The 143,303-nt window shown below is 44.6% G+C and overlaps 4 protein-coding genes across 8 annotated transcripts; 3 read left to right on the top strand and 1 right to left on the bottom strand.

The window, feature by feature from the left end:
• Positions 1 to 5,572: 5,572 nt before the first annotated feature.
• Positions 5,573 to 45,191, top strand: LOC138076558 (RH-like protein). The gene is made up of 10 exons (XM_068968783.1): positions 5,573 to 5,720; positions 16,839 to 17,025; positions 21,858 to 22,008; positions 25,350 to 25,497; positions 26,435 to 26,601; positions 27,326 to 27,463; positions 30,320 to 30,453; positions 36,759 to 36,838; positions 41,503 to 41,576; positions 45,165 to 45,191. Exons 1-10 carry the CDS (start codon positions 5,573 to 5,575, stop codon positions 45,189 to 45,191), a joined length of 1,254 nt encoding a protein of 417 aa, XP_068824884.1.
• A 614-nt stretch (positions 45,192 to 45,805) lies between these two features.
• On the bottom strand, positions 45,806 to 62,280 carry TMEM50A (transmembrane protein 50A). The gene is made up of 7 exons (XM_068968052.1): positions 62,144 to 62,280; positions 59,979 to 60,083; positions 58,192 to 58,304; positions 57,035 to 57,102; positions 54,788 to 54,880; positions 52,211 to 52,271; positions 45,806 to 47,447 (listed from the first exon to the last, which is right to left on the bottom strand). Exons 2-7 carry the CDS (start codon positions 60,069 to 60,071, stop codon positions 47,402 to 47,404), a joined length of 474 nt encoding a protein of 157 aa, XP_068824153.1. The 5' UTR covers positions 60,072 to 60,083; positions 62,144 to 62,280; the 3' UTR covers positions 45,806 to 47,401.
• Positions 62,281 to 81,781: 19,501 nt separating this feature from the next.
• Positions 81,782 to 85,610, top strand: RSRP1 (arginine and serine rich protein 1). 5 transcript variants are annotated; one of them, XR_011144669.1, is made up of 5 exons: positions 81,782 to 81,902; positions 82,124 to 82,662; positions 83,272 to 83,890; positions 84,117 to 84,741; positions 85,241 to 85,296. XR_011144669.1 is itself a non-coding variant. In XM_068968166.1 (5 exons), the coding sequence occupies exons 2-5, from the start codon at positions 82,176 to 82,178 to the stop codon at positions 85,352 to 85,354; spliced, it is 837 nt and encodes a 278-aa protein (XP_068824267.1). In that variant the 5' UTR covers positions 81,782 to 81,902; positions 82,124 to 82,175; the 3' UTR covers positions 85,355 to 85,610. The 5 variants fall into 5 exon arrangements, 2 of the variants coding, with proteins under 2 accessions (XP_068824267.1, XP_068824268.1); XR_011144670.1 differs by having other exon boundaries at positions 83,272 to 83,423; positions 83,846 to 84,741; XR_011144671.1 differs by having other exon boundaries at positions 83,272 to 83,423.
• A 17,363-nt stretch (positions 85,611 to 102,973) lies between these two features.
• SYF2 (SYF2 pre-mRNA splicing factor) lies at positions 102,974 to 109,291 on the top strand. The gene is made up of 7 exons (XM_068968349.1): positions 102,974 to 103,019; positions 103,239 to 103,349; positions 104,744 to 104,869; positions 105,276 to 105,393; positions 105,711 to 105,801; positions 107,072 to 107,170; positions 107,949 to 109,291. The coding sequence occupies exons 1-7, from the start codon at positions 102,993 to 102,995 to the stop codon at positions 108,112 to 108,114; spliced, it is 738 nt and encodes a 245-aa protein (XP_068824450.1). The 5' UTR covers positions 102,974 to 102,992; the 3' UTR covers positions 108,115 to 109,291.
• The last annotated feature ends 34,012 nt before the right edge of the window (positions 109,292 to 143,303 follow it).

Here is a 143,303-nt window from a genome sequence, read left to right on the forward strand (position 1 = left end):
CTGTGGCACAGAGAAGCTAAGTCATTTGCCTAAGGTCACACAGTAAGTGATAGAGCAGGATTCAAATCCAGGTAGTCTAATGTCTGAGCCTGGACCTTTATCTGCCATAATAGTGTTGTAGAAAGATTTTTCCTGGTTTGGAAACTACTTGTGATATACTGTTCATGAAAAAAAGCAAGTTACTAAACACGTGCTGTATAATCTCATTTTTTGTAGGGGAAAAAACAAGGCATAAATTCATATGAATAGAAAAAAATCTGAAAGATTATGTACAAAAAGAGTAGAGCTGGTTTGGAGAGATGATGAAATCGTGAGTGCTCTGTGTAAGTTTTACACACCTCTGCATTTTTGAGGTTTTCTAAGGTAAACATGTCAAGCTTATGCAATAATAATGATTTCTAACATTTATGGTACGTTCTCTACATATGTGACACTTTATGTTTACTACCTCATTTAATCTTTACAACCAGCCTATGAGATGGATACTGATTTTCTCCACTTTAGAGATAAGGAAACAGACTCAGAGATATTGATCATCTTACCCAAGGTCATGCAGCTAATAATTTGCAGAGCTAGGATTTGAACCCAGGTCGCCTGACTCCAACGCTCATGTTTGTTAAATAGATAAATAATTGACTTAGCCACACTCTGACTAAGCATGCCCAGGTCAGAATCACACCTTTGGTGTGGACAGGATTCCAGAGAGAAGATGAGGGGCACCTACTTACCTCCTTGGTCCCTGCCCGTGACTGAGTTTTCCAATATTTAACTCAGATGAGGAGGACATGGTAAACGTTCTCATAGAGTTTCTACAGAAAATGGACGATCACACGTGGGAGCTACAGTTCAGCTCAGCCGCTCAGTCGTGTCCAACTCTTTGCGACCCCATGAACTGCAGCACACCAGGCCTCCCTGTCCATCACTAGCTCCCAGAGCCTACTCAAACTCATGTCCATTCAGTCAGTGATGCCATCCAACCATCTCATCCTCTGTCATGCCCTTCTCCTCCTGCCCTCAATCTTTCCCAGCATCAGGGTCTTTTCTAATGAGTCAGCTCTTCGCATCAGGTGGCCAAAGTATTGGAGTTTCAGCTTTAGCATCAGTCCGTCCAATGAACACCCAGGACTGATCTCCTTTAGGATGGACTGGTTGGATCTCCTTGCAGTCCAAGGGACTCTCAAGAGTCTTCTCCAACACCACAGTTCAAAAATATCATTTCTTCAGTGTTCAGCTTTCTTTATAATCCAACTCTCACATTCATACAAGACTCCTGGAAATACCATAGCTTTGACTAGATGGACCTTTGTTAGCAAAGTAATGTCTCTGCTTTTTAATATGCGAGGTTGGTCATAGTTTTTCTTCCAAGGACCAAACGTAGTCTCTCTGATTTGATTCATCAAACCCGTAGGAAGTCTGGTCACTCAGACCAGGAGGCCACAGTCATGGCACCACTTGCCCATCTTCATTTCCAAAACACAGGTTGCCAAGCATGCTTATGTAGTCTCACATTTATAATAACTCTGTGAGGAAAGCAAAGCAGCTCATCTTATTTGACTCATAAGGAAATTGAGACTGTAAGTGGTTTAGTTAATGGAAGACAGAATTCCAAAGCAGTTAAGAGCACAAGCCGTGGCACTGGATGGATGTGGGTTGGATTCCGACTCTGCTGTTTACTAGCTATGTGACTTTGGGTGCTTGCATCACTTCTCTGAGCAGCAGTTTTCTCATCTGTCAAATGGGAGTGGTGATGCCTGTACTCACAGGTTTGAGGGAAAAAGTAAATGAAATAATGTCTGTAAAGTGCTGGGTCCAGTGCTTGGCATTCCAGAATTGGCAGCTGTTATTCAGTCGACAGGTATTTCTTGAGCGCCTGCTGTGGACTAAGCACCAGGTGCTGAGGATACAACAGTCAAAAGTCCCTGGGCTCGTGTCGTTTGGATCTGCGTCGATGAGGGCAGGAGCATGTAGATGCCTGGGGGGACAGCAGGTACACACAGAACATTTTCCCCCAACATTTTGGTATGAAAAGTTTCAAACATAAACCTAAAAAGTTGAAAGAAAGGTACAGTGAAAAGCCGTTCACCTCCCACCTAGAGTTGACAATTAACATTTGATTTATGACATTTCTGCTCTAGATCCTATATGATTTCCCAGGGACCCTGCCTTGAAGATTTGGAGTCAGACTATCTGGAACTGTCATCAGAAAACAGGGGTCTTTTGCAAGAGTCTGAGAGGTAGAGAGAAAACTCCCCTTTTGACCAATCTTCTGGGAGAGGCCACCTGTGGGGTCAGCTCCCTTTTATTAAAGAAAGCCTTTCTGTTCATTCAGGAGCTTGGCCCTCTTGTCAAGTGGTCTGTCCCTCACTGGGCAGGATCAGGACACACACGGCTTTAGGATGCCCCTGTGGGAACCAGCTGCCGTCATCACTGAGTTTGCCAGCATGTAAACACAACCGTCAGGGGCTCCAAGCCCAGGGGCTGGCAGCGACTGGAAATCTCTAGTGCTCATCTGCCTGACATTTGGTGCCCCCGGGTAGGTAGGTACAGCTGCCTGGTTCACAAACTGCTGGTACAGGACCCAGGCCAACAAGGGTCACATTCACTTGTCCCCCTCACAGGGGAATGTCCTGTTAAGGAAACTTCCATGACCAAAGACACGGAAGCAACCTAAATGTCCATCCCCAGAGGAATGGATAAAGAAGATATGGTACATATACACAGCGGAATATTACTCAGCCATTAAAAATGAAATGATGACATTTGCAACATGGATGGGCCTAGAGATTGTCATCCTGAGTGAAGTAAGTCAGACAATGAAGGCGAAATATCGCATGACATCCCTTATATGTGGAATCTAGAAAGAAATCATACAAATGGACTTACAAAGCAGAAAGAGGCTCACAGACTTAGAAACAATCTTATGGTTGCTGGGGTAAGGGAGGAGGATCGGGGAGAGGGATAGTTAGGGGGTCTGGGATGGACATGTACACCCTGCTATATTTAAAATATAGATGAGCGACAAGGCCCTACTGTGTAGCACATGGAACTCTGCCCAATGTTATGTGGCAGCCCAGATAGGGGGGACATTTTGGGGAGAATGGATACATGTATATATATGGCTGAGTTCCTTGCTGTTCACCTGAAACTACCACAACCTCGTTAATCAGCTATACCCCAAAACAAAATTTAAAATTAAAAGAAAAAAAAAAGAAGTACTGATGGCCAGAAAAAGGCCAGAAATCAAAACCGAGGCTAACCATGAGGGCTGAGCTCTAGAAACCGGTACTTACTGCCGTATTTACTGGTGAAGTAGCAGAAGCCTTGGAATCCTTTCTTGCTAGTCTTTCAGAAGTAGAAGAAGACTTAGGAGTTATCTGGGCTAAAGTTAGGTAGTTAAACACCCAGGTGCCCAAGATAGACTGCCCAAGCTGAAATCCCAGCTCTAGTACTTACTAACCCCATAACCTTGGGCAAGTCACCTGATATTGCTGTGCCTCAGCTTGTTGCAGAAAGGCTGACAGTCCCATCTCACAGGCTCATTAACTGAGTTCATACATGTAAAGTGTCTAGAACGGTGCCTAGTGTACTAAAGTACTTAGTAAATTTTAGCTCCCCAAGATACCTAATCCAAAAGTAACCAGAAGTGGTTTGTAGCCAATTTTTTTTTTCCCAATGCATGTGTTAACATACAGTGTTATTATTATTTCACCAAAGCGGGGAACATGCACACTGTTCTGTAACTTCCTTCACCAAATAATATATCCCATGTGCCGTTTTTGATAAACTTTAAAAGCATTTTCTTCTGGATTTTTCTGCATGTTCAGAATGATTATATTGGTGGCAGATTATGTGTCCTATAGTTTACTTAACCAGTCCCCTACGATTGTACGTTTAGGTTATTCTCAATTTTTTCTTTTTTGTAAATAAAGCTGCGCTGAGCCAGAAATGACTAATGTCAATGACTGTATGACCTCGGGTGTGACCTTCTGGGTTTAGTTTCATCTAAAAACAAAAAGACAAGATTCTACCAGGTGATTAACATCTCCCATAATCCACATCTGAATCATTCACAAGACATCTCTGACAACTAACCATCAGCTTCTGCTTGCATTCCCCTAGTGACAGGATGCTCACTACCCCATGAATGGTCAATAAAATATCCACTCATGTTGGGCTTCAGTCTGCCTCCCTGCTACTCCTGCTGCTGCTGCTAAGTCGCTTCAGTCGTGTCTGATTCTGTGCGACCCCATAGACGGCGGCCCACCAGGCTCCGCCGTCCCTGGGATTCTCCAGGCAAGAACGCTGGAGTGGGTTGCCATTTCCTTCTCCAATGCATGAAAGTGAAAAGTGAAAGTGAAGTCGCTCAGTCGTGTCTGACTCTTAGCGACCCCATGGACTGCAGCCCACCAGGCTCCTCCGTCCATGGGGTTTTCCAGGCAAGAACGCTGGAGTGGGGTGCCACTGCCTTCTGCACCCTGCTACTCCTAGCCAGGTTTTAGTCTCTGGGCCCTCATAAATTCAGTCTACACACAGTGGCCAGTGACTGGGGCCAGTGTAGAAGGTAAAAAATGTTGATTCCTCCTTCTCTCCCTTTCTCTATATCTCAGATCTTCTACTAAGCAAATGGATGTGGCCATAGGAACAGTTAGCTGCAGGGGCAGAACTAGATCCCAGGCGCCTTGAATCCTATCCTTCCAGGGGACAGTCCTCCGTTGTGGGGTGGGGGTACTGAGGCTGGTGACCACCGTCAAATGTGCCGCAGTGCTCATGCCCTAGGCAAGTCCTGGGCTGCTCTGGGAGCAGGTGACCAGAGTTGGGGCCAACTTCAGCCTCGGGCTAGAGCGGGACTTCTACCAGGGCTTTCCTAGAGCTGGGTCACCTCCTCCTTTCATCTGTCACACCTGCCCTTGAAAGATTGAGAAACAGGTCAGATTCTGTATTTAAATACAGATTCAGATAAAACTAATTTCAACAGTGTGGCTCTGAGGAGTTAGTTCTCTGTGGATCCTAGGTCCTCCCCGGGACTTAATATTGTTCTTTGCTTTCATCCATTCATTCATTCACTTTATCATTTTTAAGGGCCCACTTGGTGCCCTCTCTGACCTGTGGTAAGGTTTTAAAGAGAAATTTTGCCAATCCAAAGCTCCATCTAAGCATCCGTTTCCCCATTTGTGAAATAAGGGTGTTGATCTAGTCTCTGCCTTTCTTGCAAGATGCAGTAAAGGTAAGTGAAAAAAGGGGTGAAGGAGGATTCTTGTGTTTGAGGGTCAAGTGAATGAATGCCCTCTTTTCAGCTGGACACAGTGCCTGCCCTGTGGTAGGAATGTAGCAGCTACTTGTTGAATCAATAAATGATTGAATGAATCAATTACTGTTGGAATAAAGCATTTTCCTCCTCCCTGTCACTGTTCCTCAGCTCCTGTGTTAACTCCACAGATATATCTGCAGGACCAGCCTTGCAGCCTGAGATAAGCCCTTCCCCGGGTGTCTCCCCTGTCCCTCCCCTTAGTGGGTGTGGGGCCAAGGGTAATGCCCGGTGCTGGTGGAAACGCCGCACAGAGACGGACACAGGATGGGCTCTAAGTACCAAGAGTCTGTGCGGGTCTGGCTGCCCCTGTGGGCCTTAATGCTGGAGGTGGTTTTCATTGTCATCTTCTTCTTTTTCACCTCCTATTCAGCTTCTGTAAGTGAACAGAAGAAGTTCTTGAGGAACTACCGAGGTGAGTGTCCAGAGGGGAGGTGGTCACAGAGGCAAACAGCAGGCACAGGGAAGAGGAGGTCCTCCAGGGGCATAGGGCCTCCTTTCCACAAAGTCTCCGAGGAAAGGGGTTCCCTCATCCTCTTCGATCTGTTGCACAAAGACGCAGCCAAACGTGCCATCTCTTCTTTAGGACCAGTGTGGCCATCACCTCTTCCATGAAGCCTTCCTTGATATGTCAGGGCAGACAGAGGGGCCTCCTTTTCTCTGTTCCTAGACTTCCCTTTGCCAAAGGGTCTTCGCAGTTCTCTGCCTCCACTGCCCCCTTTTCTCTTTCCTTAACAGCAAGGAATTTCATGGTGTTGTTGGGTTTGAGGGATTTTGTTTCCTTTTTTTTTTGGTCTCTTTTTCTCATTTCTGTACCACTTTCCTTTTGGAAGCTTCCTTCTTACTTAGGGGCTGGGAAGTCTGCTTTCTGCCTGCAAATCCTGAGGCATAAGCTCTGGCTGAAGGGAATGTAGGATGGTTGTTATTTTATATATATGCAGCTAAAAATACTCATAGACTGTGATGAGAATGACTCTCAACAAGATAGACATCCACAGTGATGTGGCTTCTGCTTTTTAAAAAAACATGAGAGGAGTTTTCAAGTACCTCAAAGGGTCAAGATGTTGTTTATGATAATGGACGGACCTCCTTGAGTGAGGTCCCTGAGACCAAGCAGAAGCATGAGCCTGGCTGAGTGCTTGCTTGTTTCTACGTGATGTTAACTAGTAGACTAGAAGCGAAGGGAAGGCACCCCTGGGCCCTCAGCGGTAGAAAGAAGGACCAGGAGATGACTTGGGGGAGGGAAGTCCCTCCACTGCTTCATGAGCTAGCCCAGAGAGGGTGCTCAGTGCTGAACGAGCAAGGCCTGGGCACAATTTTCACTCATTTCAACTTACTGTAATTCTTTTCAATTGGGTACAATGTAATTCAGTCCATTCATTCATTCATTTGCTCAATCTATTACAAACCATGTGGGATCCAGACACATGCTAATCAGAGCTGATATTTATTGATTACTTATCAGGCACTCCAGTACTCTTGCCTGGACAATCCCATGGACAGAGGAGCCTAGTGGGTTACAGTCCATGGGGTCGCAAAAGGTCCGGCGGGACTGAGCGACTAAGCATGCATGCACACACCAGACACTATTTTAAATGCTTTACACTGAATCCTCACTGTCATCCTATGAGATAGGTACCATTTTTAAAAAATAATAATTTTATTTCTTTACTTTTGGCTGTGCTGGGTCTTTGCCGCTGCGAAGACTTTTCTCAAAGTGCGGCAAGTGGGGGCTACTCTCTAGTTTCGGTGCTTGGGTTTCTCACTGCAGTGGCTTCTCTGGTGGAGTGCAGGCTCCAGGGTGCTCTGGCTTCAGTAGTTGTGGTTCCCAGGCTCTAGAGCACAGGCTCGGTAGTTGTGGCGCAGGGGTTCCAAGGCACGTGGGATCTTCTCAGATCAGGAATCGAACCATGTCTCCTGCATTGGCAGGCAGATTCTTTAGAGACAGGTACTATTATGATCTCCACTTTTCTTAGGAGGAAACTAGGCACTTGGACATGGAGCGATTTGCCCAAGACTGTTCAGCTAGCAGTAGCAGAGCAGTTTGAAATTTTGCTGTTGTTGTTTAGTTGCTAAGTCATGTCTCACTTTTTTGCAACCCCTTGGACTTTAGCCCGCCAGGCTCCTCTGTCCATGAGATTTCCCAGGCAAGAATGCTGACTAGGTTGCCATTTCCTTCTCCAAGGGATCTTCCAGACCCAGGGATCGAACTTGAATCTCCTGCATTGGCAAGCAGATTCTTTACCACTGAGCCATCAGGGAAGTCCTTGGTTTAAAGTTAAGTAGCCTTATATTTCAGAGAAGACAAAGGCACCCCACTCCAGTACTCTTGCCTGGAGAATCCCATGGACGGAGGAGCCTGGTAGGCTGGAGTCCATGGGGTCGCAAAGAGTCGGACACCACTGAGCAACTTCACTTTCATTTTTCACTTCCATGCATTGGAGAAGGAAATGGCAACCCACTCCAATGTTCTTACCTGGAGAATCCCAGGGACGGCAGAGCAGTCTATGGGGTTGCACAGAGTTGACACGACTGAAGAGACTTAGCAGCAGTAGCAGCAGTAGCCTTATATTTGGGCTTCTCTGGTGCTCAGACGGGAAAGAATCTGACTGCAAGGTGGGAGACCTGGGTTCGATCCCTGGGTTGGGAAGATCCCCTGGAAGAGGGCATGGCAACCCACTCCAGTATTCTTGCCTGGAGAGTTCCCATGGACAGAGGAGCCTGGCGGCTTACAGTCGATGGGGTCACAGAGTCAGCCATGACTGAGCAACTAAGCACAGCACAGCACAGCCTTATATTTAAAATAGGAAACCAACAAAGACCTACACAGGGAATTCTGCTCAGTTTTCTACAGTAACCTAAATGGGAAAAGAGTTTTAAAAGGAATGGACCCACGTATATGTATAATTGAATTGCTTTGCTGTACATCTGAAACGAACACAACATTGTTAATCAACTATGCTCCAGTATAAAATAAAAATTAAAAAATAAAATAGATTAATAAAACTAAATGAAGGGGAAAAAATAAACTTAAGCAGCCTAGTTTGAATTTCCTCGCACTTAACCATGATGCTTCACAGCCCCATTTTACAGTGAGGTTGAATTTCTTGTCATATAATCAGTAGGCATAGAAGCCAGTATCTCAACTTTGTAGTTTGGATCCAGTTTTCTTTACCCCTAGGCTGTGCTGCTAACATAGACATAAGTGTCCTCAGATGCTCACGCTCTATGGCAGCACAGAGGAGGGCCCGCAACCCAGGCAGGGAGATGGGGATGTCAGGAAAGGCCTCTGGAGGGAAGTGACTGCCCAGCCGGGCCTCAGAGGCTCAGGCAGAGTAGCCATATGAAAAGGGAGGGTCTCGAGCACAGCAAGAACCATTGTGTTCATCAGACTGGACCAGGCTGGAGTTTAACCGTACACTGTGCTGTCCAAGCATAGGGAGGGAAGCAGTGGGTGGACCCATTCCCTTGAGTAAGCAGGCTGCCCTTCATTCTCTTGATCTATTAGGAAGCAGCAGTGTGATCAGTTTGGGTTTGGTTATGGAGAAAGCCATTCCAGGGCTGGCATGGGGGTGGGGAAGGGGCCTGACTTGAGACAGATGCCAGTGTGGAGTCTGTAGTGTTGTGTGGACTGGGGGGCTTCACATTTTTCAAGCATGCCCTGTATTTCTATGTTCTACCTAAATCCTGCTGCAGTGATACATTTTGCACATTATCATAGGTGTACGTAAATTAGAAAGTTGGAAAGAAATCAAAAGGAAATAGAAAATATTTTCAAATGACTGATGGTGATGGTGTCAGTCACTCCAGGCAAGGTCCATTGCTACCGTGAATGATAGTGGATGGCAATTCATTCCTCAGGGTCTTCTAGATAATTTCAAATTATCTTGCTTGACTTCTTGTCAGATGTGATTAGATGGGGTTTTTTCTTTAACTCTGAATGTGACTGACGGAGAGCGTGCGCAAGAAGTGTCCTTCTACCCTTTGTTTCCGCGCTTGCCTGACATTATATTCTTTTGCCTTCAATCTGTGGTTTTTGGCAGTTGTCTGAGCTGTTAGTCCATTTTGTGAAGGTTAGTTGAGTTAAAACTAGGTAGCAATCTGTCAGTCTGCTTAATCTAATCCAGTCCACGTAAACTAAAATCAGGCATTTAAACCAGCCGATTCTAAAAAAAGACAATTTTGAGACAACCTGGAAATCTGAATAAAACGTGAGTATTACGTAACACACAGGCATTATTGTGAGCTTTGTTAGGTGTAATAATAGCATAGTGGGTGGTTTTAAACCTATTTAGAAGTAGGTTTACCAATTTAACAAATAGTGAGCCCTATTTGTTAGAGGAGCATACTGGAATAGAACAATGTCTGGGATCTGTTTCATGCCAAAAAGAAGAAGAAAAAGGAGAAAGAGGTAGGGAAGGAGGAGGGGGAAGGCGGAGGGGGGAGGAGGAAGGAGATGGAGAAGGAGAAAGAGAAGGAGGGGAAGAAAAAAAGAAAGGCTAAGGAAGGAAACAGGTGGTGAAGGATAATAAAAATGAGATTGAATGGGATTAACATAAACACAACTACATATAAAACAGATAATCCACAAGACCTACCGGTTTAGCACAGCGAACTCTACTCAGTAGTCTGTGTTAATCTCTATGGGAAAAGAATCTGAAAAAAGAATGGATATATGTATATGTGCAACTGAATCACTTTGCTGCACACCTGAAACTAACAACAAAAGAAGAAAGAAAGAAAACAAGGGGAGAAGGATAATTAAAAACAGGATTGACCCCGTGTGACAGTCATCAAAGCTGGGAATGGGTACACGATGTGCACCACGCTACTCACTCTGTTTCTGTGTATGCTTAAACTTTTCCATAATAAAGCTGTCAATTAAGCAAAACAAAACCCTGTCATTAGTTGCAACAAGATGAATATGGAGAAATACATGTCAGCCCCTATTCAGGGGCCTAATATTCCCTCAGGACACCTTCCAAAGCTAGGGGACTGAGCTGATATCCTAAGCAAGTCAGAGGAGGCTCCTGGATTCATCCGAACATTAAATGCTTGCAGAGTTGCAAAACTGACCAGGTGCCTTTAGGGGGAGAAGAGCCTAGATCAGTGGTCCTCAGATGTGGTCCCCAGACCAGCCACCTCAGCATCCCCTAAGAAATACCTGGGCCCCCATCCATACCTACTGATCCAAAACTCAAGGGCGGGGCCCAGCAATCTGTGTTTTGCCAAGCCCTAAGTGACTCAAATACGCAGGAGTTTGAGGACTGCTGGAGCTAGACTGATTCACATCTCTGCTTCACTTCCTCTTCTTAGCTGTGAGACCTTGGGCAAATCACTCAATCTCTCTCTGCCTCTGGCACACGACGATAGTACTTACTAAGTTGTTGAAACGCTTGAAAGAATGAACACCTACGAAAACTGATAAAGAGTATTAGCTTTGAACTTCCCTTGCAGCCCAGTGGTTAAGACTCCGTGTTTCCAATGCAGGGAGCTTGGGTTGGATACCTGGTCAGGAAACTAAGATCCCATGTGCCACAATAAAGCATTGCCAAAAAAAAAAAAAAAAGTATTTGCTTTTTCTTATGAATAAACTTTAATTTCTTTAATGTTTTAGAAAAAATGAGTAGAAATAGCAGTGCTAATATCTCTTCTTCTGGCAGCCCCTACGGATTGTCTGGAGAATCTTCTGAGCGGTGTGAACCCTACTCTGGTGACCACTGGCCTGGTTGACTGGTGATGAGGTCAAACGGGCAGGGATGGTAAAGGAGAAGCAAAGAGTCAGATTCAAGAGTTATTTAGGAGATGAAATTGGCTGTTCTTGGAGAAAACAAGAGAGGAGTCAAGGATGGCTTCAGATGTGTGATTGGCAGATGGAGGTGCCCATTTCTGAGATGAGAGGCACAAGTGGAAGGGCAGATTGTGGGATAAACGAACAATGATATGTTCATTCTGGGCTTGGGATCGAGGTGCCAGTGAGATGCCAGGGGAAAGCAATTGTATCCATTATCTATTGCTACATAACAAACCACCCCCAACCTTAGTGGCTCAAAATAGCAGTCATCTAGTTTGCTCCGGATCATGATTCTGTGGTGCAGCAATTCCAGCTGTACTGTGGTCACGCAGTTCTGTCAATTTCACCTAGGGTCACTATGCATCTCCGGGGCTTCCCTGGTAGCTCAGCCAGTGAAAGACTCCATCTTCAATGCGGGAGACTGGTGTTCGATCCCTGGGTTGGGAAGACCCCCTAGAGAAGGGAATGGCAACCCACTCCAGTATTCTTGCCTGGAGAATTCCACGGACAGAGGAGCCTGGCAGGCCCATGGGGTCACATAGAATAAGACACGACTGAGCAACTAAGCATCCATGCACATACCATACATCTCCAGCCTGGAGCTTTGACCAGGGCTGAACAGTCTCTGATAGCCTCATTCGAACGTTTGTCAGTTGATGCTGGCTGGACGCTTAGCCCATGTGATTCCAGCAACCTAGCTCAGATTTTCAAATGGCACCAGAGGAATTACAGCAGTAAGAGAGGGCAAGCCCCAATGCACAGGTGCTTTTCAACCCTCTGCTTGTATTGTGTTTGGTGATGCCCCATTAGCCAAAGCCAATCACAAAGCTTAGCTCAGGTGGGAGGGGTCTATCCTGGAAGGATGATTCATTGGGGCCCATTACAATGACCATTTGTCACACAGAGCCTGCTTGAACGCTGACACACTGCGGGACTATCCTGGGCCCTGCACTGTGGCTACCGCCCAATTACCCTCATACTCTTTAGAAGCAGGAAGGAGAGCTATTAAAAGACAAGAAGGGCTTTGCTAATGATGTGTACTGACGTCACTGGCACTCATTGTACACTGCACATGCTTCAGTCGTGTCTGATTCTTTGCAACCCCATGAACAGTAGCCTGCCAAGCTTCTCTGTCCACGGGATTTTTCAGGCCAGGATACTGGAATGGTTCCCATTTCCTCCTCCAGGGGATCTTCCTGGCCCAGGGATGGAACCAGCATCTCTTGTGTCTCCTGAATTGGCAGGCAGATTCTTTACCACTGTGCCACTTGGGAAGCCCACATCTTAGCCTTCACAGCCCTGTTGATTGGGAAACCTCTTTTCCTTTTCCCATACTGCTGTAGGGGTAAGGGTGGGGTGGGAGATTGTCGGGGGGAGGTGGGGAAGGCAGCATGAGGCTCCACAGATGGTTCCAGACCAGGGCTGCAGAGGTACCATGCGAAGTCAGTGGTGGGGAGCAGAGTGTGGAGGTCCAGCCCAGGGTCCGAGGGACAGAAGCTGGGCCTGGCTTCGGAGCTGATGAAGTGTCTGCAGGTCAGAGGGAGGTGGAAGTGTGTGTGGGGAACGGTGGAGATTCCCAGGGGCAGCCAGGCTGAAGGAGTGGGAACAGTCTTGTCCAAAGGCACAGCTAACAAGGGGCAGGCCTGAGATAATTTATAGTCCCTAACATTTACCATGCACCAGTGCTAGGCTAAGCGATTCACAGGAGCCAAGGAACTCACTACTAACAGCAAACCTCTGAGCAGGTGCCATTATTTCAGACCACTTTACAGACTAGGAAGCAGGTACACGGAGGTTGAACCAGGCTCTGAACTCTGACAGCCAGACTCAGAGGCCCACACTCAAATTTGACACTAAGGAGAGTGAAGGATGGAGGGGGAGGCAGGATGGTATAGCGATTAAACCCAGAGCCAGGATTCAGGTCTGCCACTACCATTTGCTAGCTGTGTGGCCTGAGCTAATTTCAGCAGCTCTCTGTGCCTCCCTTTCCCCAGCTGTAAATGGGGATAATCAAAGGTACCTCCTGCATGGGCTTGTCGTTGTCTAAGGCTGGCAGGCACTTGGAAGAGTGTCTAGTTTGTGGAGGGCACCGTATATGTGCCCACTGTTACAATGATGTTGATTATTGCCCTGCAGGACTCCCAGGTTAGGCTGGCTCCAAGTTGAGGGACTTGCATAAACTTCTCCAGAAGGCCCACCTTAGATCATGTGTAAAACTCTTCTCTGAGGCCCAGGTATGGGGCCCCTGGAGCAATCCTCTCCTTATCAGCCCTGGACACCTTAGGTCCATTATCTTATCAGACCAGCAGCTAATGCAGGGCACAGCACATGCTCTGAGAGGTGGATGCTGATACCAGTGGGGATGATGCCCTAAGCTGGGACCCAGTGTTGAAGATGGGATCCAGTTGTGAGACATGGGAGGAGTGGGGCTGGACCAGAGCCCTGCGAGGCTGGGAGAGGAAGTGGGAGGATACAGAGGGTGAGAGTAGAGGGACCCTGAACTCAAACGTGATTTACTGACCAGTTTGGGGTGAATGAGCTTTGTCAACAGCTCCAAGAAACTGCCACCCCAACTTTATCCCCCTGGCTGGAGCACAAGCCCAAGCCCACCGGCTCCCCCAGGGATAGTGTGGGGTCATAGGAGGAGGGTTCTGAGCTCTGTACCTGCAGCAGGCATGGCAATTGTGCCTGATAAAGCCCCCAGCCAAGAGCCTCTGACTTTTTATCTTCAGAGCCCCATGGACTGTAGCCCACCAGGCTCCTCCATCCATGGGATTTCCAGGCAAGAGTACTGGAGAGGGGAGCCATTTCCTTCTCCAGGGGATCTTCCCAACCCAGGGATCGAACCTAGGTCTCCTGCATTGCACACAGGCACTTTACCATTTGAACCACCAGGGAAACCCTCTTCAGAACCCCACCTCTGACCTAATCCTGGTTCCCTGCCCTTCCCACACGCTGCCCCCTCCTCTGAATACACCAGAGTGGTGAGGTCCTTAGAGAGTATGAAGGCCAAATCCCATGAGCTATAGATAGGGAAACTGAGGCTCCAAGAAGGCAAGGGACTTGCCTTAGGTCCCTTAGTGAGGTGTGGGCAAACAAGACCAAGAGATAGCCGAGCACTGAGGGGAGGGCACTGCCCCAGGAGTCCAGAGCTTGGTTCTGCCGCAGACATGCTGTGTGCTATTGAGGAAGTCACAGGCTGTCTCTGGATCCCTTCTGTAGAATGAGAGGAAAATGGAAGGACTCCCCTACTCATGGAATCTTCAGTAAGTCTGGACCCTTTACATATAGCATTGCTGCAAAATGAAGGAACGGTTTTTTGTTTTTTTTTTAACAGCAGTTTTTAAGGAAAGATTGAATTTGCATATCTAGAAACAGGGCACTCAAAGCTGGTACACTGGGACACCCCAGAAGGATGGGATGGGATGGGGAGGGAGGTGGGAGGGGGTTCGGGATGGGGGACACATGTACACCCATGGCTGATTCATGTCAAGGTGTGGCAAAAACCACCGCAGTATTGTAAAGTAATTAGCCTCCAATTAAAATAAATTAATTAATTTTTAAAAAAGAATTTGCACATCTAAAGTGGCGTGTGATATCTCCAATTGGCCATAGGCCTCACCACTCCCCAATACACGCTATGATTTTCATTAGGTAGTTTCTGCTCAGCTCCTGGAGGAAATCGAGCAGTCCCAAGAGAAGCCCCTATACAAAATGTGCCCATTCCACCACCATTCCTAAGGGGAGACAAGCGGGAGACGGAAACGTTGCCTCCCCTCCCCCTTCCTCATGTCAGAGAGGAAGGTGCAAGAAGTTGAATCCTCTTGATGGTCCACTTCTCGCCCACTCCACAAGTCCCCAGATCCCATGGAGATGCCTGGGTCCCCTGTAATCTGGTTGACCTGGGATATTCACCCAAGTCCTGTGTGCAGGACCCTAGCTACCTGTATTTTTCAATCAAAGTAAATTTCAATGTAAGTTGAAGAGGATTTGGAAAGCTCTGGAAAGAAGAATTTCCTTGTTGCTATCAGACCTAAGGCTGGAAACCAGGTGACTTCTTACCCCTGGGAAAGTGATGATGGTGCTGGTGGTGAATAGCCACTATTTACTGAGCTTTCTGTATGTGCCAGGGACAGTGCCAAGCTCTTGAACAAAACATTACTTCCTTTGGATTTCCCAGTACCCTCTGAGCGGGGATAATTGCTCTTATTTAGCTGATAAGGGGAGTAAGCAACCCAAAGTCCATGCAGCTAAGTAGCTGAAACATACAAATTGCCATTCTTATAGGTCAAATGGTGAGATATTGGCAATTGAATATGATTTAACCTAATAGAGAATGATAGAGTTGAGTTCAGACAAAATTGTCTGACCTCAAAGCACAGGCTTATTTTCCTCAAGAAAAAATTACCTACTCTCTTCATAACAGTTGTAGAAAATTTTAACACTAAAATTTTTTTAAAAAATAGAACTCTCCTAAACCCAGAGATAATCTCCTTGGGGGCAGGAAGCTTGGGGCGGAATTCCTTTAAGACTTCACTCCAGGCATTTGCACACATGTGAACCTAGTTGGTGTTTGTTGATAAAATGGTCTTTACTATTCTGGAGCAATTACATGTATTATACCATTTGATTCCGGCAACCTGATGAAGGAGATATAATTATTTTTCCCACTTAATAGAAGAGAATTTCAAGAGGGCAGATAGTGTGGTAACTCAAGGCACAGGCTCTAGAGCAGACCCTCTAGGCTGAAATCCCAGCCCTATTGGCTGAAGCAAATGATAACTCCTCTATGCCTCAGTTTTCTCATCTGCAAAATGGTGATAATAACAGCCCCCACGGTGAAGGACGCTTGTGAGAACTAAACGAGATAGTTTACATGAAGTGGTTTAAACAGCGTTGGCATTTGGCAAACATTTAATAAGTGTAGGTGGTTATTAAAGCTCAGAGACGTTAAATAGCTAGATTAAACCACACAGCTGGACAGTGCCAGAGCCCTGATAGAACCCTAAGCTTATCTAGTTCCAGAGCCCAAACCGTTACCCATTTTGCAAAGTTGGAGCCGATTCAAAGCATCCGCCCTTTCCTCTTCCCGGTCCCCTCCGGAACATCAGCTGAGTCCCTCTCACTCATCTGCCATGGCAGCCGCCTCACAAAGTCTGAGGCTGGGGAAAGGGAGGGTCACCCAGGTGGCCCTGGTGCTTTCCGATGGCCCCCAGGTCCCCCTCAGCAGGAGCCAAAGGAGAGAGCTGTTTTTTGCAAAGATAATTTGGTTCTTGCCTGTGAACCTCTAGACCCGCTACTGCCCCTTCTTTTCTGAATGACCTGAGCTAAGTCACCAAATTATGTGGCCTTATTTTCGCTTATGCATGATCAGGAGGTTAAACCTGATTCTCAGAAAGCAAGAGGTCAGTACCTTTACAGAATGTCAGCTATGTGCCAAGGATGGGTCCTGACTCCCTACGCGTGTTCATATTATTGTGTTTAATAATAACAGTAATTGCTACCTTTCTTGAACACTCACTGTGGGCCAGGCTCTGTGTTAGCTCAGTCATTCCTTCCCTCAACCCTGTATGTATTATCCCCATTATTCAGTAAGAAAACTGAGGCTTAAAGAGGGGAAGTAACTTGACCAAGCTCTCTTCAATGATCCATAATGCCCCTTCCAGCTGCCGTTCCATAAAACTCTAACACAACCCTCCACCTTGTCTGCTTCTCTTCCTCCTTCTTTCCCCTGAGCAGACTTCCAGGATGTGTTCATCATGGCAACCCTTGGCTTCGGCTTCCTCAATACTTCTTTGCGGAGACATTGCTGGAGCAGCATAGCCTTCAATCTCTTTCTGCTGGCCCTTGGGGTGCAGCTGGCAGTCCTGCTGGATGGCCTCCTGTTGGAACTCTCCCTTAGGAAGATGGTCATCGATATGCCCAGGTAACTAGATGGCTGCTGGATCACTTCTGGGTTTTTGGGGGTCTGGGGTCCAAGAGAGCAGATTCTAGAAGTGCTGGAATGTCTCTTTCTAGCGCCAACACCATGCAATATTCAGGACTTAAACTAACAAGTTATACATTGTCTAAAATTCATGTTTAACTGGCATCCTCTGTTTAATATGAAAACCCTCCTCTGTGGCATCACAAGAGACCCAGATCTACAGCCCTCCTTGTGTCCTTTCTTTTTTTTAATTGATTTTGAAAACTTATACAGCGAATTTTAGTTCAAAGAAAAAAATAATAGAGATTAGACAAAACGAAAGAAATCTCACACTCAGAAAGGTAGTCTCTTGAAAAGAAGGAAGTACCTTCAGTCTTCAAATGCTGGTAGACAAGAAATAGCCATGCCTTTCATTTCTTTGAATTAACTTTGATCTATTTAGATGTCTTTAGAAGAACTAGCAAAATTAACCTGTGTTGCTAGATGTCAGAATAATGGCTACCTGAGGTGTTTATTTGGTGAAGGCAACGGCATCCCACTCCAGTACTCTTGCCTGGAGAATCCCATGGGTGGAGGAGCCTGGTGGGCTGCAGTCCATGGGGTCGCTAAGAGTCAGACACGACTGAGCAACTTCACTTTGACTTTTCACTTTCATGCACTGGAGAAGGAAATGGCAACCCACTCCAGCGTTCTTGCTTGGAGAATCCCAGGGATGTGGGAGCCTGGTGGACTGCTGTCTATGGGGTCACACAGAGTCAGACACGACTGAAGCGACTTAGCAGGAGCAAAGGTGTTTATTGATTAGGAAAAGGCTCAAAAGAAGCTTATGGGATGCAGTGAACGTCCTCTTGGGCTTCCCTGGTGGCTCAGTGTTAAAGAATCCGCCTGCCAGTGCAGGAGAGGCAGTTTCAATCCCTGTGTCAGAAAGATCCCCTGGAGAAGGAAATGACAACCCACTCCAGTATTCGTGCCTGGAAAATCCCATGGACAGAGGAGCCTGACTGGCTATAGTCTATGGGGTCACAGAGGAGTCAGACACGATTTAGCGACTAAATAACAAAAACATTCTCTATGTATTCTGGGTGATGGTTACACAAGAGTATATATGTGCATACACACGGTGCTACAGGCTCAGTCGTGACTGTGACCCCACAGAATATAGCCAGCCAGGCTCCTCTGTCCATGGGGTTTTCCAGGCACGAACACTGGAACGGTTTGCCATTTCCTCCTCCAGGGGATCTTCCCTGACCCAGGAACTGAACCCACATCTTGTGTGTCTCCTGCATTGGCAGGCGGATTCTTTACTACTGAGCCACCTGGAAAGCCCATATATGCACATATACACATCCATTAAGTTGTACATATCTGCAGAAATAAGTCATTCACAGTCAACAGGAGGAACAAGGTAAAAAAAAAATGTTTTTAATTGTTTTTTGGTTTTATCCAGTTCTGAAACTTTTTCTTGCCCATATGATGGTAAATCCCATCTCAAGTATCTGGGGACCCCATCTCCTTTGAAGGCCATTCTACCCTCTGCTGGGATACCCTGCTAAAACTCTGGGCACTCCTGTTAAACGCCTCTCTACAAGCCAGGCTCTGTGCTGGGCACTCCACAAACATTATTCATTTAACTCTCTCACGGAGGGGTCTGACGTGGTGTACCATCAAGGAACGAGAGGCTCAGAGCTCACAAGACACTTGCCTAGGGTCACACAGCTAAGCGGTAGAAGTGGCTTCAGTTTTCATTCTGTAGCCTTTCCCACACACTGCGCAGTGGTCACGATAAGAAACAGTCTGGCCAGCTCCCCACTGGCCCTGAAAATAACTCGCCACCTTTTTTCTTTTTTTAATTCGGGCTTCTTTACTAAAAAAAAAAAAAAAAAAATTTTCCCCCATTTTTTGGCCATGATGTGAAGCCTGCAGGATCCTAGTTCCCCAGCCAAGGATGGAGCCCTCACTGCCTTCATTGGAAGTGTGGAGTCTTAACCCCTGGACTGCCAGGGAAGTCCCCTCTGCATTTTTTCTTTTAAACCATTTTAGAGCTGATCCCCAGGGGGATTCTATAACCCCCCACCCCCACCCCCACCCCAGTAAGCACCTGGGAAGTGACAAAGGGCATTCTGGGGGAACCCTGACAGGGTGGTCCTGGTCTGGGGTTTCTGCAGCCGTGGCTTAAGTCACACAAGCCTTTGGCCTCCTGCACCTGAGTCTCCAGGCATCTCCAGGCTTCCCGCTTCTTCTGACGTCCTGCCTGTAGGAATCTGTTTGCTCTTGATTCAATCTGGAAAGACAAGAAGAGGCCGTTTATCTCCTGAGTGAACTCCCTTGCCCCACCCTGACCACTTGGGTCCTCCTGGCAGTGACCCTCAACGGGACCGGCTTCACAATGTTGAACAATGGGCTCCTTTCTGACCTTTCCTGCTCTGACTGGGGTGGTGGGCGGTGCCCAGGCCTGCCTCCCAGCCGGGCCCTCTCCCTCTCCCTGTCCTGAGGCCTCACCCACCGGTGTAGACTGACTTGGCTCTAAATCGGTTCTGCCTTGAGTCATCAATGACCAGTCCCTTCAGGGCAGGGGCCTGTCTTATTCAGTCTTCTCCTCCTTTGTTTTCCTCACATAGTAAGGACTTCGTAATTGGTTATTGGAACAAAGATGAAAATAAAAAAGAACCCTAAAATATGCGATATTTTTAATGCTGTACATTGAGGGTCTATCATAGCAATAACTACCCCCAACTGTGTCTGACTCACTTTGCCCTCCCAACAGCTCCAAAGGCCTTGCCTCTATGTTTACAGACGAGGAAATGGAAACATAGTGTGGTTAAGGCATTTGCCCAGGGCCACACAGCCAGGAAGTGGCTGAGTCAGGATTCCAGCCTTGGCAGCCTGGAGAGAGAGTGTCCTAAGCACTGCACTTCACTGTCTCAACACAGCCCCCATCCCTGGGGTCTGAAATCTTGCCACTGGCACAGAATCTCTTGAATTAGCCCTTTGCCAATGAAATGAGCAAGCTCTGGGAGTTGGTGATGGACAGGGAAGCCTGGCGTGCTGTAGTCCCTGGGGCTGCAAAGAGTTGGACACGATCGAGTGACTGAACTGAACTGAATGAAATGAGTGTTCACCCCAAAGATAACACGGTCAGCCACAGTGAAACACTGAGTGACCCATTATTTCCAATAATTCCTGGTCCCTCTGAGACTTTTTCCCCATACCCTTTGCCCTCCTCTGGCCTTGCCTTTCTTCCAAAATCTTTGAGCCTTCAGCAGGACACTACCTTGGCAGCAAACAGTGGGAAGGCTGTGTCCAAACTTTAGAGCCCAGGCCAGCTGGGTGGGCTTGAACCTTGTGTTTGTCATTAACTAGCTGTGTGGTCATTACCAAAAAAGTCACCTCATCTAGTCTCAATGTCCTGACCTGTAAAACGGATGTACTGGATAGTACCTAGCACCATCACTTTGCAGAGGATTACCTGGAGGATTTAAATTTAAGTGAGATGATGTACTTGCAAGACTATTACCCATAATGCTCAGCAGATGATGATGGTGATGATGGCGGCAGTGGTGATAGCATCAACATCAACTCTTAAGGGGAAAGGTGGTCTCAGCAAGGTGCCCAGAGGAGGGTGGGTTGGCTTAACCACCATGGATTGTCCAGTTTGGTACCACCTCCCCCAGGAAGCCCTCCCTGATGAGTCCAGTTCCCAGTGCTCTCTTTCTCCAATGAACCCCTCTTGCCTTGTGGTATCACATGCCATGTTTGACTCTTTGCGACCCCATGGACTGTAGCCTGCCAAGCTCCTCTGTCCATGGGATTCTCCAGGCAAGAATACTGGAGTGGGTTGCCATGCCCTCCTCCTAGCGATCTTCTCAACCCAGATATCGAACCTGAGAGTCTCCTGCAGCTCCTGCATTGCAGGCATATTCTTTACCCACTGAGCCACTTGGGAAGCTGTGTGATATCACAGATCGTCTTAACTGACAGGGTCGTGATGTCCGCTTTGTCTCCACAGGCCAGTCGTAAGTGCCTTGAAAACAGAAGCTGTTTTCTCTTTCCAAATCCCCACACTAAGCTTGCTCACTTGTCAAGGGAAGGAAAGAGTCAGTAATAGCACCGAGTTAGTTCTTTGTGCCAGTCCTGGTGTGCTCCACACACGGGCATGACCATTCCTTCTAATCCCTCACCCCGCTTTCATGAGATAAGTACTACCATCATTCTTATTTTACAGATGAAGAAACAGGCTCAGTGAGATTAAATAGCTACTCAAGTGGAAAAGCTGGAACTGGAAGCCAGACTTGTCCTTCTTCTAAACCCAGTCTTTTTTCCACTACAAGGAGAGGGAGAGATGAGGATTCAGTTCAGTTCAGTTCAGTCTCTCAGTCGTGTCCAACTCTCTCGACCCCATGGACGCAGCACAGCCAAGCTTCCCTGTCCAAAGCGGTGCCTGCATCACGGGAGGGATGGCAGGTGAAGAGCGCCCTCTGTTGAGCATCTGTGTGTGATGACGGCAGAAGAGAAGCCCAGAGCAGAATCCTAGCAGTCAGATGTTCCTATGAGAACCTCAGCGCATCCTTAGCTTGGAAGAGTGTGTCCAGATCAATCTCTCAGTGTGTGGCTGCCACCCTGATGGGAGAAGAGAATGAAAGAGATCCCAGACTGGGCAGCATCCATCCCCATGAAAGTAGAAATGTTGTGTGTTTGCTCTCCTGTTCTGTCCCCAGTTTCTTGAAGTGTCAGGCAGAGAGTAGGTCCTCAACAAGTGTTTGCTGAATAAATGAATGAATGTATGAGAGGCATTGTTCCTTCTCTGTCATCCCTGTCTTGCCCACTCTCCCCAGGATTCAGAGAGCCACCATGAGCGCTACATCTGTGCTGATCTCCGCGGGTGTCGTCCTGGGGAAGGTCAACCTGCTGCAGCTGGTGATTATGACGCTGATAGAGGTGACAGCCTTTAGTGCCACGAGGCTGGTCGGCATGAAGTACCTCAACGTGAGTCCTGGTGATGTGAGGAGGGGTCTCTGGGATAAGGGATGAGGAGTTGGAGGGGGAGGGCTCCATCTCCATTTGATAAAGCTTCTGTGATGAAAAAAAAAAAAAATAGAGACAGGCCAAAATGGGGTTGCAAAAGTGTGGTGTCTGCTCAACATTTAAACACACTGAGCAAATGCTGTGGAAGGGGGTTCCCACAATAAAAACTTGGCTGTCAAGGAAAGAGGTCAGTTCCTCACCACAGGCAGCGCATTATAAGCCTTCTCCTGCTTTGTTATGGTTCTCATAGTGCTTTTAGAAAGTTGCGTTAAGCAAAAGCCATCTCCTCTCTTCTCTGCAATGTGTCAGTTTAGCTGGTCCAGGGAAGGGTTTAGCATTGATTTTGAGAGTTCACATCTTCTTAAAAACTTCATTTCAGCCTGGGCTTCTTTTGTGGAAGGACTCGGGGGAAACCAGAACCAGAAACCAGAGCTGTTTCAGCTCTGACACAACTCAAGAAATGAGGATACCAATTTGACAATTGCCAAATGTGGTTTTTAGATTCCTGGGAGACCTCAAAGAGATTTAAAATGCAAGATCTCTTCCATTCTTACAAGAGAATTCCACAGACTTACATTTTTATATGTGACTAAGTGTTCCTTACATTTTCATTCATTCATTTCACAAATATTTGTTCTGAGCCTGTTCTGTACCAGGCCCTCTTCTAGGCAGAGGGAAAATGTAACTGTCATGGAACTTCCTTGTTTATTGGCAGAGGAAAAGACTGCCAATAATCAACAAAATAGGCAAAAGAGACAGCATGTTGAAAGTGAAAGTATCAGTCGCTGTCATGTCCAATTCTTTTGACCCCATGGACTATAGCCTGCCAGGCTCCTCTGTCCATGGAATTCTCCAGGCAAGAATAATGGAGTGGGTTACAAGTTCCCTGGGTCAGGGGAACTCCCTGACCCAAGGATTGAACCCACATCTCTTACGTCTCCTGTATTGCATGCAGGCAGAGTCTTTGCCGACTGCTCTACAGCAAGGCTCTATAGCATGATAGCTAGTGATAAGTACAATGGAGGAAAAAATACAATGAAGGAAGAAGATATGAATAGTTGGGAGAGGGGATAAGGTGTTAGAGAGAGTGGCCAGGGAAGGCTTCATCGGGCAAATAATTTTTGAGTAAAGAGCAGATGGCAGCAGGTGCGCAAGTCACGTCAGTATCTGAGGACTGGTGCAGATCAAGGGCAGAGCTGTGGGAGTGGTCTGCATCTTTCAAGAGGAGGATCTTATTACTGACACTATTCCTTTTATTGTTTTATTTTATTGCTATTCTTTTTTGGCTGCATCATGCCATGTGGAACTTCCCTAGCAAGGGGGACTAGGAATCTAAAACCTGTGTTCCCTACAGTGAAAGCATGGAGTCTTAACCACTGAACCACCAGAGAAATCCACTGATACATTGTTTAGAATTGTTGGTATATAATGATAATAAGCCTGCAGTGCAGGAGACCCATGTTCCATCCCTGGGTCAGGAAGTTCCCCTGGAGAAGCCAATGGCAACCCACTCCAGTATTCTTGCCTGGAGAATTCCACGGACAGAGGAGCCTGGTGGGCTACTGTCCATGGGGTCGCAAAGAGCCGGACTCGACTCAGCGACTAACACTTTCACTTTCAGCTGTAATAAAAAGGAGATGGACTTTTAGTTGTTTTTATTATTGTTTTAAATTCTCAACAGACAACGCATCCCCTTATTGCCTGTACCCAGAGTAGAGCACTCCCTCTACTCTGTACTCCAGGCCGTAGAACAGGTGGTCCAGAGTGGTACTGACGTGAGAGCATGGCTGTGGCTTTGAGGAAGAGCCAGGGAATGAGCAGGAGGGGAAGTCAGAGGGGTTGTGGGAGAGCAGGTCACACAGAATCCTGTTGGTCATAGTAAGAACGCCGACTTTGACACTGAGGGAGACAGGTATCATTGGGGGATTCAGAGCAGAAATGTGCCATGAGCTGGCTTAGATTTTAACAGGATCGCTCTGGCTGCTACATGGAGAAGAGTCAGTTGAGGGACAAGGGTGGAAATAGGGAGACCAGTTGGAAGGTTATCACAACAATTTGGGCAAGTATTAAAGTCAGTTTAAACCAAGGTGGGGGTCATTGAGGCATGGCGGTAAAAATTCTGCCACATCTGGATTTTTTTTTGAAGGCACAGTGGACAGGACTTAACAGTAGCCCACTGAGTTATAAAGGATTACTAAATTTGATATTTGTGTCAAGGGAGTGTGTGATTTCCTTGGTTCAGTCTTGCCACAGCAAAAATTTGAAGTGACGGACGGACCAGTGTTACAGCTCCATGTTACAGCGTAGTTTTATTTAGAAAGCAAAGGAAAATACATCCTTGAGGGCAGGTCGATCCAAAAGACAGGAGAAGAAGAGAAACCCTTTCCCTCCTCCTGTTGTATGTTTTTTTCCTCCTCCCTCTGAGCCTGCCCTATGTAAACTGGGCTAGCCAGGAGGGCTGTTTGTTTAACCTGAGGTCCTCACTCCTTTGTTCTATTTTCACAGGCTTTTCCCTTCTTTGTCTTTTAGCCACCACTGGTAAAGCGTCTGCCTCAATGCAGGAGACCCGGGTTCAAGCCCTGGGTTGGGAAGATCCCCTGGAGAAGGAAATGGCAATCCACTCCAGTACTATTGCCTGGAAAATCCCATGGACAGAGGAGCCTGGTAGGCTACAGTCTATGCGGTCGCAAAGAGTCAGACACGACTGAGCGACTTCACTTTATTCTGGACTCCTTTTTCCTATTCTATCTACCTAATATTTGTAAAGCAAAATTAGCACATAGCTTGAATTTTCTGAAGATTTTAGCTTGGTATTATAAAATCTCTGGCAGCTTCATGTTGCAAAGTTTATGTTACTCATACTCCATGCAAAGAGTTGAAATTCTGCCAAAATGCAAGAAGCAGTGGGGTACGTGTCCATGTGGCTTTTCCCCCAGGTAAGTGGACTTCGGCCCAAAGCAATCAAAGCCAACCAGAGGGGAGTTCCCTGGTGGTCCAGAGGTTATGACTCAGCGCTTTCACTACTGTAGCCTAGGTTCAGTCCCTGGTGAGGGAACTAAGATCCCACAAGCTGAAAGGTACAGCCAATTAAATAAATAAAGCCAACCAGAAAACTACCAGGAGTAAATAAATACACAGCAACTCATGGGGCTCCTCTGACAGGGGGGCTGCTGGGTGGAGTCAGTCTCCTGACTTCAAGTCACACCTCTTGCATGAAGGCAGAACTTCCTAAATGGAACACAGGGATTTCCCTGGGAGCAGAGGCTGCTGATGCTCACTGCTTCCACTGGGTTTTGTTGCAGATGGACAGCCATGTAAGCATGATGTATATCCACATGTTTGCGGCCTATTTTGGGCTGACTGTAGTCTGCTGCCTCCAGAAGCCTCTGCCCAACGCATCGGAGGACAAAGATCAGACAGCAACGAGCCCCAGTTTGTTCACCATGCTGGGTAAGGACAAGATGATGTGGGTGGGCTCAGATCTGGGGTGAGCAGGAGGATCCAAAACAGCTCTGCAGAAAAATCTCTCTGCTTTTCCAACTTTCCCCGGGGTGTCTGAAGCCCCTTTGTAATAACCCATTTCCTCAAGCAGTATTTGATGAATTCACATCTTTGAAGGAAGCATTCCCCTCTAGGGAAACTCTCTTCGCTGATACCCAGAGGAGAGGAGAGACTTGTTACATCTCAGTTTAAATGAGGTTATCTGGGAACTGCCTTGGTGATCCAGTGGTTAAGAATCCGCCTTACAAAGCAAGGGGTGAGGGTTCAATTGCTGGTTGGGGAACCAAGATCCCACATGCTCCAACTAAGACCTGATGCAGCCAAATTTAAATTTAAAAATAAATAAATAAGATTAGATTATCCAATCCTTTTGTCCTTAACTTAAAGAAAGGAATTGGATGGATGAAAAAAGGCAGACTTGGGAGTGGAGGAAAGAATGGGAGCTGGAAGAGAGAAGTAATAATGTCTAATTTGAAGGGTTTCAGTAAAAGTGATGAACTTAGAGACTAGCAGAGGCTTAGAGGAAGGAAATCAGGCAGTGAGACTGCCAGCAGGCAACTGAATACCAGGACATGGGGGCAAGTGGAAGAGTTCCATTAATTTTTAAAAAATAAGCATGTGGCCATCATAGGCTAGAGTCAGGAGGCTTGGGTTTTGGTGATTTCAACTCTCTGGGCCTTTCTTTTCCTTGCCCATAAAGTATGTTAGCTGGGCCCTGACGACTTAAGAGTTCAGAGAGGAGACCAGATTTGTCCAAAGTTGATGAGCAAGAAAGTAGCAGAGACGAGACTGGCCAGGTCCGGGAGCCTCCTGTCTGAAGTCCCCTGAGGCTGAGGCTTTGGAGCAGGAATGCTGGTTCTGGCCACTGACCCTTTCTGGTCCGCAGGCACCCTCTTCTTGTGGATGTTCTGGCCGAGTTTCAACTCTGCTCTGCTGGACGTTGCAGAGGAAAGAAAGATGGCCGTGTTCAACACCTACTACGCCCTGGCGGTCAGCACAGTGACCGCCATCTTAATGTCAGCCTTGGTTCACCCTAAAGGGAAGATCAATATGGTGAGGAGAGGGGCTGGCCCTTGGGCAACACTTGGGCCATAGTCATTCATTAGCTTCTATTTTGGGGGGCATTTACTCATGTTCTTTTTCAGCACTGGGCTCAGAGTTTTACATAATTCTTAATTCATTTAATTCTTACAATAGCCATAGCAGTAGGTACGATCAAAGGGCTTCCCTGGTGTCTCAGTGGTAAAGAATCTCCCTGCCAATGCCAGAAATGTGGGTTCGATCCCTGAGTCGGGAAGATCCCTTGGAGAAGGAAATGGCAACCCACTCCAGTATTTCTTGCCTGGAAAATCACATGGACAGAGGAGCCTGGTGGGCTCCTCTGTAGTCGATGGGGTTGCAAAAGAGTCAGACGTGACTCAGCAACTAAGCAACAACAGTCACAATCAAAGCTCCCTTTTTCTGGTGACAAAGTTAAAGCCCTGAATGGCTAAGCACCCAAGGATACATCACAACTAAGTGTGAGAGCACGGCTAGGCTATTGAGTAACCGTGCTTTCAATCTAAATGACTCCCGATCAGGGTGACTGCTCCCTGAGCCTGAGACATGGGGTGAGATAAGACCACGGATGGAGTCTCAGCAGAGGGGAGGGGCTGGTTTCAGGACTGGAGATGCAGGGAGGATGTTATAGTGTTGTCTTGCTAGCAGCTTACCGAGTAACTTAGGGAGATGCTGTCCTCTAGCTTACTCCATTCACCCACAAGCTATTCCTTTGCAGACTCACATCCACAAAGCAGCGCTGGCAGGAGGTGTGGTTGTGGGCGCCCCTTCTAACCTGATCCATTATCCTTGGCTTGCCATGGTGCTGGGATTCCTGGCTGGGATGATCTCCATCGCGGGAGTCAAATACCTGCAGGTAAGGAGCTGGGCAGCTAATACCTGCTGCTTTGGCCTTATGCCAAGGTCCAGGCCCCTAGACCATGGTGGGCCATCACGTATTGCCATGGGCTGCATTAGGCACTGGCAGGCAGCTCCTCAATTTAGCTTCAGAGCTTGGGTGAGGGACCCGTCCAAGTTGGATGGTGCTTTTGCTAAGATCTGGGGAGCAAGTAACAGAACCTAATCAAGCTTGCTCAGGAATAAGGGGGATTTGTTATAAGGCTACTGGGACACCGCTGAACCCAAGGATAGGAGTGCTGCTGAGAGCCCAGGCATGATGGACACCAGGGGTGGGAGTGTTGTGGGGAGCCCAAGAAGTTCCTGCTCTTCCTTTTTTGCTTTTCCTGAACATCTGTTTTCTTTTCACTGTTCCTTCCTCTTCTCCTCCACATGGTGGAATGTCATCTTTCTCTTCAAGAAGGCAGCCAGGTGAAATTTCTTGGTACCAATTGCAAGTTCTTTGGAGAAGGGATTCATTGGTCTAACTTGGATAATGTGCCCATCTTTGGCGGGGGGGGGGGGAGATAGGGCACGTGATACATATACAGCTTTTGTCCATGAACCATGTGAAGGGGGGTGGGAAAGGCAGCACCCAAAAGAGGGATGCTGGGTTGATTATCCAGATCATCTTCACTTCTGATTGTTTAGTTCTTCTTCTGAGCGGATGGATTTATCCTCCTTCAATATTCGACAGATAAGATCACACTGCTCCATCATAGCCCATTTGTTGCAACACACTTCCAAGAGAAATATTTAAGAGCAACAAATCTTCGTAGGTTTGAAGACTTGATGGAGGAAGAGGGAATAGATTCTTGGTTGACACAAGAAGCTGAATTTGAATGAACCGTGGATATTCAGGGAGGCAGTTTCAATCCCAAATAGGGAAGAACTTACCAACAGCTCAATCTGACCACAGATGGAGCAGTCTGCTTTTCATCTTTGAAGTAGAAACACACATCTTTTATCTCCTGTGACTTTGAGGCCCTCTGATGAAAGTAAGATGTGCACAGCCAAACATGTATCACAGGAATTTCCTAGAAATCCAGTGGTTCAAACTCCAAACTTTGACTGCCAAGGGCCCGGTTCAATCCCTGGTTGGGGAACTAAGATCCCACAAGCTATAAGGTGTGGCCAAAACTCGTGTATCACGAGTTATCATCAGGCTCAGTGTCCATCATTTTCTCTGTGCCTCAGGTTGCTTGATTCTATCACCAGGGGAAGGATTCAAAGATGATTCACTGATTTTTTTTCATTCATTTGCTCAACACATTTAACAGTTATCCTGTGTCCCAAGCTATAATGTAGTGAAGAAAATGGACAAATAAACACAGCACAGTTTAAGAACTGCTACTAGAGCACATCTAAGCTGGCCTGAGATGGGTCAGGAAATGCTTCCCAGGGTAGAGGACGTCTCAGCTAAGCATTGACAGGAAACTAATATTCACCAGGGAAAGAAGTGGGAAATGTCCTCCAGGCAGAAGGAACAGTGAGTTCAAAGGCTCAGTGGTGAGAAGAGAATGTGACCCAATCAAGAAACAGAAAGATGTTAAGCATCAAGTTCATCAGGGAGTGTGTCTCTCACCAGAGCTTTGAGAGACGGCTGGTGCTCAGGAACACCTCCTGGGGGAGCTGAAGAGTCTGAATTGTTAATCTGAACACAATGAAGATTCTGAGAAGGGAACTAGCCTGATAAAATTTGAATTGGAGGCCTTTCCTGGTGGTCCAGTGGTTAAGATTCCACCTTCCAATGCACAGGTCATGGGTTCAGTCTCAGGTCTGGGAACTAAGACCCCACGTGCTGCAGGGCAGCTAAGTCTGTGTGTGTCACACTACTGAGCCTACACACCACTAGTGTCCCTGTGCCACAGTGGAAGATCCTGTGTGCTGGAACCAAGACCCAGTGCACCCAAATAAACAGATTCATTTTAAAATTTGCATTGGCATCCACATCTGTTGGCTCACAGCCAGCTGGGAGGTCAAATGATGAAGTGGAAGGAGTGCTGACTAGGACTCGAGTGGTCAGCTTCTTACCTTTCAATCAGCCATGTAGTCTCTTGAATGGAGTTAACTTTGGGCTGGACAAGTGGGTTTCAATCAACCGCTGGGGACATGGACAATGTCTGGAGACAGTTTTGGTGGATATACTTGGGAAAGGACTGCTTCTGGCATCTAGAAGGTATAGGCCAAGGATGCTGCTGAACCTCCTACAATGCACAGGAGGGCCCCTCAGTGAAAAAAAGTGAAAGTGAAAGTCGCTCGGTCATGTCCGACTCTTTGCGACCCCATGGACTGTACAGTCCATGGAATTCTCCAGGCCAGAACACTGGAGTGGGTAGCCATTCCCTTCTCCAGGGGATCTTTCCAACCCAGGGATCGAACCTAGCTCTCTGGCATTGCAGGCAATTCTTTACCAGCTGAGCCACAAGGGAAGCCCAAGAATACTGGAGTGGGTAGCCTATGCCTTCTCCAGGGGATCTTCCTGACCTAGGAATCGAGCCGGGGTCTCCTGCATTGCAGGCGGATTCTTTACCAGCTGAGATCCCCCAACACAGCCCCAAATGGGAGCAGTGTGGACCATTGCCGGCAGCACTGGCATCACCCGGGACTTTGTTAGAAGTGTAGAATCACAGGCCCCAGACCTACTAAATCCAACTCTGCATTTGGATGAGCTGCCCAGATGCTGTGAGTACACATGCAAATTGTGAAGTACTTATTTAGTTGAGCCCTAATGCCCATGACCCCTGGATGCCCTGGATGCCGAGGGTCTGGGAAAGGGTGGGGACGGTGTAGCAGTCCCACATGTCGCTCTGCTGATGATGGTGTTTGTCCCCAGGCGTGTCTTCAGCAAACGCTGGAACTCCACGACACCTACGGCGTGCACTACACCTTCGGCTTGCCGGGTCTGCTTGGAGGGATCGTCAACATCGTGCTGATGGCGCTTCAGGCCCAGGGAATCGATAAGTCCACGTGGGTCACTTGGCTCAGCCCCCTATCACCCCATCCATCTCAGGAAGGAGTGTGTCCAGAGTCCTTGGCTGGGAGTGAGGGGCATACACTTAGGGCCAGGCAGTCAGAAGGCCTCAGTGAATATCTGTTGGCCAATTTATTCCAAAATTCCAGATAAGTCCCCACTTTGTATGGACTTATCACCTGTCCAGGTCACTTCTTTCTAAAGCAGTTAGCTTAAGTGAGAGGAAAAGCTGATAGTCCTGAGGCCTCTCCAAATGAAGACATAGGAGGCAGTCAGGCCCAAACCAACTAAGTCCATTTTTCGGCCCCTGGTGATTTAGGTGGTGGTGAAATAACCATGAGGTCTTGACCTGGGCCATGCTACCTAACCTCTCTGAGCCTCTGTCTCCCCATGGCAAATGAAGATAATGATAGTACTTGTTGGAAGCTAGGCACTGTGTGGTTAAAAGGATATGATATGTGATATGTTCATGTAGGAAAATGCAGAATACTGCTCATCCCTGAGACCCAGAGAGGGAAAGCGTGTGGTTAATGTCTCAATTGTAAGGTAGGAATGTAAGTCCCTGGACCAGAATCAGGTCCTATGCCCCCCAGGCAATAGACAGCAATGATCAGAACTCTGACCATAGCTTTCTGAAAGTTGTTATTTTCTTGTTCTCGCTTTCTGGGTTTTTCTTTTGAGCTTGTTTATCTTCTGAATGTGGCTCACACATAATGAAAGAGTGACTTGGGCATGATACAGGAGTAGATTTTTCCAGATGAACCCATATAGTGATAACAGCAATAAAATTACTGATGACAATCAGTATTATTTATTGACTGCTTTCTAAGTACTAGGCATTAAGCTAAAATCATTAAGTGCATCATCTTATTTAATCCTCACAACTACCTGGTGAGGTGTTATTAGTTTTCCCTAAGAATTGATACCTTGGGGGAGTTAGCTGTCTGAAGTCACATGGCTGGAAGCTGGCTGTCGAGGTGGTGATCACCAGCGGAGGATGATGAGAAATTGTGTTTGGAAGCATCTCAGAGAAATCATGGAGAGCTAGGTTCCTTATAATTCCAACAACAGAGACAGCCATAGCCCCAGATTATAGGAATCATCTATGAGCAAACGAGACATACATCCTTGAGCTGCTTAGGGATGAGGAGTATCCCATTTGGGGATGAGAAGAGGATGGTATATGTGAAGCAAGGCATCTCAGTGATGGACTCCAAAGGTGTTCCTGCCGCTGTTTTAATAACTGTGTGACTGTCGGCAATCTCTTTCCTCTCTGCGGGGCCCTGAGTCCCCCTCTGTAAAACAACAGGTTAATCTAGCAGGGTCCTACACTCAGATGCCTGTAGGGGCCAGACAGGTAAGGTTAAAAATGAGACCAGCAGGGGGAGGAAACCACAGGCATTTGTTCCCAGTGCCCAGCAGCTTAAACCATCCAGAGACTTGGGATCAGGATTGCCAGATCTAGTGACTTTTTAAGAGAAGGCAGAAATCCAGAGTTATGAACATACTCCCCCAAGTACTGGCAAAAGATTCAAAATCATTAGAAACACGTGCGTGCTAAGTCGCCTCAGTCATGTCCAACTCTTTGTGACCCCATGGACTGTAGCCTGCCAGGGTCCTCTGTCCATGAAATTCTCCAGGCAAGGATACTGGAGTGGGTTGCCATTTCCTTCTCCAGGGGATCTTCCCGACCCAGGGATCCTACCTGGGTCTCCTGCATTGCAGGCAGATTCCTTACCATCTTGGCTACAGGGAAATTCCCCATTAGAAACAATGTGTGGACCAATTTCTGTTCGTGGGCTGCTGACCTGGAACTTCTGGATCACTTGCCCTCCCCTCCCCCGAATTCTGTGATTCTCTGGCTCTCCCAGAACAGTGGTTCTCAACAGCAACAGTATCTCCTGGGACTTGTTAAAAATGCAAATCCCCCCCTACCCCAGACCCACACAATTAGAAACCTGGCTGCGGGACCCAGCAGTCAGTTTTCTCAAGTCCTATATGTGCTTCTCCTGCAAGTTCAGGTTCAAGAACTATTGGCCTACAGCAAAAAACAGAAACAAAGCAAAACAAACTGCCAATCCGCTGCTAAAGGATTAACGGCTGGCCTTCTGGTGAAACTAAGCCCTGACTTAGAGCGTTTACTGATTTCCCTGGTGCCAATACTCTCTTCATGGCTGATTTCAAGCCATCAAAGTGATACTCCCAAACATGGAGTTGAGAGGAGATGAGAGCTGTCGTCCTGTTGAGTCTGCGTGAGCCTGACTCCAGCACCATCTCCAAGTCAAGTCTCGTCAGGATGAGATAGCTGAGGACCAAGTATTAGTTTTCTCTCCTCTGCAGGAACTTGGCAAAGGGGAGGGCACAGTGACAGCAATGACCTCTCTCGGGGTGGCCTCCGGTCTGCTGGAAGTAAAGGGCACAGGCCTCGGGGACAAATAGAGCAATGTCACACTTAACAGTTGTGTGACTTTGGGCAAGGTATTCAAACTCTCTCTAAAGTCTCAGTTTTCTATCTGTAAAATAGGATGATAAGATGCATGTCCCAGGGCTGCTGTGAAGATTCAGCAACATAAAAGAAAGGGTTCAAAGGCTTCCCTAGTGGCTCAGACAGTAAAAAATCTGCCTACAATGTAGAAGACTTACGTTCAATCCCAGGAGGAAATGGCAGCTCACTCCAGGATTCTTGCCTGGAGAGTCCCGTGGACAGAGGAGCCTGGTGGGCTACAGTCCATGGGGTCACAAAGAGTCAGACACCACTGGGCAACTGACACTTTCACTTTCTTACAAGAAAGGGCTCAGGACAGTGCTTGGCACGTAGTAAATGCTCAACACACGGCCCCTTTCTTTACGATAGTTACTGACGCTGCTGCCTCTGTAAGAGGAGCATCTGGACTTAACGGAAAGATGGCAAGAGGACTGAGCTGGTCGTCAGAGCACTTCCCAGGGAGTGTGGGTCAGCTGCTTTAGTAGCTCTGTGTCATTGGACACGTCATTCCAAAGAATGACTTTTCATTCATTCCACGAACAGCATTTGCCCATTTCCCTATTCGGGTGAGTGAGTGTAAATGAGTCAGATGCTGTGCTTGGAGCCTGGATGGAGCGTTTTTCACAAATTGTGGGATTTTAAGTGGTGTGAAGACACACTGGAAGAGCACCGGATCACACAGTGAAGGCGCCCTTTTGCAGTTCTCATGCAATTTGTTGATTACATCAGGGGAAAAGGCTCCCCTTAGGGCTGAGTGTCTCCACGCTCTTCCTACCCTCACTGACCTCCAACTTCAACAGCAGCAGAGGAAACCTCAGTCTGAGATTTGCCCCGGCTGCTGCATCTAAAGGAGATTAAAGCAATATTTTTTTTTTCATTGTATCTTGGTTACCTCCTATTTCTCTTTTAAGCTAGTGACACAAAGTTCCTTTTAAATAGGTTTATTTAAAAAAATTTTTTTAAGTTTACTTAAAGAAAAATATATGGGCTTCCCTGGTGGCTCAGATGGTAAAGCGTCTGCCTGCAACATGGAAGACCTAGGTTCAATCCCTGGGTCGGGAAGATCCCCTGGAGAAGGAAATGCCAACCCACTCCAGTACTCTTGCCTGGAAAATCCTATGGACGGAAGAGCCTGGTAGGCTATAGTCCATGGGATTGCAAAGAGTCAGACACGACTGAGAAACTTCACTTTAAAGAAAAATATTAAAAACAAAATAGTATCCCTGGGACTTCCCTGGTGGTCCAGGAGTAAAGAATCCGCCTGCCAAGGCAGGAGATAAAATCCCCATGCTAGGTGGTCACTAACCCCGAGCGCCACAACTACTGAGCCTGTGCTCTAGAGCCCAGGAGCTGCAGCTGCTGAGGCCTTGCACTCTAGAGCCTGTGCTCCACCACAAGAGAAGCCACTGCGACGAGAGGCTTGAACACCGCAGCTAGAGAGCAGCCCCCGCTCGCCACAGCTAGATGAAGCCCACACTCAGCAATGAAGACCCAGCGTGGCCATAATGAAATGAATAAATAATAGCAGCCCTGGAATGCAGATCTGGCCAAATCTGAGAAGGGAGCCCACCGATGCTGAAATTTGGCCACTTTTGTGGGTAGACTGAACTGCCTGGTTTGAATCCCTAGAAACACCCATTCCAAGCCACATGGCAATGGGACCCTTGGTTCATTTTCCTAACCTGCACCTCACATTTGTGAAAGAGAGACTTTCAGGCGGTAAACCGTAGAGGCTGAAGCCCTGGCACAAGGAGGCCACCCTGCGTGGGGAATGTTAACACAGCCATTTCTGCCTCATCCATTTCTACTCTCAGATGGCAGCAGGGTAGAGCGAATTTGGGTTGTAAGTAGCAGATTTGGGCTTAGCCTTTATCCTACATGCAATGCAGGAGACCCTGGTTCGATTCCTGGGTCAGGAAGATCACCTGGAGAAGGGAATGTCTACTCACTCCAGTATTCTGGCCTGAAGAATTCCATGGACTATTCCATGGGGTCGCAAAGAGTCGTCACGACTGAGTGACTGGCTTCTTGCTTTTATTCTACCACTTACTGCTTTTCTAAGAAACTTTTTGCTTGTAATTCAGTCTACTTCCAGAGTAGTCAAGTATCATAAGGGTTGGCTTCCCTGATGGTCCAGTGGTAAAGAATCCAGCTGCCAATGCAGGAGGCACAGGCTCCATCCCTGGTCCGGGAAGATCCCACACGGCACAGAACAGCTAAGCCTGTGCTCCGCAGCTATTAAGCCAGCGCGCTAGAGCCCATGCTCCGCAAAAGAGAAGCCACTGCTATGGAAGCCCGCATACTGCAACCAGAGAGCAGCCTCCACTCGCCGCAGCTAGGGAAAAGCCCCCGTAGCACCAAAGCCCCAGCACAGACGAAATAGAGAAACAAACATTTTAAAAAATGTATCATAAGAATACCACTTAATGACTTCTGACACGGCCGATAACCAGCACACAGAAATCTGTGTCCTGTCCCAGGGCAACCACTAACCTGACTTCTAAGAGCAGCAGTCTCTCCTGGTTTTGTCCTTTAAATGCATAAAATCATACAGGAGGTCTGGTCTTGTGTTCTTCTTGGCTTCTTTTACTCACCTTTGAAGTTGTGAGATCCATCCATGTCGTTGAGTATCTCTGTAGATTGTTCATTCTCATTGGAGTATAGCATTGATTTGTGCTTGGGCTTAATTGATAAAGGCAGCTGAATGACAACATGGAGAGGCCAACGTCATTGAATGGAAACTTCAGTGTTCCAATTGCCATGGAAATGAGAGGCATGGCATACCATGCAGGGACACGTGAAAGCTTACCACACGCAGGGACCAGGCAGTAGAGAGAGACGGGAGCAGAGACTATGTCTTTAGGACTAGAGTGGCAGGGGAGGGACACAGGGATGTCCCCTCTAGGCCGAAAGTGAAAACACAAATGTTAGAGCTTGCAGTTGGGGGCTTGTAATGAAAGTTGACTTATGAGAGATCAAGGTAAACAATGTTGACACTTAGTTTGGCCCTGCAATAAATGAGTGGTAAATACAAAATTTAAGAAAACATAGAACAGAGTTCCATTATATGAACACAGCACGATTTACCCATTGTCGATGAGCATTTGGGTAGTTTCTAGTATGGAGCTAGTATTGTTGTTATGAATGTTCCAGCACTTTTTTTTGAACCTACAAATGCATTTCTGTTGAGTATATGCCTAGAAGTTGAGCTGTTGGATCATACAGTTTTCATGCAATCTGCTTCAGTGGATACTTTCAGTTTTCTATTGTGGTTTATACAGTAGAAACTGAGAGCTTCCTTTACCTAATATATAATTTAGACATCAGACTTACTGTTTTAATTTTCATTTCCTTGATGACTACTTAAGCATTTGAATACCTCCTCTTTGGAAATGTCTGTTCAGTTTCTTTTGCCTACTTAGACATAAAACCTTTCTTTTTCTTGCCCTGAGAGACATAAAACCTTTATCTTTAATTGCCTAATGAGGAAACTCCGGACTCCAAGGTTAAGTGCCTAGGGTCACACAGCTAGTGACAGAACTGGGACTTGACCTTGGGTTTTCTGACTTCTGGTCTAGTTCATTATCCATGAACTAAAGTAAGCCAAAGAGGATCCTGAAATCCCTTCTTCCCCTTCTGCGTGTCTGAGCAGCTTTGCAGGAGAGCGATGGGAAGGTACTGCCTGGGGAGGGGACATTCGTTCTCTTGGCGGCCCTTGCTGACAGCGTCACTACTGATGCACATAGTCCTTTTGGTCCCCAGTGACCTTTGCAGCCTGATGCTCAAATGTGACCACATCTGCTTTGTCATTTCTAGGCGTGGCTACCAGGTACTCATTGACGTCGGGACATTGGGCTTCACCATCATCATGGGTGTGATCTCTGGTCTCTTGACAGGTCAGTGTGAGACCACCCTTCTTCCACCATTGTCCAGGGTGCAGAGTCTGGGCCGAGATTGCAACTGCCCCATGGTTGTACATGTATGTGTCCATCTCCTTCCCCATGAACCCACCTCCTTCAGCTCCAGCCAAATGAGGCGAAGGTCTCATATCTTGACTTAAAAAAACAAATGAACACAGAATCACAACATTTCAGAATCGGGAAGGCCCTCAGAGGTCACCTGAACACTGTAGCCTCTTGAGCCCAGGACTGGTGATTTCACTGAATTTTGCACAGAAGACTAAGGAAACCCTGAGGCTTACAGAGCTTACCTTTTATTCCCTGATAACACCTAAACTGCTATTTTGTTCAGCAAATAGACCAGGTACACGGACACAGCAGTGAACAAACCAAATTCCCCGGTCACACTGAGCTGATATTCTAGGTGGAGAGGGAGTTTTCACCATAAACAGGAAAAAATATGGTACATCAGATGGTGATAAGCACTATGAAGAGAAATAAATCCGGGTAGGGATATGCAGAGTCATGGCGAGAGTGGGGTGCTCTTTAGGAAGGGTAGTAAGGAAGTCCTATCTAAGAAGTTGACCTTTAAGCAAGGACTTGACTGCAAAGAAGGAGGGAGACATACTGCGTATTTATTTGGGAGAAGAACTTTCCATGAAAAGGGACAGCAAGGCCAGAGGCACTGAGGCAGGAGCATCCTTTGCCTGTTCGGGGAATAGCAAGGATGTCAGCGTAGCTGATGTAGCTGGAGAGGTGGGGAGAGGGGAGGGGCTGGAGGCAGAGCGGCAGCAAGGCGCCAGATCATTCTGAAGATGGGAGGCCATTAGAGATCTGTAGGCAGAGGACTGAAGTACGTTTTTACTTCTGCAATGTGACCGAAGAGCAAAGAATCTTGTGAATGTGACTGTGAGGGTCGCTCAGTCATGCCCAAATCTTTGCGACCCTGTGGACTATAGCCCACCAGGCTCCTCTGTCCATGGGATTCTCCAGGCAAGAATACTGTAGTGGGTTGCCATTCCCTTCACCAGGAGATCTTCCTGACCCAGGGATCAAATCCGGGTCTCCCACATTGCAGACAGATTCTTTATCATCTGAGCCACCAGGAAAGCCCCCAAAACACATATGGCATGTGGGATCTAGTTCCCTGACCAGGGATCAAACTGGAAGTGCAGAGTCCTAACCACTGGCCCACCAGGGAAGTCCCAGAAGAATCTTCAGGAGACATCAATCTGCCTGTCTTACTTGCACACAAGATGAAAACATGCATTCTGTCCAGAATTGCTCGCTGTTATTCTACAGGTAAATTTCTTTTCTTGGTTAGACTCTCACTTATTGTGTCTCTAAGCAGGGAGTGAATGCCAAATAAGAGACAAAATAGCCAAAGCAGACTAAAGCACACTAAAGAATGGTGTGACCTTGGGTGAATGGTGTGCACTGGGCATTGGCTGGCTTTCTGTAAAGTGGATGGATTATAGTAACTAATCATTTGGCATACTTTCAGCTCTAAAACATGTATGATAGTACTTTTTTTGGGCCACACGGCATGGTTGGATGGCATCAGTGACTCAATGGACATGAATTTGGGCAAACTTTGGGAAATAGTGAAGGACAGGAAAGCCTGGCATACTGCAGTCCATGGGGTGACAAAGAGTCAGACATGACTTAGTGACTGAACAGCAATGGCATGGGGAGTCTCAGTTCCCTGACCAGGGATGGAAGCCACATTCCCTGCATTGGAAGCACAGAGTCTTAACCACTGGACTACCAGGAAAGTCCCGAAAGTACTTTTTGGAATTTTCGAGAATGAGATTGGCTAGAATTGCTTTAATGTATCAATTGGCCTCAGCTTTCAACAGAGTCTGAGATGACTGATTAAACACAGATGAGAACAAGGCCTCCTGCCCTAAGTTTACATTCTATTGGTGGTGGCAGTCCAACCCTGAAGAGAGTTGCCAGATTTAACAAGTGAAAACACAAGGCACCCAACTGAGAATTCAGAATGAACTGAGCATCCTGCATTTTGTTTGGCAGTCCCACACCTGGGCCCTCATGCCATTCGCCACTGTCAGCAGCGTAGACAAATGATGCTGAGTGGTGCTGCCTTGTAAAGCAACTCAGAGGGCTTCCCATGCTTTACTGAGATCAAGAAAGAGAATACACTCCTATTATTCCTTTGAGAGTTAAGAACAATGAGCATTCATCTTTACATGTCGCCTTCTGCTTGAGGAAACTGGTGATTAAAAAGTGCTTGGACGGGATTTCCCTGGTGGCCCAGTGGTTAGGACTCTGCACTTCCACTTCAGCATCTCAGGTTCAATCCCTGGTCAGGGAACTAAGATCCTGCACGCCACTTGGCCAAAAAAAGAAAAAGACAGCCTTCCGTGTGTTGTGCACCACAAACACATTCCCTAATATTTCCCCAAATTAAAAAAAAACATTTACTTGGACAATGTAAGGGGAAAGAGGCCTCCAAAAAGCCAGGATGGCACCAAATTGACCCCCTAAAATCAAGCATTTTACCCATGAAGAGACTCCTTTCTGTGAAGCCCTCCTATAGGCACTTAGGTAAGAAACAATCTTGGCGACTTCCCTGGTGGTCCAATGGATAAGACTCTGTGTCTCCACTCCAGGGGCACAGGTTCCATCCCTGGTCAGGGAAGTAGGATCTCACATGCTTTGTGGTACAGCCAAAAGAGAGAGAGAGAGAGAATAAAAAGAAACCATCTTATCAAGCATGGTTAAGGGTTTTCCCAGTTCAGGCAGATTAAAAATAGCAGATTAGAGTTAGGTTTCCAGAGGTAAGACACACTGGTAGAAGTGAGCAGTGAGAGCAAAGAGCCTAGCAGGAGAAAGCAAATTCTTAAAACCGGACACAAGAACATGAGAAGCTTGGGCTGCCAGAGAACAGGCCAGTAACTTTCAGCAGCTGTGGCTCTTCTCCACATTATATAGTGCCTTTGATAAATGGATATTCCTGTCAACAACTCTAATTTTTTAAAAAAAGTCTAATTGTGTCCAGTGTTGTCTCACAAGACAAGAAAATATATTTTAGATGGATTTTCATCAGTGATGAGTAAGCCTCAACTATCTGAAAAATATATGTAGGCAACAGAGGTTCATTTATGAGTAATTCTAGCTAAATGAGGTGTGTCGGTTACACTCTCCATGCCAATATCAGTTAAAGGCACACACTGGAATAGGCGAGTGTGAATGAGCACACGCCTGCTCTTGTTAACCTTACTATTTAATACATTGGGATGGATCATCATTAAAAATACACAGATAAGTCTATCAGTGGCATTTCCCTGCTTCACATGAAAGGTAAGCACGACTTTATGTGCTGGAAATGCCACTCTGAGCAGCTGGGGGAATGCATAGGGCCCTAGCTCTCTGGGCAGAGGTGGGATGCCTGACAAGAACAAGCACAGGAGCACATGTTATTACCTGCTCTCCTAACTAGTGGAATCTGGAGCTGAGGTCGCTGTGACTTTCTTGGAACCAGGCAGGATGAACCTGCAAGGGTGGCTGTTTGAGTCGCTCTCCATGGTAGCTCTTGTGTTTAAATGAATCAGCTTTTAAGTGAGGCTTTGTCCAACAGGGTCCTTTTCTGTCTCGGGAAGCATGTTAGATCCATGACTATCACACACCTCTCAGCGTATCTAAATCCTTTGGATGTAATTGTTCTTAAAGTGAAGTGAAGTTGCTCAGTCGTGTCCAACTCTTTGCGACCCCGTGGACACCAGGCTCCTCCGTCCATGGGATTTTCTAGTGGGTTGCCATTTCCTTCTCCAGGGAACTTCCCAACCCAGGGATAGAACCCAAGTCTCCTGCATTGTAGACAGATGCTTTACCATCTGAGCCACCAGGGAAATCACGAGGGCAGTCTAATTACTCTAAGACATGTCTATATTAGATAGGTCAACAAACAAACATTAATATCAGGTGTTTAATACTGAATATTTCCCAGTTCACATGAACCTGGAATGTATTGTTTAATTTAGAATTATTTGATTTGTAAGCGCTTGCCTTTTTCTAAGCCAAATAAATAGAGCTTATTTACAAATTAACATCAAAAATATTACCCAGAGACATACCAAGACATATTTAGACAGACACAGTGCCAGATCTAGCTTCATTTTCTAAGTTTAGTCATGAATTAGATATTACAAGGAGAAGGCAATGGCACCCCACTCCAGTACTCTTGCCTGGAGAATCCCATGGACGGAGGAGCCTGGAAGGCTGCAGTCCACAGGGTCGCTGAGGGTCGGACATGACTGAGCGACTTCACTTTCACTTTTCACTTTCCTGCACTGGAGAAGGAAATGGCAACCCACTCCAGTGTTCTTGCCTGGAGAATCCCAGGGACGGGGGAGCCTGGTGGGCTGCCGTCTCTGGGGTCGCACAGAGTCGGACACGACTGAAGTGACTTAGCAGCAGCAGCAGATATTACAATTGTTCTTACCAGTTCCTTTTAAAAGATCGCTATAGAATTAATTAAACTGGTCCAGGAAGGACAGTGCTTTAGTGTGTCTATCTCCTGGTTGTGGAAGATAAAAAGATTTTTGTTCAGTTATCATAGGTGAGATAAGATAGTCTGATTAACTTTGAGATAAATGCAATCCTCTAAATGTGTAACATTTATTTATGAACTTAAACAGGTTTGCTCTTAAACCTCAACATATGGAAATCAACTCACAAGGTTCACTACTTTGATGACCAATCTTTCTGGAAGGTAAGATTTTTAACCTATTAATGTCATAAGTTTGGAGTGCATGGACTTAAAAAGATACCTGGGGTATGTATGTTAACTTGGTGTTTATGGAGAGTAAAGTAAAAAACAAATGAAAATGAAGTAAGGATCACTGGAGGAGAAGCAAATCCATGATACGTGTGTGCGTGTGTGCGTGCGCGTGTGTGTGTGTTGGTGGGGGATGGGAAGGTAATAGATGTTCCCATTTCCCTGATGCCTCAAAGTCACTGAGGGTCAGGGATGTGGGAACTGACACTGGCCACGTCTCCTCCCCATCTGGAGTCACCAAAGTGGGCTAATAGTTCGACACGAAGGTGATAGAATCCTGCGTTGCAAACGCCAGAAGGCCCGCAGGGGCCAGCAAGTCCAGTCCCCTCATTTGCTAGACTTCCGAGCGGAGTCATGACTGTCTAAGTTCTGAGAGGAAGAGCGGGGTAAATTACAGCCAGTGGACATGAGAAAACTTGTAGTATAGGGATCTGGGGTCAGTGAGTCAAGAGACATACAGCTCGAACAATTCAGCGACCACTAACAGTCTAGGTGGCATTGTAGGGCTAGGAAGAAGGTCGGGCTCATTCCCTGAGACCCCACTGCCTTCCTCCCTTTGACCTGCACTCGCAGTTCACCAAGTACTCTGATGTGTGTTGCCTTAGGTAATCTTCCAGCTGATGCTGAGGTTGGCTTTCTCACCCAGCAGGCCAAGATACTGACCACTAGGGGGACACAGAACCAGCCCTACTATGGACCTTGGTATTTAGGTCTGTAGGGGCCAAACTGAACCTACAGAGAAAACCCACCTCTTCTCCTTCTCCTTTATCTCTGCACTCCTCTTCTTCTTGAAACAGCTTTCTGGAGGCATTCTTGACAACAAACTGCACATATTAAGTATATAATTTGATATCTTTAAACATATTTATACACCCCTGAAACCATGACCACATCGAGTAAGAACATATGTGACGGGACTTGCCTAGTGATCCAGTGGTTAAGAATCTACCTAACTAATGCAGCGGGTACTGGTTCAACTGTTGGTCAGGGAACTAAGATCCCACATGTCCCGGGGCAGCTAAGCCCATGTGCTGTAACTACTGAGCCCTCCTACCACAACTAGAGAGGCGGCGTGCCACAATTAAGAGCTGTGCGCCACAATTAAGAGCTGTGCGCCACAGTGAAAGATCTCGCATATACAACGAAGATCTTGCATGCCACAATGAAGACTTGATGCAGCCAAATAAATAATATGTTTTGAGGGAAAAGAACATATTCACCACCAAAGATTTCATCCTGCCTCTTAGAAACTGCTCCCTCCCAACTCCATCCTGTTTCATCCCCAGAACTGATTTCTGTCCCATGGATTTGCTTCAGTTCAGTTCAGTTCCATTCAGTCACTCAGTTGTATCTGACTCTTTGCAACCCCATGAACCACAAGATGCCAGGCCTCCCTGTCCATCACCAACTCCCGGAGTCCACCCAAACCCATGTCCATTGAGTTGGTGATGCCATCCAACCATCTCATCCTCTGTCGTCCCCTTCTCCTCCTGCCCTCAATCTTTCCCAGCATCAGGGTCTTTTCCAGTGAGTCAGCTCTTTGCATCAGCTGGCCAAAGAACTGGAGTTTCAGCTTCAACATCAGTCTTTCCAATGAACACCCAGGACTGATCTCCTTTAGGATGGACTGGTTGGATCTCTTTGCACTCCAAGGGACTCTCAAGAGTCTTCTCCAACACTACAGTTCAAATCATCGATTCTTCTGTGCTCAGCTTTCTTTACAGTCCAACTCTCACATCCATACACGACCACTGGAAAAACCATAGCCTTGACTAGACAGACCTTTGTTGGCAAAGTAATGTCTCTGCTTTTTAATATGCTATCTAGGTTGGTCATAACTTTCCTTCCAAGGAGTAAGCGTCTTTTAATTTCATGGCTGCAGCCACTGTTTCCCCATCTATTTGCCATGAAATGGATTAGCTTACCTTTTCTCTAACTTTACGTAAATGGAACCACATGGCATGTACTCGTCTGGCTTCTTTTACCAAGTGTAATTATCCTGGGATCACCCACGTGGTCGTGTATAATTTGCATCTTGAACCAGCTTCTCTCTATAGCCACTGGCTTCTCCCAACAGCCAGTCTCTCCCAGGCCCCTGCAAGTCCTCTTGTCCTTTTAGCAGAAGCAGAGTAATCCAGTGAAAGGACTCAGGAAACTGGTTTAATCTATCCATTCATTCCATAAGTATTTATTGAGCAACTGTTATATATGAAGCACTCTGCTCATGAAGATACCATAAATAGGACAAATATCCACCTCAATTATTTGAGCTGCAGTAAATCCTTGCTGAACAAATGAAGGGAAACTGGGGGACCCCATCTAACACTAGCCCCTGTGGGAGCAGGTGAAACAGAGTATGTCCCTGGTACAGTAAGACCTGGATTCTAGTCACCTCTCTGCAAGGTCTGATGTAGGCAAGACCTTGACTTCTCTCACTGGTTAAAAAAAGAACAGTAACCTTTGTTCTACCTCAGGGGGTTGTTCTGAAACTCAAATGAGGTCATGATATCTGTGACTACATTCTGTCTAATGCAAGCCACCACGTGATCATGAACGTTTACGACTCGGGGTTTAGACAACCACAATGGAATGTGTTAAGTCTCACAGCTATCGCTTACTGCAAGCCTACCGTTTCTGAGTCTGTGCTGGATGCTTCTCAACATTATCTGATCTTATTCTCACAAAAACCCTGCGTAAGAATAAGTCTCCCCATCTAAAGATGAGTCACTTGTCCAAAATGACAGAGCTAGTAAATGGTGCGGGAGGGAGCTGAATTGGTGTCTGTCTGGCTCCAGAGACACGTGTGTGTGTGTGTCTTATGTGTTATGGTCAGCTACTAGAGAACGGCTATTTCCGCCCTCATCTTCTGATTTTTTTTTTAACAGCTGAGTAGAACCATTTTTTCAGCAGGATAATACTTACAGCTTGCATTTGAAATACAAGAATATGAACTTCCCAAGCTGATAAACCCAGGAATGATTTTTTTGTAAACTATCCAAAAAAGACATCTGAAACATCATAAAATGCCCTTATTGTATGTCATAGAAGCAGACTACTAGAGGTTACAAAGGACATTCCTTCACTGATTGCCCAGACCATGCTAAGTGCTTCCTGAGTTGGTGGGACACTCACCAACCCCAAGGATACCCATCTCATCCTTGGATGACAGAGGACACTATTGGGTTGGCCAATTAAGTTCATTCAGGTTTTTCCATAAGATGTTATGGAAAGAACTACTTTACATGGTGACGAGTCTCCTTCACTGGAGGTGTTCAAACAAAAGCCAGGTGACCATGAACGATCCATGCAAAGAGCTGAATGAAATGAGATTGACCCAAGAGGTCTTCCAATTCAGATTTTTTGAAAGAACTTTGTGATAAAGGTTATTTGTGATAAGACCTTTATGATTAAGTAACATTTTGGGCAACATAAGTTTCAAAAGGTCAAATCAGAATCAATATGTGTGCAATATTGAGTGTGTAAGGGTTCATCTGTAATAAAAAGTTCACTTTCCTTTTACAGTTTCCACGTTTGGCTGTTGGATATTAAGGGAAAGCATCCAAGAGAAACAAGGCCTGTTTGAAAACAAGACAACTTTTCACCATTGGCCATTTGTGTGTGTGTGTGTACAACCACTTATTATAGCAAAGTCTCCTTATGTACAATGAGACAGGTCAGAGATAGATTTGATACTAAAAAGACTAAAAACTTAATAATCTTATAATGATTTTAAATAATTATGTTTAGTTTCATGAAAGATGATGCTCTCAATACCATCTTGGGTACAGACACATGGTGGTGGTGGGTTAGTTGCTAACTCGTGTCTGACTCTCGCGATCGCATGGACTGTAGCCTGCCAGGCTCGTCTATCCATGGTTTTCTCCAGGCGACAGTACTGGAGTGAGTTGCCATTTCTTTCTCCAGAGGATCTTCCTGACCCAGGAATCGAACCCAGTTCTCCTGCATTGCAGGCAGTTTCTTTACTGATTGAACTATGAGGGAAGACATTAAGGTTTTGGTTCAATTTTATTGACAATTCCTAGATTCTTTCTTGTGCTTAATAAAGTATTAAGCTAACTCACCTGTATCAGCAGAGCAGCTGATATAAAACAGGGAAAAACTGAAGACTCAGATTTAATCCTTGCTGACATTATGCTTTTATTCAGTGGTTTTACAAGGAGTTCTTATTCCTTGAGCACATCCTCAATTTAACTGTAGGGAAGACATCTGTGATCCAACGTGGAGACAGACTGCCTCAAGATTTAAAAACCAGTCCTATGACCCTGAAGATATCATTTAAATCACCATGGTCTGGGTTCCCTTATCTGTAAAAAGAGAAGGTAAACTTCAATCCCTAAGATCTCCTCCAATTCTCACACCCGTGGATCAAAAAAGCAGTGATTTGATGGTGAGATGACAGTGATACAGTCATTTCCTTGAGTAGCTGATGACCAGGCAACATTCAAAACATACACAGTAGGGACTTCCCTGGCAGTCCAGTGGTTAAGACTCAGTGCTTCCAATGTAGGGGGGTGCAGGTTCGATCCCTGTTCAGGGAACTAAGATCCCACATGCCACACAGTGTAACCAAAAACTAAAAAACAGACAAAATAAAACATACACACTGGGAGAAAACTGTGGCTGACATAGAAAGGGTACCACAATCCAAACCATCTGAGAGGTATTTGGTGGTTAATGAACAGCTGCTGATCGTTGCAAGCTTTATTAATATGACAGAACATTTCAAGCTTTAGTTCCGAAGAACATGTACCCACATAGTTAGCTAGCTCATTAAAGAAAAAAAAAATTCCCATTTTGTCAAAGTGGGGAGGCTGGGGGATACAAGAATTCCAAAGAGGAACAGACTAAGAGTTCCCAGTAGCTGAACACTTGTCATTATAATTGACCTCAACCTCACTTGGTCTATTTTGAGCTTAGTGGTTCAGCAGAGATACAACGAAATGGAATTCAATTTATTATCAAACCAACAAGAGAGTCAGTCACTGGAGTAAAGAGCGAGTCCCTATCCGCTTCCTCTTTCCTTCCATGGTGGCTGTGGAGTGACTGTCAGCGTCCCACCAGGCCCAGGGTCACGGCTGAGTCATTACCACTGCCCTTCCCCGCAATCAGTGGCACTGAAGGGACACGTCTGAGGAAACTGGTGGCTAGACTATGGGACTTCTCTCTTTCAACAGGGAGACCCTCAATAACTATCTACATTGTAATATTTACAGAATTTTGGCCAAAACCATACATTAATAAACCTAACACAAAGGATAGTGAGAAAGAATTCTGACCACTGAATAGTTTTTAAAAACAAGAACATGTTTATATTTCATCTAATATTTGACACAGAACAGGCCACATTTAAATAAACACATTAAATCTTCAGAACATTTTAATAGAAGTTTTGGACCTTGGATATGACAAATACTCATATAAGATGCTTCCATGATTTCTTTTGTGATTTATTTTTATAAACATGATAAAATATAATAAAAATTTCTCATGTGAAATACTTTTCTGCAACATTTTACAAGTTAATCAAATGTAATCAAATGTATTTCACAATAGATTTTGCTGTGGTTGTTTAAAGAGAGAGTTCTCATGATTTTAGTATTATACAAATTTAAGTTGAGACTATACTCAGAAAGAAGTTTAGAAAATGGCATTACAAAAGACTGGGAGTGAGTAGTAAAAAAAAAAACAAAAACACAAAACCCATGCAGGGCTGCTGGGCAGTGACGAATCAGAAGCTTTCACTGCCATAAGTCTTCAGTGCGGCCAAACTTAAAAACGAGTCCTCTGTAAAAAGAACAAGAAATATCACATGACTGGCTGAGTTTGGGAAAAAAAGACGATGAGAGATTTAGAATTGTGGGGAACTAGCGACAAAGAATAACTGATGAGCTGTATGGAAAAAACCCACGGGATGTATCAGAACAGAAACCGATCATTCTATGGTAGTAAGCTCTGCCAAGCCGTTTACCACAAGCTACCCTGCAACCTGAACTTCTGTTGTCCCTCTTAAGAAGTTAAGTGTTTAGTGTTTAACCATTGTTTAAACAGTGTTTAGTGTGTAACCATTATATGTCTGATATTACCTAATTCCTTTAACAAGCCTTTTCTGAGTCAAGACGGCAGTGCGAGAAGCTACGGTTATAGAGGTAAGATGCAGTCCCGGCCTTCAAGTTGCTTATGCTCTTGATGACACAACGTGGTAAGTAAAGGGGGTCGGGGTGGGGAGAGGCATATATACCACATGTTAAGGGAGCAGAGAATGTATGGGGATTTTTTTTTTTTTTTAATATTTATTTCTTTGGCTGTGCCAGGTCTTAGTTGTAATATGGGATCTGGGATCTGGTTCTCAGACCAGGGATTGAACCCAGCTCGAACTCTGCATTGCAAGCGCAGTCTTAGCCACTGGACCACCAGGAAGTCCTGTATGGGGATTTATTTTGCCTGAATGTGTCAGGAAAGGACTTACAGAGGTGGTGATATTAGAAGAACATGGAAGGATAGCAGGAGTTTGAATGGCAGAGTGGGAGAAGCAGGAGCTGGTGGGATGGTGAAGATGTTTTAGGGGAGGAAATGGCAGATCAAAAGGCAAAGAGGGGAAAAATAAAAAAGGCAAACGGGAATAAAAGACCACAGGTCCTCAGGCAAAGCCCCAGAGGTGGACATGTCAGGAAATGCCCTCACAGAGCCTACACTCTAGGTTTTATTTTGGGAAGTGTCTATAGCTATTTTTTATGGCTTCAGTTTAAGAGGGCAGACGCATAAGAACACACACACACACGCACGTTCGTTTGGGTTTTCCTGTATGATCTTATGGAAAAACCTGAACAAAGTTTTTGGCTAATTCATATATACCTCGATATAAATACCTCTGGCGTAGTAGAGCAGGGGAGAGGTCCAATATGGCTAGAGTACAGTTTAAGAGACAGGAGAATCAGAAATGGCAGCGGCCAGGATTTAGCAAGCCAATTGACCAGAGGGGCAAATTGCCCACAAGGGCCTTCGGGAGCCTCAGATGACTCAAGCGGGCGGGCACCAGTCTGTGATCTATTAAAGGCAGCTCAGGCGCAGGCAACACAGGAGCCGGGACTACGCAGAGACTAATCTCCGGGTAAAAGAAACAACTTTGGCTCCAGACGATTGTTGCTGAACCAGGGCCCAGGATCGGCAGATCCTCTAGTTTTTCAAGAGTTCAGATTTTTAGGTAAAATACCTTCATTTTTAAATGTCAGCTCAATAAAACAAAACAATACTGTTTTGAATTTTGCTGGATGGCCCCTAGTGGCAATCTCTTCTATCAAAGTGTTAGTCACTCAGTGGTGTCAGGCTTGTTTGTGACACCATGGACTGCAGCCCATCAGGCTCCTTTGACCATGGAATTTCCCAGGCAAGAATACTGGAGTGGGCTGCCATTTCCTAGTGTTTTAGAAGGAACACTGATAGAGGAAAACTGGACCCAAGAGAGATATCAGTCAAGAGTGTGAAGTGCTCACGAAAGGATGAGAATGACTGAACCTAACGAAGGAAATGGACACAAAGAGAAGAGGGTTAAGACAATCCAGAAGGAAACTCATCAGGGCTTGGATGCTGGGGGGCTAAGGCAAGGGAGAAATGAAAAGCAGACACTACAATGGCTTCTGCTGGTTCTCATCTGTTTTCCAATTTCCAGTGGATACTCAAAGATATACACTCAATCAAAATGGTCAATTTTAAAACGTTTCATAGGAAATTCCCTAGCGGTCCAGTGGTTAGGACTCTGCACCTCCAGTGCAGGGGGCCTGGGTTTGCTCCCTGGTTGGGGAACTAATATCCTATGAGCCGCTCAGCACAGCCAAAACAAAATAGGTTTCACAGGCCTTTATAAAGGTAAGCACTTGAGTGTTTTTTGATGGAAAAAAAAAAAAGCAACCAGGAAGTCGCCTATACCCTCTCATGGAATTCTCCTTTATAAAGGATTTCATAAACCTCCCAAAAGTGACTGATCTGTGTTCTTCCAGGTAATTTCAAAACTACTGCTACAAAAAAAGAAAAACCAGAGTTGGGTATGAGGGGCCCCTACTCCACAGAGAACTTAAAAGAGGCATGGCTTAACTTTAAGCCCTAGCCACCAGATGCAATCTGCAACCTTAAGAGTTTCTTAGGCAAGAGTCAGTCCCTTTTGCGTTGTCAGATGGTTACCTTTGGTACTGATTTCTATTTCTGATTTCTGAAACAACAGTTTCTAAGTTTGTTGCTAAGAACTGTTCTGTTATAATTCAAAAATGGTAGGCAATCTGCTACAACTATTCTGACAATGGTGTCTATTAGTTGGATTTAACTTCTATTTGCTTACAGTATTTTCACAAAACCGAATTAGTTTTAAAGAGTACAATAGCAATACATGAGAAATTAACCAAACTTGTTGCATAGAAAAATAACATTTTATAACTAACGAGACAAGCCAGCAATTGGTTTTTAAGGTTTTGTGAAATGCGATAACTATTGTATGAACTTATGTGTTTCTTCCCTCATTGGAAAAGAGAAAAATTTCCCACAAATCTCTCAATCCTCTGGCTCCTCCTCCCTGCTCTGACAGGAACTTCTCTGCTGGAAATAGCATCTCAAGGTGGAACTTACTTTATCCTCCACCTCTGCTAGAGCAAATAATGATTATAACACAGAAGGCTGCTGTTTGCCCTTCCCTGGCTGGTTCTTGGTAAGTCCCCTCCCCACCACTCCATCCTGAAGCTTTTCTGACCCCTGCCTCTGACCCTGTTACGCTACTTTCCATTGGCTGAAGTTGTGGGACACTGAATTCCCATGAGCACCTCTAACCCTGTGGAGATTCTGGAGTACTGAGTTCAGATGCCTGATCCTTCTTTAAAGATGCTCAAGCCTCAGTGTTATAGCTTGAAAGGAAAAGAAATTCTAAACATCAAAACTGTCCCTCTAATAAACACATGCTATATAATACATCACCCTACAAAGTAACAAATCTACCCATATTTACCAAATTTACATAACTTGGGGAGTGAGGTTGGTTCACTTCCTATTTTTCAAGTAGAGTGTTAACACTCGTTAAAAAAAAAGAGACGGGAGGGCAGGAAGGAAACAGAACTAATATTTAGCAACTGGTTGAAAACAAAGGAGGAAATGTTAATTAAACTCATTCGAAATTCCATCCTCCTGGAGCCTGAACTTCAGAGTCAGATAGGCTGAATGTTAGCCACACAGTCTGAACATGATCTCTGTGCCTATTTCTCACATATAAAATGATGGTAACAATGGAGCCACCTTCAGAGTTTTGGGAATCAACTGGGAGCATACATGTAACACACTAAGAATGGTGCCTTGCACATAAAAATTGCTCAAGAAACTTTGGGCATTATTCTTTTCTGCACAAAAATCAATGGCTTAACATTAGAATTAAAAAAAAAAACAAAACTCTTCAGTTTTCTCCACTAGTTTCAAGATGCAAGGTGTGACCCAAAGAGGCTGTATATCTTGCCACATGTAAATTCACATTTTTCTTATTTCTAAACTGATTTTATAACTGATTGCAAAAATGCATTGTGGTGGAATGGAAAAAGTGTGAATACCAACTGCTGGCTATCATTAAAGGGTAACTATTAGCATTCCATGAGTGGTTCAAGTAGACAGGGGTTATCTATCTCCTTTCAGGAGGTGGGTGGGAAGGGACAAGGAAGGGAAGGGACAGTCCTAGAACAGACTGTCCTAGAATATACAGCAGTTTTGTTTTTTTAAAAAAACCTTTTCTGGATTAAGGACATTTTTGAAAATTTGATGAAAGCCATAGGCTCTCTTCCCAGAAATAAACAGAAAAACCAATGTCTTGCATGCAGACATGTCTGGTGGTTCCCAATCTTTAGAAGCCTACCCATGGAATGGGAATTAAGGACTCCCGATACATAGGATAAAGAGAAGTTTCTGTTGTTTTTTGGGGAGGTGGGAGGAAGAGGGAGGCTAGGGAAAGGAGAAAGGGCATGCCCTATACGTCCAGAAAAGAATGAACATCAGAAAAGATTAGTGATGGAAAGTATTAAGGTTTTTAGGGTCTAAGTAATCTTTTAATTTGTCACTACATCAGAAGGATAAAAAAAGGTCAAGGCTTTACACCTCAAATGTCACATACAAATTCAAGTGACACCAAGGGCAGAAAGAACCATAAAATGCATTCAGAAACAAAACTTTAAGGAGAAATGGTTTTAAGCAGGTTTTCATTAAAAGGAACTGTTAGAGATATAAATTTTAAATGAACAGTGTCAGTGCTAGGTAACTAAATCTATATGAATCACGATTCTTCATTAAAGGGGAGGTGGTGGCATTAAAAAAAAAATCAATGTATGTTTCCAAGGTTGGCAGTAAACCAACTCACATATTAAAAATATCGGTCTCAGTCTCATTCTTCATATTTTATGACAATAACATGGGGGAGAGGCATTAGACAGGGAGAAATTAAGCAACTAAATACGGTAAATGACATAAAATTAAGTATTATTTTAAAAAAAGAAAAAAAAAAAGATAGGATGAAGAATGCAAAACAAACTTACCCAAAAAAGATGAAGGCATTTTGGAAAAATACAGCAATCCCAGGGTATACTATGGCTTTTTCTATAAAAGTAATTGTAACAGTTAGAGGTGCATGATCTCAAAACATTCAGTTTCTGCTAAACTGGTGAATATCAGTTTTCCTGCCTAACATAATCGATTTTTCTGGCAACTATGATTGGTGTGGTTATTAAATGACACAGTACATACGAGTGTAGTTCTGGTTTAATAAACGGTAGCTTCCTTCATTTACTTAATAAATACCGAGTGCATACTGTGTACTAGTGCTGCTGAATGTGCTCAGGATAATGCAGTAAATAAAACAGGCAAAATGTGTGCTTTCGTGGCGCTAAACACTGTTGAGAATAAATAAAAAGAAAAAGTCAAGCAGGAAAGGTATTGGAAGTGTACTGAATGAGAATATACAGGTGGCCAGAAAGACCTCATGGGAAGGTGACGCATGGAAAGGTATAAAGGACACGAAGAAAGTGAGGGCAGGAGCCGTGCAGAAGCAGCAGAACAGCAAGCACAAAGCGCCGGGGTGGGAGCGCGCCCAGTGCATTAGAGGGGCAGTCGCGTGGGCCAAAGAGAGGGAAGCAGGAGACGGTCAAGAAGGACGCGGCGCAGGGTCGGGGCGCGGTGCAGATTCTGCCCAGCCTCACAGTCGTGCTGAGGACTCTGATTTTCAATCTGGGTGAGAGGACAATCACTGAAAGGTTTTGAGCAACAAAGTGACTTGAGCTGACACCCTTCAGCAGATCTGGCTGCAGTGCAGACAGTAGACTGGGGTGGGGGGCCGAGGGGAGCGAGGGGGGGTAGGGGACGCAAACAAGCTATTTTAGGAAAGCAGGCCGCAGACTATCATGGATGGAACCAGGGTGGGAGCAACACAAGAGATAGAAAGTGGTCATATTCAGGATGTACCTGAATAGTAGAATCAACAGAATTTGTGGATGGACTAGGCTGTGGGATGTAAGACAAAGAGGTGTCATCTTTGACAGGCCTTAGCCTCCTGTGTTTTGGGCCTAAACACCTGGATGAAGAAAGTAGCCACTAAGATAGGAGAGGCAGCCAAAGGACCATTTTGTCCCGATTTTATCCTGGACTGAAGTTGAAATTCTCCTAAGTTTTTACTATTGGAGCTGTCAGTGATCAGTCAATGACAAACCGAGGAGTGATAAATAGCAACTTTTCCTCCTAAGAGTTTTAAATTACTGTGACTACCATAATAGCTGGTTTGGATAGGCCCTCCGTACTAGAAAGCCACATTAAATAACCATTACCACTAGAATGACTCATAAAGGTTCTATACACAGGCACTTCATAAAACTACAGATTTGCTGCTAATAATTCTCAAAGCATAACTTGGCTTCAGAAGCCTTTAGGAAAATAACTTCAAAGTCTATGAGATGACCACATTTCTACAAAAAGGGGCTCTGTATTAATAGTTGTTATCTAGGAAAGAAGAACTATCAGTAATTTTACTTTCCTCTTTTGAGCTCTTTTATATTCTCAGTTTTCTACAATGAATAACAATTATGCAATTCACATGATAAAAAAGTAACATTTTTGTTTTTAAAATATGACGATGATAAATTTTGTAGCAGCAAGGGAATTTCGTATGATAGGCATAAGGCTAGGTTCAAAACTATATTTATACTATGATTACAACTATTTGAGAAACAAAAGAAACCAAAGAAAATATACCAAAATATTTAAGAGCAGTAAGATTATTAGTTTTTCTTTTCTTTCTTTTCTATGTTTTTAGCAACATGGTTTTATAATAAATTACATAAATAAAAGAACCATAAATATTTAAAACTGCCTATCATTCCTACCTGCAAGATTTAAACAATTTGAATAAAAAAAAATCAGGAAACCAATCATTTTAATCCAAGAAATTACATTTTATCCAACAAAGTGAAGTGTTAAAATATGAGCTAGATTAGATTTCTGCTGGTCGGGTTTGGCAAATCATTAATATTTTATTTTTTACTATGATAAGCATAGTTGATTTTACCTAGAACACTGAATGAATTTCATATTTTTCTGGGGTCCCTCAAGGCAAAAATTCAATCAGGGACCTAAGAGTAGGTCTCCTCTTAGCTTGTCTCAAACTGGTCTTATATAGCAGATATGCATTAAGTGTTAATTCACTTTTTTATCTAAAAGAAGATGATGATATATTATCAAGGAGGCTGAGCTCAATAAATTTCAATTCTAGGATGTTAAAGCTTTGCCTGCATATTTTTCAGCAAGTCAAGACTTGCCAAATAGCTGGACAAGGTATGTGTTCTGCTTTTGAGGTTTCTGGAAGCCAAACAGAAACAAGGTATGGAGCTCTGCCCCATTCCTTCTAGGCTCTAGATGAGAAGAAAAAATACAGGAGAAAGGAATACTAAAAACACAGCAAACAAACAAATACAAATATAGATTAGGGAGGGGGGTTCCTGGGCACAAATGCATTGCTAGTAGTTGGCTGAACTATACAAAGAAAACTTTATTCTAAGAAAAAAACAACTTTAATGCAAAATTTCAAAATTCCATTGAAGTAAAAGGTAAACCGCGTTTTCTCTTACCTTTAGCAACATACCCTCCGAAAAGAATCCACATCGATGCAATCAGAGAGCCAAAGGCCAACATGAAACCAATGAACAGCCAAATGCGAGCCCCTTAAGAGAAATAATATTTTACCAGAATTGTTTCTTATATGGCAGCACTCAGTTCAATTAGTTTTTCAAAAGAAGTCAAAAACCCAGAGAGAAAAACATGTGCAGTTGCCATCAGAGTCTAAAGCAAAGAACAGTGGGAACTGCGCTAAGGGCAGTCAGCGTAGACGCTGGCCGTTTCCCTGTCGACTTTTGTCTTTATATTTTAAGTGCCTAGACTGCATTAAAATTACATTAACAGGGAAAGACAATCAACTTACAAATCATATTTATATAATATTTATGAAGAATTACTATAAAATAAACAGAGTAATAGCATCCGGTCCCATCACTTCATGGCAAATAGATGAGGAAACAATGGAAACAGTGACAGACCTTATATCCTGGGCTCCAAAATCACTGCAGATGGTGACTGCAGCCCATGAAATTAAAAGACACTTGCTCCTTGGAAGAAAAGCTATGACCAACCTAGACAGTATATTAAAAAGCAAAGACATTGCTTTACCCACAAAGGTCCGTCTAGTCAAAGCTATGGTTTTTCCAGTAGTCATGCATGGATGTGAGAGTTGGACTATAAAGAAAGCTGAGCACCAAAGAACTGATGCTTTTGAACTGTGGTGTTATAGAAGACTTATGAGAGTTCCTTGGACAGCAAGGAGCTCAAACCAGTTAATCGTAAAGGAAATCAGTCCTAAATATTCATTGGAAGGACTGATACTGAAGCTGAATCTCCAATACTTTGGCCACCTGATGCGAAGAACTGAGTCACTGGAAAAGACCCTGATTCTGGGAAAGATTAAAGGCGGGAGAAGGGGATGACAGAGGATGAGATGGTTGGATGGCATAACCAACTTAATGGACATGAGTTTGAGTAAGCTCTGGGAGTTGGTGATGGACAGGGAAGCCTGGCGTGCTGCAGTCCATGCGGTCGCAAAGAGTCGGACACAACTGAGCAACTGAACTGATTGAAACAGAGTCATTAGTTCGCCTAAAGTGAATTCTGAGATGAGTTTATTTAATTAGAACAAATGCATTTTAATAAAAACCCTGCCTTGTTCAATAAAGCACAGCAAATAATGTTATATGTAAATTTCTCATTTCATACCCAAGATATAAAACAACAGTTCTGAAATAATAAGCTCTTATTTATAGATGTGATATGATACACAAATACAACCAGCTCTGGAACCCCAGAGCTGTGCTAACATTTATCTCTTCATTTAGATTTTACAAGGTCACAGTGTATCAGTATATCTGTATTGCTCCTACTTAAGTTCATCTATTGGTAACAGAGAGTGAACCAGAGAGAGTCTGAAAACACAGACCAGAATTGACCACTGCAGTTCTTTTTATTTCATTAGGGCGGGGGGAAAAAAAGTCACCTGAAACTTGCCTATATTCAGGTTTATTTTTGTATGGATATAAGTTTACCATTTAAAATGCTCAATAAGTATCTGTCTCCTCAAATTTTTGACTAAATTGGACCCTACAGGAAGCTGTGCTACAAACATCCTGGACTCTGCCTACCTTGGGCACATGGCCATGGGGTCCAGGGGACATGAATTCCTTAGGGGAGAAAGGCAGGCCTAGGTAAATCTAAGCACTACAACTCTATTATCCTATTCAGTTTTGCAAGATTAAAAGAGTTCTGGAGACTGGCTCCACAATAAACATGAATGTACCTACTACTGAACTGTACACTTAAAAATAGTTATGATAGTAAATTTTATGTTGTATATTGTGAAACATGCCAAAAACTATGAATCTAAGCTGTATCAAAATGCTAATTCAATCAAGTAAGGTTGGCAAAAAAGGGAAGAAAATAATTTATATAGTAAAGCTTCAAGTACTAGAAAGTCTGTTTTGCACTTGGCATAATGCATTCTTCATTATATACTGTTTTTTACTATACACTGTATACATTTATATCTATACAGTACTATTATTGCACAGGGTTATATACTCAAAACTCTGTATTCTGAACTATTTGGCAACCATTGACCAAATGCGACTTTTACCTTAGGCCTTGGAACCTACAACCTCTCCTTAGACACATCTCCATCCTAGCCCTGATCTGAAGAAGTCAGACAAGTGGCCCTTACATGTATATTTCTTATTTTAAGAGTGTACAGTAAGATGTTATTTGCATCTATTTACCTGTTTGACCCAGGCAACCTTCACTGTAACTGTCACCTCGGACTTGTCCATTTGATACTGCATTAATCCTGCGTGAACAAAATAAAACCAAGAAATCAGGGTCTCTGTCTCTAAGAGGAAATTATCCATGACATCAAACTGCCAGGTACAATAAGCTGTTGTTGTTGAGTCGCTAAGTCAGGTCCAATTCTTTGCCACCCCAATGGACTGCAGCATGCCAAGCTTCCCTGTCCTTCACTATCTCCTGGAGTTTGCTCAAATTCATGTCCACTGAGTTGGTGATGCTATCTAACCACAGAGTTCTGCAAATTTAAGTCTTCAGGAGTCTTGATACCACAATAGGCAAGGCCCCTCAATCAGTATCCTGTAATGTACTGGATATAGTCCCCAGACCAGCAGAATCAGCATCACCTGGACATGCTTTAAAATGAGAATTCCCTGGTTCTACCCCAAGTTTACTGAAGCAGAAATTCTGGGTGTAGGGCCCAGCAATCTGAGTTTGAACAAATCCTTTAGATGATTCTGATTCTTGTCAAAACTTGAGAATGAAATTCTTAGAATTATATCTTGCTAAGATTGGAATGATCTTTAGCTTGGTTCTATCCAGTTTTCTGTTTGTACACATCAGACATACTCAGCACAAAGAGTCGCAAGCAGTAAAATCTTGCTCTGTCAATCCCTGACACATGTTCCAAACATAAAAAGTCTTTCACTGAGCTTTACAGAATACCACTCTAAATTGAGACAGCCTTGCTTTCTCTAGAGGTCTGCTCTGGGGACTTCCCTGCCATTTCAGTGGCTAAGCCCCTATACTCCCAATGTGTCTGGGGGCTGGTGGGGGTGGGGGTGGGGTGGCAGGTTGGGGGTGGGGCCTGGGTTCAATCCCTGATCAGGGAACTAGATCCCACATGCTGCAACTAGAGTTCCCATGCTGCAACTAAAGAGCCAGCTCAGCCAAATAAACAAATATTAAAACAAGAAGAACAGAAGAAAGAGGACCGCTGTTTTTCTTCCTGAGTCCTTTTCGGTGATCTGACATTTCAACCACAACCCATATGTTAATTTGGTAATATTTAAAAATCTTTACTCAACTATATGTAAAACATATTTCTCTTGTGACAATCTGTGCAAGTCGCGTCACTAGCGATGACACTTACATTAAGAAGGCTACGGTTGCTATAACACCACACGCGTGGTAGGAATGGTTGAATTCGTCCATGTGGGGATAAATGACAGCTGCATCTATGATAATCCACCAGCCTGTAAAAAACTAAGAGAAACCACAGGAGCAGAAATGACAGTCATTTCATCTCTTACTGGCTAAAAAGCAAAGAATCTAAGTGAAGAGATCCCTTCTAATAAAGTCCAAAATTTTCTTAAATGTTCCAGCAGTTTCTTGCATATCATTAGCACTTGGCTTAGTATCTGATGAAAGACTAGATACCCTAAATCCCACAGCTATTATTTATTAACACAAACTTCTTTTCTAAGATGATTACAATCATTCTTTTATACTGTCATTTAAAAAGTCTGTGATCTAGTTTTTGTGAACTAGAAGTAAATTATATTTCATGGCAGGAGAAAGGAAAAAAGTCATTTAGACTTGAACTGACAAGAGGAGTGGCCTGTTGCTGATGATAAAAGCCTCCAGAAAGATATTATTGAAAATGAAAAAACAGTACTCAAAATAATATGGGGAATAATTATTATTGATAGAATTTTAGCTAGTCTCTTACTGCTGTGAAATAAACAATGTGCTGTGCAGCACTGCTTCCTCTTTTGATGAATTATAGTGCAGTCTACAGATGCTTTCAGGGGTGATGCTAAATTCAATTAAAACACAAAATTATACTCATCTTAATTGAATTTGGCTCTGGAAATTATCAAGGGCAAACATAAAATGAAAAAAGACATTAAAACTGCATAAATATTTTTTATCACTTGAACAGACACTCACAATAAGATGATATTAACCAAATTCTGACATGTAGTTTAGCAGATTTGGAAAGTAAATCCCCTTCTCTATCCCCACTTCCAACCTTGACCTAGTTAGCTCTGGGAACTGCCATCTTTAGGCAATTATTTATAAATAACTATTTTAGGTTAATCAAATTATTTTTCCAGGTTACAGACAGATCTATACTCTAGTAATGACATTTTTACTGGGCAGCACAAGTATTCTTTTGCCTTTTTTTTTTTTTAACCCTTTGAGCCCAACATACTCAAGATATTTTCTTCAGAGACTAAAATTCAAAGCTTTTTTTTTAAAATATAAGACCAAATTTCTATAGTAGTTTTATATTTCGACATTACTCTGGAAAAATTTAGGACAATTATTTTTCATAGATTATAACTTTCAAGAGGCTAGGCAAAGAGACGTATTTAAACTTAGATTTTTGTTTGTTTACTTAAAATTCACTCTTTAGAGTATATGTCAACATTAGAGCACAAAAAAATATCACATGCCTTGAAGGATTTGTATTATAAATAAGAATTTTACTCTATAAATTACTTCTAAACAATATATTTTAATGAGCTCTTTATTTATCTAATGAGACTGAAAAGTTAAGTTATGGAGAAATGCAGTCATATCTTTTGAATGGTTTTGACCTGATTGTTTCTTGAACACTTCTTGGTAACTTCATGTACTCATTAAAAGGAGGCATAATCCACATTGTGAATAAACACATAAAATCTACTCTCTCACTATACTACGCTTTATGCAGTAAAAGAAAAATAATATCAAATTTCAAGCCACAATGTCAACTCTTTAAATGGAATACCTAAATCCTCTCATAAATAAAAATATCAACATTTATTTTTAAAAATTCAGTGGTGAAAGATAAAATACATAGTACATACTTAAAGAAATCACACAGAATTCAAAATACATAAAAACAAACACATCAAATTAAGGAAGGCCCAAATGATCAAGGACACTTACTAGAACACCAGCAGCAATGGAAGCAATAGTATTGCGCTTTTCCCCCCAGTCAATGCACTCTGAGCACCTCAAGCCTTCCAGAAATCCAGACATTTTTTCAGGTCACTTAAACAAACAAACAAACAAACAAACAAAACTTAATATAGTACTCCTAGTGAATTGCTTCAAATCTGACTTATGTTTCTAGAAAATAACAGTTTAGGAATAATTTAATAAAAATGAAGTTAAAAATACTTTATTTGCTACATATACTTCAGAATATTTGGGATTCAGCTTTTGATGAATTTCCCCAAAACTCTGGAAAACAAAGTGTGGACTCATTTAGTTGTGTTCTTTTTTTTTTTTTAATTTAAAAAGATGATTTTAAGCAAAAGTGGGTATCCAAATATTGAAAAAAATTTATAACGATTATTAACTTTAATTCCAAACTAAGTTATTATGTGCTTTAGATATTTAGAGTCCAGAAACACTAGCACAGTGAAGAGACAAATGATAAAATTTTGGTTCTGAGTTAAAGTATGGACTCAGATGAAAAATATTTCTCTCAGCAATTTACACATTTTATCTATAACATGTTTCTTCACGTCAAGTCCTTTCACTTCATTATTTTTTTCCAAGCCTGTCTTTTGGCTTCATTTCTATGTAAAAGTGAAAGTGAAAGTCGCTCAGTCGTGTCCGACTCTTCGAAACCCCATGGACTGTATCATGGAATTCTCCAGGCCAGAATCCTGGAGTAGGTAGTCTTTTCCTTCCCGAGGGGATCTTCCCAACCCAGGGATCAAACCCAAGTCTCCCGCATTGCAGGCAGAATCCTTACCAGCTGAATCATAAGGGAAGCCCTCTATGTAAAGAACAGCCATTTCATTTTAATAATCTCTGCCTCTGATTCTAACGTTTTCCAGCCAAAAGAAAGCACAAAATTGAAGTCAGTATTAATTCAGACCATTAAAAAAGGAAAAAGGGAATAACGAAAGGACAGGAAAAGAAGGAGGGGCTTCCACTATGGATCAGAGGGTAAAGAATCCGCCTGCAATGCGGGAGACCACAGGAGACACGGGTTGGAGCCCTGGGTCGGCAAGATCCCCTGGAGGAGGAGGGCATGGCACCCCACTCCAGTATTCTTGCCTGGAGAATCCCATGGACAGAGGAGCCTGGTGGGATACAGTCCAAAAGGTCGCAGAGTCAGACACGACTGAGCGATTAAGCACGCGCGCGCGCGCACACACACACAACGAAAGGAAGGACGAAACCAAAGAAAGAAAAACGAATCCACTGCTAAATTACCACGGATAAATTACCATAGACGATTACACAAAACATTCCTTTGAGCTGGGCTATACAGACCTGGTGTGAGACACATCCATATTATCTGTCTCAGAATATGAAAAAGCCTGCCTTAAGTGTAAATTGTTAATCAAGCAAACATCCAAATTCCTACAGTGAATCTTAATCTCTATGAAGCTACTCCGTAGTTGGCAACCGGGGTTGTTATAAAAGTAACGAATTCAGTTGGAAACTCCCTTTTAAGAATGAAATTAAAAGCTGTGTTAATAGGCCTTGAGGACAAGTCTAATTTTGAAAATTAACTTAAAAAAAAAATTCTTCCCTGGGAGGAACAGCAATCCACTATCTTTTGCTTTCGATCTACCCCGATGACTCCACCCCGAATCCTCCGTTTTTTCTTGGTTTACGACCCGCACACTCAACCCCAAACTCCGCCCCTCCAGATTCCGGGGAAGTGAGGCGTAGAGGGTGGCCAGCGACTGGGGGAAGACGTGGGAACGAGATCTAGCTCTTCTAGCTCGGCCATGTCCCTCGCCGAGGGGACCAGCCGGCTTAAACTCCTTCCCGAGTGCCAGCTTCCCCAGATCTAAAGTAGCGGGGGCGGCGGGGAGGAGCATGGTGATTTTCGATTTTCAGGGATCCTGCGACGTCCAGGGGAGGGCACTGTCCGGAGCGCGGAGGTGGTCGCCCTCTCCCGCCCCCGGCTGAGCACAGGTCAACAGTAAGTGGGCAGGAAAGAAGGGTCCAGCAAGGCGCTGACTTGAGCCTGCAGCTTCCCCAAGAGGATGGACGCAACGACCCAGGCAGTATCAGCCGGGCAGACGGTTCCGGCCTCAATCGGCCGGCCCCTCCCCTTCCCCCGACTCCGGCCTGGTACTTACAGTTTTAAGTCCAGCCTGGCCGGTGCAGTAAATCCGGAGCCCGGTGTCGCGCCGGGGCCGGGCCTACTACTACCTACCCCTCCAAGTTCCAGCCAAGAAAACACAACACCCACCAGCCGCCGGATACCCGGATGGAGCAGCCCCACCCCCAGGGCTCGGTCGCGCATGCGGAGACGGGGCAGAGAAAGCGGGGCGTGGGTAAAGAGGCCCGGCTGGAGGAGGGCCGGAGAGAGCCACGCCCACCGCGCGGAGTCTCTACTCACGCCCCCACGGGCTGTCAGTTCAGTCGCTCGGTCGCGTCCAACTCTTTGCGACCCCACGGAGTGCAGCACGCCAGGCCTCCCTGTCCATCACAAACTCCCCGAGCTTACTGAAACTCATGTCCACTGAGTCGGCGATGCCATCCAACCATCTCATCCTCTGTCGTCCCCTTCTCCTCCCGCCTTCAATCTTTCCCAACATCAGGGTCTTTTCAAATGAATCAGTTCTTCACATCAGGTGGCCAAAGGATTGGAGCTTCAGCATCAGTCCTTCCAATGAATATTCAGGACTGATTTCCTTTAGGATTGACTGGTTTGACCCCCTTGCAGTCCAAGGGACTCTCAAGAGTCTTCTCCAATACCACAGTTGGAAAGCATCAATTCTTGGAAAGTCAGCTTTCTTTATAGTCCAACTCTCACATCCATACATGATTACTGGAAAAACCATAGCTTTGACTATATAGACATTTGCCAGCAAAGTAATGTCTCTGCTTTTTAACATGCTGTCTAGGTTTATTTTCCAAGGAGCAAGCATTTTTTAATTTCATGGCTGTGGTCACCTTCTGCAGTGATTTTAGAGCCCAAGGAAATAAAGTCTTTCACTGTTTCCATTGTTTCCACATCTATTTGCCATGAAGTGATGGGACTGGATCCCATGATCCTTGTTTTTGGTAGCCGTTCCCTTCTCCAGGAGATCTCCCCAACCCAGGGATTGAACCCTGGTCTCCCACATTGCAAGTGGATTCTTTACCGGCTGATCCACCAAGGAAGTCCAAGAATACTGAAGTGGGTAGCCTATCCCTTCTCCAGTGGATCTTCCCGACCAAGGAATCAAACCAGGGCCTCCTGCACTGCAGGTGGATTCTTTACCTGCTGAGCTAGTTTGTTAACATGATACTAAGTCCAGGAAATGCTCAAAATTGGCTTTAAGAAATATATCGAAGAGACCCTGCTTTGCAGAAAGTTTTCACTTTCATCTCCAGTTCAAATGATTCGTTAACAAAATAAGCCCCTCTTTCTATACAAATAGATAATATTAATACTTATTAGAGAATTATCTAGCTTACTTTCAATATACTAACATTAAAAGAAAAGAGAACTAATAGAGGATACATCACTAAATAGGATTTTGACCAACTTACAGACTTAAACAGTGCTGGGAAGTCCCGTAACAGCACATTTGGAATTCCAATTGGGAAAAGGTACTAGGAAGCACTCCTTGGGGTGAGAGATGAAAAACTGCAGTTTGGAGTTCTCACTTATAATCCCAGGGCATAAACTGATATCATCATCAATTTGTAAGCAAATTGCAGCTCTGGTTTCTTGTTAATGCTGTTTGTTTTGTCATGTGAAACTTGGAATGTTGTTAAGCCTGGGGCTTGGTTTACCAGACCCTCTCTGGGGCCTCAACAATCTCAAGATTCATCCCCTGTATTATCTATGGTGCTACGAGGCTTGCACCCTCCTCAGGCAGTCCAGGAAGGTTAACAAACAAGATCAGAGGCCTGCTTTGCTTTGTCTCTGAAGTCTAAACAAGATTATCTATTTCAGTTCAATTCCTGGGTTGGGAAGATCCCCTGGAGGAGGGTATGGCAACCTACTCTAGTATTCTTGCCTGGAGAATCCCTTGGACAGAGGAGCCTGGAGGGCTACAGTCCATAGGGTAACAAAGAGTCAGACAGGACTGAAGTGACTCAGCACACACAGTCTCAAAGATCTGAGGACTAGTTTTGCCTTGTGTGCCCATTTTGTTAATAGGCTTCATCCAGAGCGCCATGGTTTGTTACGGGAATATAAATTAGAATCGGAAGTCACTTCCCTCCCAGAGCTTCAACATTTTGCTGAACATTTTGAAAGAACAGTAGAACAGAAAAAGGCTATCAGGCAAATAAATTCGAGGTAACAATCCTGACCCAACTTCAAGTAGTACATTCCTACTCCATGTTTTGACCCTATTGGTAGAGATACTTGTAATCATAAGGGACATTGGTAGATTGGCCCACTTTTAACAATCCAGTTGCCCTATAAGAGAGCCCACAACTCCCAGATTCTTGTGATGACTGTCAACAATGATAAGGCTCCAAGAAGTTGCCCAGTAAGATACTTTCTATAATTCCTTTAACTTAAGAATGAAAATTAAAGTAAACTTAAATAGAGAATTTCTACCATATTGATAGATACCAGAGCAGCTCTATTCACTTATTTCTTTTCTTTCTTTTCTTTTTTTTTTTGGCTGTTCCACATGACTGGCGGGATCTCAGTTCCCCATGAGGGACTGAACCCAGGCCATGGCAGTGAAAGCCTCGATTTCTAACCACTAGGCCCCCAGGGAGCCCCTTCCCACCCCCCACCCCCCAACCCTATTTACTTTAAAACTGTCATGGCGGCTTCCCTGGTGGCTCAGCAGTAAAGAATCTACCTGCCTATGCAGAAGACATGGGTTAGATCTCTGGTCCGGGAGGAAGATCCCACGTGCCACAGCGCAGCTAAGCCCATGTGCCACAGCTATTAAGCCTATGCTCTGGAGCCCGGGAACCATAACTACTGAAGCCTGCACCGCAGTGAGAAGCCCACAGACTGCAACTACAGAGTAGCCCCCACTTGCCACAGCTAGAGATACGCCCGTGCAGCAGTGAAGACCCAGCGCAGCTGATACATAAATAAAAATTTAAAAATATTAAAAAGAAATAAAGCCACATGATACATGAAGAACTGCCTCGAAGTAATGTCAAGTTCAAAGAATTCCTTTATTGAAACCCATAACTGTTGGCTCTTTCTCTGAAAGTGATGTTTTACTATTATATGATACTACCCCTGTGAATTTCCTAGATACAGCTATTTACGATTTACAATAGTCAAGATGTGGGAGCAACCTAAATGTCCATCAGCAGTTGAATGGATAAGAAGTTCAGTATGTGTACACACAGCACATAAACGCACTCACCTCCATGGAATATTGAAGTGAAGTGAAGTGAAGTCACTCAGTCGTGTCCGACTCGTTGCGATCCTATGGCGCCTACCAGGCTCCTCCCTCCAAGGGATTCTCCAGGCAAGAGTACTGGAGTGGGTTGCCATTTCCTTCTCCAGGGGATCTTCCCGACCCAGGGATCGAACCCAGGTATCCCGCATTCCAAGCAGACGCTTTAACCTTTAAGCCACCAGGGAAGCCCCCAATGGAATGTTACTCATCTGTAAAAAAGAATGAAGTCATGCCATTTGCAGCAACATGGATGGACCTAGAGAGTATCATACAGAGTGAAATAAGTCAAATAAAGACAAATATCATATGATATCACTTATATATGGAATCTTAAAAAATGATACAAATGATCTTATTTGCAAAACAGAAATGGGCTTCCCTGATAGCTCAGTTGAAGAATCCACCTGCAATGCAGAAGATCCCAGTTCAGGCCACCCACTCCAGAATTCTGGCCTGGAGAATTCCATGGACAGTCCTTGGGGTTGCAAAGAATCGGACACCACTGAGTGACTTTTTCTTTCATTTTCGCTTTCACAAAACAGAAATAGGCTCAGAGAAAACAAATTTACAGTTAGCAAAAGGGAAAGGAAGAGAGAAGGAATAATTTAGGAGTTTGGGATTAAGAGATACAAACTACTATATACAAATAGATAAACAATAGGACCTACTATGACACAGGGAACTACATTCAATATGTTGTAATAACCTATAAGGGAAAAGACTCTGAAAAAGTATCTATCTATAAGTGAATCACTTTGCTGTATACCTGAAACTAACACAATGTTGTAAATGAACTATACTTCAACAAAAACTTGTTTGTTTTGGGTAGAAGGAAGACTGGCTTTCTGCATTATAAAGCCAAGTAAAATTATCATCAGGAGAAATAACCTTAGAATTTCCAGACTCATCTGACACTGAGGCATTATGTATTCTCCAAGCCCAAACTGATTGTCCTAAGGAGACTACTAAATTCCATAAAGTAAGGATGCTATTTGGCCACCTGATGAGAAGAACTGACTCATTGGAAAAAACCCTGATGCTGGGAAAGATTGAAGGCAGGAGGAGAAGGGGACGACAGAGGATGAGATGGTTGGATGGCATCACCGACTCAATGGACATGGGTTTGGGTGGACTCTGGGAGTTGGTGATGGACAGGGAAGCCTGGTGTGCTGGAGTCCATGGGGTTGCAAAGAGTTGGACATGACATAATGGCTGAACTGAACTGAGCTGATAGATCTCTCTGAAATCCCTGATACTCTATGGGCCTCTTTCATGGATCTGGAAATAATAAAAAGTCCCAAACTCATTAAAGTTCAGAATGATCCTTCTAAACCACTTCCTAATTCACCTCAGTACTCCTTGAAGCCTGAAGCCATGCACAGGCTCACCCCTATAACAGAAGATGCAGTAAGCTAGAGGCTTATTATCCCCTGTATCAGTTCTTGCTGTGTTCCTATCTTGCCTTTAAAGAAACCCTGTAGACTGGGATGGAGATTTGTTTTTTTGTTTTGTTTTGTTTTGGATGGAGATTTGTATAAGACCTTAGAGCTGTAAGCAAAAGCCATTGTGATACTGAAGTTTCTAGGGGTACCAAATCTAATTACTTTGTTGGCAAATATACTAGCCAAGTCCAAATGCTTTAGTAGTTGTAGACTTATGCTCTGCTTTCTTCAGCATCCTTGTGGACAAAGTAAGGCAGTGTTTGCTTTTACTTGGAGAAACCAAGAGTCTTACTGGACAGCAGTGCATCAGGGGTTTACTGAGGCTCCCTCATACTTTTCACAAATTTAACATCGGGATTTAAATACTCTTCCAGAAGTTCTCAGAGACTCTGCCTTGATTTAATATGTAAATGATGTGCTTCTTTGTTCCTCATCCCTGGAGAACTCAGGAATCAATTCAACGTATCTGTTACAATGACTGGCTTATAAAAGCTGTAGTGAAGTCGCTCAGTTGTGTCCGACTCTTTGTGACCCCATGGACTGTAGCCTACCAGGCTCCTCCGTCTATGGAATTTTCCAGGCAAGACTACTGGAGTGGGTTGCCATTTCCTACTCTAGGGGATCTTCCCGACACAGGGATGGAACTCGGGTCTCCCACACTGCAGGTAGACTCTTTACCATCTGAGCCACCAGGGGCTCCTATAAAAAGCTGTAAGACCTCAAGATAAACCTCAGTTCTCAAAAGAGGTAATTCATTATCTAGGTCATGAATTCTCTGCAAAAGGAATCTTTCTGTCTTTAGCAAGTATAAATACCATTCAAAATTATCCTAGACCTTAAGGATTCCTTTGTCTTGTGGGATATTGTAGGTCCTGAGTCTCATATGTCTTGATTGGCTTCCCCACTCTGTGAACTAAAAATAGCACTCGGAAGTCTCTTCCTTGGGGAATGAAACATGAGGAAACCTGTCCTGAATTCAAATGGGCTTTGTAAAATCCTCCCACATTATTGCTCCCAGTATATTCTAGACCTTTTGTATCGTTCATCAATGAATGGAACGATTGGGGTTTAGGAGTCCTCAAGAATGTGAAGGAAAATAATAGACCTATAGCCTATTATAGGAGCTTCCCTAGTGGCTCAGAGGGTAAAGCGTCTGCCTTCAATGCAGGTAGACCTGGGTTCGATCCCTGGGTCAGGAAGATCCTCTGGAGAAGGAAATGGCAACCCACTCCAGTACCTTTGCCTGGAAAATCCCATCGACGGAGGAGCCCAGTAGGCTACAGTCCATGGGGTCGCAAAGAGTCGGACACGACTGAGCGATTTTGCTTCACTTCATAGCCTATTATAGCCTGCAGTTGGACCCATTAACCAGGCCAGACCCAAATTGTTTGAAAGCAGTAGCCACAGGGGACTTTCCTGGAGGTTCAGTGGTTGGGACTTCACCTTCTAATACAGAGGGTGAGGGTTTAATCCCTAGTCCAGGAGCTGGGATCCCACGTGCCTGGTGGCCAAAAAACCAAAATATAAAACACAAGCAATATTGTAACAAATTCAATATACGCTTTCAAAAATGGTCCACATCCAGAAAAAAAGTCTTAAAATTTTTTTTTCAGCTGCAATCACTAAAACTGTAGAGTCCTCAGAACTTTTTCAGGGAAATGACTCATATCTATAGGTTCCTCACGCTGTGGAAAGCTTACTACATACTAAGCATTCACTGAATTTCTCAATCAGGAGACTAACATTTTATGAGATTCTGTTCCTTCTTGTCTCTTTCAAGCCTGTGCATTCTTTGCTGTAACTCTTTAAACCCTACTACTCTCCTGCATTTACCCAACAAAAGAGAGATGTATAGCTGTGTCTAATTGGTTCCTCAAAATTTGACTCTTAGATTAGATTTACAGGAAACCCATCAGCCAATCCAGAATTAACATTCTATGTTGATGGTTCCTACGCCAAAAATTCTGCAAGGAAATATCAGACTCTTATGCTTTTAATACCTGAAATGAATTATAATACCCAAATTTAAAAAGGAAAGTTCTTCCCCAACTTAATTCAGCTCAAGTTTCAGAACTGGTTACCCTGACTCAAGCCTATGAGTTAGCCAAAGATAAACGGTAAATAAGTATACCAATCAGGTATGATTTTGGAGTAATCCATGATTTTGGTATACTATAGAAACAGGAGGAATTCCTAACATCAAATGGCATGCCTAAAAAAGACGGACCACCGGTTGCTGAGCACCTGTCTGTATTATTACTGCCTTTGTAAGTTGCTATGATAAAAGTTGAGGCTCATACAAATCAGACTGTGAATATCAAGGAACTCTTATAGATGATGTTGATTCTAAGGCTGTGACTCATGAGATTCTTAATATTCCAAAACTCTGTAATGAATGAACTCCACAAAGGTGATTGAAACCAAATCAGTTATGATAACTTATTTAACAGACAAGCAAATGTATCTGTATTAGGAAACAAGAGTGGCACCAAGAACAGATGCAAATTTAATATAAAAAGATGACTTGGGAAGGCCCTGGATGGTCATCTGGTGCTTCCTGAATCCCTCAGATTGCTATTATTATAAGCATTCCAACTGATCACTGTGGGATTGACCAAATGATTCAAATTAGGAAAAAATACTGCTGGGATAACTGTTCTAAGATGGTGTGAAACATAATGTTTAACCAGCCAATCCCAGGACCTGGGTGAGTTCAGGAAAGGGGCTCCAGAACTTCTGCCTCACCATTTGAACATTTGCATTTAGATTTCATTCCTTTGCCTCCTTCTGTGGGCCATCAATATGTACTTAATAATAGTATGTCTTGGAGAAGGCAATGGCACCCCACTCCAGTACTCTTGCCTGGAAAATCCCATGGACAGAGGAATTTTCTAGATGAGTAGAAGCTTTTCCATGTTGGAAAGCTGATGCTACCACTGTAGTAAAGAAATTACTAGAAAATGTTTTTCCCCTTTAAGGAATTCAACGGGACTGGAAAAGATCAGTTCATTCCAATCCCAAAGAAAGGCAATGCCAAAGAATGCTCAAAGTACCACACAATTGCACTCATCTCACACGCTAGTAAAGAAATGCTTAACATTCTCCAAGCCAGGCTTCAGCAATATGTGAACCTTGAACTTCCAGATGTTCAAGCTGGTTTTAGAAAAGGCAGAGGAACCAGATGTCAAAATGCCAACATCCGCTGGATCATGGAAAAAGCAAGAGAGTTCCAGAAAAACATCTATTTCTGCTTTATTGACTATGCCCAAAGCCTTTGACTGTGTGGATCACAATAAACTGTGGAAAATTCTGAAAGAGATGGGAATACCAGACCACTTGATCTGCCTCTTGAGAAACTTGTATGCAGGTCAGGAAGCAACAGTTAGAACTCGACATGGAACAACAGACTGGTTCCAAAATCGGGAAAGGAATACGTCAAGGCTGTATATTGTCCCCCTGCTTATTTAACTTATATGCAGAGTACATCATGAGAAATGCTGGACTGGATGAAGCTCAAGCTGGAATCAAGATTGCTGGGAGAAATATCAATAACCTCAGATATGCAAATGACACCACCCTTATGGCAGAAAGGGAAGAACTAAAGAGCCTCCTGATGAAAGTGAAAGAGGAGAGTGAAAAAGTTGGCTTAAAGCTCAACATTCAGAAAACGAAGATTATGGCATCTGGTCCCATCACTTCATGGCAAATGGATGGGAAAACAGTGAAAACAGTGGCAGACTTTATTTTGGGGGGCTCCAAAATCACTGCAGATGGTGATTGCAGCCATGAAATTAAAGGACACTTACTCCTTGGAAGGGAAGTTATGACCAACCTAGACAGTGTATTAAAAAGCAGAGACATTACTTTGCTGACTAAGGTCCGTTTAGTCAAGGCTATGGTTTTTCCAGTGGTCATGCATGGGTGTGAGAGTTGGGCTATAGAGAAAGCTGAGTGCCGAAGAATTGATGCTTTTGAACTGTGGTGTTGGAGAAGACTCTTGAGAGTTCCTTGGACTGCAAGGAGATCCAACCAGTCCATTTTAAAGGAGATCAGTCCTGGGTGTTCATTGGAAGGACTGATGTTGAAGCTGAAACTCCAATACTTTGGCCACCTGATGTGAAGAGCTGACTCATTTGAAAAGACCCTGATGCTGGGAAAGATTGAGGGCAGGAGGAGAAGGGGACGACAGAGGATGAGATGGTTGGATGGCATTACCGACTCAATGGACACGGGTTTGGGTGGACTCTGGAAGTTGGTGATGGACAGGAAGGCCTGGCGTTCTGCAGTTCATGGGGTCGCAAAGAATCGGACATGACTGAGTGACTGAACTGAACTGAACTGAACTGAAACTTAATTTCAGGTGATAGAGGGATTCACTTTGCTGGACAAATTATGAAACAACTAGATGGAGAGTAATGGCACTACTCTTGGCCCCGTCATCTGCCGGGGTCCTGCCCAGGTGGATCCAGGGAATTCGAAGCGGGGACGGAGTCAGAGCCTGGAAAAGAACTATTTAATTAGGAATATAAAGAGAGATTAGAAAAGAATAGTGTAGTAGGAAAATTTAGTGGAGAAAAGAGGCTGAATAACTTGGTTTACGTGGAAAGCCAATAATGTTCCAGACAAGAAATTTGCACCGTCTATGTTGGGCCACCGGTGCCCACTTGAATATCGAAGGGTGCTCCACCTTAGGCTCCCTTTCGCTTCGATCTTAAAAGCCAGGGCAAGTAAGTAGACTCCACGAGCCTCCGTGTTCCAGATGGGAATTCAGCCAGAAAAGGAGAGGGAGGGAGAGGGAGAAAGAGAGAGAGAGAGACACGGGGAAACCAGATTTCCAAGAAACTTGTTCGAGAGACTAGTCCAAGAAACTGGTCCATCTTTTATTGTTCAGAAGGCCTTTTATACTTTTGATTGTACATAGAGATCAATGGATAATACAAAATTATGCAGTGTCAACAGCCCTGACTCTTATCAAGACCAGGCTTTCTCTCTGCATACCTGTCTCAGGTAATTTACATCATCTTCTGGCCATAAGGCCAATTAACATTTTACAGCCCTTTTCTGACAAGGGTTATAGTTTTGTTCTTCCCAAAGTCTGGTGCCACTCTCAGAAAGCACTAAATAAAGTTACATTCTTACATAGCAAGGATACAACAATTTATAACAATGAAAAAGGAGTACAGTGATTTATAACAAAGAGAAAAGTGATTAACTCAAAAGTCTAGTGTTGCTAACATCAAAACTACTATATTCCTATTTCTGCATCCCGTTTACATTGAATAATATCCTCCCAGGTGCCTAAAAGATAAAGGATATGGAGGCCTGGCAGCAAACATTAACTCAACAAACTCTTCACCAAACTAATTCTTAACTCTAAAAGCCTCTATATCTTAGAGATGTTTAAGCTTTGTGCCTCTCGTGGTTGAGGGGCTGTAAGCGATTCACAAATTGTAAAGCAAACCAGTCAGATAGGTTAGAAAGCCATCAAAGGGGTTAAGTCAAGACATTCCTTTCATATGCAGGAGACTGAAGCCCTGAGTTGACTTTTTTCCAGAGAATTTTAGAAGAGTGGAAAGCATAGTAATAAAGCAGGCAGACTCTGTTTTTTGGGGGTAGATGTTCAGGAAAACCCAGGGGGAGCCCCCAAAGCCTGACTCGTCTTGCCCATCAGGCCTCTCCGCATGACCTTGTCATGGGTGGGAACACCCGTGCTGGCTCCCAGCAGTCATCCTCAGTCTTCAAGAATGGTTGATGGTAGTGATGGCATTCTAAAATGAAAATTGGCAAAATTAACTGAAACCACAGTATTACCTTGACTTGAAGTGTTACCTTTAACTCTTAGGACAATAAGATCAGCACCTTTTGGGAAATAGAAGTTGATGTCTGATGAAATCATTACAGGCAACCCATGCCCTTAATGATAGAACCACACATGCTCAACCAGCTCTTGTGAACTCTGATGTGATCCAGTACTGTAAGACTAGTGCAGTATTAGAAGCTTATTTCCAGCAGGTCAAAGAGGCCTGCAGAGACTCTCCACCTGATGAGGGTCTACTTCACACACTGGAACCCAGTGACAGTTTTCAAGAAAAGACAGCAACCACAAACTGTACTTGAACCTTGATGGGAAGAGCCCCATCAGGTTCTTTTAACCTATCAGATGGTAGTCAAATTACAGAGTGTTGAACCCTGGGTTCACATCTTTCAACTAAAAACAGCTCCCTCTTGGGACTTGGTGGTCCAGTGGCTAAGCCTCTGCACTCCCAATGCAGAGTTAGATCCCAGGTTTGATCCCTGGTCGGGGAACTAGATGCCACATGTCATGGCAAAACTAAGAGTTTGTATGCTGCACAGCCTCCCCCCACTGCCCCCACAAAAAAAGAGCAAATGGTTCTATTAAAAGATTAATGAAAGACATTTAAAGGTGTCTTATGGACCTTTTCCACTGTATAATCATAAGGGATTTGATTTAGGTCATGCCTGAATGGTCTAGTGGTTTTCCCTACTTTCTTCCATTTAAGTCTGAATTTGGCAATAAGGAGTTCATGATCTGAGCCACAGTCAGCTCCTGGTTTTGTTTTTGCTGACTGTATAGAGCTTCTCCATCTTTGGCTGCAAAGAATATAATCAATCTGATTTTGGTGTTGACCATCTGGTGATGTCCATGTGTAGAGTCTTCTCTTGTGTTGTTGGAAGAGGGTGTTTGCTATGACCAGTGCGTTCTCTTGGCAAAACTCTATTAGCCTTTGCCCTGCTTCATTCCATATTCCAAGGCCAAATTTGCCTGTTACCCCAGGTGTTTCTTGACTTCCTACTTTTGCATTCCAGTCCCCTATAATGAAAAGGACATCTTTTTGGGGTGTTAGTTCTAAAAGGTCTTGTAGGTATTCATAGAATTGTTCAACTTCAGCTTCTTCAGCATTACTGGTTGGGGCATAGACTTGGATAACTGTGATATTGAATGGTTTGCCTTGGAAATGAACAGAGATCATTCTATCGTTTTTGAGAGTGCATCCAAGTACTGCATTTCGGACTCTTGTTGACCGTGATGGCTACTCCATTTCTTCAAAGGGATTCCTGCCCACAGTAGTAGATATAATGGTCATCTGAGTTAAATTCACCCATTCCAGTTCATTTTAGGTCACTGATTCCTAGAATGTCGTCGTTCACTCTTGCCATCTCCTGTTTGACCACTTCCAATTTGCCTCGATTCATGGACCTAACATTCCAGGTTCCTATGCAATATTGCTCTTTACAGCATCAGACCTTGCTTCTATCACCAGTCACACCCACAACTAGGTATTGTTTTTGTTTTGGCTCTATCCCTTCATTCTTTCTGGAGTTATTTCTCCACTGATCTCCAGTAGCATATTGGGCACCTACCACCCTTATGGCAGAAAGTGAAGAGGAACTAAAAAACCTCTTGATGAAAGTGAAAGAGGAGAGTGAAAAAGTTAGCTTAAAGCTCAACATTCAGGAAACGAATATCATGGCATCCGGTCCCATCACTTCATGGGAAATAGATGGGGAAAAAGTGGAAACAGTGTCAGACTTTATTTTTTGGGGCTCCAAAATCACTGCAGATGGTGATTGCAGCCATGAAATTAAAAGATGCTTACTCCTTGGAAGGAAAGTTATGACCAACCTGGATAGCATATTGAAAAGCAGAAACATTACTTTGCCAACAAAGGTCTGTCTAGTCAAGGCTATGGTTTTTCCCATGGTCATGTATGGATGTTAGAGTTGGTTTGTGAAGAAAGCTGAGAGCCGAATAATTGATGCTTTTGAACTGTGGTGTTGAAGAAGACTCTTGAAAGTCCCTTGGACTGCAAGGAGATCCAACCAGTCCTTTCTAAAGGAGATCTGTCCTGAGTGTTCATTGGAAGGACTGATGTTGAAGCTGAAACTCCAATACTTTGTCCACCTCATGCGAAGAGTTAACTCATTGGAAAGACTCTGATGCTGGGAGGGATTGGGGGCAGGAGGAGAAGGGGCTGACAGAGGATGAGATGGCTGGATGGCATCACCAACTTGATGGACGTAAGTTTGAGTAAACTCCGGGAGTTGGTGATGGGCAGGGAGGCCTGGAGTGCTGTGATTCATGGGGTCGCAAGGAGTTGGACACGACTGAGCAACTGAACTGAACTGATACTTACAGGAAATTGCCGGGAGCCAGCACGGGAGATCCCACTCATGACAAGGTCATGCAGAGGAGACTGGACAAGCAAGGTGGATCAGGACTCGAGGGACTCCCTGGACCTGCTCTAGCATCTACCCCAAACCAAAATCTGTCTGTCTACTGTTTACTATATTATGCCTTTCACCAACTCTTCTGACATTAACAGGGACCTATCCCCAACCACCTTTCTCTGGAGAAAATCAGCTTAGGGCTCTAGTTGATAAGTCTCCTGAGCATGAAAGGAGCATTTCAATTCAAACCCTCCTGTTAGCATTCTAGCTTGCTTGGCAGGTTTATCCAGACTCTTGCAACTATGCATATGATTGTTCACAAACCATGACACTGGGAAGCCTACCATTCTAAAAATATAGAACCCTTCGAGGGGTGAAAAAGTTTTATTAAAATAATACTGGTGAAGGGTTTCATTGTTGAGCCAATGCTTGCTGCCAAGATCCCATATCCCTTATCCATTGTGTGCCTGGGAGTGCATTAGTTAATATAGTTGGAATGTAAGAAAAACAAGTAGTAGCCTTGGCATTAACCACATCAGACCTTTGAGCTAATAGTTCTTTTTTTGTTGTAACCCACTGCACCTTTGCTCCATGAGAATGTAATTCTGTTTAGTACTTTCTGAGGCTGACACAGATTAGAGGTATAAAGAAAAAACACTTTAAGGGAAAACAAGTTTTCTGGTTGATCAACCTTTATCAAAAAAGGGTCATAAAATGTCAACAGGCCTCCAAGGCCAGAAGATAATGTACACAACATAGGACCCTTGTTTATGGGAAAGGTATGCAGAAAAAATCCTGGTTTTGATAAGGGCAAAACTGCTGGAGTGTTTGAGCTGACTCTGCATGACCTTGCATCTTTCATTTTCCTATATGTACAAGTCAGGGTATAAAAGCTCTTTTTGAAAATAAAGTTACGGGCCTCGCTCACTGAAGCTTGGTCTCCCCGTGTCATTCATTTGTTCGCCAACGCCGTTCATCCTGAGGGTATTCCTGGACTCTGCTGAGGCTGGACCCCAGCAGGAAATGTATTATTAGCTTTTACATTATAGATCTTTGGATTTCCTTGCTTGTTACAAAATTAGCTGTATTAAAATTAATGAAAAAATTTAATTTCAGTACTAAATTTTTCTTAACATATCCAATAGCATCTAATATAATAAACATTCTATAAATATTTGTGGAAGGAGAGATGGGGTTTAAATATCTTTCATAGGGAGAAAAAGATAACTATTAAATCATTAATGGTATGATGAAACATTGCAGAACCTCTGCATGATCAGTTTGAGGAAGAAAGACTTGATCAGGTTGGCAAAATAAAATAGGAAAAAGTGAAAAAGGCAAAGTAAAATAAACAATAGGCTCCAATGGAAGAGATAAGATCAATAATGCAGTTTCTCTGATAAATGTAAATATGTTGAATTTACCTATTAAATGAAAAAAGTCTTTAATGTTGGGTGTAAAAACTGACCTAGGTGTTATTCACCTAACTCAGCTAGATGTTGTGTAGCTTTCAAACACATAAAACAAACTGAACACTTAACAAATATCCTCAAAATATCTTAGAATACACTTAGCAAGGTAAGTGAAAGATATGTATGGATAAAAGCTATAAAACTTTAGTGAGTGTATTAGTTTTCTACTGCTTCAGTAACAAATAGCCACAAACTTAGTGTCTTCTTCTTGTTGTTGTTCAGTCACTCAGTCATGCCCTACTCTTTGTGACCCCATGGACTGCAGCATGCCAGGCTTTCCTGTCCTTCACCATCTCCTGGAACTTGCTCAAACTCATTCCATTGAGTCAGCAAAGCCGTCCAACCATCTCAGCCTCTGTTGTCCTCTTTCCCTCCTCCTTTCATTCTTTCCCAGCAACAAGGTCTTGTCTAATGAGTTGGCTCTTTGCATCAGGTGGCCAAAGGATTGGAGCTTCAGCATCAGTCCTTCCAATGAATATTCAGGAATGATTTCCTTGAGGATGGACTGGTTGGATCTTCTTGCAGTCCAAGGACTCTTGTCAAGAGTCTTCTCCAACACCACAGTTCAAAGCATCAGTTCTTCAGTGCTCAGACTTCATTATGGTCCAATTCTCACATCCATACATGACTACTGGAAAAACCATAGCTTTGACTAGATGGACTTTTGTTGGCAAAGTAATGTCTGCCTTTTAATATGCTATTTAGGCAATCACAGTTTTTCTTCCAAAGAGCAAGCGTCTTTTAATTTCATGGCTGCAGTCACCATCTGCAGTGATTTTTGGAGCCCAAGAAAATAAAGATTTAATAGTGTCTTAACCAACCCCAATTTATTAACAGTTCTGTGAGATTGGTCGCTGGCCTAAAGTCACGGTGTCAGCAGGGCTGCCAGTGCATTCTTTCAGGAGACCTAAGGGCAAAGCCCCAACATTTTCCTCAGTCAGATATTGGAGGAATTCGGTTCTGAGATTGTAGGACAAAGAGCTCTATTTCCTTGGTGCTGCCAGCAGGGAGCCATCCTTAGTTCCCACAGACCCCTCTGAGTCCTTGCAGATATTCCATAATATTTCAGAAGCAGCAATGAATGGTGGAGTTTTTCTCTTGCTTTGAATCGCTCCTCTGATTAGATTGGGCTACCCTATATAATCCAAGATGTGATTTCGTATCTTCCCTCCAAAAAGAGTGGCCTTTGTAAAAATCTCACCCTTGACTTGCAAAGCAGCTAATTAATAATTCTCCTTACGCAAGTGGTAAATTCGTTGGATGAAAACTTATTTTAAGGCAACTGTCATGTTTATTAACAATATGTGTGTGTGTGTGTGTGTGTGTGTGTGTGTGTGTGTGTGACAGTCACTCAGTCGTGTCTGACTCTGTGACCCCATTAACTGTAGACCACCAGGCTTCCCTGTCCTTGGAATTCTCCAGGCAATACTGGAATGGACTGCCATTCCCTTCGGCAGAGGATTTTCCTGACCCAGGGATTGAACCCTGGTCTCCTGCATCTCAGGCAGCTTCTTTACCACTTGAGCTACAGGGAAATCCTTATTATTAACAATTAATATGTTTAAAATTGTCATCTGAGTTAAATTCACCCATTCCAGTTCATTTTAGTTCACTGATTCCTAAAATGTTCATGTTCACTCTTGCCATCTCCTGTTTGACCACTTCCAATTTGCCTTGATTCATGGACCTAACATTCCAGGTTCCTTTGCAGTATTACTCTTTACAGCATCAGACCTTGCTTCCATCTCCAGTCACATCCACAACTGGGTGTTGTTTTTGCTTTGGCTCCATCTCTTCATTCTTTCTGGAGTTAGTTCTCCACTGATCTCGAGTAGCATATTGGGCACCTACTGACCTGGGGGGTGACCTTTCAGTGTTCTCTCTTTTTTCTTTTTCATGGGGTTTTCAAAGCAAGAATACTGAAGTGGTTTGCCATTCCCTTCTCCAGTGGACCACATTCTGTCAGACCTCTCCACCATGACCCGCCCGTCTTGGGTGGCCCTACACGGCATGGCTCATAGTTTCATTGAGTTAGACAAGGCTGTGGTCCATGTGGTTAGACTGGTTAGCTTTCTGTGATTGTGGTTTTCAGTCTGTCTGCCCTCTGATGGGGAGAAGGCAATGGCAACCCACTCCAGTACTCTTGCCTGGAAAATCCCATGGATGGAGGACCCTGGTAGGCTGAAGTCCATGGGGTCGCTAAGAGTAGGGCACAGCTGAGCGATTTCACTTTCACTTTTCAATTTCATGCATTGCAGAAGGAAATGGCAACTCACTCCAGTATTCTTGCCTGGAGAATCCCAGGGACGGAGGAGCCTAGTGGGCTGCCGTCTATGGGGTTGCAAAGAGTCTGACACAATGACTGAAGCGACTTAGCAGCAGCAGCAGCAGCCCTCTGATGGAGAAGGATAAGAGGCTTATGGAAGCTTCCTGATGGGAGAGACTGACTGAGGGGGAAACTAGGTCTTATTCTGATGGGCGGGGCCATGCTTAGTAAATCTTTAATCCAATTTTCCACTGATGAGTAGAGCTGTGTTCCCTCCCTGCTATTTACCTGGGGCCAAACTATGGTGGGGGCTTCCCCGTCTGCCTGCAATGTGGGAGACCTCGGTTCGATCCCTGGGTCGGGAAGATCCCCTGGAGAAGGAAATGGCAACCCACTCCAGTATTCTTGCCTGGAGAATCCCATGGATGGAGGAGCCTGGTGGGCTACAGTCCATGGGTCACAAAGAGTCAGACAGGACTGAGCGACTTCACTTTCACTTTCACTTTCAAACTATGGTGGAGATAATGAAGATAATGGTGACCTCCTTCAAAACATCGCATGCATGTACTGCTACACTCAGTGCCCCCAACCCTGCTGGAGGCCACCACCGACCCACGCCTCCACTGGAGACTCCTGGACACTCACAGGCAAGTCTGGGTCAGTCTGTTGCACTCAATATGCCAACAAATTTGGAAAACTCAGCAGTGGCCACAGGACTGGCAAAGGTCAGTTTTCATTCCATCCCAAAGAAATCCAATGCCAATGAATGCTCAAACTTCCGCACAATTGCACTCATCTCAGTCAGTCAGTTCAGTTGCTCAGTCATGTCCGACTCTTTGCAAACCCATGAACTGCAGCACGCCAGGCCTCCCTGTCCATCACCAACTCCCGGAGTTCACTCAAATTCACGTCCATCGAGTTGGTGATGCCATCCAGCCATCTCATCCTCTGTCGTCCCCTTTTCCTCCTGCCCCCAGTCCCTCCCAGCATCAGTCTTTTCCAATGAGTCAACTCTTCGCATGAGGTGGCCAAAGTACTGGAGTTTCAGCTTTAGCATCATTCCTTCCAAAGAACACCCAGGACTGATCTCCTTTAGAATGGACTGGTTGGATCTCCTTGCACTCATCTCACATGCTAGTAAAGTAATGCTCAAAATTCTCCAAGCTAGGATTCAACAAAACGTGAACCAAGAACTTCCAGATGTTCAAGCTGGTTTTAGAAAACACAGAAGAACCAGAAATCAAATTCCCAACATCTGCTGGATCATCAAAAAAGCAAGAGAGTTCCAGAAAAACATCTATTTCTGCTTTCTTGACTATGCCAAAGCCTTTGACTGTGTGGATCACAATAAACTGTGGAAAATTCTGAAAGAGATGGGAATACCAAACCACCTGACCTGCCTCATGAGATATCTGTATGCAGGTCAGGAAGCAACAGTTAGAACTCGACATGGAACAACAGACTGGTTCCAAATCGGGAAAGGAGTACATCAAGGCTGTATACTGTCATCCTGCTTATTTAACTTATATGCAGAGTACATCATGAGAAATGCTGGACTGGATGAAGCTCAAGCTGGAATCAAGATTGCTGGGAGAAATATCAATAAGCTCATATATGCAAATAACATCACCCTTATGGCAGAAAGTGAAGAACTAAAGCGCCTCCTGATGAAAACGAAAGAGGAGAGTGAAAAAGTTGGCTTAAAGTTCAACATTCAGAAAACGAAGATCATGGCATCCGGTCCCATCACTTCATGGCAAATAGATGGGGAAACAGTGGAAACAGTGGCTGACTTTATTTTTCTGGGCTCCAAAATCACTGCAGATGCTGATTGCAGCCATGAAATTAAAAGATGCTTACTCCTTGGAAGGACAGCTATGACCAACCTAGACAGAATGTTAAAAAGCAGAGACATTCCTTTGCCAACAAGGGTCTAGTCAAAGCTACGGTTTTTCCAGTAGTCATGTATGGATGTAAGAGTTGGACTGTAACGAAAGCTGAGAGCCAAAGAATTGATGCTTTTGAACTGTGGTGTTGGGGAAGACTCTTGAGTCCCTTAGACTGCAAGGAGATCCAACCAGTGCATCCTAAAGGAGATCAGCCCTGAATATTCATCGCAAGGACTAATGCTGAAGCTGAAGCTCCAATACTCTGGTCACCTGATGTGAATAACTGACTCATTGGAAAAAACCTGATGTTGGGAAAGATTGAAGGTGAGAGGAGGAGACGACAGAAAATGAGATGGCTGGACGGCATCACCGACTCAATGAACATGAGTTTGAGTGGACTTCAGGAGTTGGTGATGGACAGAGAGACCTGGCGTGCTGCAGTCCATGGGGTCGCAGAGTCAGACACGACTGAGAGACTGAACTGATGTCTAAAATGTATCCTAGTTATACATTCTTGGAAATAAAAGTCATCAGTGTTTAATCCCTAGCACCAAAATAATAACTGGAGTAATCTCAGAAGTCATTCTGAAACTTCAGTAAATTAAACGTCAGCTATGGGTATCTCTGCAGTCTGTCTTTACCTTTCTTACTTTTTCTAGCCAAGACACATTTTCTAAGATAATGCATGCAACGACACGCTTTCCGTGACGTCTCAAGAGGGCGGTCCACCTTCCGGACACCGGTCAGGAGGAAGTGGCCAATAAGGGTTCCGGGAGGCACAGCCCGAGCCTGCAGCTTTCCAGAAGAGGAGACCAAGCTCCAGTCAACACTGGCCGGGCATAAAGCCCCAGCGACTAAGTGTAACCCGCGCGATGCTGCCTCATTTCCGCCCACTTACAGCCAAAAACCCAAACAGCCAGCGGCGGATACCCGGATGGCGCGAAGGCGTGCCCGCGCATGCGCATCGCAGAGACCAATGGGCGAGGCGGAGGGTGGGGCTGGGCGGGCAGAGAGGAGAGCGTCAGTTGGACTAAAAGAGCCACGCCCACCACGCAACGTCTGTGCGCCCGCGCAGAGCGCCAGCTCCTGGTATTTTAGACGAGTCTGCTGTCGCCCTGTTCAAATCGTGTCAGGACGTTGGGCGTGGAGGTTTGGTGTGTTCGTTTGGGGAAGAACAGTGACCCTATCTTCGTCCTTAGCTTCTACAGGAAGGCGTGCGTTGGGCCTTTCTCTCATTGAGTGAGGCGTCGACGGCCTGTGGTGGGTCTTCTGGTGACAGGGTGCTCCCGCCAGTACCTCAGGACTTGTGTGTCCCCGGGCCTGCGTGAGCTCCGCGGGTGGGGGATGGAAGGTGGCCTGGCGGGAAGGCCGGCCGCAGGCGGCGCCACTGCCTAGAGGCCAGGAGGTTGATTTTCTCCTCGACCCGGGGCCCGCCCTCGCGACTCATTCGGAACTTTTTTTCTTTTTGCGTTTGTTTTTAGGAACTGAGTTTCTGGCAAGGGATACTCGTAGAAGAGTTAGCTGCCGGCCGAGATGTCCAGCTACGTGAACGACCTGTGGCCGGGTTCGCCGCCCAAGGCCTCGCCCTCGTCCTCGCGGTCGGGCCCGTGCAGCCGGCCGTCGTCGGCCTCCGGGAGCCGCTCTTCGTCCCGTTCCAGCGTCTCGAGCCGGTCGTGGTCCCGGAGCCGCAGCCCGCCCGGGCGGAGGAGCCGCTCCAGGTCTCGCTCCCGAAGGCGCCACCAGAGGAGGTACCGGCGCTACTCGCGCTCTTACTCGCGGAGCCACTCGCGTTCCCGCAGCCGCCGGTACCGGGAGAGGCACTCCGGCTCCACCCGGACGTCCTACCAGTCCCGCAGCCGCTCCCGCGGCCGCTTTTATTACCGTAGGGCCTACGCCATCGCGCGAGGCCGCCGCTACTACGGCTTCGGCCGCACCGTCTACCCCGAGGAGCGCAGAAGCTGGAGGGGGCGATCCCGGAGCAGGTCGCGAAGCCCAACCCCCTTTCGCTTGAGCGAGAAAGGTGAGTCGTTGGAGAGGCCTTCGGGGAAAGAGGAAGGCCCCCAGCGGGTTAATAGTTAAGACTCCAGTACGGTTGGCAACCAGTTTTAAAATGGTCCGCTTTCTTTCCCCCTAGGGCTTAGCACCGTGCGTGTTAAATGGCTCTGTGGAGGGCAGTTGTGGGTGGACCAGCTCTCAAAATGCTGCTGATTTATTGACCAAGCTTTTGATTATTGGTGGCTCAGGCGGTAAAGCGTCTGTCTCCAATACGGGAGACCTGGATTCGATCCCTGGGTCGGGAAGATCCCCTGGAGAAGGAAATGGCAACCCACTCCATTACTCTTGCCTGGAAAATCCCATGGACAGAGGAGCCTGATAGGCTACAGTCCATGGGGTCGCAAAGAGTCGGACATGACTGAGCGACCTCACTTTTCCTTTCCTTTGATTATTGAGGGAAGCTTACTTTTCTAAACAAAAGAGGTAGAATTCTCTTTACCTAAATAGAAATATATTTTATACGTGGAGATACTGTTTAAATATCTTTATATTACTAGTGTAAGAACACTTTGATTTTGAGTTTTTTTGGAGAAATGATACCAGATAAATGAACATTTTGTGTTTCTTTTCGTAGATCGAATGGAGCTGTTAGAAATAGCCAAAGCCAATGCAGCAAAAGCCTTAGGAACAGCCAACTTTGACTTGCCAGCTAGTCTCAGAAGTGTTTCTGTATCTAAAGAAAGAAACCAGGAAACAGGTGTACTGAATAATGGTGCAAAGTCTGAGGTAAGTATTTTGTTTATTTTAAAAATAAACAATCTTCATACTTCATCTCTAAACTTAAACTTAATATTAAAATAAATAAGGTCTTTAGAAGACTACTACCAGAAAGAGCTGATTATCCATTTTTATTCCATTTACCCTAGACTGTTTCTTGGAATGGCTAGCTAATATAAATAACAGACCTGACAATATTAGATAGTGTCTTTCCCATGAAAGTGGGAGACTAATGACCTTTATTTTCAATTGCCATAATCCTGATTACTTCCATAATTGTAGCTGGTACTTTGGTGATTTCTTTGTAGTTACCAAGTTTTTCTAGCTAGTTTTTTATAGAGTATCTGTAATTTTCATTTGCAGGGTTATGTTCCCACAGCTTCTGTACTCAACATACAGTATAGTTTATCTGCTTTATTTCTGTCTTATAGAAATCATGAATGTGGTCTCCAGACATTGATGAAGAAAGTCTGTTGGTAATTGATACATGCACAAAAGCATCAGAGGTTAAACTAATTTGAAGTCTATGTTGACACACTGAAAGCTTAGTGTTTTGTTGGTAGATTCCGATGCATGCTAGAATTTGGGACAAGCACCATTTGGATAAGATAACTAAAGACAATTTTTAAATGAAAGTGTACTTTGTAATGGCGGGGCATCTGATACAGATGTCCCTTTGATAATATATGCAATATATTCCAGATGTTTTGAGAGATTACAGAAGAAGAGGCCTGCTTCATTTGCAGATAAGTTTATTATAATTCTCCAGAAATGTGCAGCATAAAATGCATAGCTTTAAAGGTTTACAATAATTAGGAATTGATACATTCAGTTAACATGAGAACGATGGGTTATCTATCATGCAGACCCAGATGTGGTTTTGCCTAAGCATTAGTGGTGGACAAATAAGAGTTGAGTTGATTTTTCAGGTGATTAGGTACCCAACCGGAAATGCCTTAGTTCTTTTGAAACTAGGTATTTTTTGGTATAATTTTATTTTCACAGTTACTTGAATTTAGATCAGAGGGATACATACAGTACTGCTTTATGGAGAAAGGTATCTTAAATCATTAAATCAATTTTATGGGAAAAACTTAACAAAAGGACTATGTTATTTTAGGATGTTGACTGGTTAGATCAAACTTGATTTATGTCTCTACAAGTAAATTTATAATACAATTGGACTACTTTTTATACCTACAAGGGTATGACTTCTAAAATTTACTTTCTTTTACCTGTCTAGCTATCGGACAAGTTAACAGAAGATGGAACAAAAAATGCCAATGAAAAGTCTTATCAACAAAAAAGCATCACTTTTAGCTCTAACGTAAGTATATCTAAGCATTGATCACTCAAAAACGACTTGGAATGTATTTCTGTTGGGGGCTTTTATTTTTGGTGGCTTACTTGTGATATGAGGCCTACTAAGCCACTAAATAGAATTTTTAATACTTTTTTTGTGTGGTCCTCACAAGTGACCAATAGGTTCTTACTCTAATATGCACATTTTCAGTTTTAGCGTTTTCCCCTTTTAACTGTTCCTTTGTCCTTTTTGATTGTTGAAATATTTTAAAATCTCAGAATATCCTGTGATTAGAATAATCAGCTAAAGGCTTAATAAAACTATCTTAATATCTCCCTATTGCAGTATGCCTTGCATGTATCTGATTTTCCCCACTAGTGTCTTGGCTTAACAGTTTGATGGAATTAAGTTGCAAGTGAGGTCCATGGCTTTGCATTTGGTTGGTGTCTTTTATTTAATGTGATAGTTTAAATATATAATGTATGTGTTTGGGAAGCTGACTTAAGAATTTGTTCTCTTTCAGAATTCTGTAGCAAAGCCTATGCTTCAGAAATCAGCTAAAGCTATTGCTGAAGAGAATTCTTCAGGATCCCCAAAAATAAAGAAAAGTCCATATGGACTGTGGATACCTGTCTAAAAAAAGCCAGCTGCTAAGGTTGCCTGAAATGCACTTTTTTTTGCAAGTTTGTGTTTCTAGCATTATTCCATTCTTGTGAACCATTTAGTGGTGGTGTTGCAATTACAAATGACAACACAAAAATATGTAAATACTTAATTTAAATAATGATTTAGATTTCTCTTGCAGATGGGAGATAGCACAAATGGACCACAGGTTACACACAGGTGGGATTCTTGTATATTTACACTTGTAAATATTTTATATAATATGGATCTGTTATGTAGAAGTGAAATTTTTAAAAGCAAACAGTAATTGAACTGTGTTGTAAACATTTTGTTAATAAATTTTTAAAAATTATTTTAGTCTCTCTTGATTTTGTATATTTTACATAATGGGTTTTTATTTAATGAAGAAGAATGAGGTAGTATCTCCTTTAAAACCTTCCTGCTCCCAGATCCAAATCCATGGATTGATACCATAGGGCTCAGTGACCTTATTTGGGAGTTCGTGAGAAATGTTGAACCTCAAGTCTCTACCCCAGATCTGTATTAGAAATTGAATCACAACCGTGTTCCCCTTTGATGTAGATACTCATTAAAATCTGAAAAGTTTGGCCTTAAAGACTTAATATTAGCATAGTGTTGTCCTGAACTGAGCACCAGGGCAGGAAACTCAGAGAGGTTGAAGTGGAATTGCTCAATGAGCTAGAAAATCAGAGGCTTTAGTTGCATTTATTTTTTTCCATCATGTTTTAATATTCATTGATTTTAAATTCTTGAATGCTTCTTACTATAGCTGAGAAGGAACTTAACTAAGCATGTAAAAAATTTAAAATGAGTGTTACACTCAAGATCTGGACAGTTGGTTTAAACATTAGCTACAGACTTTGTAATTTCGCCTGTTAATGTAGTGGATACCAGAACTTAGAAAGATTTTAAGCCATTTTTAAATGGTCTCTCCAAGCATTTGACTAATTGCATAAATGTTTGAACTTAAATGTAAGATGTGAGCTTAAAAAGATAGTGAAGATCCTCAAGTGGGATGTAATACTATATTAACTAAAGCTGTGCTATCCAGTATTTACATACACCTCCCATTAAGACAGCCACTAGGCCCATGTGTGCTTTTGACTACGTTGGAAGTTGGCTAGATTGACTGAGGAACTGAATTTTTTTGTTCATACAATATATTAGTATATACATATACTATATATATGTAATAGTTACATTACATAATCTTGGTAATAAAAGGTGTTTATCAGTTTCACAATCAATAGCCAGACAAAAAGTAAAAGATCATTAAAATTGTAAGCCATAATGGGAACATGATTAACCATATAAAATAATTACAGTTTGAGGGAGTCAAAGTGATGTGATAAGTGAAAGTGCATACATGTGTTTTCATCCAGCCTGGTTGGTTGATGTGTTTAATCCATTTACATTTAAGGTAATTATCAATATGTATGATCCAATTACCAATTCCTTAATTGTTTTGGGTTTATTTTCTGTAAGTCTTTGTTTGTTTCCTGCCTTGAGAAGTTCCTTTAGCATTTGCTATAAAGCTGGTTTAGTGGTTCTGAATTCTCTTTTGCTTGTCTGGAAAGCTGCTCCATCAAATTTGAATAAGAGTCTTGCCAGGTGGAAGTATTCTTGGTTATAGGTTCTACCCTTTCATCACTTGATAAATATATCTTGCCATTCCTTTTTGGCTTGTTGAGTGTCTGTTGAGAAATCAGCTGATAAGCTGATGGGAGTTCTCTTGTATGTTATCTGTTGTTTTTCCCTTGTTTTTAATACTTCATTTCTGTCATTAAGTTTTGTCCATTTGATTACTATGTCTTGGTGTTGGTGTGCTCCGCCTCGGGTTTCTCCTGCCTGGAACTCTGCTTCCTGGACTTGGTTGACTATTCCCTTTCCCTTATTTGGGAAGTTTTCAGTTACTATATTTTTTCAGGTACTTTCTCTCCTTCTGGGACCCCTGTAATGCAAATGTTGGTGCATTTAATGTCCCAGAGGTCTCTTAGGTGGTCTTCATTCTTTTTCATTCTTTTTTTTCCATATTCTGTTCTGTGGCAGTGATTTCCACCATTCTGTCCTCCAGGTCATTTATCCGTTCTCCTGCCTCAGTTATTCTTCTATTGATTCCTTCTAGCACATTATTCATCTCTTTGTTCTTTGATTCTTTTTGGTCCTTGGTAAATGTTTTTTTGCATCCTCATTGTTTTCTCGAGATCCTGGGTCATTTTCAGTATCATTATTCTTAATTTTTTTTTTTTTTTGGAAGGTTGCCTATCCACTTTATTTAGTGGTTTCTCTGGGGTTTTATCTTGTCCCTTCCTCTGGGATATAACTTTGTGCTTTTTTATGCTGATTAACTTTCAGTAATGTGGTGTTTGTTCTAGCTCTTGTGAAACTGGTTCTTCATGCTTCTGTCTGCCTGCTGGAGGAGGCTAAGAGGCTTGAGTAAGCTTCCTGATGAGAGGGACTGGTGTGGGAAAAAATGGTCTTGTGGTGGGCAGGGCCTTCTTGCACAGTAAAGCTTTAATACAGTTATTGGCTGATGGGTAGGGTTGGACTTCCTCCCTGTGAGGGCTCTTTGGATTAATGGCGACCTCCAAGAGGGCTTATGCCAAGGGGTAACTTCCTGGACTGCTGCTGCCAGTGCCCCTGTTCCTGTGGTGGGCCCCTGCTGACTCACATCTCTGCAGGACACCCTCCCAACTCTCGAAAGGTAGTTTTGGTTCAGCTCTCCTTTTGGGTCACTGCTCCTTTTCTCTGGGTCTTGGTGCATATGCAACATTTCGTTTGTGTCCTCCAAGATTACAGTCTGTTTCCCCAGTCCTGTGGAAATCCTATAATCAAATCCCCTTCAAGGCCAGATTTCCTGGGGATCCCTAGCCTGGAAAGTCTGAGGTGTGGTCCAGAACCTTCACAACAGTGGGAGAACTAATTCAGTATTACTGTTCTCCAGTTTCTGGGTCACCCACCTGGTGGGTATGGAATTTATTGTGATTGCGCCCCTCCTACCGTCTCCCTGTGGCTTCTTTGTCTTTGATGTGGGGTATCTTTTCGGTGGGTTCCAGCATCTTCCTGTCAGTGGTTGGTCAACAGCTAGTTGTGGTTTTGATGCTCTTGGAGGAAGAGATGATTATACATCCTAGTCTGCCATCTTGAACCAGAAGCCTAGAACTGAATTTTAAGTAACCATTTACTGGAAAGTGGAGATAATAAATATTTCTGTGTAGAATATTGTATTGGATAAGAGCTGCTCTTAAATTTGACCCTATTAAAAATGTAAATGTGCAAAGACTTGGGTATATATGTCCTGGACATCAAATTTGTTACTATCTTTTAGGTAGTCTTGGTCACATTCTCATCCTTTAAGCCAGCAGCACTTGATGTGAACAAGGAATTTCCTGGGAGAGAGAGTTTTTCTGTGTAAAATAAAATGTTTCTTTTCCATTTAGTTTCTAACTGGTTATTGGGAGGGTAATTTGCTTCTAATTCATGAGAGTTTAAATAGTAGGTTCATTTTTTTTTATTCTAAGGAGACCTGAGAATATCGATACACTGGTCTACATCAAAGTACAAGAAAACAGGATTGGTTTTAGGGTTTGTAATTTTTTGAAAATGTGGATAACATGAACACCCAGTTAGTATAATTTGTTGGTATATCCTTAGCAAGGTTGCAGAACTCTCCAAGGTATTCTTTGTAAGGGAGACTTTTGCAATGAACTGATGACAAAATGCTAAGATAATTTTCACCTTCACTTAGCTGGTGACAGAAAAGCACCTGGTTTGATTGTGATTTGTGTTCAAATACAGCCTTTAATAGCTAAGTATACAAATCATGTAACCTCTTTAACCAGTCCTCCTATATAACAGATTAGGCAAATCTGTTACCTTTCAGCCTTGTTCTGTCGCTTAGTCTTGTCAGACTTTTTGTGACCCCGTGGGCTGCAGCATGCCAGGCTTCCCTGTCCTTCAGCATCTCTCAGAACTTGCTCAAACTCATGTTCATTGAGTTGGTGATGTATCCAACCATCTTGTCCTCTGTTGTCCCCTTCTACCTTCAATCTTTGCCAGCATCAGGGTCTTTTCCAGTGAGTCAGTTCTTCACATCAGGTGGCCAGTATTGGAGCTTCAGCTTCAGCCTCAGTGCTTCCAATGAATATTCAGGATTGATTTCCTTTAGGATTGACTGGTTTGATCTTGCAGTCCAAGAGACTCTCAAGCATCCTCTCCAATACCACAGTTCAAAAGCATCAATTCTTCAGTGCTGAGCCTTTATTGTCCAACTCTCACATCCATACATGACTACTGGAAAAACCATGGCTTTGACTAGATGGACCTTTGTTGGCAAAGTAATGTCTCTAATTTTTAGTATGCTGTCTACGTTGGTCACAACTTTTCAAGGAGCAAGTGTCTTTTAATTTCATGGCTGCAGTCACCATCTGCAGTGATTTTGGAGTCCAAGAAAATAAAAGTCTCACTGTTTCCATTGTTTGCCTACCTGTTTGCCATGAAGTGATGGGACTGGATGCCATGATCATCTTGTGCTGTGCTTAGTTGCTTCATTCATGTCTTACTCTTCGTGACCTATGGACTGTTGCCCACCAGGCCCCTCTGTCCATGGGATTATTCAGGCAAGAATACTGGAGTGGGTTGCCATGCCCTTCTCCAGGGGATCTTCCCAACCCATGATCTTAAGTTTTTGAATGCTGAGTTTTAAGCCAGCTTTTTCACTCTTTCACCTTCATCAAGAGGCTCTTTAGTTCCTCTTTGCTGCCTTAAGGATAGTGTCATTTGGGTATCTGAGGTTACTGATATTTTTCCTGGCAATCTTGATTCCAACTTGTGCTTCATTCACTCTGGCACTTCACATGATGTACTATGCATATAAGTTAAACAGGGCAACAATATACAGCCTTGATGTAGTACTTTGCCAATTTTCAATCAGTCCATTGTTCCATGTTCGATTCTAACTTTTGATTCTTGACCTGCATACAGATTTCTCAGCAGGCAGGTAAGGTGGGAATACCAGGGAATGGTATTGCCATCTCTTTAAGAATTTTCCAGTTTGCTGTGATCCACACAGTCAAAGTCTTTGGCGTAGCCAATGAAACAGAAATAGATCTTTGTCTGGAATTCTTTTGCTGCTTCTATGATCCACTGGATGTTGGCCATTTGATCTCTGGTTCCTCTACCTTTTCTAAATCCAGCTTGAACATCTCCAAGTTCATGATTCACGTACTGATGAAGCCTAGCATGGAGAATTCTAAGTGTTACTTTGCTAGTGTGTGAAATGAGTGCAATTGTGTGGTAGTTTGAACAATCTTTGGCATTGCCTTTCTTTGGGTTTGGAATGAAAACTGACCTTTTCCAGTCCTGTGGCCACTGCTGAGTTTTCCAAATTTGCTGGCATATTGAGTACAGTGCTTTTAATAGCATCCTCTTTTATGACCTGAAATAGCTGGAATTCCATCAGCTCCACTAGCTTTGTTTGTAGTGATGCTTCTTAAGGCCCACTTGACTTCACATTCCAGAATGTCTGGCTCTAGGTGAATGATCACACTATTGTGGTTATCTGGGTCATGAAGATCTTTTTAATATAGTTCTGTGTATTCTGTGTATTGTTCACTTAGGAAGGCTTTCTTATCTCCTTGCTATTCTTTGGAACTCTGCATTCAGATGGGTATATCTTTCCTTTTCTCCTTTGCCTTTAGCTTCTCTCTTTTCTCTGCTATTTTTAAGGCCTCTTCAGACAACCATTTTGCCTTTTTTCATTTCTTGGTGATGGTTTTGATCACCACCACCTGTACAATGTTATGAACCTCTGTCCATAGTTCTTCAGGCACTCTATCAGATCTAATTTGTTAAATCTATTTGTCACTTCCACTATATAATCTAAGATTTGATCTAGGTCATACCTGAATGGTCTAGTGGTTTTTCCTACTTTCTTCAATTTAAGTCTGAATTTTGAAATAAAGAGTTCATGATCTGAGCTAAAGTCAGCTTTTGCAATAAAGATTTCATGATCTGAGCTAAAGTCAGCTCCTGGTCTTGTTTTTGCTGATTGTACAGAGCCTCTCTATGTTCGACTGCAAAGAATATAATCAATCTGATTTCAGTATTGACCATCTGGTGATGTCCATGTGTAGAGTAGTCTCTTGTGTTGTTGGAAGAGTGTGTTTGCTATGACCAGTGTGTTCTCTTGGCAAAACTCTGTTAGCCTTTGCCCTGCTTCATTTTGATCTCCAAGGCCAAACTTGCCTGTTACTCCAGGTATCTCTTGACTTCCTACTTTTGCCTTCTAGTTCCCTATGATGAAAAGGACATCTTTTTTTGGTGTTAGTTCTAGAAGGTCTTGTAGAAGTTCTACTTCTTGTAGAAGGTTTTATAGAAGTTCTAGAAGGTCTTACAAGACCTTCATAGAAGGTCTTCATAGAACTGTTCAGCTTGTTTGGCAGTAGTGGTTGGGCCATAGACTTGGGTTACTGTGATATTGAATGGTTTGCTTTGGAAATGAACAGAGATCATTCTGTCTTTTGAGGTTGTACCCAAGTACTGCATTTTGGACTCTTGTTGACTTCGAGGGCTATTCCATTTCTTTTAAGGGATTCTTGCCTACAGTAGTAGATACAGTGATCATCTGAATTAAATTTGCCCACTCCAGTCCATTTTAGTTCACTGATTGCTAAAATGTCAATGTTCACTCTTGCCATTTCCTGTTTGACCGCTTCCAATTTACCTTGATTCATGGACCTAACATTCCAGGTTCCTATGCAATATTGTTCTTTACAGCATCGGACTTGACTTCCACCACCAGACCCATCCACAGCTGGGTATTGTTTTTGCTTTGGCTCAGCCTCTTCATTCCTCCTGGAGCTATTTCTCTGCTCTTTCAGTTCAGTTCAGTTCAGTTCAGTCGCTCAGTCATGTCTGACTCTTTGCGACCCCATGAATCGCAGCACACCAGGCCTCCCTGTCCATCACCATCTCCCGGAGTTCACTCAGACTCACGTCCATCGAGTCCATGATGCCATCCAGCCATGTGATCCTTGGTCGTTCCCTTCTCCTCCTGCCCCCAATCCCTCCCAGCATCAGAGTCTTTTCCAATGAGTCAACTCTCCACATGAGGTGGCCAAAGTACTGGAGCTTTAGCTTTAGCATCATTCCTTCCAAAGAAATCCCAGGGTTGATCTCCTTCAGAATGGACTGGTTGGATCTCCTTGTAGTCCAAGGGACTCTCAAGAGTCTTCTCCAACACCACAGTTCAAAAGCATCAATTCTTCGGCGCTCAGCCTTCTTCACAGTCCAACTCTCACATCCATACATGACCACAGAAAAAACCATAGCCTTGACTAGACGGACCTTAGTCGGCAAAGTAATGTCTCTGCTTTTGAATATACTATCTAGATTGGTCATAACTTTTCTTCCAAGGAGTAAGCTTAATTTCATGGCTGCAATCACCATCTGCAGTGATTTTGGAGCCCCCCAAAATAAAGTCTGACACTGTTTCCACTGTTTCCCCATCAATTTCCCATGAGGTGATGGGAACAGATGCCATGATCTTTGTTTTCTGAATGTTGAGCTTTAAGCCAACTTTTCCACTCTCCACTTTCACTTTCATCAAGAGGCTTTTTAGTTCCTCTTCACTTTCTGCCATAAGGGTGGTGTCATCTGCATATCTGAGGTTATTGAGATTTCTCCCGGCAATCTTGATTCCAGCTTGTGTTTCTTCCAGTCCAGCATTTCTCACGATGTACTCTGCATATAAGTTAAATAAGCAGGGTGACAATATACAGCCTTGACATACTCCTTTTCCTATTTGGAACCAGTCTGTTGTTCCATGTCCAGTTCTAACTGTTGCTTCCTGACCTGCATACAGATTTCTCAAGAAATGCTCTTTTCCAGTAGCATATTGGGCACTTACAGACCTGGGGAGTTCATCTTTCAGTGTGATATCTTTTTTGCCTTTTCATACTGCTCATGGGGTTCTCAAAGCAAGAATACTAAAGTGGTTTGCCATTCCCTTCTCCAGTGGACCACATTTTGTCAGAACTCTCCACCATGACCCAAATATCTTGGCTTATTTTCTTTTTACTACCAAGTATGCTAAAAAGAGGGCTTTCCTGGTGGCTCAGATGATAAAGAATCTGCCTGTAAAATTCAGGAGACCTGGGTTGGATCCCTGGGTAGGGAAGATGCCCTGAAGAAGGATTTGGCTAGCCACTCCAGTATTTTTGCCTGGAGAATTCTGTGGACAGAAAAGCCTGGCAGGCTACAGTCCGTGGGGTCACAAAGAGTTAGACACTACTGACCGACTAATACTCCTAACTCCTAATGCTGAAAAGAACATGTTTTCTCCATTTTTTCATAATCATCCCATGAAGTCCTGTCAGTCTTTAACTTGACCTTGTTTGGGTGTGGCCATGACTACTATGTTCAGTCTCTTCTAAGCTTTATAACATAAGATAACTGCATATTCCCAGACTGTCATTATGTAAGTGGGATGTAGTTGCCTAGGTGTGATAAACCATGTCATCACAAACTGTGAACAAATAGCAAGCAGCTGCTGACAGTGAGAAATTGTACCAAGAGACTAGATTCAGTGCTGTCCAATATAAAGGAGAGCCTCAATGAAAAAGATTAAAGAGGTCAATTCATTTTTTATCCCAGTATACTTAAAAATATTTCAACATTTAATGTAAAAAGAGGTGACACCCTGCCTTTTTTTGGTAAGGTGGTGTGATTCAGTGTGTATTTTACACTTAAAGCATACCTCAGCTTGCCCTAGCCACATTTCAGCTGGTAGCTAGTCACATATGGTAGATGGCTACTGTGCTTATTGAAAGCACAGCCCTAGATGTTAGGTTCAGGTCTATAATACTGTTGTTTAGTCACTAAGTGATGTCTAACTCTTTTATGACCCCACGGACTATAGCCCACCAGGCTCTGTTGTCCATGGGATTTCCCAGGCAAGCATACTGGAGTAGGTTGCCATTTCCTTCTCCAGGGGATCTTCCCAACCCAGAGATGGAACCCACGTCTCCTGCATTGGCAGGTGGGTTCTTGACCTCTGAGCCACCAGGAAAGCCCTCAGGTCTGTAATACTTTGCTCTTTTTTTTTTTTTTTTCTAGAGAGGTCATGCTTACTGAACTAACTACCGCATGTTGTCCTTTGGTTTTCTTTGCTGAAACATCAAGTTTACCAGGTAAAATAAAACTTGTTCTTATGAGGGCTCACTTTTCACTATTTCCTTATGGAGTTCTTTCTCGAATTTTTCTATCATTCAGGCAGATTGCTATACATTTGTCTTTGACCTCTTCTATTGTCTACAGTGGCTCTTTGTCCTTTGCTCACTGTTGGATTCTATCCTTGGCCTCCTCCTTTAAGCTCTGTTGCCAGTTTCCTCCATTCTGCCTTTAACTGTCATCTACTAACTGAGGATTAGCAGTTTTCTGAACTCCAGTTTGCAATGCTTGCCTCAGTGCTTCAGAATGAAGCTTTCCTATACTGAGCTTATTACAGTATTGCCTGTTTGAATTAGTGGCTTTCATCATGCACCCAGTCACCTTCAAAGATCATACTGACATCTGATTTTTGGTTGGCTCTTGGAAGTGCTTTTCTCCTCTGTAGAAATCCTATTTGTCTTTTAAACCCAGGTCAGTATCATGTCTATGAAACCTATTAATTTTTCCCTCACCTCCTTTTCCCTTAGTTGAAATGTATTAAATGTTTCTTTGAAAATACTGGGGAACAAAAAACTATCATTTCATTACTCTTGATAAGATTGGGCTGCATGGGTGTGCATTTGTCAAATTAAGTTAAAAAATTAGTCTAAGTAAAATTACCACTTCTGTTCCCATTCTCTAGAGATAATCACTGTAAATAGTATGATATACATCCTGGATTTTTTTTTTTATCCTGGACAAACCCCCCTTTATATAGATAAGAGCATCTCTTCAGTGTAGATCTATCTCATTCTTTAATTGTATGAATGTACTATAGTGTTACAATTTCCCTATTCACCGTACATTGAATATACCTTTATTAATAGCACTTATATAGCCATCTATATAAGTCCATCATTAGCTAAATCATATTTTCCTACTCGTTTATCTGTAAGCATTGCCCAATTTACTGATCTCAGTCCTAGTTAATGTTTTTATTCACATGACATGGAATAAATAATCTTCACTTTCATGGGATACTCCTGACTTCAGTCTTCTGTCCTCTGTTTCCCATGTGTGTGTATGTATAATTAATCAAATATCCTAAAACCAATTGAAATAAGGTTAGAATTCCAATTAGCCTTAAAAAAATGGATTGTATTATATATATTTTAATAATTCTTTGACCAAGTGTTTTAACTTACATAGGAATGTTTGCTTTTTGAAGGATGGCATCTTTACAAAATGCCATTGGAGAATCAGTCTCCTACCCTCTGTGCTTGCCCCATACATGCACCTGGGCCATGGAGTAGAATATGAGAAAGGCAAGAACTTGTTAACTGACTGCTCTGGGCGGATGAGGGGATGGGGAAAGTTAAGGTCAATTTCCAGTAGGAATTTCCATTGCCTTTCTTTCACTACCTACCATAGCTTACAAGAAGAATTAGTGCCAGTTCAGCGTCTGAAGCTCCCAAGTTGAACTCTAGGTCAAGTCAAACATGACAAATTTCATCATGATGATGACTTGGGTTTATGTCTAAGAATTTTAAGCCTAGCAGAGTACACACATTAAGTACACACCTAAAACACAGAAATGCAAGCCAAGATGTTTCTGAAACAAGTGAATAAATATGTAAGTATGAAAATAGTCATTTGTAGAACACATCTTTACAAGTTATAAAAGGGAAGTGTCCTAATTTACTGGTACAATTTTGCAGTCAAAACAGTTCCTGAAGGAGATTAGACAAGCTGTTCCCTCTTTCTAAGTTAATTTCAGCTGTATATTTCTCATAGAATCTTTCTGCCTTCTTGTTGAATTTAGCATTCCTTTCATTAGTGTATAATGACGTCTCCAGCTACATTTGTTTCATTTTTTTAATTCTGTAGAAACATACTGAATCCAAAGCTGCTTGCTTTTTTGTTCTAAGACTGAAGCAATATATTTAGAAAAGTACCCTGCAAAGATATATGTCCAATGAGCATTGTTCTTGCAGTTTTCTTAAGTTAACAGTACCATCAAATGTGAAAGAGGAGAGTGAAAAAGTTGGCTTAAAGCTCAGCATTCAGAAAACAAAGATCATGGCATCTGGTCCCATCACTTCATGGCAAAGAGATGGAGAAACAGTGGAAACAGTGGCAGACTTTATTTTTTGGGGCTCCAAAATCACTGCAAACGGTGATTGCAGCCATGAAATTAAAAGACGCTTACTTCTTGGGAGAAAAGTTACGACCAACCTAGACAGCATATTAAAAAGCAGAGACGTTACTTTATCAACAAAGGCCTGACTAGTCAAGGCTATGGTTTTTCTAGTAGTCATATATGAATGTGAGAGATGGACTATAAAGAAAGCTGAGCCCTGAAGAATTGATGCTTTTGAACTGCGGTGTTGGAGAAGACTCTTGAGAGTCCCTTGGATTGCAAGGAGATCCAACCAGTCCATCCTAAAGGAGATCAGTCCTGAGTTCACTGGAAGGACTGATGTTGAAGCTGAAACTCCAATACTTTGGCCACCTGATGCGAAGAGCTGATTCATTTGAAAAGATCCTGATGCTGGGAAAGATTGAAGGTGGGAGAAGGGGATGACAGAGGATGAGATGGTTGGATGGCATCACCAGTTCAATGGACATGAGTTTGAGTAAACTCCGGGACTTGGTGATGGACAGGGAGGCCTGGCGTGCTGCAGTCCATGGGGTTGCAAAGAGTCAGACACGACTGAGTGACTGAACTGAACTGAACTGAAACATCAAATGACCTGATCTGAAGTTTAAGAACCTGGGTTCAGGTTGAAATATGAGAGCAGTGATACATTATGTTAGAATTTTTATGCATACTCTATAGATTCTGCCTAATAATTATACAATTCAAAACATATAAAAGTGGTAGAGGATGGGACCATTCTTCAAACTAATAATTCAAATGTTCTTTAATTTCTTAATTCAAGTGTTCTTTGATTTCTACCCAGTTAATTTTGTTATTAGGCATGAAATCAGTACTAAAACTTCAAGCTACATTTGTAGTATTTGCTGCTTTTCCAAGTCTATGACCATCCTGCCAGTTTCTTCTGTGGAAGGCACATATGTTCTATGAAGAGGCCTACTAGAAGTTGGGTGGAATGCCTTTCCACTGAAAAAGTGAATTTGTGAGTAACAGGAAAAAAGATTCCATACCATAGCACATGGAACACTGCTCAGTGTTAATGGCAGCCTGGATGGGAGGGGAGTTTAGGGGAGAATGGATACATGTATATTTATGGTTAAATCCTTTTGCAGTTCACTTGAAACTATCACAACATATTCGTTAATTGTATATATTCAAATACAAAATAAAGTTAAAAAAAGATCCTATACCTTTAGGACTGGACAGTGTTCAGCAGTCAAAAGTGGAAAACTTAGGGATTATATTTGATTTCAAAGAAATTAGCTGAGGACCACGGGTTAATGGACTTTACCAAGTTCATATGGTGAGAGATCTTGAGTAACATGCTATGCTTAGCACAATTTACAGCCCTCTCCACTCTACTGCACTATCACTATTAAAACAGTTTTGATCTTTAGCACGTGCATGCGTGCTAAGTTGCTTCAGTCACGTCCAGCTTTGCAACCCTATGGGCTGTAGCCCACCAGAATCCTCTGTCTGTGGGATTCTCCAGGCAAGAATACTATAGTGGGTTGCCATGCCTTCCTCCAGGGGATCTTCCGACTCAGGGATTGAACCCACATCTCTTACGTCTCCTGCATTGGCAGGAAGGTTCTTTATCACTAGAGCCACCTCGAAAGTACCTGTCTTACTTAAGTAAGGAGTGCAGTTTAGCATTGCTTACTGCACATAATAGAAAGTATAACTGTGTCCTTTGCCTTTGGAAAGTGTAATAGCAACAGTAATAATCATGATAATAAATAATAGCCAGTACATATACAGTGCCTTCTGTATGCCAAGCACTGATCTAACGCATTGTATGAATTTATTTGTTATGATTTATTTAATCATTCTTTGCTCAGCCTATGAAGTGAGAGAGCACTGTTGTAATTCCCTGTATACAGGTGAAGAAACAGAAAAATCTTGTGACGCAGCTAGTAAGTGGTTGGAGCCAGGACTCAAGGCCAGGAAGCAAAGCTCCAGGATCAGCACTCTTAAATTCAAGGCCTTCCAGTAACACACAAAACATATCCCTTTAAAACACTTTGACTTCCTGCTTTTCTCTCAAGTCTCTTGTATGTTTCTATGTCAGGTCTGATCTGTTTGGTCAACCTATGATACTGGTGTAACTGGGCAGCAGCATAATCTGAAGAAAATGGGACGCAGACTATTTTAGATGTTGGATATTATTAGACTTGTAAAATGGGCCATTAATATGCCCAGTCAGTAAAGTTAAAGCCGTTTTTATCTGAAAATCCAAGATCAGGATTTTTCCTCTTCCATCTTTCTACATCTTTTACACTGATCTCGAGTAACTTTACTTCTTCACAGTCTTTCCCTCTTGCTGCACATTTCTAAAGTGAAAGTCTCTCAGTCGTGTCCAACTCTTTGCAACCGCGTGGACTGTAGAGTCCCTGGAATTCTCCAGGCCAGAATACTGGAGTGGGTAGCGTTTCCCTTCTCCAGGGGATCTTCCCAACCCAGGGATCAAACCCAGGTCTCCCGCATTGCAGGCAGATTCTTTACCAGGTGAGCCTCAAGGGAAGCCCGAGAATACTGGAGTGGGTAGCCTATCTCTTCTCCAGTGGCTCTTCCCAACCCAGGAATCAAACTGGGGTCTCCTGCATTGCAGGCGGGTTCTTTACCAACTGAGCTATGAGAGAAGCCCGCACATCCCTAAAATGAGGGGAAAATCATTAACTTTGTTGCCTTTTATAATTCCTTGATTCATATGAAAAACCTGAAGACTGCCATCAAGACAGTAAAATGGCCAATTTACAAAAATTGTGGAATTTGCTGTGCTGTGATCTGAAAGAAGTAATATGTCTATAACACTGACACCAAAAATAACTGTGGGGAAACACCGTGTCCATCAAAATCCTTCCCTCCTTTCTGTCCTCATGGCGGCCCAGTTCTCAATGTCCCTTGCAGCTGGATCCGGCCAGTGACTTAGGCTGCTCAACTGGGAACTGATACTTGAAAGCCTCACGGGCTGTCTTTTTGTTTAATTGTTAAGTCGTGTCCAACTTCTTTGTCACCCTGTGGACTGTGGCCTGCCAGTCTCCTCTGTCCATGGGATTGCCAGGCAAGAATACTGGAGTGGGTTGTCATTTCCTTCTCGAGGGGATCTGCCCAACCCAGGGGTTGAACCTGAGTTTCCTGCAATGGTAGGCGGATTCTTTACTGCTGAGCCACCAGGGAAGTCTGAGCTTTATCTTTTCTTAGTTGGACCTTTCGTTACTGTAGCTTAACCTTTTACCCTAATATCCATTATGTGGCTCTAACTATGTGCCAGCAGTGTTGTAAGTGTTTTACATATTTTATTCTAACAACTCTTAAGATAGAGGTGAGGAAACCAGAGCTGGAAAGCTTAATGCTTAACTATGATATCATATGCTCTATACTGCTTCAACATAGTAATATTTGAATCCACAGCTAATGTGGATGGCAGAAGTGTACTTATTTTTTCCTTTTCTTCTCCCTGCAATTGCCATTCCAAATGAACTTTTTTATCTTCCCAGTTTGCAGGTAATTTAAGTCTTTTATGTCCTCCGCAACTTCCTGGTGATTTAATTTTCAAACTTCATTCTACTACAAGGACACAAAGTTTTCAGCAGAGGTATAGAAACAAATCCAAATAGATGTTACCTCTCTTCTTGTACGGTAGGCCATCTAAAATGGACTTATGGATTTTATCCCAAAAGGAAGGGAGCCCCAGGAGAATTGTGTGTGTGTGCCCCAGGAGAATTCTGTGTGTGTGTGTGTGTGTGTGTGTGTGTGTGTGTGTGTGTAATGGGGAGATTTCATGTAAGGAGAAGAGATCTGTTAAACACCCATACCTATATTGTGAAGTATTATTTTACTGCCTTCAAGGAACCACGTGGTAAAGAAGGAAAGAACAATAATTTGGGATTAAGCAAGCCTGAGAAATATACTGATTTGACTACTTCCTTTCATGCTGTTCATGGGGTTCTCAAGGCAAGAATACTGAAGCGGTTTGCCACTCCCTTCCCCAGTGGACCACGTCTTGTCAAAACTCTCCACCATGACCCGTCCATCTTGGGTGGCGGTACGTGGCATGGCTCACAGTTTCACTGAATTAGACAAGGCTGTAGTACATGTGATTAGACTGGTTAGTTCTGTGGTCAAGGTTTTCATTCTGTCTGCCCTCTGATGGAGAAGGATAAGAGGCTTAAGGAAGCTTCCTGATGGGAGAGACTGACTGAGAGGTAAACTGGGTCTTGTTATGATGGGCGGGGCCATGCTCAGTAAATCTTTAATCCAATTTTCTGTTGATGGGCAGAGCTGTGTTCCCTCCCTATTGTTTGACCTGAGGCCAAACCATGGTGGAGGTAATGAAGATAATGGCGACCTCCTTCAAAAGGTCCTGTGCAGGCACTGCCCCATTCAGTGCCCCCAGCCCTGCAGCAGGCCATTGCTGACCCACGCCTCTGGGAGAAACTCCTGGACACTCAAGGGCAATTCTGGGTCAGTGTCTTGTGGAGTCACTGCTCCTTTCTCCTGGGTCCTGGTACACACAATGTTTTGTTTGTGCCCTCCAAGAGTCTGTTTCCCAGTCCTGTGTAAGTTCTGGTGGCTCTATGGTGGGGTTAATGGCAACTTCCTCCAAGAGGAAGAACCACCGATCAAATTGCCAACATCTGTTGGATCATCAAAAAAGCAAGAGAGTTCCAGCAAAACACCTACTTCTGCTTTATTGGCTATGCCAAAGCCTTTGACTGTGTGGACCACAACAAACTATGGAAATTCTTAAAGAGATGGGAATACCAGACCACCTGACCTGCCTCCTGAGAAATCTGTATGCAGGTCAAGAAGCAACAGTTAGAACTGGACATGGAACAACAGACTGGTTCCAAATAGGAAAAGGAATATGTCAAGGGTGTATATTGTCATCCTGCATATTTAACTTATATGCAGAGTACATTGTGAGAAATACTGGGCTGGGTGAAGTACAAGCTGGAATCAAGATTGCTGGGAGAAATATCAATAACCTCAGACATGCAGATGACACCACCCTTATGGCAGAAAGCAAGGAACTAAAGAGCCTCTTGACAAAAGTAAAAGAGGAGAGTGAAAAAGTTGGCTTAAAACTCAACATCGAGAAAACTAAGATCATGGCATCTGGCCCCATCACTTCATGGCAAATAGGTGGGGAAACAGTGGAAACAGTGACAGAGTTTATTTTTTGGGGCTCCAAAATCACTGCAGATGGTGACTGCAGCCATGGAATTAAAAGGTGCTTGCTCCTTGGAAGAAAAGTTATGACCAACCTAGATAGCATATTTAAAAGCAGAGACATTACTTTGCTGACTATGGGCCGTCTAGTCAAGGCTATGGTTTTTCCTGTAGTCATGTATGGATGTGAGAGTTGGACTGTGAAGAAGGCTGAGCGCCGAAGAATTGATGCGTTTGAACTGTGGCGTTGGAGAAGACTCTTGAGAGTCCCTTGGACTGCAAGGAGATCCAACCAGTCCATTCTGAAGGAGATCAACCCTGGGATTTCTTTGGAAGGAATGATGCTAAAGCTGAATGAAACTCCAGTACTTTGGCCACTTCATGTGAAGAGTTGACTCATTGGAAAAGACTGATGCTGGGAAGGATTGGGGGCAGTAGGAGAAAGGGACGACCGAGGATGAGATGGCTGGATGGCATCACGGACTCGATGGACAGGAGTCTGAGTGAACTCCGGGAGATGGTGATGGACAGTGAGGCCTGGCCTGCTGCGATTCATGGGGTCGCAAAGAGTCGGACACGACTGGGCGACTGAACTGAACTGACACAGTTGTAACTTTTCACAAAGCTCCCCTAGCTTGGCTATGCTCCCCCACCCGCCGGCTACCGAAACCCTCCAGGCCCGCCCCTCCCCGCGCCCCGCCTCGCCCCTCCCCTTCCCCGCCCCCCCTCCCCGCGCCCCGCCCCTCCCCTCCCCCGCCCCCCCTCCCCGCGCCCCGCCCCTCCCCTCCCGGCGCCCCGCCCCCTCCCCCTCCCCGCGCCCCGCCCCCTCCCCTCCCCGCGCCCCGCCCCCTCCCCCTTCCCGCGCCCCGCCCCCTCCCCCTCCCCGCGTCCCGCCTCGCCCCTCCCCTCCCCACGCCCCCCTCTCCTCTCCCCGCCTCCCCCTCTCCGCCTCCGCCTCTAAGGCCTTTTGCAGCTGCGCAATACTCTGCCCAATTGAAAATGTCTCACTGCCAAAAGGGCCTAAATTCCTGAGGCTGCCGGAAGAGGCGGGGTTTATGGTCGGCTATTATTATATATTGACGCGGCAGGCCAAATGTCGGCGGAAGTGCTGGTAGTTGTTTCCGGAAGTGGGCAAGGAAAGCTTGAGATGGCGGCTGCGACTCTTACCGAGAAGGTACGTGCCGGTGGTTCTACCCAGGGTTCTTAGTTGGGGAGGGTTCTGAGGGCAGCGGGGGCGAGAAGTGGAGGAAGTGCTTGTGTGCCGGGTCAGGAAGGCGCAGAGAATGTGGGGCCAGGATCGGCGATGAGCGCCTGGCCCGGCCCGCGGGGACTCACCTGGGCTGACCCGGAGAAGCCTAACCGGCCCTTACTCAGCCTCTCCTCCGCCATATAGATGCCGGTGGGTGGAGCAGAGGAGCAGCAGCCTCCCGCCGGAGCCGAGGAGCTGGCCGCCCAGAAGCGCGAACAGAGACTGCGCAAATTCCGGGAGCTGCACCTGAAGCGGGTGAGTTGTCCCGGAGGCCACCTGACACTTGTCACCTGGCCAGGCCCGTGCAGATTTGTGGAGGGAAGAGGAAGGCGCACCTGTGCGTGTGACAGGTCGGCAGAGCTGGATGGAAGTTCTGTCCCGGTGGTTCTCAACCTGGCAGCGCATTGGAGTCACTTTTGGAAACGGACGTACTTTCTCCAAACCTTTTTTCGAGTTTGGGGTCGGGGGGGAGTCTCTCACTAACAGCTTCTCTGCAGTATGACCCCAGTAAGCTCTTCCAAACAGAGGGAACACATGCAAGGAAAGGAATTTATATCAGGGGTAAGAGTCCAGCCAACAGCTGGCTGCCGTTGGAGCCAAGAAACAAAAAAGCAGCTCGACTGTTTCACCTCAAAGGGTCCTGACTGATAGCTTGGCCATGGGTTCACAAAACCCTCACCCACAGTCAGACTACCACAGTGACAAGAGCACAGGGGTACAAACCACAGAAATGACCACACAGCACCGCCTTCTGCTAAGACCAGTGGTAAATACAGCGCTAGCCTCACTCCCTTACTCCTGCCTCCTGTATAAAAACTTATATGTTCATGAAAACAATCAGAGTATGCCCTGACTTTCTGACCCTGCCTAAGCCAGAGCTTCCTGCAGTCTCCTGATACAGACTCAAATGCTATAAGTAGCTCCTCCTAACACCTTTTCACTGGAATGTCTCCAGTTCCCCACAGTTTGCTGTTTCCTTCAGTGTGGCACATTCAGCTTTGACCACACGTGTGTTCTTGGTGTCTGGATGGCAGGAATGACAGGTTGAGAGAAGTCCGTTTCTTTACCCGGAAGAATTTGATCTAGAATCAAACACACTTACATATTTACTTGGTGTAAAGAACATGGGGTTGGATACCAAGAGACACATCCTCCTGGACTAACTGCCTCCAGCCTGTGACCCAGCAAACATCTAACTTAAGTTGTCCCTGAGATAGTCTACTTGTTTTGGTTTATGCAGTTAAATTTAATTTAAAACAGACTCTTCATACAGTAATTTAAATGGAGAGTGCCTTTCATTTGCCATAATGTAAACTGCTAAAATACCTAAAGAGCAGGAGTACTTGGGAAAGGTTAGAGATACTATGATAGGTATTAAAGCACAAGCCTCAAATTGATGCTTCTTCCTTGAATTAGTCAGGATTAAAAGGGAATTGAAAGTAGAATATTTTTTTCATGATGTGAGACATTAACCCCCAGACATCTGGAATAGCACACCAGTACAGCTCAACACATTTCTTGACTGTATACAAATGTAAGACCTTGCTTAAAATCCTTTGATGGTTCTCGGCCTTCCTTAAAGTGGGAAAAATTTGTTTGGATTTATTTTTGTGTTTCAGCCAGCAACCTTTTTGTGTTTATGGTTTTAGAATGAAGCTCGTAAATTAAATCACCAGGAAGTTGTTGAAGAAGATAAAAGACTTAAGTTACCTGCGAATTGGGAAGCCAAAAAAGCTCGTTTGGAATGGGAACTACAGGAAGAAGAAAAGAAAAAGGTTAGGAACTGCTCTGCTGTCTTCATCAGTGGTCTGTTCTATTGTATTGAGATAGTAAAAAAAAGCTCTTTATCAGCTGCAACACTTTGGGCAAGTAATCTAATCTCCCTGTGATTGTGTTTTCTCATCTGTAAAATGGGATCTGTAATAATTACTTGAGTTAATTATGAATTAAATGAGTCAGTGCATTTGGAACATTTAAGAGAGGGTCTGACACTGGATAAATGTTAAGTATTATTTTTTAGATTGTGGAACTCACTTCTTATTATACAACAGCAGATAACCAAATTTCTCCTTCACATAGTAATGGTTATTTTAAATGTATTGCTTTATATTCACTTAAAATAGTTCAAATAATTGCTTGTATCATAAGGGCAAGCATTAGCTTTTTTCTGCTTCATTTTAGGAATGTGCAGCGAGAGGGGAAGACTATGAGAAAGTGAAGTTGCTAGAAATCAGTGCAGAAGATGCAGAAAGATGGGAGAGAAAAAAGAGGAGGAAAAACCCTGACCTGGGATTTTCAGGTAAGACTGAAGTTTATTGAATAGGCCTCTGAGATAAGCGTGCCTTCAGTGTTCCTGGTTTTAAGAAAGGATATGCCCCTTCGTGGAATATTCTGTAATAGACTTATACTCCTAAGAAAAATACAAATATATCATATATGGCAGAAGTGAAAAAGGCTCTACTTGAATCAGCTGGGTTCCTTTATTCAGTGCTAAAATTAAAGCCTGTTTGGTCCGGATCTTCAGGATACAGGCTATGCTAATAATTTTGATTCTTCTCTGAATAGTAATGATCAAATAAGGTAATATATCATTTCCAATTTTCATTTTATTTTTAGATTATGCTGCTGCCCAGCTTCGCCAGTATCATCGGCTGACCAAACAGATCAAACCAGACATGGAAACATATGAGAGACTGAGAGAAAAGCAGTAAGTTGACAGGATTAATGCAAGTCCTGTTTTCATCCTGAAGTGATACTGATGTATTAAAACTTGTGTGTATACATAAACATATATACATAAATACACACTGTAGTGCTTAGGTATGGATTATCAGTAGCTGGGGTTTTTTGTTGTTGCTGTGTTTTGGCTGTGCGGGGTCTTTGTTGCGTGTGGGCTTTCTCTGGTTACAGCAAGTGGGAGCTCCTCTCCATTGAAGCTCCTCTGCATTGCGGTGCGTGGGCTTCTCACTGTGGTGGCTTCCCTTGTGGATCACAGGCTCTAGGCGCACAGGCTTCATTAGCTGCAACACTCAGGCTTAGTAGTTGCAGCACATGGGCCCTAGAGCATCTGGGCTTCAGTAGTTACGGGGCACGGGGTTAGCTGCACCGTGGCATGTGGACTCTCCCCGGACCAGGGATCACACCTGTGTCCCCTGCGTTGGCAGGTAGATTTTTAACTGCTGGAACACCAGAGAAATGCTCAACAACTGTATAAGGATAGTTTCAGGTCTTGATGATGCTCTTTACTTACTGCTCGTCCACAGCAGTTAAGCTGACCACATGATTATCTTTCTAGCTGGGCATTCTGCAGCTGGGTGTTGAGAGATCATCGTAGTTATATTTTGGGACATAGAATGCTTCAGTGCCAGGATAGGTGAACTGCTGTAAAGGACCAGAGAGTGAATATTTTAGGCTTATAGGCTATCTGGGCTCTGTCACAACTACTCCACTCTGCCCTTGTGATGTTAAAGCACCCATAGAGTAGGCATTGGAGAAGGAAATGGCAGCCCACTCCAGTGTTCTTGCCTGGAGAATCCCAGGGATGGCGGAGCCTGGTGGCTGCCGTTTATGGGGTCGCACAGAGTCGGACACGACTGAAGCGACTTAGCAGCAGCAGCAGAGTAGTCATAGATAGATGGGTGGGCTGTGTCCCAGTAAAACTGTTTCTATAAACAAGAGGCTGTAATTTGCTGGCCTGCTATAGTGGAAAGAGAACCTGAGGCTGGAAGCAAGTCTTTAACCTCTGACCCTTGGCTCTTTCATCTGTAGAATGAAGGTGTTGAACTAGGTGATTTCTTAACTTTCATCCTTTACAATTCTGTATTCTCTTTTCTCTTGTTTTTTAAAAAAAGATGAGATAGGATCCCACAGTAAAGACATTTATGTATTTTATCTCTCTTCATGAACGGTAGTTTTGTTTGAAAATATGGAGCACTTGCAGTGTTACTCCATGTAAGTCCGTGTTGCTGTCTTTTCAGTGGAGAAGAGTTTTTCCCAACGTCGAACAGTCTTCTTCATGGGACACATGTGCCTTCCACAGAGGAAATTGACAGGATGGTCCTAGACCTCGAAAAACAGTGAGTACACCATACAGCAGCCATTTCATTAAATGTTGCGTGACAAAATGGACATAACGTGCTTAGAATGAATTAAGATAGATGTTCTACTTGCTCATTTCTGACCTTGCATCTCTAGTGGTTTTGGGGACAGAGAGCAAGTATGAATTGAATCCATTTAATTTGGAATGAAAATGTAAAATATTGATGGAATTGAGTTATAATTGAAAATTATAAATAAAATTATTCTCTTTAAAGAACTTATTCTTACTTCTACTTTAACAACCATGGCACTCTTTGATTTAAAGAAGTATAAGTGTTCTAGTAAACTTACCTAAGTATATTTGTGCTTCTTAATACTGATAGGGTCGTTCTTCCTGATACTGATCAGGCAGAGCAAAATGAATTTAGTTTATAGGAGCTCATACACTTCAGTATTAAGATTAGTGTCTAGTATATACTGTATACTCTGTTCATATTAGCTGTGGTTATTAATATAATAATTATTATAATTAATAATATAATTACTGTTATAATCATTTCCTTTACTTCATGTATCCGGTTCCTGGCAGTGTATCATTGTTCTTTTAGAAGCATTCTGAAGATTTGTTTGTGTTTACTGAATTTCATGGTTCATACCCAGGGATATGCTGTTAATTGGCAGTTTCAACTTCATCTTGATGAAAACTGGGCTCCCCCCACCCCAAAGTGTGCTAGTTTAAGTGTACTGATTTTTTTTTGCCATGTTTTATTAATACTAAAAAGGAAAGCAGTTTTGAAATTTTTCTTCTTCTCCCAGAATTGAAAAACGAGACAAATACAGCCGGAGACGCCCTTATAATGATGATGCAGATATTGACTACATTAATGAAAGGAATGCTAAATTCAACAAGAAGGCAGAAAGATTCTATGGGAAATATACAGCTGAAATTAAGCAGAATTTGGAGAGAGGAACAGCCGTCTAATCCCATCAGGAACTGTTTGGAAGCTTGAGAATAGAGTGAAAATTTCTGCTAGCAAATTGAAGTTCTCTTCAGAGTTATACTGTAAACTAGAACTCTGTTTGTGCCCTCCCACCCAGCATTTAAAAATAAATGTTTTTTCTTAAATGTATACTTCATATATATTTCCACATTTTTTGTGCTTGGATATAAGATATATTTCTTGTAATGTACTTGTTTTGTAAAAATCGACTTTGTATAAATTCTGTTATTTTTCTATGTATTTTAAATGTGTATGACTTGAATCTTGGAAGCATCTTGGGTTTAAGGAATGCTGGTAGCGTATGTAAATGCAGTTCTTGTTACTTTGAGTATTTCAATGAATTTGATAAAATCTAGAACTGGACTCAGGAACCATGTGGGGTTGTGGACTCCATAGCTAAGGATGGTGATGAGGAGATGACAGTGGCTACTGGAGGGCAGGAGCAGGCTGTCTCCATAGAGGGCTGCTTAGGACTAAGTTCAGGAAGTAGAATTGTCCTCCCGTAAACAGTGAGCAGGTGTAGTTCCCTTTTGAAAAGGAGCTATCCTGTGGAAGAGAATCCCTTCCAAGCATTGTATCATTTAAAACAGGTATATGGGGACTTCCCTGGTGGTCCAGTGGTTGAGAGTCCGCCTTCCTGGGTTTAATCCCTTTTTGGGGAACTAAGATCCCACATTCTCAATTGCTTCAGTCATGTCTGACTCAGACACTATGGACTGTAGCCTGTGAGTCTCCTATGTCCATGGGATTTTCCAGGCGAAAACACTGGAGTGGGTTGCCATTTCCTTTTCCAAGATCCCACATGCCATGGGGTAACTAAGCCCATGCCCTGCAGCTGGAGAGACCCACACGCCTCAGCAAAGACTCAGCACAGCCAATAAATAAAATGAATATTTGTATTTATACATTTATATTTACGCAAATATACACACACGTGCTTCCATTGCAAACATGGTCAAAATAATCCAATGAGTCCTATAATCAGTGCCTGTCTTTAATAATTATCAACTTATGCCAATATTTGTTTCATCTTCATTTCTATCCACTTTCTATAACATTTTGAAGCAAATACTAAATGTATAATTTTATCTATAAATATTTCACTATGTATCTGAAAGAAGACTACAATGCTATTATCACAATAATAGTCCTATTTTAATAAAACTAAAGAGCGAAAAGATTGGTATAATTTTTTTCAATGTGTTGATAAAAATGCTAAGTATCTAATTAGGACATTCCAAATTAAAAACCTGAAACTCAAGAAAATTTCACAAAAACTTCAGCTTTAGTATTTATAATTAATACCCACTGATGATGATTCCCTTTTACAATTTATGTAGTACTTTCTATGTCTGCTCTTATTTTATCTTCTAGCATTTAATCTACGTGCAGTTAGGTCTGACCACAGCCTGGATGCTCCCTCTGAAAATAAATACATCTTTTTCTTAATAAGTACATTTTTTATTGAAGTATTGTTGACATAATGTTTCAGATGCACAGCAAGATGATTCAGTTATACACATTTTTTTGAAATTATTTTCCAGTATAGGTTATTCAGTTCAGTCGCTCAGTTGTGTCTGACTTTGCAACCCCATGAATTGCAGCATGCCAGGCCTCTCTGTCTATCACCAACTCCCGGAATTCACTCAGACTCATGTACATCGAGTCCGTGATGCCATCCAGCCATCTCATCCTCTTTTGCCTGCTTCTCGTGCCGCCAATCCCTCTCAGCATCAGAGTCTTTTCCAGTGAGTGAACTCTTCACATGAGGTGGCCAAAGGACTGGAGTTTCAGCTCCAGCATCATTCCTGCCAAAGAACACCCAGGACTGATCTTTAGAATGGACTGGTTGGATCTCCTTGCAGTCCAAGGGACTCTCAAGTCTTCTCCAACACCACAGTTCAAAAGCATCAATTCTTCGGCTCACAGCTTTCTTCACAGTCCAACTTTCACATCCGTGCATGACCACTGGAAAAATTTTGGATTTTTGAGCCCCCCAAAATAAGTCTGACACTGTTTCCACTGTTGCCCCATCTATTTCCCATAAAGTCATGGGACCAGATGCCATGATCTTAGCTTTCTGAATGTTGAGTTTTAAGGCAGCTTTTTCACTCTTCTCTTTCACTTTCATCAAGAGGCTTTTTAGTTCTTCACTTTCTGCCGTAAGGGTGGTGTCATCTGCATATCTGAGGTTATTGATATTTCTCCCGGCAATCTTGATTCCAGCTTGTGCTTCTTCCAGCCCAGCGTTTCTCATGATGTACTCTGCATTTAAGTTAAATAAGCAGGGTGACAATATACAGCCTTGATGTACTCCTTTTCCTATTTGGAACCAGTCTGTTGTTCCCTGTCCAGTTCTAATTGTTGCTTTCTGACCTGCATATAGGTTTCTCAAGAGGCAGGTCAGGTGGTCTGGTATTCCCATCTCTTTCAGAATTTTCACAGTGTATTTTGATCCACACAGTCAAAGGCTTTGGCATAGTCAAGAAAGCAGAAATAGATGTTTTTCTGGAACTCTCTTGCTTTTTCCATGATCCAGCGAATGTTGGCAATTTGATCTCTGGTTCCTCTGCCTTTTCGAAAACCAGCTTGAACATCTGGAAGTTCACGGTTCATGTATTGCTGAAGGCTGGCTTGGAGAATTTTGAGCATTTCTAGCATGTGAGATGATAGGTTATTACAAGATACTATAATTCTTGTGCTAGACAGTAAACCTTTGTTTTGTGTTGCCTATCTATTTTTTAAAATTACAAATCTAGCGTTCTATCCATACGAAGTCAAGTGGAATCAAAATGTCATAAATTTTTTAGGCAAAAATTGATAAATTTTCTAAAATACATATATTATTGATATGTATACAAAAGCTTTTCTACTGTGCTTGAGAAAAAAAATCAAAAAAAAAGATGGAGAAATTGGAGAACTAAATTAAATGGTAGCACTGAATATGAAATAGAAGAAACAAACTAAAGCAAAAGATTGTCATATAGTCCAGTTGTTTTTAAACACAACTGCTCATTAGAAACATCTGGAGCTCTGGAGGGAAAAAAAGCAATACCTGGGTATTTGTATTTTTCAAAAACAAATTTCAAGATAATTCTGATATGCTTCTGGATTTTTAAAAGTGATTACAGGTTTTCCTATTAAATCATAGTTTTGGTGATATGGAGTTCTATTTTTCTGTTGACCAATCATGATAACAATGGTGTTAAATAGTTAATAGCTATATAATCACAATAGTGAAGAATTCCAGAAAAACATTTACCTCTGTTTCATCAACTACGCTAAAGCCTTTGACTGTGTGTGGATCATGACAAACTGTGGAAAGCTCTTGAAGAGATGGGAATACCAGACCATCTTACCTGTCTCCTGAGAAACCTGTATGTGGGTCAAGAAGCAACATTTAGAACTCTGTATGGAAGAACTGATTGGCTCAAGATAGAGAAAGGAGTAGGACAGGGCTGTCTGCTGTCCCCCTGTTTGTCTAATCTGTAAGCTGAGCACATCATGAGAAATGCCGGGCTGGATGAGTTACAAGCTGGAATCAAGATGGGGGAGAAACATCAACAATCTCAAAATATGTGGATGATACCATTCTAATGGCAGAAAGTGAAGAGGCAGTAAAGAGCCTCTTGATGAGGGTGAAGAAGGAGAGTGAAAAAGCAGGCTTAAAATTCAACATTGAAACACTAAGATCATGGCATCTGGCCCCATTACTGCATGGCAAATAGAAGGGGAAAAGGTCAGAGCAGTGACAGATTTCCTCTTCTTGGGCTCTAAAATCACTGTGGATGGTGACTGCAGCCATGAAATCGGAAGACGATCGCTTCTTGGCAGGAAAGTGATGACAAACCTAGACAGTGTGTTGAAAAGCTCAGACATTACTCTGCCAACAAAGCTCTGTATAGTCAAGGCTATGGTCTTCCCAGTGGTCACTTAAGGTTGTGAGAGCTGGACTGTAAAGAAGGCAGAGCGCCAAAGAATTGATGCCTTTGAACTGTGGTGTTGGAGAAGACACCTGAAAGTCCCTTGGATATCAAGGAGATCAAACCAGTCAATTGTAAGGGAAATCAACCCTGAATATTCACTGGAAGGACTGATGATGAAACTCCAATATCTTGTCCATTTGATGTGAACAGTCAACCCATTGGAAAAGCCCCTAATGCTGGGAAAGACAGGGCAGAAGGAGAAGAGGGCGTCAGAGGATGAGATGGCTGGATGGCATCACTGATGCGATGAACACGAACATGGGCACACTTCGGGAGATGGTGAGGGACAGGGAGGCCTGGCGTGCTGCAGTCCATGGGGTCACAAAGTGTCTGACACGACTGGGTGACTGAGCAGCGGCAACATGTGCCTTCACCTGGGACTCTGGGCCCTAGCTCTGCTTCTTCATCATGTAATGTGGTTTTGCTTTAGCCGCTGTGGAACGGTGGTTCTTGCCCTGTCTGCCCTCTGATGGACGAGGCTAAGAGGCTAGAGTAAGCTTCCTGATGGGAGGCGCTGGTGATGGGGAAAAACGGGGTCTTGCTGTGGTGGGCAGGGCCTTGCTCAGTAACACCTTAATCCAATTATCTGCTGATGGGCGGGTTGCACTTCCTGGTAGCTTTTTGTCCTGAGGTGACCCAGCCCTGGGCACTACACGCTCTATGGTCGGGTTAATGGCGACCTCCAAGAGGGGTTTACGCCAAGGCGGACCTTCCCAGCCTGATGCTGCCAGTGCCCCCGTCCCTGTGGGGAGCCCCTGCCCACCCAGGCCTCCACAGGAGACCCTCCAACACCAGCAGGCAGTTTTGGTTCAGGCATCTGTTGGGTCGCTGCTCCTTTCCTCTGGGTCTTAGTGCGTGCAAGGCTTTGCTCGTGCCTTCCAAGTCTGGAGTCTCTGTTTCCCTGTGGAGTCCTGTGGAAGTCCTGTAATCAAATCCCGCTGACCTTCAAGGCCAGATTCCCTGGGGATTCCCAGTCCCTTTGTCAGATCCCCAGGCTGGGAAGCCTGAGGTGTGGTTCAGAACCTTCACAACAGTGGACAACTTCTTGGGTATTATTGTTCTCCAGTTTGTGGGTCGCCTAACTGGTGGGTATGGGATTTGATTTTATGGTGATTGTGTCCCTCCTACTGTATCACTTCTTCTTTGTCTTTGGATGTGGGGTGTCTTTTTTCGGTGGGTTCCAGCATCTTCCTGTCGATGGTTGTTCAACAGTTAGTTAGTTGTGATTTTGGTTAGTTAGTTGTGATTCTGGCAGGAGATGAGTGCACATCCTTTTACTCCACTATCTTGAACAGGAAGCTCCCCAAAATAAATATATTTCATTTCCCATTTCCACTACCTTAGTTCAGGTCTTTAATCCTGAGTATTGCAATAGCCTTAAACAAAAAACACATCAAAACACATTGTCAGATAGAATCTGGCAAGCAAGGATATATGGGCCAGCAGGGTTTATTCTAAGAATGCAAGAGTAGCTTGAAGGCCTGTTAATTGCCTGTCCAATATCAATTCTCTTCATAACCAACCAAACCTTGATTTTTTGGGTGAATTTGTGGTAAAATTTCCAGCTAAACATTTGTTTCCCTAGACTGTCCTGCTGTTCCAGGTTGTCAAATATTATAGTTCTGGCTAAAATGACACAATCTAATCCGAGAAACCTTTTGCTTTTCTCGTAAGGGAGCCACTCCCTGCTTCCCTTTCTTCTTCCTGCTTGGATCATACATGAGAGGGCTGGAGTTGAAACAGCAGCCTTTTTGTGCCATGAAGTAGCAAGCATGAGGACAAACTTAATGTGCCGAGGAGAGTGGAGCTTGCATTCCTATTGGCAACACTGAGCAGCTGCACCAGCCCTAGACGCCTGCCTCTCATCTTTCTGTTACCTGCTGCTGAAGAAATGTATGAACAAGGCATGGTTCGATCTCAGGACAAATGTGAAATATACAAAAATCAGTAATTTTCCCCCACTCTAGAAATAAATACCTAGAAATGGAGTTGGGAGGAAATAGGTTACAATAGCAATAAAAATTAGTATCTGTATATACATATACATATATATTTATATATATTGGCCAAGCCTGTGGCATGTGGGATATTAGTTCCCCGACCAGGAGTGAATCCATGCCCCCTGAATTGGGAACAAAGAGTCTTAACCATCGGACTACCAGAGAAGTCTCTAGAATATATTTGTTGTGGGGTCTGCTCCTAGGGGTGGGGTTGGACCAGCCGCTTGAGAGGGTTTCCTGGTTGGAGGAACTTGTGTCTGTGTTCCGGTGGATGGGGCTGGATCCTCTCTGGAGGGCAGTGCAGTGTCCAGAGGTGAGTTTTGGGTGTCCATGGGCTTTCCAGGTGACACTAGAGGTAAGGAGCCCCCCTGCCAATGCAGGAGACAGAAGAGGTGCAGGTGCAGTCCCTGGGTCGAGAGGATCCCCTGGAGAAGGGACTGGAAACTCACTCCAGTACTCTTGCTTGGAGAATCCCATGGGCAGAGGAGCCTGGTGGGCTATGGTCCATAGGACTGCACAGAGTCGGACATGACTGAAGCGACTTAGCACACACGCACACGGAGAAAAGCACACACGTGCTTTTCTACAAACAAACCAAAAAAGCCTATGTGAAATTTACGGCTTCGGGCAGCCTGTCTTTTAATGTTCAGGGTTGTGTTCCTGTTTTGCTGGAGGATTAGCACGGAGTGTCTTGCACTGGAGCTTGTTGGCTCTTGGGTGGAGTTTGGTCTCAGTGTAGGTATAGATGTCCATCAGCAGATGAATGGATAAGGAAGTGTGGTGCATGTACACAATGGAATATTACTCATGTATAAAAAGGAATGTATCTGAGTCAGTTCTAATGAGGTGGATGAACCTGAAGCCTATTACACAGAGTGAAGTAAGTTGGAAAGACACAAATACTGCTTATTAATGCATATATATATATATATATATGTGTGTGTGTGTGTGTGTGTGTGTATGTGTGTGTGGAATTTAGAAAGATGATACCAATGATCCTACATACAGGGCAGCAAAGGAAACACAGATGTAAAGAGCAGACTTTTGGACTCAGTGGGAGAAGGCAAGGGTGGGAGGATTTGAGAGAATAGCACTGAAACATGTATGAAGTGAAGTGAAGTCATTCAGTTGTGTCCGACTCTTTGCGACCCCAAGGACTATAGCTTACAAGGCTCCTCTGTCCACAGAATTTTCCAGGCGAGAGTACTGGAGTGGGTCGCCATTTCCTTCTCCAGGGAATCTTCCCAACCCAGGGATCAAACCCAGGTCTCCCGAATTGCAGGCAGACACTTTACTGTCTGCGCCACCAGGGAAGCTTTGAAACATGTATGTTGCTGCTACTGCTGCTAAGTCGCTTCAGTTGTGTCCGACTCTGTGCGACCCCATAGACGGCAGCCCACCAGGCTCCCCCATCCCTGGGATTCTCCAGGCAAGATCACTGGAATGGGTTGCCATTTCCTTCTCCAATGTCGGAAAGTGAAAATTGAAAGTGAAGTTGCTCAGTCATGTCCGACTCTTAGCGACCCCATGGACTGCAGCCTACCAGGCTCCTCTGCCCATGGGATTTTCCAGGCAAGAGTACTGGAGCGGAGTGCCATACTACTGTATAAAAAATAGATGACCAGTGCAAGTTCAATGCATGAAGCAGGGCACCCAAAGCTGGTGCTCTGGGACAACCCCGAGGGATGGAGTGGGGAGGGAGGTTCAGAATGGGGGGGGGGGATGCATGCATACCTGTGGCTGGTTCATGTTGATATATGGCAAAAGCCATCACAATATTGTAAAGTAATTATGCTCCAATCAAACTAAAATTAATTAAAAAAAAGAACGTATTTGTTGTTGTTTAGTTGCTAAGTTGTGTCTGACTCTGGCAACCCCATGGACTGTAGCCCACCAGGCTCTTCTGTCCATGGGATTTCCCAGGCAAGAATACTGGAGTGGGTTGCCATTTCCTTCTCCAGAGGATCTTCCCGACCCAGGAATCAAACCCGTGTCTCATGCACTGGCAGGTGGATTCTTAAGACCCTGAGCCACTTAACACTGAGCCTGGGTTAAATGAGAAGGCACAGGACATATGTGAAGAAAATTGTAAAATCTAATTGAAAGAGTTAACATGAGACTTCAACTTTTAGTCAAGATGGAGGGATGGGAGATGGATTTATCTTGCTGCTTGGAACAAAAACAAAAGGAGCTTATGTGAAACAGCACTTTTCTCTCTTTCTTTCACTACGTTGGGTCTCAGTCGCAGCACGCGGAATCTTCACTGTGTCACGTGGCATGTCTCAGAGGGGGGGCTCTCTTTCTGTGGCACCCGGGCTCAGTGGTTGTGGGCTTAGTTTCCCTGCAGCACGTGGGATCTTAGTTCCTAGACTAGGGATCAAACACACATCCCCTGCATTACAAGGCGGATTCTTAACCATCAGTCCACCAGGGGAGTCCCAGCAGTTTTCAAGATACTGGAAGTAAAACAAGGAGGCCCAGTGGTTCCAAAGAGAGGAAACAAGGGTAGCCCTATGATCAACTCAGCTCATTGGGTTTAAAGAACGTCCAGGCTATGGTGCATGGTGGGAGAAGCCAGGCAGAGCGCAGAGAAGCCAGGCAGAGCGTGGAGGTGCCAGAGTGCTGGAGAGAAGGGAGCTGCACGCAGAACTGGAAAGTCCACAGAGGTCTCAGCAAGCATAAGGCAGAATATGTGTGTGAGGAAATGACTGGAAGCTGAGGGGAGGATTGAAAAAGCAAGAGAGTTCCAGAAAAACATCTATTTCTGCTTTATTGACTATGCTAAAGCTTTTGACTGTGTGGATCACAAGAAACTGTGGAAAATTCTGAAAGAGATGGGAATACCAGACCACCTGACCTGCCTCTTGAGAAACCTATATGCAGGTCAGGAAGCAACAGTTAGAACTGGACATGGAACAACAGACTGATTCCAAATAGGAAAAGGAGTACATCAAGGCTGTATATTGCCACCCTGCTTATTTAACTTAAATGCAGAGTACATCATGAGAAATGCTGGGCTGGAAGAAGCACAAGCTGGAATCAAGATTGCTGGGAGGAATATCAATAACCTCAGATATGCAGATGACACCACCCTCATGGCAGAAAGTGAAGAAGAGCTAAAAGGCTCTTGATGAAAGTGAAAGAGGAGAGTGAAAAAGTTGGCTTAAAGCTCAACATTCGAAAACGAAGATCATGGCATCTGGTCCCATCACTTCATGGCAAATAGATGGGGAAACAGTGGAAACAGTAGCTGACTTCATTTTTCTGGGCTCCAAAATCACTGCAGATGGTGATTGCAGCTATGAAATTAAAAGACGCTTACTCCTTGGAAGGAAAGTTATGACCAACCTAGACAGCATTTTAAAAAGCAGAGACATTACTTTGTCAACAAAGGTCCATCTAGTCAAGGCTATGATTTTTCCAGTGGTCATGTATGGATGTGAGAGTTGGACTATAAAGAAAGCTGAGCGCTGAAGAATTGATGCTTTTGAACTGTGGTGTTGGAAAAGACTCATGAGAGTCCCTTGGACTGCAAGGAGATCCAACCAGTCCATCCTAAAGGAGATCAGTCCTCGGTGTCCATTGGAAGGACTGATGCTGAAGCTGAAACTCACTTTGGCCACCTGATGTGAAGAGCTGACTCATTTGAAAAGACCCTGATTCTGAGAAAGATAGAGGTTGGGAAGAGAAGGGGCTGACAGAGGATGAGATGGCTGGATGGCATCACCGACTCGATGGACATGGGTTTGGGTGGACTCTGGGAGTTGGTGATGGACAGGGAGGCCTGGCGTGCTGCGGTTCATGGGGTCGGACACAACTGAGCGGCTGAACTGCACTGAGGGGAGAATAGCGCCTGGCACTCGCGCATGGCCAGGAAGAGTGTTTCCCACCAGCTGAGCTGGAAAACTTCGTAATTCATGGCTGGGGTTTTGCCTCAGTAGTGGAGATTAATTAGCCCTAGACTAAACACTGCTTGGGTCTTGCCTAAAAATCTTAAAAGTTCAGACCTAAAAGAATTGAATGGTTTCCCTCAGATACACAGAGCACACTTGTGGACACAGTGGGGGGAAAGGGAGGGTGGCATGGATTGAGAGAATAGCATGGAAACATCTGACAAATAGATGGCTGGTGAGAATGTCCTGTGTGGCTCAGGAAGCCAAACTGGTGCTCTGTGACAGCACAGAGCAGTGGGATAGGGTGGGGGGTGGGAGGGAGGTTCACGGGGGAGGGGACATATGTATACCTATGGCTGCTTCATGTTAACATGTGGCAGAAACCAACAATTATCCCCCACTTGAAAATAAATTAGTTTTTAAAAACTAAAAAAAGAATCACACTGTTTCCAAATAATTTAACTATATCCTAGAACAAAGATTAAGAATCATTATCATAAACACAGAAATATCCAGTACCTAAAAAATCAAGTTCACAGTGTCCAGCATCTTCAGAGAAACAGGAAAATAGGACTCATAATGAAAAATAAAGGAAATCAACCTACACTTACCAAGAAGTGACACAGACATTTGAAGCAAGAGACAAGTCAGTTACTATAACTGTACTTCACATGTTCAAAAAGTTAAGAAGAGACATGAAAAGGCCTACATTGAACCTCTTGACATGAAAATTACATGTCTAAGATGAAAAATATACTGAATGGGCTTAACTGTAGATTAGACATCACAGAAGAAAGTAGTGGACTCAAAGACCTAGCAACAGAAACCCCAAAGGCACGATAGAAAGTAAAAGAATTAAATAATAAGCAGGGTATCAGTGAATTAGGGGGCCCTGTATGTGTAATTTGGAATTTCCGGGAGGTAGGAGGGAAGACACTACTGCCCATAAAAGGTGCTGAATCTGAAGTCTAGTCTTTCTTTGTCAAAGGACGAGAAAATATGAGAAATGTCATGAAAGACATATTAGCACCAAGCTGAGGTCTTTTCCTTGACTTTAGCTGCAAAGTTCAAAAGGGACCGCCTGTCTCAGGAGTGCTTGCCTTCGAGACACATCTTGTCCTTTGGAAAACGCTGTGCAGGGAGAATGGAGATGATCTACGTCAGTCTCTCCGAACCCATCCACGGGTCTGATGAAGCTGAGTGCCTAGAAGAGGAAGCGAGGTCTGTTTGGGGGGATCTGGAGGATGGGGCTGGAAACAGAGGCAATGTGAGCGAGCCCCCTTTGACACCAGCCTGACTGCTGCTGAGGCCCCATTGGTGGTGGTTTACTCACTAGGTCGCGTCTGACTCACTGCAACCCTGTTGCAAAGACTGCAGCCCACCAGGCTGCTCTGTCTGTGGGATTTCCAACCCACTGGAGTGGGTTGCCATTTCCTTCTCCAGGGGATCTTCCGGACCCAGGGATCAAACCTGGGTCTCCTGCATTGCAGACAGATTCTTTATGACTTAGCCACCAGGGAAGCCCATTAGCCACGACTTATTCTGAGAGGGAGATGGCAGAGGTCCTGTTTAATCCCCGCTCCCCCGGCTGCCACAGCAGTCTTGTCTGAGTAATCCCCTCTAACAGCAATCCTTCCTACCTACCCTGCCCACAAGGGCAGGGCTGCTCCCCACTGAGCCTTTTCTTCAACACTGTGACATGTCAGTGGGGACACTTTCCTCACTGGCTCATTGATTTCAGAGGCCTTCCCAGAGAAATGGAGGCTTAATTCTCACATGACCCAACTGTGTTCTCCCATTTGGGAGGCCTGGTTGAACACGTGGTGTAGCTGCCCATAACAAAATGATTTCTAATAGTTACAGCTAGTTGTATTTAGCACATTGTTCCCAGCTGGTCTGGGGTGACTTTGCCCTGTTGGCTTTTTCTTAAGGCCTTAGTGAAATGGGGCTGGGGGAGTGGGGTGGTGGCCACTAGCAATAACCTCACAGGATGGTTGCTGGTATTACAAGGATAATCCATGCAAAGCTCTTAGTGCCATGGGCTTTGTTGATGTTGTTGTTGTTCAGTTGCTAAGTCATGTCTGACTCTTTGCAACCCCATGGACTATAGAACTCTAGGCTCCCCTGTCTAACACTATGTCCTGGAGTTGGCTCAGATTCATGTCCATTGAATTGGTAATGCTATCTCATCCTCTGCTTCCCCCTTTCTCTGTTTGCCTTCAGTCTTCCCCAGCATCAGGGTCTTTTCCAAGGAATCAGGTTTTTGCATCCTGTGGCCCAAGGATTGGAGCTTCAGCTTCAGCATCGGTCCTTCCAATGAATAGTCACAGTTGATTTCCTTTAGGATTGACTGGTTTGATCTCCTTACAGTCTAAGGGACTCTCAAGAGTCCTCTCCAACACCACAATTTGAAAGCATCAATTCTTTGCTGCTCAACCTTCTTTATGGTCCAGCTCTCACATCTGTACATGACTACTGGAAAAACCATAGCTTTGACTAGATGGACATTTGTTGGCAAAATGATATTTCTGCTTTTTAAAATGCTGTCTAGATTTGTCATAGCTTTTCTTCCAAGGAGCAAGCATCTATTAATTTCACGGTGGCAGTCACTGTCCACATAGATTTTGGAGCCCAAGAAAACAAAATCTCTTACTGCTTCCACTTTTCCCCTTCTACTTGCCATAAAGTGTGCAGAGCAAATGCTCCTGCATCTTGGCAGTTCCTGTTGTTACCCTCATGTTCCCGAACAGGACTCTCCTCTCTCCTTTCTCATGGCAAGAGATCCTGCACATTAGCCATTAAAAGCGTGGATTCAGGGGAGTTTCCTGGTGGTCTAGTGTGGATTTGGTGCTTCACTGCTCTGGTCTGGGTTCAATCCCTGGTTAGGGAACTGAGATCCTGCAAGCCACATGGTGTGGCCAGGAATAAAAGAAAGCACAGTCTCAGGTGTCAAACAATTTAGATTCAAATCTCAGCTCTTCCATTTATCAGGCAAAAATTCTTAGGCAAGTCACCTGCACTGTTCACTCAGTTCAGTTCAGTTCAGTCACTCAGTCATGTCCTGCTCTTTGCAACCCCATGGACTGCAGCACGCCAGGCTTCCCTGTCCATCACCAACTCCCAGAGTTTACTCAAACTCATGCCCATTGAGTTGGTGATGCTATCCAACCATCTCATCCTCTGTCGTCCCCTTCTCCTCCTGCCCTCAATCTTTCCCAGCATCAGGGTCTTTTCAAATGAGTCAGCAGGTGGCCGAAGTATTGGAGTTTCAGCTTCAACATCAGTCCTTCCAATGAATATTCAGGACTGGGCTTCCCTAACAGAGTGCTATAGACTAGGTGGCTTAAACTGTAAAAATTTCCTTGTTCACAGTTCTGGAGGCTGGAAGTCCATGCTCAAGGTGCCAGCAAGGGTTGGTTTCTGACAAGGGTCCACTCCTTGGCTTACAGATGGCTAACTTCTTGCTGTGGTAACATGGCCTTTTCTCTGTGCATGTGTATTCCTGGTATCTCTTCCTCTTCTTATAGGGACACTGATTCTATTGGATTAAGGCCCCACCCTTATGACCTCATTTAACCTTAATGACCACTTTAAAGGCCCTATCTCCAAATCTAGTCATATGGGGGGTTAGGGTTTCAGCATATGAATTTGGGGTGACATGATTCAGTCCATAATATGTCAGCTACTTTGTGCTTCAGTTTCTCCAGCTCTAAAATGTGTTAATAATGCCTAGCTCTGAGGACTGTTGGGAGGATTTAATAACAGTATGAAAAGGCAAAATGATAGGATACTGAAAGAGGAACTCCCCAGGTCGGTAGGTGCCCAATATGCTACTGGAGATCAGTGGAGAAATAACTCCAGAAAGAATGAATGGATGGAGCCAAAGCAAAAATAATACCCAGCTGTGGATGTAACTGGTGATAGAAGCAAGGTCCGATGCTGTAAAGAGCAATATTGCATAGGAACCTGGAATGTCAGGTCCATGAATCAAGGCAAATTGGAAGTGGTCAAACAGGAGATGGCAAGGGTGAATGACGACATTCTAGGAATCAGAGAACTAAAATGGACTGGAATGGGTGAATTTAACTCAGATGACCATTATATCTACTACTGCGGGCAGGAATCCCTTAGAAGAAATGGAGTAGCCATCACGGTCAACAAGAGTCCGAAATGCAGTACTTGGATGCAATCTCAAAAACGATAGAATGATCTCTGTTCATTTCCAAGGCAAACCATTCAATATCACAGTAATCCAAGTCTATGTCTCAATCAGTAATGCTGAAGAAGCTGAAGTTAAACGGTTCTATGAATACCTACAAGACCTTTTAGAACTAACACCCAAAAAAGATGTCCTTTTCATTATAGGGGACTGGAATGTAAAAGTAGGAAGTCAAGAAACACCTGGGGTAACAGGCAAATTTGGCCTTGGAATACGGAATGAAGCAGGGCAAAGGCTAATAGAGTGTTGCCAAGAGAATGCACTGGTCATAGCAAACACCCTCTTCCAACAACACAAGAGAAGACTCTACACATGGACATCACCAGATGGTCAACACTGAAATCAGATTGATTATATTCTTTGCAGCCAAAGATGCTCTATACAGTCAGCAAAAACAAGACCAGGAGCTGACTGTGGCTCAGATCATGAACTCCTTATTGGCAAATTCAGACTGAAATTGAAAAAAATAGGGAAAACACTAGACCATTCAGGTATGACCAAAATCAAATCCCTTATGATTATACAGTGGAAGTGAGAAATAGATTTAAGGGACTAGATCTGATAGATAGAGTGCCTAATGAACTATGGAATGAGGTTCATGACATTGTACAGGAGACAGGGATCAAGACCATCTCCATGGAAAAGAAATGCAAAAAAGCAAAATGGCTGTCTGGGAAGGCCTTACAAATAGCTGTGAAAAGAAGAGAAGTGAAAAGCAAAGAAAAAAAGGAAAGATATAAGCATCTGAATGGAGAGTTCCAAAGAATAGCAAGGAGCAATAAGAAAGCCTTCCTCAGTGATCAATGCAAAGAAATAGAGGAAAACAATAGAATGGGAAAGACTAGAGATCTCTTCAAGAAAATTAGAGATACCAAGGAACATTTCATGCAAAGATGGTCTCAATAAAGGACAGAAATGATCTGGACTAACAGAAGCCAAAGATATTAAGAAGAGGTGGCATGAATACACAGAAGAACTGTACAAAAAAGATCTTCATGACCCAGATGATCACGATGGTGTGATCAGTCACCTAGAGCCAGACATCCTAGAATGTGAAGTCAAGTGGGCCTTAGGAAGCATCACTATGAACAAAGCTAGTGGAAGTGATGGAATTCCAGTTGAGCTATTTCAAATCCTGAAAGATGATGCTGTGAAAGTGCTGCACTCAATATGCCAGCAAACTTGGAAAACTCAGCAGTGGCCACAGGACTGGAAAAGGTCAGTTTTCATTCCAATCCCAAAGAAAGACAATGCCAAAGAATGCTCAAACTACCACACAATTGCACTCATCATCTCACACGCTAGTAAAGTAATGCTCAAAATTCTCCAAGCCAGGCTTCAGCAATATGTGAACTGTGAACTTCCAGATGTTCAAGCTGGTTTTAGAAAAGGCAGAGGAACCAGAGATCAAATTGCCAACATCTTGTGGATCGTCGAAAAAGCAAGAGAGTTCCAGAAAAAACATCTATTTCTGCTTTATTGACTATGCCAAAGTCTTTGACTGTGTGGATCAAAATACACTGTGAAAATTCTGAAAGAGATGGGAATACCAGACCACCTGACCTGTCTCTTGAGAAACCTATATGCAGGTCAGGAAGCAACAGTTAGAACTGGACATGGAACAATAGACTGGTTCCAAATAGGAAAAGGAGTACGTCAAGGCTGTATATTGTCACCCTGCTTATTTAACTTAAATGCAGAGTACATCATGAGAAACGCTGGGCTGGAAGAAGCACAAGCTGGAATCAAGATTGCCGGGAGAAATATCAATAACCTCAGATATGCAGATGACACCACCCTTACGGCAGAAAGTGAAGAGGAACTAAAAAGCCTCTTGATAAAAGTGAAAGAGGAGAGTGAAAAAGTTGGCTTAAAGCTCAACATTCAGAAAACGAAGATCATGGCATCCGGTCCCATCACTTCATGGCAGATAGATGGGGAAACTGTGGAAACAGTGTCAGACTTTATTTTTTGGGCTCCAAAATCACTGCAGATGGTGATTGCAGCCATGAAATTAAAAGACGCTTACTCCTTGGAAGGAAAGTTATGACCAACCTAGATAGCATATTGAAAAGCAGAGACATTACTTCGCCAACAGTCTGTCTAGTCAAGGCTATGGTTTTTCCAGCGGTCATGTATGGATGTGAGAGTTGGACTGTGAAGAAAGCTGAGCACCGAAGAATTGATGCTTTTGAACTGTGGTGCTGGAAAGGACTCTTGAGAGTCGCTTGGACTTCAAGGAGATCCAACCAGTCCATTCTAAAGGAGATCAGTCTTGGGTGTTAATTGGAAGGACTGATGGTGAGGCTGAAACTCCAATACTTTGGCCACCTCATGAGAAGAGCTGACTCATTGGAAAAGATTCTGATGCTGGGAGGGATTGGGGGCAGGAAGAGAAGGGGACAACAGAGGATGACATGGATGGATGGCATCACCGACTCAATGCATATGAGTTTGGGTGAACTCTGGGAGTTGGTGATGGACAGGTAGGTCTGGCATGCTGCAGTTCATGGGGTCGCAAAGAGCCGGACACGACTGAGTGACTGAACTGAACTGAACTGAGATGTTTTTTCTGGAACTCTCTTGGTTTTTCGATGATCCACAAGATGTTGGCAATTTGACCTCTGATTCCTCTGCCTTTTCTAAAACCAGCTTGAACATCTGGAAGTTCTTTGTTCACGTATTGTTGAAGCCTGGCTTGGAGGATTTTAAACATTACTTTACTAGCATGTAAGATGAGTGCAATTGTGTGGTAGTCTGAGCATTTTTTGGCATTGCCTTTCTTAGCGATTGGAATGAAAACTGACCTTTTCCAGTCCTGTGGCCACTGCTGAGTTTTCCAAATTTGCTGGCATATTGAGCACAGCACTTTCACAACATCATCTTTTAGGATTTGAAATAGTTTACTGGAACTCCACTAGCTTTGTTTGTAGAATGAACTTATTAGTAGATTATTGAAAAGTGGGCAAAGTTATAATTTTAAAGTACTCAGGAAACTAGTTTCTGTTACTACATGTAATTAGAAGAAAAGTGAATTTTAAAAGCCATTTTGAATTTAAACATTTCACTAATTCTGATTGTAATTTTGCTCTACTAGACTCATTCTCTCTCTCTCTCTCTTTTTTTGCCAGACATACTAAGAGATGGGATTTTGGTGGCTGAGAAAACAATGATCTTTTCCTTTGTTGTAGATACAGGTATTCTAAATCAATGGCATGTGAGTTGATCAGTTTTTCGTAATACTTTGTTTATTATTAGGGAAAAAAGAATTTTGGCTCCATAATCCAAGCTTACAAAAATTTTCAGCAAAATTTTTACCCATTGAGCCACAAGGGAAGCCCAAGAATACTGGAGTCAGTAGCCTATCCTTTCTCCAGTGGATCTTCCAGACCCAGGCATCAAACCGGGGTCTCTAGCCTTGCAGGTGGATTCTTTACCAACTGAGCTATCAGGGAAGACCCCGAGCAAAATTAGCCTATATATATAAGATCAAATTTATGTCTGTACATTTTTCTAAAGGGGCTGTACAAATGGCCAATAAACACACAGAAAAGATGCTCAACATCAGTAGCCCTCATAGAAATGCGAAGTAAACTACAATGAAATGTACTTCACATTCACTAGCTATAATCAGAAAGACAGATAATAACAAGTGCTGGTAAGGACATGGAGAAATTGGAACTCTCCCTACGTTACATACTGGCAGGAATATAAAATGGGGCAGCTGCTTTGGGAAACAGTCTGGAAGTTCCTCAAAAGGTTAAACAGAGAGCTACCACATGACCCAACAAGTCTTACCCCTGAGTATGTACCCAAAAGAAATGAAGATATCTTGCCACACAAAAACTTGTAACCAAATGTTTGTAGCAGCATTCTTTATAATAGCCTCCAAGTGGAAGCAATCAAATGATGGATGCATAAAGTAAATGTGGCATGTCCACACAATGGAGTATTATTCGGCAATAAAAAGCCATGAAGAGCCTCCCTGGTGGCTCAGTGGTAGAGAATTCACCTGTCAGTGCAGGAGACGCAGGTTTGATCCCCGATCTGGGAAGATCCCACTTGCCACGGAGCAGCTAAGCCCACATGCCAGAACTACTGAAGCCCGAGCACCCTGGAACCCACGCTCTACAACAAGAGACGCCACCACGATGAGAAGCCCTAGTGCCGCAGCTAAAGAGCAGCCTGTGCAGCCAGGCCCAGCACAGTCAAAAACAATAAATATTAATAAATAAAAAATCTTAAAAAGGAATGAATGGACTGATACCAGCGGCAACATGGTTGAATCTTGAAAACAATTGCCGGCTGACACAAGTCAGACGCAAAAGACCAGACACGTTATGTGACTCCATTTATATGACATGTGCAGAACAGGCAAGTCCATAAAGCCAGAAAGTGGGTTAGTGGTTTTGCCAGGGGCTGGGTGGATGGGAGAGGGAGCGATGGGGGGTGACTGCGGATGGTTACGAGTCTCCTTTCGGGATGACGAAAATGTTCTAAAATTGTATTATCGTTGATGGTTGCACAATCCTGTGAGTAAGCCAAAACCCACTAAACTGTGCCCTTTAAAAAGTGAATTTTATGGTATGAGAATTATATCTCAATTAAGCTAGTATCATTCCTGATTGTAATCATATCATGACAAGACTTCCATTGAATTTGGAAGGTCTGTATAATGTGCAGGCTTCACAAAATTCACTTTGGTGTGATTTCCAGGAGGCCTCTTGAGAAAACAAAGCAGTCAAATCAGGCTCTTGGATTCCCAAGAGACACATGTGATGGCCCATCCAGAGAAATAGCAACAACTCAGTTAGAAATTTCTTTTAAAAAGCTATATTGAGCACCTATTACATGTTAGGGGGTGTTCTAGAAACTTGACTATGTCAACAAATAAAATGTAAGGAATGATTTTAGTTACGCTGCTTCTCGCGAGCGTTTGTGTGTGCTAAGTCACTTCAGTCCTGTCTGACTCCGTGCGCTCTTGCGGACTGTAGCCCTCCAGTTTCCTCTGTCCGTGACATTGTCAAGGCAAGAACACTGGGGTGGGTTGCCATTTCCTTCTCCAGGGGACCTTTCTGACCCAGGGATTGAACCTGTGTCTCTTATGTCTCCTGCGTTGGTAGGCAGATTCTTTACCATTAGCTCCACCTGGGAAGCACAAGGTGCTTCTAAACTAATCACTCCAGGAAAAGTAGCTTCAGGTTTTGATCGATATCAGCAAGGATTTGTGACTTCCCTCCAGAGATTTGACCCACTTCAAGAAAAAAGGAGACCTGAAGATACAGCTTTTGAAACAGCTTTTTTTTTTTCAAACCCCATGCTTAAGAGAGTCAATAGCAGTTAAGAATGGCTTTGGCGGTAAATAATAGAAATCCCAACAGTGCTGGCTTGAATAAAGAGGATATTGTTTTTCTAAAAAAATGGAGAGGTGGGGAGTTGTTCAGTGACTTGAAAGATCACCGAGAACCTAGGTCAGTTCCTATGTCCTACTTCGGCTTCTCAGTGTATGGGCCTTTTGTCTTTGTCTTTGTTACCTGTGGTCACCAGATGGTGCCCAGCACTCGGTACCATGTCCTCTTACCAGTGTCCAGTGAGGGAGAGAGGGGTAAAGTCCCCCAATTTTTCTCCTCTGGAGGTTCAGTGTATCCTGGAAACCTTTCCCAGTGTCATCGACTGGAACGTGATCATGAGCTGTATCAGTGCATGATGTACATAGCCAGTGGGGTGGCCACAGTTGGCTGGTTAAGGCTGGGTGCAGCTGGGACTGGCTCTGGGTTTTAGTCCAAACTGGGTTGGCACCATGAATATCCTTCTGGGACCCATGAGGACAAGGGTGTACACCAATGGCACAAGCCCATTTCAAGCCCCAGCCTGAACCACGTGGCAAAACATCACCTTGGCTGAAGCAAGTCACAGGGTTAAGCCCAAAGTCAGGGGACAGGGAGAGCCACTCAGTCCACTATGAGGTCATGGCAGGGGGTGAGGTGTAATCCTGCTTCGGGGAGTGCAGGCCACACCTGCTTTTCCCTAGGCCAGTCAGCGGGGCTTGGATTGCCAGGATGGCTTAGACCAAACCCGACTCATAAAGTCTTAGGTGTAGTGGTGAAGAGCATGGTCTATCCTTTGTCCGTGGAATTCTCCAGGCAGGAATACTGGACTGGGTAGCCATTCCCTCCTCCAGGGAATCTTCCTGACCCAGGGGTTCAACCTAGGTCTCCTGCATTGCAGGCAGATTCTTTACTGTCTGAGCCATCAGAGAAGCATGGAGAAGGACATAGGGGATCAAATTCCAACTTCTCTACCTACCAGCTGTCTGACCCAAGGCGATCAGTGTCATGACTCAGAGACCTCATCTGAGGGTGAAATGAGGGTAATAACAGCACCCGTTGTGAACACCACAAGTGCTTCTAAAAATGCTTAGCACACAGTGCTGTTGTCTAGTCTGTAAGTCATGTCTGACTCTTTTGTGACTCCTGTAGCCCGCCAGGCTCCTCTGTCCAGGGAATTTTCCTGGGGAGAATACTGGAGAGGGTTGCCATTTCCTCCTGCAGAGGATCTTACCGACCCAGAGATCGAACCTGCATCTCCTGCGCTGGCAGGCAGATTCTTTACCACTGAGCCACGGGGGAAGCCCCTATTGGCTTACAGTAGGGCTGTGTAAATGTAGCTCTGATCTTGGGGTCAGGGGAAGGGAAGATTTTGCTGCTCCAGCTGTCCCCGAAACTGTAACTCTGCACGTCTTTCTCATTCTTTCCAAACAGCTCACCAGCTAACGCTCCGCAGTTGCTTTTTCATTAGCTGCCACAGAATTCCCATCCAGTAGCTCTCGACCACTGAGGTTTGCAGTTAATGGTGGCCTCGTACTCGGAAACACGAAACTGAAGGATCTACTCCAGCTTTGTTAGGCTGGAACTGGCCACTTGAATAAAAAGATAGCCGCTGCATTACCTGCCCTCCGGCCAAGCTGGAGACAGAAAGACTGTCTTCACCAGATGGTCCACGTGCTGGGGCTCCAGACTTCTCAGGGATTCCAAGTGTGTTCATTCCAGAGAATTCTCAATCAAAGAGCAACCCCAGGCAGACACATTTTCACACTAACGTGTGGGGGAAAAAAAAGCGAAGATCTGTGTAGATCTAAGTCAAACTAATTAGCTGTCAGCTGTATTGCATCTGGAGATCAAATATAAACTGTTGGCATCAAAAACTGTTCCGGTCCCTGTCATTTCCGTTCTCCTGGTACCACGCCATCTTTTGCAGCATGGGCTCAATGTGTTTCTCCACTCTGACAGCGATCCAGCAGCCCGCCAAGCGTGGAATCCCAAGTCATCTGCTCTCGGCAACTGTAGTGTCCCTTCATTTCATGCCAGCTGGAGTTAGATAGAGCTAACTGGGATGAGTAGGAGGGAGTGGGTAATTGCATTGTCAGTATGTCAGTTACCTATTTACAGTGTCCTTTACCACTGCTACAAAGGTCTGTGTGTGCAAAGGTCACAAAGCCCAGGGTCTGAAACAGGCTCATTTTGGCCAGTGTCCTGCTGAATTTTGTCAATTACACCAGGTTGAGGTGGTTTATCAATAGTGGGTTGAATAGCTGGGGTGTGTGGATTTTTCCTTTCAGGAGAGATATGTGCATTTGGTGATGGGACAGTGGCCAGAGAACAGAGCCAGCAGTGGTTTTCATTCTATTTAGGTATTTAAAGTGTTTTTCCCCTGGTGGAAAATAATCTGTTTTTGTTTTAAGTTGATTTAAAATTGCAGCCATGTTATCATAAATAATGTGACACCTCATCTCTTTAAAGAAGCTTTGAACATGGTTGTGGATTCCCAAGTATACAAATGACAAATTTGCTTTGTGAATTTGATTCTTTTCCATGGCAAAAGATGTGTAATTTTCAGTACATTTAAAAAATCAAATAGTTGGCATAGGGTACCACTGAGAACTGTCCACTAGGTGGCAGTATACCTTTAGGTTTTTAACGTGTATAACCATGGTTCTCAAACCATGGTCCCTGAACAGCAGCATCTGCGTTGGCTGGGAATTTGTTAGAAACGTGAATCCCCTGGCTCCACCTCAGACCTACTGAATCAGACTGTCTTGGAGTGGGGCCCAGTAATCTGTGCTTTAACAGGCCCTCTGGGTGATTTTGTCGTACTCTCAGACCCAAGAGCCACTGATCTAATTCAGCTTAGGTCTTTCTGTGATCTGAAATTGCCAACAATTACAGGCGACGAAGTCTGGTGAGCTTTAGCCACAGGTGCTGTGATTCAGAGAAGCCACACGTGTCTTTTATCCTGAACTTTTCCCAGTGTCTAAAATGTCCCCCATTGATCATGATTTCAGATTAAGGTATAGAAATTTCCAGAAGGAAGTGAGCCTCTAGATACAATGTATTAACCATTTATAATCCCCTAATACCAAAGAACTACTTAGATTCTTGGGCCAAAGAATTGTTCTGGGGCCCAGCAATTGTTTTTGCAAATCAAGTTTTCTTGGAACAGAGCCATACTCATTGGCATCTTGTCTATAACTGCTTTTAAGGTGCAGAGGCAAGAGTTGAGGAATTGTGACAGAGACTGGGTAGGCCTTCAAAGCCTGAAATAGTTACTATCTGGTCCTTTACAGAAAAAGGTTTAGGTTTAGATAAAGAGTTATCTAGAGCTTCCCTGGCGGTCCATCGGTTAAGTCTGTGTTGCAATGTAGGGTACACGGGTTTGATCTGTGGTCCGGGAAGATCCCACCCACCATGGGGCAACTCAGCCTGTGTGCCACAACTACTGAGCCTGCGTGCCCTGGAGCCCATGCTTGGCAACAAGACGAGCCTCACAGGGAGAGACCCATGCCCTGCAACTAGAGAAAGCCCCAGGGCAGCGACAAAGACCAGCACAGCCAAATAAACAAACAAAAACATTGTCTGAAAAAGAGTCACCTTAGCAAACTCTTGAGGGATTGGATCACCAGACACAGGGCGGCTGGGGGACCCAAGGTGGTTTGGGCAAGAGTGTGGGGGTGAGGAGAGACCGTATGGGGGAGATGAGAGGCCTGTGTGAAGGCTGACAGGACGCTGACATGCTACTGTGAAGTGAAAGTCACTCAGTTGTGTCCGACTCTTTGCGACCCCATGGACTACATATAGTCCATGGAATTCTCCAGGCCAGAATACTGGAGTGGGTAGCTGTTTCCTTCTCCAGCAGATCTTCCCAACCCAGGGATCGAACCCAGGTCTCCAGCATTTCAGGCGGATTCTTTACCAGCTGAGCCTCAAGGGAAGCCCGGCAGGCTGCTAGTGCTCCAAATCTACATACTAACCAGCAAGTCTACTAACTAGACTTGACTCATCCGCAAATAAAAACTATTTACTCATCTATAATCAACTAAGATGTTTCTTACGGGGACTTTTCACCCACTTACTTTCAAAGGACTTGGAGTGGGCATGCAGGCTCACAGTACAGAGAAAAATAAGACGTTTGTCGATAAAACACGATGGACCACGTTCGTCAGGCTTCTTTCCATTTATATCCATTCCTAGAATCAGCTATTAAGCTGGAAATTCTTGAGCATTTTTCCATGCGTTTTAAGCCTGTTTCCTGAGCAGTTTTCAGACATAGCGTCTATTGGATTTCTACAACAGCACTGAAAAATACACCTCTATTCTTCCATTTATCAAGCGAAGAAACCACTCAGAGGAGGCAGGTAACTCTTAGATGGAATAGGCAGACCCTGGACTTGAAACCCCTGGAACTAAGCGTGCTCTTAATCAGAACTGGGTGCACTGTTCCTCATTCCCTCCATCTGGAAGGTATTTCTAATTGTGCTATTCTTGGTGTTCTTTTTATAAACTGGCAGCTAGGCCTTGCAGTCTTATTTACGTTATTATATTATTACCCTTCCTAGGAAGACTCTAATTAATTAATCATATAGAAATCATTCTCTGTTTCGTCCATTAAGTTAAACTGAGGTCTTTAGAGAGAGGGGTTAGAAGCCTTGTGTGAAGGGGGGCAGTCTCAGGGATGGCTTTGATTAAACATTTCAGAGTTTCAGGCCAGAGGCATCAAGGCAAGAGGCTGATATTCAGAACAGAGGCACCAGCCACTGGCCACCGTTGGGCATGGAAAGGGGATCATTCGTTAGACCCAGTTCTAGGTATTGGCCCGTGGAAGAACAGATCGCCTGAGCCTGGCAAGGGCTCCTGATCACCATCCTCAGACTGACATGGGTAGCTGGTAGAGGCCCTCTTAGTGGGCAGAAAACCCTATAAGGGCATCTGGAAATATTAAGAGATGTGCCAGGGTGCACCTTGCTCTATTATTCCTTGGTGTTTTATTTGTTGTCGGGGGAAGTATTGACAAGCGTACAAATCAGAAATAAGTGTGGGTCCCTTGGAGAAATGCTTGCTCTGAAGGTCCTGGTCTCCGCCACCCTCACTTTAAAAAATTAATTATTTTAACTTATTATTTTAAATTTTTATTTATTTTTGGCTGCATCAGGCCTCATTGTGGCATGTGGCTCCTCTAGTTGCATGTGTGGGCTTCGTTGCCCCTTGGCAAATGGGATCTTAGTTCCTTGACCAGGGATCGAACCTGAGTCTCCTGCAGTGGAAGGCAGGGTTTTAACCACTGGAGCCCCCAAGGAAGTTCCCCTTCACCCTTATTTTTTGCAGGAGGTGCTGAAGGTGGAGTAAGGTCTTGGCTTATGTGGCATAAGGTATTGGTAGCTGGATGCTTTCACAGCCTAAACCCTCCCCCTTCCTTCCCAGTCTGGCCACATGTGGGAGGACACGGGTGGTGACGTGGGCTTTACAGTCACATCCCCTGGAGGGAGGCAGCCTTGAGGACACGCTCCCCGGAGATTTATTTACCTGTGAAACTGACCTCTTGGAAGACTCCAGAGAACTTATCCTCAACAGGTGACCTCCAACCCGCAGGGGTGAGAGGTGAACACGGAAGTGGATGACCTTGAGGGACTGAGGGGTTGCAGAGGTTGTCTGCTCGCTGGGCAGGTCCAGGGGAATGGAGTGAGTTGCAAGAGAGCAGCAAACAGGGATACAGCTGTAACAGAGGATGGACTGACGAGGGTAGGAAGGTCATGACATTTTCAAAACATGGAGAGGGACTTCCCTGGTTGTCCAGTGGCTCAGACTCTGCATTCCCAATGCAGGGGGCCTGGGTTCAATCCCTGGTTGGGGAACTAGATCCTGTATGTTGCAATCGAGAGTTTGTGCGCTGCAATTAAAAGAACCTGCATGCACAACGAAGATCAAGGACCCTGTGTGCAGCTAAGACCCAGTGCAGCCATGAAGATAAATAAAATAAATCGATATTAAAAAAAGATGGAGGGTATCAGAAGGGCCTAGAGATCCATTCCACATCAAGGAAATGTCCCACACAGTAGCTCCCTTAGCGCGTGTGAAGTCCCCCAAAGTGGGTGGTGTGCTTAAGGGCTCAACCGCCAGCTACACATCTTGACAGTTTGACTTGTGTGCTGAGGCTCCCTGCAGAGGCCCAGGCTCCATCTTCCTCCCTGGGTTCCTGCCATCTGTCCTGAGATCCTGTCCATCATGGTGCCACATGGTACTGACCTTCTGATGGGCATGACTTCGCCTGGATGAGCCCCACCTGGGGAGGAGGGGAACTCTGACTTGCTGCGTCCCATGTGCCTGCCGCCCCCTTGGCACTGCCCTGGATGCCTCTGGAGCGTTCGGAGAGCCAGCCAGGGTCTTCTGGGGGCCGGGACTGGAACGGGGGCCTTCACATTCCTGCTGCTTTCCAGGGCCGTCTCCAAATGCCTGTCAGCTGGTGAAGGCGGGAGTTGTGTGTGCCAGCTGCAGCAATCAGGCTGAGTCAGAAGACCTAAGCTCGCAGATAGGAGAAAATCGCTTTGGAAAGAAACAGGCTGCAAATAACCTACAATGACCAGAGCCAGGCCCTGGTCCCTTTGCTCTGGCTTTAATGAAATGTCCCAAGATATTTTTGCGAAGCCCTGAATCTGGCCAGACCTGAAATGTTCTATGCCAAATGCTTTCTTCGCCTTAATTTTGAAAGTTGGGAGTCTTTTGAAGGCCATCTCTTCTGCAGTTTCAGGTTCACTTACTCTTGACACATCACGAGGCTGTCTGGTGAGCGAGAGCTGTTTCTAGGAGCAGATTTTAGGGATCAGCGGCCAAAGCAGGAAAGATTTGGTCCACCATAATCATGCATGTTCCTCCAGCAATCCATATATATTCTTCCACATGGAAAGAAAATGTTGAAAACAAGTGACAGGTTTGGAATCCCTGATGGAGGTGGGAGGGGGGGGTGCCTCTTCAGACACCCTTGGGGCACCATAGTGACCCGAAGGACAATTTCTGCTGCCCTAAATCCTCCTTTCTTTACTCTTCTCTTGGATTCTAGGAATGCTCCAGTACCCAAACCACAGACTCCCAGAGGCCTGCCACACAGTGAGCAGCTGGGCCTTCGTTTCACGTAGATCAGCCTCTTCCTACCTCCATCCCTCCTTCCCCAGTTCTTCCCAGCATCCTGGCCCCCAGCCTTTGGTGGGGGTGGGGTAAGGGTCCTGTGATTGGCTTCAGTGGAACTGACCCCGGAGGCTGAGCTCTGGAATCAGGCCCAGAGCTCCAGGCCACGCAAGGACACAGAAAGAGAATCCCAAAGCCTTTGGTCCTCTGTGTCCAGCTGTCCCCCGGGGTCCAGCCTTGCTTTCTTCCCGGCTCTGAATCCTCGGTGAAAAGAGCAAACCAGGTGTCATCTGGCCACTCTGCTCAGGGCAATCTCTTGGAGTTGAACTTGGGATCAAAACTCTGGGTTTGCTCCTCTGCAGCAGTGTGGGGCTGGAGATGACAGGGAGCAGTATTTCACACACACACACACACACACACACACACACACACACACACAGCCTCTTTATTTTGGCTTCGTGTTGGAAAAATCTTCAACAATGCCTTCTGAGTCAATTCCACTGGGGCTCTGGTGACAAACCACTCTGAATGTGTCTGGTGGCTTGCAGTGTCACCAGAGCCCTGTGATGGGATTAGAGCTGTTGCAATGTGCTGCCGGTGGCTCCCCGTCTCTCTCTCTCCCGGCCTCTGGGCCTCTGTGTCTCTTGCCCTCTCAACACGGCACCAGCTGGAACCAAATCTGAATGTGGGCTTGGGCAGCCTCTGTCCTGAGTGCCCATGTGCTGGCGTGTCTTGGCAGAAGTGCCCTGGCAGAGCCAAGCAGATGAATGGGTAATTAAATAGAGTGTGTCTTTACTGGGGCTCATTTCCCTGTTTCCAAATTTATTACTTAATTAAAGAGCATTCACAGCCAGCCAGAGATGCTGTGTCTTTCTTTCCTTCTGCCAAAGGGTAAGTTCATAGAATGTTTTGCCTTTAATGTTTTCCCCTTCTTTCTCTCTCTCTCTCACATACACACACGCACGCACACACAGAGTCTTTAGATCAAATAAACGCACTGGCTTTTGGTAATTTGAGGTCACTCACTGGACAGGACCTGGATACTTTCTGCCCCAGCACAAGGCAGGAGAACAAGCACCAGCTTCTCCTTCCAGTGGCCACTTAATGGGCTCGCGGCTGAGTCCAGGGAGAGAAGAGGCTTCCAGGGGAGGGGGCTCAGACCAGGCTGGGGCTGGCAGGGCCGAGGGGGGCCTCCAGATCCTCGTTGTCCCATGGCCTGCTCTCTGCCGCTGCTGCCTTGGATGCCCTGCCCCCCCATCGGCCCCCACAGCACCCCCCCCCCCCCATTCCTCCTGCTGCCCCATGCAAGATGAGCCTGTGTGCTCTGGAACACAGCGGACTATTGTTCCAGAGACAATAAAAAAAGATTGGGAAATGCAGTGGCTGCCTCTCTCCAGTGCTCCCAAGTCAGAATTCGACGTGTGTGTTCGAAATGTTGGGGCCATCTCGTGGGGGCAAGGTAGGACAGACGAAGAGAAACAGGAGGGAAAAAAGCCAAAGGGCTGTGATCAGGCCCCCCCAAGAAAACGATGAAAAGGGACAGCCCCTCCCTCAACCCCCTGTGACAGATTTAAAGCTTCAGTAGTGGCCCTCCAGGAGTTCCCAAACAGCGCCTGCCTCATCATCATGGCCATTAAGCTGAGCGCAAATGACCCGGGAGGGCCCTCAACCCACCAGGCCCGCTGTCACCAGCGTGGTTTATGGCTTCTGAGCACCAGGTCCCTCGTGGGCAACACGATCCCTTTTTCCCTCGCCAGTGAATCTGCACTTGCGAGCTCGTAAATCCAGCAGGGTTTCCCAGGGGCCGGTTGACATCTAAGCGGTGTGGGGGTGAGGATTTACGGCTGAGTTACCGGGAGCCACAGGTGACCGATGGAGATGTCGGAGGATGCTGACTCACCCACACAAGGCAGCAGAAAAAGGTGCCCAACGCTGGTGGCTCCAATAGAGAGATGCTTTGTTGGCGTGATGCATTAATGGCCCTGGTGGCCGCTGATGGTTGTGGAGGCACTCTTGTTTTCCTGCCCTCGGCACTTCCAGGCAGGAGGCCGAGCCGGGATTCCACCTCAGCCTGACCCCAGGCCTGCTTCTCCCCAGCAGGGTGGGCGGATCCTCACCACTCACAGGGGTCCTGTCCCACTTCACCTTGTGGACTGCCTTTGCTCCGCCTTGGGCTGGCTTTGTCCATTTGGAACCACCGGGGCTGGTTGTATCAACACAGATATGGATGCTTGGGGTTGCTCACAGGCAGGTCACGGGCAAGGGCAGGGCTTTGGCTCCTCTCCACCCACCCAGAGCCCTCCTGCTCTGTACAAACATCCCCGGTGCCCCCTGACTGGTCCCCATCTCCAGTCCTCTGAATTCACAGAGCTTTCAGAGTAGGGTTGTTGGGAGGATGACAAGTAATCTCAGGACTTCCCTGGTGACCCAGTGGTTACGACTTTGCCTTCCAGTGCAGGGAGTGTGGGTTCAATCCCTGTTTGGGAAGCTAAGATTCCATGCCTCCGCCACGTCAAAAAACCCCCCCAAAAACCATAAAACAGAAGCATTGTTGTAACAAATTCAATAAAGACTTTAAAAATAGTCTACATCAGACAATCTTAGAAAAAGAAAAGCTAATCCCTCCTTAGGCTTGACCCGCAGTTGATGGCTGATGCAAGCATGCATGCTAAGTCACTTCAGTCGTGTATGACTGTGCGACTCCATGAACTGTAGCCCACCAGGCTTCTTTGTCCATGTGATTCTCCAGGCATGAATACTGGAGTGGGTTGCCATTTCCTTCTCCATGATGGTGGATAAATGTTAGTTTTTATAGATATTCTCATCCCAAACTCATCCAACACATACCTGCCAGGTCCAGTGGTGAGAGGGAGAGACTATCTGCCTCGTGGCACTTTAAGTGTGTGTGTCTCATTTCTGGAAGCCCCTCTCAGACTGGATCGCATCTCTGTAGCCCTAGGCAGGTGCCCCCACCCCTGGGTATTGGAGGAACCACAGACAACCCTCTACTGCAGACTGACCCGGGCGGGGCTGGGTCCCCGAGTCTTGTATTTGGGAAGTGTGTTGATACCAGCTTCTCGGGGGACTTGAGGCCACCTAGGAAACCTCTGTCCTGATAGTGTTTCCAGGGCCATTTATAGAGGGAGGGCACGGTGACCTGAAAGGCTTCTCTCCAGACTGTCCTGGGTGCTCTGGGGCCCCTGGAGCTGGCCTCCCGGGTTTTCACGCTGCCCGCTCCCCACCTCCGTGACTGCACCATCCAGACCCCGTGTACAACCTTCCCCTCCCGCGTCCTACTCCTCCCAGGCAGGGCTTGCTTGCATGGCCCGGGGCTGTGCCAAGCTCCCCCAGAGGGGTGGGAGGGCCGCCTGGGTTTCCGGCCGTCTCAACATACATTGTTGGTGCAGACAAAGGGAACAAATTTTTGGTCCAAGGTGTGATCCAGCCCGGCATCCATCAGGCCCCGCTGTCGCCCTGTTTCTTTCTTTCCCTTCCTCATTTCTGCCTTGGGCTTGGAGGGGAAACAGCAACTGTGAAAGGACCACTTGTCAAGATAAAAATCGCAGCTCTTGACAATGCCACCACTCCAGCCCCTCTGGCAGCCCAGCCCTGTGCCAGGGGCAGTGCTTGGGGTCGCCGCCCAGGGCGGAGGCGGAGCTGCCCTGCCTGGCTCTAAATCTTTGCCTCCTGATGGCTTCTTGCCTGTTTCCTCGTCTGTCTAATGGGGAAAACAATTCCGACATCACAGGACTGGAAGGGAGCATTCATTCAACAAGTCGGTTCCTGTCAAGTCCCTGGAACTATGCCTGGAGGAGAGCAAGCTCTCTGTCTGTGTGTGTGTGCGTGCGCTCAGTTTTGTCTGACTCTTTGCAGCTCCATGGATTGTAACCAGCCAGGCTCCTCTGTCCTGGAATTTCCCAGGCGAGAATACTGGAGCGGGTTGCCATTTCCCACTCCAGGATATCTTCCTGACCCAGGGATTGAACCCGCATCTCCCGGCAGGCGGATTCTTTACCACTAGAGCCACCTGGGAACCCTGAGCTCTCCATGCATAATGCTATTTTATCAGGAAGCATGAAAGGGACACAATCTGTGGAAAAGTCCACAATCCCCTAGGAGTTTGTGTGGGAGAATTTGTATCTGAGACGGATGCTTCCAAACCCAGTTGTTCATCAGGCTCTCCCAGGGAACTTCAAAAAATTTATCACACCAGAGGTGTCTACTGTTTCATTCATGGCATGGTGTTTAGAAGCTCAGGCTTGGAGGCAGCTGGCTTGGGTTCCACTTTGGGTTTCTGCCACTCACAGGCTGATCACTGGACAAGTAATCTGATGGCACAGAGACTCAGTTTGCTCATCTGCAAAATGGGCATCCTTGGGGCTGCAGCCAGGATCCAGTGGGATGAGGTAGCTAATTCTGTGGTGACTTAGTTTTTCACTCGGTTCCTGAGTGAGATGCTGGTGGCTGCAGCCAGGAAGGAATGAGCCCCTGGCCCCCCAGGAGAGCAGACAGAATGAAGGCCAGGATGGTGGTGTTTCTTGAGAGCCCTAGCCACACGTTTAAATTCTCCCACGGAGGCCGGCATTTGTTTTGAGATGCTATGGCCTGGAGACCCCAAAGAAACAGAGGCCTTGACGCTTCCCCCGGCGGCCCTTCATCTGTCACCCATGGAAGGAGCCACCTTGACCCGTGGTGGTCACGAGCCCTGAAGCCCTCCCACCCGCCTTGCCCCCCTCCTCGAGACCAGACGCTGGGAATGATTACATAGACAAATCCTCCTAGCAGGGTCTGCACCTGAGAACTGAAGGCTGGTTCCCCAATCCAGATTAGATCAGGGCTGGGTGCAGGCCCTGTGCCTGGGGGTGCTCAAAGACAGACCCCGGGACTACCCTCAGGTGTGGGGCCGTGTGAAGGTGTGAGGGTGTATGTATGAGTGTGTGAGAGGGTATGAGTGTGTGAGAAGGTGTGACTATGCCTTAGGGAACATGTGAGTGTCCTTTAGTGAGTGCGTTGGTGTAAGTGTATAAAAGTATGGCTCTGTGTTTGTGCGTTGGTCAAGAATCCACCTGCAATGCAGGAGACCCCAGTTCAATTCCTGGGTCAGGAAGATCCCCTGGAGAAAGGATAGGCTACCCACTCCAGATTTCTTGGGTTTGCCTTGTGGCTTACCTGGTAAAGAATCTGCCTGCAATGCAGGAGACCTGGGTTTGATCCCTGGGTTGGGAAGATCCCCTGGAGAAGGGAAAGGCTACCCACTCCAGTGTTCTGGCCTGGAGAATTCCACGGACTGTATGGTTCTTGGAGTCGCAAAGAGTTGGACACGACTCAGTGACTTTCACTCACTCACTCACTAGGTTTGTGCACATGAGGTGTGTGATAAAGTATGTGAGTGTGTGTGAGCGTGCATGTGTGAGGGTATGAGAGGGAGGAGGGCTTTGATCAGAGCCCTCAGCTGGGAGCTGGGGCCAGAGAGGCCCTCTCCTGGGTTTCATCCATGGTTTCCTGCAGGTCCCCAGAGTCGCCTCCTCTCCAGGCATGGGGATCCCTTCGTCCGCGCCTCCCGACCCAGGTTTTCGTGCCAGCTCTCTGCCCCCTCTAGGGATGCAGGGTTACGTCTGCTCCTTCCCCTGCCCCCACGGGGGCTCCTTACAGCCAGCTGTCACCCCTGCTCTCAGAGCCCACTAGCGAGTGCGTGAGGCCATCAGATTGTCTGGCAAGAGGGTCAGGCTGGGGCGGGCGGCTCTCTCTGGAACGCGTCGGGGGCTGCCTGCAAGCAGCCACGGGAGAGACAGGCATCTTCTGTGAGGCCGTTCCACCAGGCTGGGCTGGTGGAGCCTCATGGCAGGAAGACGTAGGGGTCTTGCAGGGCTGTCTGGCTGAAAGGGGGCAGCCGAGCGCCCCAGTCTTTGGGTCCTGAGAACTAGTAAAGTCCACCTCTCTCGGCCTTGGGACCACTAGGGGTGACAAACTTCTTTTTTTTTTTGCCAGTTGAAGGTGTTAAAACCGTGGCCAAAAGTAGACCACTGCTATTGCACCACAAAAGGAAGGACATTTGAAAAAAGGGAAGTGACACGTCTCAGGTTAAAGAACAGTATTTTCCAAGAAAGGACAGTTAGTGGCTTTCCTAGAACATGGTTAGCCTTGGACCAGTAAGAGAGCAGGAGAGCAGAGAGTGGGCGGAGGCAGCGCTCTGGGGCCCAGGGGTTGAAACCACGGATGGGGTGAGCACAGCAATGTGGAGAGATCGCCAGCCCTGCCCCTTCCACTGTGGCTGCCGGGACCCGTGTGTAGCAGGCAGTCCAGGCCTGCGGCTGTGGGAAGTAGGAGCTGGGGGAACTTACTGGTAGTATCTGAAACCACCTCCGGGGGCAGGGGTGTCCAGCTTGTGCATGTGCTGAGCCACCCCCGTTCAAGTGCTGGTGCCAGGACTTACTCACTGTGTGACTTTGAGAAGTAACTCAGCCTCTCTGGGCCTCCATTTTTTTTTTCATGTGCTTAACAAAAGTGCCCATCTCCCATGGTTGTTGAAAGGATTCAATGAATTAATACACAGAGAGCCTCAGAATAGTCCCTGAGGCACAGAATTCAGTTGGCTTTATTTATTTATTTATTATTTTTTAAAAGTATTCATTGATTGTATTTTTGACAGTGCCGGGTCTTCAGCGCTGCCTGTGGGCTTTCTCTAGTCGCGGCCAGCGGGGGCTGCACTCTAGCTGGGGTGCTTGGGCTTCCCATTGCAGTGGCTTCTCTTGGTGCAGAGCACGGGTTCCAGGGCTCCAGGGCTCAGTAGTTGTGGCACACGGGTGGAATCTTCCCGGACCAGGGATTGAACCAGTGTCCCCTGCGTTGGCAGGCAGATTCTTAACCACTGGGCCACCAGGGAAGTCCTAGTTATTCTTCTTCTTCTTTTGGGGGCTCCTTCCACTTTTTCAGAGTCATCCCACGAGCAGAAGGATCCAGACATTCCCTGTGTGGCTCTGGGGGACAAAGACCACATGCATACATGCTGTGAGCCAGGTTCTCTATCAGACAATTCTGTACCTAATCTTGCAGGGGGCTCTCAGTCCCATTTTACTGGGTGAGGAATCCGAGTCTCAGAGGGCGAACCATTTCCCAAGGTCACAAAGCTAGGATGATGCAGAGCTGGGGGAGGCCCAGGTTAGCCTGACTCCAAAGCCTCCCGTGTCATTTTGTAATGAGTCAGTAGAGCAGACTTCAAGTGTCACCTTGTCAGGGATCGTGGCTGTCCTGTTCAGCGCTGTGTGCTCAGCACCTTCCATAGGGCCCAACACAGAGCCATGCTTGGTCAGTCTTTGATGAATGAGTGATGGGAAGTATTGAGTTCCCTGATGGCGAAAGTCTTCAAGGAAAGAGCTATCAAAGACGCCATACACACACCAGGGACTCACTGGGCTTCCAGCCCTGGATTCTTTGGGTCTGTGGTCAGACTCTCAGGGCATGAGGGCATTTTTGAAGTGTGTGCACAGCTGGAAGCCCCTTTTACTTAATATTCAGCGATGCTGATCGGTCCCTCCAAAGCCTCCAGGGAGCAGCAGACAAGTTCCTTGTTGGGGATCCCCGCCTTAGCACTCCCTGCCTTGCCACCTGCATCGGTGACTGAGAGCCGGCTCCATTCATCCTCTGGCGGGGGCCTCTGGTCCCACATCCAACCACGGGGCCTTGGGTCACGTGGGGACTTTGTCTTCAGGGGATCCACTTCTGCCCAATGGTGTGCCCAGTGGACACTAGATCGCGATCCACGCCTTAAACCATCAGGAATTTTTATGAGCCAGTCGTCATTATAAATTACATTATATAAGCTTACAATTAAATTATATTAAAAACAAGGACAAGAAGTATTCAAAACCCACCACTTCCTAATTATTCCCGTACATTTCACTATTATCTATGGTCTTGGGGTTATTTACAGCCATTGCATCTGTCGTGGAAGCAATATATAATGCTACGAAGACTTCATAATAGCAGCTTGACGTTGACTGTGGTGAGAATACTTACGTACCAGAAGCTGGGGAATGCCGCAGTCAGGAAGACCCCACCCCAGGAGCCGGTTGTTAATTACTTGGCAGCACACCGCTGCTTCTGCCGGTTGTTGTTGTTGTTCAGTCGCTAAGTCGTGTCCGACTGTTTGCGACCCCATGGACTGTAGCCCAACAGGCTCCTCTGTCCATGGGATTTCCCGGGCAAGAATACTGGAGTGGGTTGCCATTTTCTTCTTCAGGGGATCTTCCTGACCCAGGGATGGAGCCCACGTCTCCTGCATCGGCAAGTGGATTCTTTACCCCCGAGTCACAAGGGAAGCCCGCTTCTGCCTGTACAAACAGAAATTTAGGCTTTCGGAATCTCATTGACAGTCGGGGTGGATGACTAGGGCCTAGAGAAGGGCTCAGTATTCAGAACCTGTTGGGTTTTACCCAGACATTTTCATTTCTAGCTTCCTGGATGCTATTTTACTATAGTAAAATCATTTTCCCCTCTTTTCTTTCATTATTGGGAAACTTAGAAATAAATTTGAATTGGTCCTGTAGCAGGCAGCATGCCTTATATTCTGCACACTGATTTCATTTCTAGCATTTTGTGTTTTCCTACCTGTATTTCACTT

Source organism: Capricornis sumatraensis, chromosome 3 (genome assembly GCF_032405125.1).
Source record: "Capricornis sumatraensis isolate serow.1 chromosome 3, serow.2, whole genome shotgun sequence".
NCBI classification, from domain to species: Eukaryota; Metazoa; Chordata; class Mammalia; order Artiodactyla; family Bovidae; genus Capricornis; species Capricornis sumatraensis.

Excerpts from the sequence above, each read along its gene's own strand:
- TMEM50A (XM_068968052.1), bottom strand. The coding sequence starts at position 60,071 with ATGTCTGGATTTCTGGAAGGCTTGAGGTGCTCAGAGTGCATTGACTGG. Across the intron at positions 58,305-59,978 it reads CCATTGCTGCTGGTGTTCTA|TTTTTTACAGGCTGGTGGAT; the intron begins GTAAGTGTCCTT and ends GGTTTCTCTTAG. Across the intron at positions 57,103-58,191 it reads GCAACCGTAGCCTTCTTAAT|GATTAATGCAGTATCAAATG; the intron begins GTAAGTGTCATC and ends TTGTTCACGCAG.
- SYF2 (XM_068968349.1), top strand. The coding sequence starts at position 102,993 with ATGGCGGCTGCGACTCTTACCGAGAAG. Across the intron at positions 103,350-104,743 it reads GGGAGCTGCACCTGAAGCGG|AATGAAGCTCGTAAATTAAA; the intron begins GTGAGTTGTCCC and ends TTATGGTTTTAG. Across the intron at positions 104,870-105,275 it reads AGGAAGAAGAAAAGAAAAAG|GAATGTGCAGCGAGAGGGGA; the intron begins GTTAGGAACTGC and ends GCTTCATTTTAG.
- RSRP1 (XM_068968166.1), top strand. The coding sequence starts at position 82,176 with ATGTCCAGCTACGTGAACGACCTGTGGCCGGGTTCGCCGCCCAAGGCC. Across the intron at positions 83,424-84,657 it reads ATAATGGTGCAAAGTCTGAG|CTATCGGACAAGTTAACAGA; the intron begins GTAAGTATTTTG and ends TTACCTGTCTAG. Across the intron at positions 84,742-85,240 it reads GCATCACTTTTAGCTCTAAC|AATTCTGTAGCAAAGCCTAT; the intron begins GTAAGTATATCT and ends GTTCTCTTTCAG.
- LOC138076558 (XM_068968783.1), top strand. The coding sequence starts at position 5,573 with ATGGGCTCTAAGTACCAAGAGTCTGTGCGGGTCTGGCTGCCCCTGTGG. Across the intron at positions 5,721-16,838 it reads GTTCTTGAGGAACTACCGAG|ACTTCCAGGATGTGTTCATC; the intron begins GTGAGTGTCCAG and ends TCCCCTGAGCAG. Across the intron at positions 30,454-36,758 it reads CAGGGAATCGATAAGTCCAC|GCGTGGCTACCAGGTACTCA; the intron begins GTGGGTCACTTG and ends TGTCATTTCTAG.